This window comes from Onychomys torridus, chromosome 21, assembly GCF_903995425.1.
Source record: "Onychomys torridus chromosome 21, mOncTor1.1, whole genome shotgun sequence".
NCBI lineage: Eukaryota > Metazoa > Chordata > Mammalia > Rodentia > Cricetidae > Onychomys > Onychomys torridus.
Window position 1 is genome coordinate 51,438,797 of NC_050463.1, and position 115,000 is coordinate 51,553,796.

At 45.8% G+C, this 115,000-nt stretch overlaps 2 protein-coding genes across 2 annotated transcripts; both read right to left on the reverse strand.

The window, feature by feature from the left end:
- Positions 1-35,583: 35,583 nt before the first annotated feature.
- On the reverse strand, positions 35,584-69,819 carry Dcdc2c (doublecortin domain containing 2C). Its single transcript, XM_036170279.1, has 10 exons — positions 69,533-69,819; positions 65,167-65,218; positions 56,420-56,496; positions 49,710-49,838; positions 46,723-46,860; positions 45,297-45,339; positions 44,116-44,239; positions 42,342-42,442; positions 36,102-36,170; positions 35,584-35,646 (listed from the first exon to the last, which is right to left on the reverse strand). Exons 1-10 carry the CDS (start codon positions 69,817-69,819, stop codon positions 35,584-35,586), a joined length of 1,083 nt encoding a protein of 360 aa, XP_036026172.1.
- Positions 69,820-71,174: 1,355 nt separating this feature from the next.
- Allc (allantoicase) lies at positions 71,175-94,054 on the reverse strand. Its single transcript, XM_036170307.1, has 11 exons — positions 93,965-94,054; positions 88,878-88,928; positions 87,431-87,518; positions 85,582-85,707; positions 84,475-84,554; positions 83,634-83,766; positions 78,194-78,349; positions 77,736-77,809; positions 75,445-75,553; positions 72,272-72,396; positions 71,175-71,378 (listed from the first exon to the last, which is right to left on the reverse strand). The coding sequence occupies exons 1-11, from the start codon at positions 94,052-94,054 to the stop codon at positions 71,175-71,177; spliced, it is 1,236 nt and encodes a 411-aa protein (XP_036026200.1).
- Between the last annotated feature and the right edge of the window lie 20,946 nt (positions 94,055-115,000).

A 115,000-nucleotide genomic window follows, 5' to 3' on the forward strand; every position in this document is an offset into this window, starting at 1 on the left:
GGATCCAGACTCCCCATGTATTTCCTATTGTTATATAGCTTTTTCTTTCATATTACTTTTACCCTCTACTTATAAACTTTATCATTTTTAAACTATTTGTTTCTTTCCATGACTGTGCATACCCTTTTTCTTTCTTTCCTAAGCCTGTGAACATTGTAAAACACACTGGAATCTGTTTAGAGGTTTTTTTCCATCCACACATTTTTACTGTGTATCTTTTAGCCTTTTTTGTTTGCATGAGCAAAAAGCTGCTAAGCAGAGTGGCTTTGGATCTCTGCCTGTGGCTTTGATGGCTGGCCATGCCCCCTTCTAGATTTGAGAGAGCCAAGCCTAAAGCTTGCAGCCTGGTTGGAGGTTTGTTTGACCAGGAATTGCATTAACCCTTCCTAGCTATGGAAGCTGGTACCTGCGTTGTCACAGGTGGTTTTTACTTAGCTTGCTCTTTTTATTTAATGGTGCCAGCTAAACAGCAGCACCTCCTGAAGGTGCCGGTGTTTTCTTTCTTTCCTTCTTTTTCTGTTTTTCCTTAGTTTTATCAGGACCTACAGGGAATTCAGCCCACACTGGTAAGCCAAAAATGTTGTTGGTTATTTTCTTTTACTCTTTTAGGGGCCCAGCACTCAGCTCCCAAATAAATCACACAGAGTGTTGTTCTAAATTATAAATGCCTGGCCTTAGTTTGGCTTGTTTCTTGCCAGCTTTTCTTAACCTTAATTAGCCCATCTACTTTTTTTTACCTCTGGGCTTTTTCCTTTTCTTCTGTATATCTTACTTTCAGTCTTACTCCATGGCTGGCTAGGTGTCTGGGTGTCGGCTGAGTGGCTGAGTGGCTGGTCCCTAACATCCTCCTCTTCTTGTTCTCTTGTTTTTTCTTTTTCCTAGATTTCTCCTCCTTTTTATTCTCTCTGCCAGCCCCACCTATCCTTTTTCCTGCCTTGCTATTGGCCATTCAGCTCTTTATTAGACCAATCGGGTGTTTTAGACAGGCACAGTAACACAGCTTCATAAAGTTAAATAAATGTAACATAAAAGAATGCCACACATCTTTGCATCATTAAAACAAATGTCCCACAGAATAAACAGATGTAACACAAATCTTAAGATAATATTCCACAATATATTATTTTGGCCTTTGTAAGAATAAGTAAATAAAAAATAAAAATTCTTCCCATAACTAACCCTAGATTCTTCCCCTTCATTCTAACAATGGCAGAGGAGGTAGAAAGTTTTCACACTTTGAACATAACAGAGGTGCTTGTACCTCTATGTGGAAACTTCAAGTTGCATGAAAACACTTCCCATATATAACCCAGGAAAAGAAACAATGAAGCAGCAGTGTATGCCCTGACTCCAGGTCCCTCTGCTTTCCTGAACAATCAGTGTGAGGCCTAAGGAACCACATTTTGTTTTTAAATATTCACTAAAACAGAATAAAATCACCCAGTAGGGGAAGTGGAACAGAGTCATCCAGCTGTGCCTCTGCCACTTTAACAACAGTTCTTCTAATGGCTTGGTCTCCTGGTACAGTCTGGATTCTGGTTAGAAAGCAAGGCAGGGCCAAGGACATGCAGCCTCCAGTGACAGTGACAGACGAGCAGACAAGAGCATGATCCGTGCAGAAATCCACCCTGAGAATCTGAAACTAGCTTTCATGTGGTGATCTGAACACCACTCTAGCCGCTCCCAAACTCCCTCCCTGTCCAGGACCCTTCTTCAGTCTTCTCCTCCCTGCCTGACCCCAGCTCTCAGCTTTAAATGTACGAAGACACTGTGACCTCTTCCAGGCTGTGCTTTCTGTCCATTTTCCATACTGAGTGACCCTTTAGAGCTTCCCCTCTGGCCCTTTCCTCCATACTCAGACCTCTCCAGAACTAAGCCCCAGCTGGACACAATAGGTGTTAATTTTTTTTTAATTAAATATCCTCTAAATTTACACTACTCTATTTCACCTCAGCCCATGCTTCATTTCTTTAGACTTACCCAAAAAGTTTGCCATTATTACAAACCTGAGATAAAAACTTGAAGAAAAGCAAAATGTCCAATTCCATGACCCATGGGACTTCACACAAGCCCCTGCCCCCCACTTATGATCCTAAGGCACAATGACAACTGTAAACTCTGTGGGGTCTTGAGTTTGTTTCCAACCCCAGCAAAGGGAAGGGAAAGACTCTGGTCTATGTGGTCGACTGGGGGGTGGGGAGGCATGCTCACACCCAGTTGTTGCTCTGATGTACCTTCTTCAGGTTCATGGTAGTCTCCATCACAGGACAACTAGCAAGTTGTCACTGTCAAGAGCCATCCTCAGAGAAAACAACTCTCTACTTAGCTGGTTCACCTTTTAAAACCAGGGAACTGAATACAGTGAGGCAATAGTTCACAGAATAACTAACACAATGAAGAACTGACAATTCTTAAGCAGGCTTTCGGTCCTAACAGCCACGTTTCAGGAGCAGCAGGATGGCACAGCGAGTAAAACGTCTTGCCACTGAGACTGATGACCTGAGCTCACTGCCAGGGACCACACAGTGAAGGAGAAAACTGACTCCTGCAAGTTGTCTTCTCGACTTCAAGTGCACATAAATAAGTTCAGTTTCTAAAGATCTCATCGAAAAGCTGTGTTTCCATATTCATTTTACAGAAGAAAAAAAAAAGTCAGTCCACAGGAGCCAAATGCAGTAACTACCTCATCTAGCATCTAGACGCCATCTTCAGTTTCCTCTAGTGAACTAATAACAGACTATCGGAGTGAACTGATGGCAACAGCTCATGTGTTTTGTGTCTTCCACGTGTCAGGAACTAAGTGCTTTCTGATAAATCACTATCCCAACAACTTACAGGTCAGGCATAGCATTAGCCCCAGCTTTGGATGAAATGAGGCACAAGCTAGTTCAAACATTCTACTCCTGACACACATAGGACATGTATGTATATGTAATCTATTTGTATATGTAAATGCATATGTGTAAGTATTTGAAGATGCTTTAAGTAGGAAGAATTAACTCTGGATAGCTGTGTCTTATGTGGTCTAGTATCAAGCTGGTGAGTACTTCTGAGATACCAGGTGTAGGCTGATATTGCTAAAAGGAAATGGTCTACTCCAAGCAGACAGATACTCTAAGTCTAGACCCGTACCCTCCCTCCTCCACCCTTCTAATCAAGAAACAGAGAAAGAGATTCCAGATGAATTTAATCTTACTCATCTTTTAAACTTTAAGTCTGGCCCTCAAAATATGAGGTTCATAACTGTAATACCATACTGGCATACCTCAGCATAATATGAAAATAAACTGTTTCATTTTATTTTCATTTGCCTGTGGTCCTGTCCAGTTCCTGACTGTTGTTCTTCACAACATGGCTGACATTTTCTTATCATGGCATTTGTCTCCTGCGTTGTCCCAGAGTCACCTGTTTCTGAGATTGCTATCTCAAGGATGACTGCCAATGGGATTCCCATTGCTTATGTGGATATTCTTGGAATGGTTGTCCAAAAAAAAATGTCTATTTAGAAGATTCTCACTGTGCAGGTTGTTGCTCTAAAAATGTTCCCAAGGATGACTCTCTAGAGGACTCTTGTTCCTGCTGTTGCTCTGGGGATGGTGGTCCCAAGGGTGACTGTCCAGATACCTCTTGTTGTTCATGTTGTTGCTCTGGGGATGGTGGTCCCAAGGGTGACTGTCCAAATACCTCTTGTTGTTCATGTTGTTGCTCTGGGGATGGTGGTCCCAAGGGTGACTGTCCAGATACCTCTTGTTGTTCATGTTGTTGCTCTGGGGATGGTGGTCCCAAGGGTGACTGTCCAGATACCTCTTGTTGCTCATGTTGTTGTTCTGGGGATGATAAACTCAAAGATGACTGTCCAGATACCTCTTGTTGTTCATGCTGTTGCTTTGGGGATGGTGGTCCCAAGGATGACTGTCCAGATACCTCTTGTTGTTCAAGTTGTTGTTCTGGGGATGGTGGTCCCAAGGGTGACTTTCCAGATACCTCTTGTTGTTCATGTTGTTGCTCTGGGGATGATAACCTCAAAGATGACTGTCCAGATACCTCTTGTTCAAGTTGTTGCTTTGGGGATGGTGGTCCCAAGGATGACTGTCCAGATACCTCTTGTTGTTCATGTTGTTGCTCTGGGGATGATAAACTCAAAGATGACTGTGCAGATACCTCTTGTTGTTCATGCTGTTGCTTTGGGGATGGTGGCCCCAAGGTTGACTGTCCAGATACCTCTTGTTCATGTTGTTTTTCTAGGGATGGTGGTCCCAAGGATGACTGTGCAGATACCGCTTGTCCTTCACATTGTTGCTCTGGTGATGGTGGTCTCAAGGGTGACTGTCCAGGAGATTCCTGTTGCTCAGATCTTTGGTCTTGTGTTGATGATGACTCTTGTAATTCTTGTTCCATTGATGGTTCTCTTTGAACTTCTGCTTCTACGTGGGTTTCTGGCAGTGCAGGTATGTTTTTTTCTTCTATAATGTCATGTTGTTCTTTTTCTTTTTTTTCCAGTAAACAAAATAAGACAAAATCACTAATAAACACAGTAGCCATTTAAACCAACTGAGATAAATCACAGACAAATGTTGCTATCATAACAACAAGGATTTAGTAATGACAGTGAAAATAATTTCACACAGGGTATTAAACCTGAAATGCTCTTTTGACTACATCATCACATTTACCCTCATGAAAAAAATACCATCTCAAGCAAGTATAAAAAGGATGGAAGAGATGCCTGAGAAGAAGGAATGAAAGACATGTCACCAGATATTAACTACACAGGTACAAATCTGTTGATCATTGAAAACTAAAAAGACTTGCTCTTTCTATGAGTCACTGCAACAGGGAAGGCGCTTTTATTAAATGAAAAGGAAAGGAATGAGCACATAGGAGAATCCAGGGCCTGTGTTCAGCACAAACGAGACAGCCTGTAAAGCACAGGGAAGGAGTCTATGCACACCAGCTCTTCCTGACGAACTGCACAACATCTGAGCTGAGGAAATCAAGACTAAGAGGAGCCTCACAGAAAGGGGGGATACTGGGTAGCCCAACTGACATGCATAAGATCCATTGTGTTCACAAACCACCTTCCCATCAATATCTACCCTCCCTCTCTCCTTCAGAAGCAACTTACCAATCCCAAATCACAGACTTAACTCCAGTTTCATCCTAACCTCTCATTTCCATTATGCCAAGTCTGAACCATTTGGTCTCATCCCAGAAACCTGTAATCCCCTGTGTGGCCCCACTGCCCTGACCCAGCTGTCCCCCTCTGACAGAATACTAGAGTTACACCCTAATATTCTCTTATATTCCTGTATTCCCTTTGCTATTGAGTAACACATTAATTTGGTCAACTATATCCCTGGTTTAGCATGATCTACAAGAAAAAAGACTTTACAGCAAATGAGACCCTGGCAGCCATGATCAGATAGCCACCAGATATGCATTCCCAGTCTCCTGCATCTTAGTGGGCCAGATGAGTAGTTTCAACTAAAGGAATGCGAGCCACAACTCATCCCTTCTGGACTGAGAGGGTTGGTGCTTGATGCAACTTCCTCCTGTCTCTCTTTGGCATCAGATTCAGAGGCCAGGTGGCTGACATCATAACACCAAGGGTACCTGGGTCAAGCAGGGGAGGAGAAAAGCTCAGTAGAACTGCTACCCACAGTGGGCTTTCTGTGGTCATTAAAGAAAGCTCTGTCATGCAGAGCCATTGGAATTGGGGGTTGATATTCCTTGCTGCAATTCAGCCTTCCTTCTTTGCTGCCACAAATGACCAAAGAGCCAAGCCCTGCTCTACCACCTTTATTTTCCTTTACTTCCTCACACATTATTAGTCTTTGATTCCATCCACACCTGATGAGTCTCACCTCTCAAAATCTGCTGTAGTTTTATGATGGACCTTAATACTCTGATTCCTCTGCCCACAGCCCCTTCTCTATAGTGTCTCCCTGGCAAATTCTTGCTAACTATTCACAGTTTTTCTTTATACTGGTCTTGCATCCTGGTTGCCTCCTTCCCAGGCCCTGGAAGTCTAGCATTCTGACTATGGTCTGTTTCCAGGTATCCACTGAATTTTTCTACCTTCTGTTCTACACCAGAGTTCCACTCTGACACACATGAGCTTGCTCAGAACAATGAGACTGTGTTGGATTCACATGACAGTCAGCACACACCTCAGTCACAACAATGCGAGTTATACTGGGCAATGATGACATGGGAGTTCTGCATTAAAAATAGGCTTAGACAAGTCCCACTTCCTTTTCTTGGTTTCAATGAATTCTCCCTTGGAAAACAGAGATAAAAAGACACATCTATAGGAACTGTAGAAATATGGTGACAAATGGCTGAAGCTTGCTGAGTAGAAAAAAAATCAGTGCTCAGATCATGCAAATACCCATTATTATAAAAGCTTAATTGTGAAAATAAATCCTTACATGATACAGTGCTCATTGTTATAAAAACTTAGTGAAAATACATACATACATACATACATACATACATACATACATACATACATGCTATAGTACACATTTTTTAAAAGATTAAATAGTGAAAATAAATGCATGAACCAGAAGTTTGGAAGAAAGCATAAAGACTGTCATATGCCAGGTGGAAGCCAGAGACCTAAGGTAGAAGTTGTGCCTGGCCCCTGGCTCCTCACTGCCCCCTAGTGAATGTAGTTGGGACCCCACATAAAGGTTGTGGTGGACCCCAGGCAGTGAGGCAGGATTTATATCTTACTCATCCTTTCTTCAATCACCCAAGTGCCATATGAAAGAAACTCAGACTGTTTGATAAATGAAAAAAATAAAGGAATAACTCATGACTGAATCAGAAGTCCCCTTGTCCCATTCACGTAGACCCTTCCCGAAGACACAAAGGCATTAGAATGAGCAAAATACAAAATACAATGAGGACATTAAAATGTGTTTATACGGATAAAGTAATTAACATAATAAAATGAGGACACAAAATACTGGTTTTCCATAATATCCATGTTATGTGAAGACATATTGACACACATTTTCAAAGCCCTGGCACTCACCTTGACTTTCAAACTCAACCATCAGTGAGCTGCTCCAGGCACTGCCTATGTTCTGTACAGTTTCCTTTCATAACTCAGCCTGCATTCTAATCAGCTTCTACCTGTGGCTAAGGCCATGACCTGCAGTGCACCAGGGGCACGTACTCCTCTGAGGTTTCCTGCCTGGATCCTAAGATCATCACCACTCTAGGAAGATTTTTCTCTAATCCTTTCTTTAAAATATTGTCACTGTAAATGGAGTGAAATTTCAAAATAATTGCATAAAGCAGTAACATATCTACCTAAACTGAGCTGACTGGCAGATAGCACTACCTTATGCTAAGCCAAAGTATTCAAATGACCTAATGATCACCCACCATTCAGGGGACAGCGTGGCAAGCTGCATGAACAGCAAGGGGAGCCCAGGGCATCCAAAGCTGAAAAAATCCTCTTTCCTTAAGAGGAAAACCCAGATGTTGCAAGGAATAAAAGCAACTATAGTCATTCCCACTGGGGTGACTCTCAGATGGGTGGAGTGACCTCAAATGTTTCCCCACTTCACACCTCAAGTCATATGCAAGAGCTCAGCAAGTGACCAGTCCCCCACAGCACGCTCTCTTACCAGAAGTCGGAACCACCTCTTTATTCTTGCGGAGGTTCTTGAGAGATGCTGAAATGAAAAGAAACATAGAGGTTAGTGAACTGAGCAGAGGAGTCACTGCAAGCCTTCAGTGGGGCACCTAGGGCTAAGAGAATTGATGGAATGCAACCTTCTGGATAGCTTGGAGAGAATTTCAGGCCAATAAAAATGACCCTGCTGAAAATACAACCATGCTTTTATATGTAGAAATAAATGATGATATTATCATTCTTTGGGATTACAGGGCAACAGGTTGGATGTTGATCTGCCCACTTGCTTTCCCAAAGAGAAAGGCATGTTTTGCTTGAGTTTATTGGCCTTGCTCCTTCCTCCAGCTTCACAGTAGGCTCCCAAGGGCTGGTGGTGGCAATTCCTGTGTTGTACTTTACATCACAGGTAACAGACCCTCTCTGGTAGGACTCTGACCAGAACATGTAAACCTGTGCAGGGCTGTTCTGGAAACCACGGATTACAGAAAACAATAAAAGAATATGTGCTCTAAAATGAAGAATGCTAAAATGAACCTCGTGTAACTGACACCAGCTCACCTAGGGAAGCACACTCATGCACACGAGTGTGACATAAATGCAATATGACTTCTCTGCAGACCTGCCACAGGTAAGCATGCCAACCAGCAAGCCTGCTTTGATATTGGGAATGTTTGTTGTGAAGTTTGCCAAAGACTCTGCCCCCGCCTGCCAGCTGAAGATATCTGCTGTATTCAAATGCCCCCGTGTTTCAACACTGGTGTCAGCACAACTAACAGGAAAACGTTTTTGTTAATAAGAACTTCAGTTCTGTTGAACTCAGGAGCAAGGATCCATAGAATTAGACCAGTGATTTTCAGAGACCTGACATCTGGGGTGAAAAAAAAAATGGGCCTGAGCAGTTTCAGGGTTTCTTGCCACTGAGGGAAGGATGTGAGAGGCCGTGAGGGGAATGGCTACACAGATGGCACTGCCAGGAGCAGCAGCTGAGGAGTCTGAAGACAGAGCAGAGCAGTCTGAAGAGAAGGCTGGTTCCCACTACAGCTCTGAGGTTTCAAAGGCCACCAGCAGTCACCTGACAGGGCATCAGCATGGCCTTCATCCACAGAGAAGTCTAGTTGCGCCTTCCTAGTTGTAAGCCCCATGGGACTGAGGGGTAGCTCAGTCGATAGAGTGCTAGCTCAGCATGCACCAAGGACTGGGTTCCAGCCCCAGCTTCTCACAAACTAGGCATGATGCCACATGCATGTAATCCCAGCACAGGGGAGACGGAAGCTAGAGGATCAGAGTTCAAAGCCATCCTCGGTTGCGTGACAAGCTTGAGGCCAGCCTGGGATATGTGAGATCTGGTTTCAAAATCAACAAACTTTGTTCCTGCCTGCCTTTAGTTTTGTGACTGCCAGAACATTGAAGCTGCAGCAGCTTATGACTCAAGACGTTAGCCTGTGATTTGTGAAAATAAATCCGCTCTTTGACTTAAGACATGATTCGTGTGTAAAAAGCTAGAAGCCCAAAGTTAGAAAAGCATTTAACTTTTGACTGTCAGGGCTGTTACCTAGGTAACTTATTCTCTGTAGCTAGAGAGACTCTTAAATATTTCAGCAAAGCCATTTCCCAAGTCCTATAGGAACCGCAGTTAAATCAGAAAGTACTCTGGACTCAGTAAATCTATTGCCAGTGTCAAGAAAGTATTCCCAATCAGCAGTGTCTCCGTGGTGACAAGGTCCCCTGAGGCTCTCTGGCAACCACCATAGATTATCTCGATACAAAATCCACTTATTGAGGGTCATTTTACACCTGAATCTTGACTGTCACTGTAGGAGATCAGATGTGGCCTCAGGTAGGAGTCCCAAAACTTTCAGATTTTTGAAGCACTGTGGATTTGGAAATTTGGGATAAGGTCACTCGAGCTGTGTTCAGAAACTATCACACTTGAAGAGAAGTGAGAAACAGAGAAAGGCAGGGGCTGGAAAGAACAAAAGCATCAACCTCCTTGGCAAAGTACTCTGGGCCTGCAGAGCAGCTCTCTCAGCCCACAGTCCTTCTGACTCTCATGTGGAGCTTGGTGTTCTATATTTTATTCTTCCTTTAAAGGTTTCCAGTTTTCTTTTATCCCTCTTTTTATTGTCAGCTACCTTAAATCCTTTGGGCAACAGGATAACAGCCTTTATAATTTGAGAGAGAGAGAGCCACGCAGGGTCTGGTTGTCTGGTTGTGCTGTTGGGAAATGCTTAGAGAAAGCAAAATCAGTCTCTGCATTTCTCCAGACAATGAGTCCACCCAAACAATGAATCGTTTGATGCTACGTACTTGGAGTGGCTAGCCTCCACAGTTTACCAACAGCATGCAGTGAAGTACTTCCTCTGCCTTGGGAGAGAAACTCATGGACTCATGGGAAGAAAGCATGTCTTGGTTCATGTGGCTTTGGGAAAGTCACCCACCTCTCTGCATCGACACAAGTCCAGACTTAAAGAACCAATAACTGCCAAGATGGCTGTAGCCCTCAGAATGTGACTATAACCCTTGACACAACACACCACTCACCATGCACGGCTAGTCACGCCCTCTCAGCCCCTTTCCCCTCCCTCACCATGTACACAGCCTCCATCACCTGTCCCCAGCCCCTTCCTCAGTGGGGTCCTGTTGTACATGTCATGGCCTTCCACTCTGCCCACATTATTTACTGCTCCTGGCATCCCCACCACCCTTTACCTGCCAAATGCTCACTCTTATAATAGACTCCCAACATGTCCCCAAGCCTGGAACCTTAAAGGGTTAGTGTTAATTTCTCAATTTTATCAGAAAAAAAAAAAAAAAACAGGAGCTAAGAGTTATGCCAACCTCAGTTTCCCATACTTAGTACAAGAAGTTTGAACAAATGATTCTCTGACTGATCTCTACATTATAGCCACAGCACCTGAGCAGCAGACATCAGTGCTGGGCATGGTAAAAGAGGGCTGTAACAAGCCCTCTGGACACATTTTGCCAAGGGGAAGCAGGCAGCCTACAAAGGCTACAGCCCCACAAGCACAAGAACCTGAGTTCAAATCCTCAGCACCATCATAAGCCACGGTAGCAGCACACATCTGTTAACCCTTCCACTCAGAGGTCAGAGACAGGTGATGCCTGAACTCTGGCCAGTCAGTCAGGCTAAACCAATGAGCTCCAGACTCGGGGAAGAGACTCCACTGTGAAAACTAAAGGATAAGTCTGGCAAGATGGCTTGACAGGCTTCGGTGCTTGCCACCAAATCTAAGGACCTGAGTTCAATCCCAGGACCTACTTGTGAAAGGAAAGAACTAACTCCCGCAAGTTGTCCTCTGACCTCCACACACATCCTGCAGCACACACACACACACACACACACACACACACACACACACACACACCACACTCACACGTGGTAAATAAATATAAATAAATAGATGGAGAATGACTGACACCTGACACCTGTGCTCTCCACACACTTGAGCACATTGTGCACATGTGCACACTCCCGAGAACCCTGCCTACTACCTACAGGATGTGGTTGAGCATGCTATTGAAACTCATGGTACCTGACAGCTATCCACATCCTAGTCCCAGCACCCATGGGTGTGTTAGCCCATGGGGTGAAGGCACATTAGGACTGCATAGGGGGTTGAGGCATCGACAGACAGGGAATGTTCCCCCAGAATATTCAGGTAGGCTCAGTACAATCACAAAGTCCCTTGGAAGAGAAGGCAGTAGAGGAAAAGAATCAGAGGCCATGTGAACAGAGAGGAAGGACTAGAGAAAGGCAACTGGATTTGAAAAGGAAGGATGGATGCACAAGAAAAAAAAAAAAAAAAAAAAAAAAACATGGGCACCCCTGGGAGCTGGAAGAAGCAGGACAACACCTTTCCCTGGAGCTCCAGGACAGGGACACAAGCTGTTAGCCCATGAAATCATGTCTAACTCCTGACCTGCACAACTACAAGATGGTTATTAAGTTTGTTCTCATTTGTTACAAAAGGCACATTAACTAGTCAAACACTCCAGCCATCTCTGCCTTCCTCTAAGAAACTCTGCATATGGATGTGCACACACCACTGACTGTGGGAGACTCTGGGAGAACGGCCTGGATGCCTCCATCCTGATCTCTGCATGCAGATGCAGGGTCATGGACCCAGCGGCATGCAGATAATGCAGATGCCAAAGCCACAAGCTAATGTGAGGACGGTGACTGAAAACCGGGGCATAAGATAAATGTGAGCTGAATGGAAATAAAGGATTTGAAATGTGAAGTTCAGACCAGGGATCACCCTCACTGTGTGTGGCCTGGAGGAGCTTTACTTTAATAGGAACCTCAGAGCTTGCAAAGCTCTCTACCAGCAGAGAGGCTGTCTCAGGACGACCTAAGGAAGTGCTTCCCGTTAGGAGAGAAACTGTAAAGGGAGTTGAAGAGCCTGACTCTGTGATCTTGATGTTCCTTCCTAATCTGAATGCCACTGGTCCTTCCTCCATTCGAGTGATTAAAAAAAAAAAAAAAAAAAGCATGCCAGACTCTGCATTTGAAATAAATGACAGTGTAACTGTGCCATGAGTGTTGTTTTTGTGAAATTCACTGCTGCCAGATGCAAGCAAAGATCACAAGCAGGGGGATAAGAATGCACTCTTGCACCATTCAGTGTCAGCCAGAGTTTCTACTTCATTGTTTGGTTGGCACACGGTAGCCATCAAACATCCAATTGTACAGAGTCAGCTGAAAACTAATGAGAACCTGGATAAAGGTCACCCCAGTAAAAAGGGGTCTCACCCAGGCCAAGAGACGCACAAAGTCCAAAAGGAGAAAGACAGAAATGTAGGACCACCCCTGCCCCCAGCGCCGCAGCTGCACGTGTCTTTAAATGGGTGCCAGAGGCTTGCTTTTGGCACAAGGTGCTGAAGGAGGGAAGCTGGTACACTAAAGAACTGTCTGCTGGATTCCCACTGCCCACTGCTTGTTTAAGCTAGTTGGGAACATATGGGGTCTGGGGCTTATATTGACTTTCCACTCTCCTCTTTCAACTCCCAAGCATTTTTTAATTTTTTTATGTACACAGGTGTTTTTGTCTGCATGTATGTCTGTGTACCATATGTGTGCCTGGAGCCCACAAAGGCCAGGCGAAGGCTTTGAACCCCCTGAAATGGGAGTTATAGATGGTTGTGAGCCACCATATGAGTGCTGGAAATAGAACCCTGATCCTCCGGAAGAACAGTGAGTGCTCTCAACCACTCTCCAGCCTCCAGGTCCCAAGAACTTTAAGAATGTTAAGCAATTGTATGTTAACCTCCTCCTAGAGATTTTACCTAGTCAGGACAACCTCTCTGGGTCCATTCAAAGGAAACTAGCTACAGATCAGAGGAGGCCTGTTCTCCATCATCTGCGGCTACTGCAGAAACTGCACCTGCGTTAGCCATACTGTGAAACAATTTACAAAACACACACATATTCAAGATGACTCCAGGAAACTGAATCGGGGCTGCCTAAACATCAAATGCCATACAGGAAAGGAATTAGTCTGCTACCCAAAAGAGAGCCAGGAGTATTAGTGGGGAAAAAATTACCTACAAAGAACGTAAGTGAAAGTAAGACTCTTCCCCAAAATCTCTTTTCTCTTGTTCTTTCCATAGGCAGTCTCTAGACCCAAACTCAAACCTTCAGTGGTTCAAAGTCAGTCCCACATCACAGTCCAGAACATATCCTGACTCCTCAGCCATGACTGGAGACCCCAGCATGGTTCCATGCAGCCCACCCTCTCCTCAGCAGCAATGCCAAGGCTAAGCAGAAAAGGCAGCTGGAGTTGCTGACCACACCACATAAGTTTCACAGATTCCTCTGGTTTATGTGGCTCTGAGAAAGAAATCCACCTCTCTGGGTCCCCCCCTAAACTCAAACTTACAGAACAAATTCTTCCAACACTAATATAAGGCAGCAAAAAACTATTCCCAGGGAGATACAGAAAACTTATTACAGCCCTGAATTAGATTTCTGGGAATTCAAATTTCCTCATCCTCCTGGGGGTGGGGGCGGGGGAGGGGGCTTGCAAATCTCAACAACTGGGAACATCTAATTCCTCGGCCTCATCTTACCGATAAAGACATGAGGCCCCTGCACCTGGCCTGTGTTGACACAGTCCCTTGACAGCAGGTCCAGGGCTGCTACCAGGTCTTTGGGATGCAGACTTGGGACTTGCTCTCCTTTGCACCATGTTGTGGTCCTAATCATCGTTTTATACCTAAGTAAAAGATCACAGAACATCACTGAAGGGATTTGCTAAAAACTAATGATAATTAGCATGAACCCTGCCACTACAAGTGCTAAGATTTTACAGGGTCAAAATAAAGACCAAATGGGTAAATTTCTACCTACCAAACACCTGTGAAACTAAAGAGGCCATGTACTTATATATGCGAATGGACATTTAGGCACATCAGCCAGGGCCGAAGACCTCAGAAAACGGGACAAGAGGTTGATTCCATTTCTTGTGTCTTTGGCTACTATGGGGTATGTTTTCAATGCAATCCCTTTCATGTGTTTAGCACCGTTTCATTGAACTAATATGGCCTCACTAGCCAAGGTGGTACTGGTGCTGCATAGTCTCACTAGCCTGGGTGGTACGGGTGCTGGTGGACCTAACAAGCCTGGGAAGTACTGGCATTGCATAGTCTCACTAGCCTGGGTGGTACGGGTGCTGGTGCCTGGGTGGTGCTGGTGCTGGTGCCTGGGTGGTGCTGGTGCTGGTGCCTGGGTGGTACTTGCCTTGCAGCCTCCATACCCAGCTGCTTTTCCAGGCAGCTTCTCTTCAAAAACGACCTCTATCTGAAACTAAGATGCAAAGCCACGAGGCTTCAGAGGAAGTTGGTGTGGGGCTTATTTTTACACTCGTATGTAAATACCTGATTGAAGCTCCTGAAAGCAGCAGTTTTACCTTCTGGCTACCTGATAGGAAAGGAAAAGACTCGGAAATATTCTTTTGTGATAGATTAGGGGCTGGGGGCATTGAAATCCAGCAACACAAGATTCTGCTTAGGGTCACTCTAATGGTAAATTAAAAACACAGGGACAGAAAGAGGACACGTGGGTCAGAGAGGTGAGTCAGTGTGACTTTACCCCAGGACAAAAAAAGAAAATGAAATGTCATTAAGATTCATTTTTTCTTGGAACAAGCTGTCACTGCTAGCCAAAGGATCTGTCGAAACAAACACCTCAGAGGAAATCCCACAAAAGTCAGCTGACATGGCACTGCTGACCAGTAAGGTAAGCTGGTCATGACACAGGCCCTGCCCGCTTCACAAGGCTCCTAGACTCCTGGACCCCAACTCTAACCAATGCTGGCAGCTCTTCTGAGGACAATCATAACAAGTCATCAAAAAGCAAGTTCATTTATTAACAATGTCTTAGTTACCAGATTGACTCAATCACAGAAACCCAAAACAAGGTACCTAATGAAGCCCAGTGGGATAGAGACGTGGCCTAAAGAGGCTCTGCCTGGAGATTCTGAATTTTCCGTGCACAAAGGAACTAGAAAGTGAGAAAATGTGTTTGCCTCTATGCTGCAGAGGAAGAGGTGTGTCCAGCATGCATCATACTGTGCAGTGTCCTGGTCTCTAGACCCAACTACTCTTAGAAGAAATACCAAGCCAATTAAAGATCTCAATGGAGGGGGGGAAATGGCCTTTTGTCTGTCTCATTGGTTTCTGCTTTCTGTCTATCCTTAAACTTCCTAATTCCTAAAAACAAACTAAAATAAGTACAATGAAATACAGCCAAACATTATCCCCAGTGGGCTAAGAAAAACTTATTACTGCCTTGAATTAGACTTCGGGTCTTGAAACTGCCTCATTCCCCTGGAGAAAACAGAACTTGCAGATCTCGCAAAATGTAAGATGCCATGGTGCTTTGTAAACAAGTGAGAACCAGGAGACACATGTCTTCCCCAAGACCACATCTAAGAGAATGGATGGCCACTAACAGCTGCAGCCATGCCAAGGAAAGAGGCATTTTTTTAGGTCAAGTGTGAAATGGTTGATTCCCTACTCCCAAATAAATCTTAGTTCTGGGCCACAATTTCTGGTGGCCTCCGTGTAGCTGATGGCCTTCAACAGCCCTGTCTAATGTGCCTGGGTGAAAAAGCACTGTGGAGCTTGGAGACTGTAATTGAACTTCAGAGGTATTTGTGGCGACCTCAGGGCAGCTGGGCACTTGGAAATAATCATAAGAACTCACAGCACCTGGTCAACAGCTGCTCTGGTGGACAGTATGGAATGACCCACAACAGCTTGCAATTAAAGAGGCAGCCCTTGGGGACACAAGCCCACCAGCAAGCCAGCACAGGAATGCACTGACCATGGAGTCTGCGAGAGACAAACTCTTCTCTCCTGGGTGAAATGAGAATAGTCCTCAGCAAGGTTGCCACAAAGGCGTCTTAGAGTCGGTACCGATTTTCAAATTATTATAGCTGATGACTCAATGCATGGTTTACAAATTTAAGTCTCAATAAATGTATATGGGACTTCATGGGCGCTATGATGACTGGAAAAGTGTGGGACAGGTGTGGAGGGCAAAGCTACAGGAAGACTTTGCTCGAGCTCCTGTATTTCTGATGCAGAGGCACCTGGAAGCATCTCGCAATTAAAACTCAAACGATGGAAAGGAAAGAGAAAACAGGTCAGGCCCAGTTCTGGGGGTAATGGACGCCTCCACCAAGGACTTACTTGATGTGACAAGTGGGCTCGTTTCTGGAAACCAAGAGGTCACACTTCTCCTCCAACTGGGTACAAATGCCACCTTCGTGTCTTAATATCTGAGGGGTCCACTCTGTAAACCTCTTTTCTTAAAAATAGAAAAAGGTTCTCTGATAATCTTATCTGCATTTTTCCCTGACAGTATCAGGCAGAGTAGAAAACCAAAGACGACTGGGGATTCACTACAAATTCCATGCCTGATCAACGGAATGTCAACAATTAGAGTGAAATGTTAGCATCAAAATCCAAAATAGCCCACACACTGTAAGTGCGATGATCCAGGAAGCCTGTGTCCCTTAAAAGAGTCCCCCACTTCCCTCCCCCCTCCTTGCACCCTCACCTCCTCTCCCCTCTCTCCTTTTCTCTCTCCTGGCCCAGATGCTGCCATGCTGCCTCTTGTACCCCACAAGATCCAAGGGCTCCCATTTCCACAGACGAACTTGCTGCTGCTCCTTACCACCTCTTCCTTCAAGGCTCCCCTCGGTGTCTATCCTGTCTAACTCTGACCATACAGATGTCAAGGGAAGTCAGCTAACACTATGTACCAGGCAGCAGCTGTCCACATGCCTGGGAGGGCAGCTCACCCAAACCTAACACTCAGCAGAGCCTACCCCTCCCTCACTCGGTGACAGTCCTTCTCTGTCTGTTCTCCATCCTCACAGCAGCAGCCACCTAATAAATAAAAAGTGGAGAGAGATAGAAAGACAAGCCAGGGAGATGGTACCCCATCGTGTCCAGTGACCCTCTGCTAGGTGATCTCACAGAACACTATTGCCTCCTGGGACATTCATCACTGTGCCCTATATTTCTTAAAAGAGGGACTACACATACTTGATTTGGAAACACTACTTACACTCCGAAAGCATAGACGCTGTGGATGGAGAGCTTGGCCACCGCATATACATTGGGCTGCTGTGATTCCTATTCCCACCCACAGCAGGAATTTTGACATCTCAGATGATTCCATGACTGAGCTCTGGCTACCCTCCCACTGCAGGAAATAGCCTTGGGCTGAGTATCTAACTTCTCTGCCTCAGTTTCCTCATGTGTAAACCATCAAACACCTCTAAAGGGTTTTTACAGTCCCCCAAATATTGTCCCAAGCCCAGTGTCATTTTCCTATCCTTGGTAGCTACTGTGGTGCACCAGGAAGTCAGACAGTGGACACTTCTAGGGAACTGGTTTTCAACAACAATGCAGACCCACACAGTGGTGCAGTCTTGTGACCCCAGCACTTAGAAGTTGGAGGCAATGGGTTAGAAGCTCAAGAGCAGCATAGGTTATGCTAGATCCTATCTTAAAACACCAACAAATAAACTACAAATGCAAAAAAAAATATGTTAAGCCATAAAATTATGAAAAATTAGGAAAGGAATGTATAATTGAGTGATATTATTGTGGCAGTTCTATGGGAGAGAGAGGAGAAGTTAGGAAGGAAGTTAGATCTTTTCCCTATATATGTTCTCTGCATATTCTAAAGGATTTTTCAAGAGACACACTTAGCCTGTTGTACACTAGCTGTTCACAATCGGATCTTACACACATTCTCATGCAGCAGCTGGGCTTTTACAGGTGTACACATTTTCTATTTCTTCAACATCTACATCACATACCTTTTCTCTTTCTGTAGTGTCTTAAGGGAAACCTTTTCTTAAAAGACATTCGTGAATGGTCTCCCTGAAATAGAAACCAGTCATGTTAGCAGCTAATACTTCTTCCTCTGTCCATAAGCAAGAAGTCCTCAGGACTGGATTACTCATCTATGGCAGAAACCTGAGACATGGTCCACAAAGTATCAGTCCACAGAAGACATCCAAGATGACCTGCCAAAACCCAGGAGCCAGCACTGAGAAGTCACCACCTCTCCTAGCCAACCAAAGTCAGCATGAGTCTGCATGCGCCTAGATATCAGACTGAGGTATAAGAAGTCTGTGAGATCACTACCATCCACATGAGCTCTAGGTTCCTCTCAGCTACTGTCCTGAGTGCTGGATTTCAAGGGACACTTAGCCACCTAGAAAGGGACCAGCATGGAGGCATTCACCCATCAGTAGACCAAATTGGTCACTCCAAGCTTTCTACCACCAATATATCCTCCAAACATGTTCTACATCCAAACTCACCCTGCTTCAACTCAGAAGCTACCAAACTGGAGAGTACCTCCCTCCTCTAAGCAGCCAGATAAATTCATAAATTTTAAGTTAAGCCCATCAGAGAGCTGATATCACCAGTGAAGATACAGCCCTGGAGATACACGACTGGAGACTAGTTTTCCAGGGGCAGGCCCGGGAGGATGGCAAGGGTACCTGACTGGGTCATCAGGGGCTTTCTTCCAGGAGTCTCCATGAGCTACAGGCAAGTACAAGGTGAGCTCACAGAATCTGGGGGAGCAAGGAGAGAATGCACCTTGACCTGGGCAATCTCCCACAGATCTTGCCTAGCCTCTCCCCAATACACCTCACTGGGTGGGGATAGGAAAGGCCCTACTATGAGGTAATCCAGAAGAGAGGGAGGCAGTGCTGCAGGAACCCTCTGTACTGAGTAGGACAGCAGAGCCTGCCCCCCTCAGGGTGCTGGTGAAGGTTTGCTAGAGGTGGAGAAGTGAAACACAGCCCTGTCTCCCCTGTAGGACAGGAGCAAGGAGCAGTTCCATGCCCAGACTATGCCATATTCCCAACCACTTGGACAATCCTACCTCTAGACTCAGGGACCAATCCCCATGGACATGAAGCTGAAACCAAACACACACAAAAAGGCATCTCCTACCTACAACGGGCAGGCCACCAAACATCATTGGCAGCCAACAGGCTTCTACAACAGGGGCAGGGCCAATGTCAGAACACGAGAGCCGAAGACGGGCTGGGAAAACGAACAATATATCTCCCTACCAGGCATGCACTCAACACAAGGTAATAGCTGAGTAACCATAGCAACAACATCACTGAACTAACCTCCTGTCTGGGATGATTCAAGGCCCTTATAAGGCCCTAATGGAAGAGAAGGTGGCTGTGCTCCATGGCAGAGATATTGTCAGCCTCAGTCTACATAGCCTGGGTATGTCAAGTCCAACCCTACACCTGCTTTTGTACATAATTGTTTCTTAGGACACAGGCAGGCAGCAGTCAAGTTCATGTATTATCTGCATCTATGCCTGTCATTTAATAGAACTGAGGAGCTGTGAGCCACTGATAAGGTCCATGACATTTAAAATATTTATTTTTAGGCATTTCACCATGGTGGAGGGTGGAGGGGAGGTTGCCACGATGTACTACATGTGGGTTTAAGATTTTAAGGGAAATTTCTCAAACACATGCCCAAGCAAGAAAAATGACCCACCAAGAAGTCATGAAGCCACACATGGGACCAGATACTGATGTGTCCTGCATCCTGAAACCCTCCAAGAGAGGACTCTAGATAGCACTCATGAAATGATGCCGGAGCAAGCAGAAGGCAGCCTGTGGCCAGTCTAGCCTGCTGCCAGGTTACCTATGTGTTCTACTGGAATATACTATGCCATTTCTTTACACTTGCCCCTAACAGCAGAGATGAAGAGTTGAACAGAGACTACACAGCCCCGAGATGAAATATTTGCTCTCCATCTCTATAAGTAAAATTCCCCACACCCTACTTTAGTAGAAAAGTAAATACCATGCATTAATGAATGGGAAATGTCACCAAAGAGAATGAACTATTAGGAAATATCAAATGGAAATGCTAGAAATCATCAGAATGGCAATGGATGATAGATAGGTCCAGATATTAAGTAAAGTCAATGAAAAGATCAACACAGTGGAAATCAGAAAGCCCAGGCTAAGGAGCACCCACAGGAGCCTGCCCTCCAGCTCAGCACTACACCACCTCCATTAGGATGTGGCCATCCATATGCCGAAGCCCATCACCACCAACTTCACTTCTTAGAGTGACCCATGGCTCCCTAGGAGTTCACAGAACCACACAGGGGTCAGCTAGATCAAACCCTGACCATGATAGTAGGAACAGTTTCTTGAGCTGATGATGGAACACAAGAGGAGACTCAGTAGCATCAAGACAGATCTCCACAGGGCCCTCACTGCTGTGTACCGGCAATTTTGGAATAAAACTATTATTTTCATTAAGTGTTGAATTCCAGTCCATTCCTCTTAGTACTCTATGTAACTAAATGAAAAACCCATGCAAAGCAGTTCTGCTCTACATCCACCACAATCACCCCAAGGAAAAGCACATAAGCTAACCACATGGCTCATGGGATGGTGTTCCAAATGACCAATGTACTGTGGCACAAAACCATACATGAGTAATAATCCACTCAAACTACAACATTTAATAATGGATTTTAATGATAGAAAAAAATGACAGAATGAAAGTTCATGGATGTGGTTTCTGGCTCACACTGCAGCTAACCTTTAAAAGACTACTGTGTGCCAAGCTTGGGCATTGCACCCAAGAATGCTCATAAGCACCTAAAAGGCCATTTAAGCATTTCTCCTTCTCCCAAGGACATGCCTGTGTGAGGCTGGAAGCTCTTAGGCTATTTCAGGGCACTGATGCACATGGACACAAGAAACTGCTTCCTTCTGTGAACCAAAGACACTTGTCAAAAAGTAAAGACAGTACCTATGTTCTTACTCTTTGTAGAGTTTTTCATTAAAACTCTATTACTTACAGTAAATTTGATTATAGTTAATTTAAAATGAATCAATAGATACATCTTGTTAAAGTCCTCAGATCCTAGTTTGCTGCTTCTGTTTGTGTTGTGTTTGTGTTTTGTGTTGTGTTGTATTGCTGTGTGGTATATTGTATTTTATTGTATTGTGTGGTGTGCTGTGTTTGTGTTGTATTGTGTGGAGTGGTGTGTTTGTGTTGTGGTGGGGTGTGTTTGTGCTTTGTGTTGTTTTGTGTTGTGTTGTATTGTGTGTTGTGGTGTTTTGTGTTTGTGTTGTGTTGTATGGTTTGGGGATTTTTGCTGCTGAAGTTTGAACCCAAGGCCTCTCAAAGGCCAGGCAAATATTTTACCACTAAGTTATATAACCAGACATTCTTAAAATTTTTATTTTAAAGTAAGATCTTAATTTCCTATCCTCTTGCCTCAGTGTTCTGAGTAGCCGGATTTCTCAGTTTTAATTCCTAACATAGTAGCTACTGAAAGATACAACTCTCAAAGCTGTGTGAATACTCATCAGTGTTTATAAGGACAAAGAGTCCTGATAGTGATGTCTGAGGAGTGATACTTGAAAGTGTTTAACATGGAGGCTTGAGACAATAACTCAGTAAATTACTTGACACATAAGGACGTGAGTTCCACACTCACAACCCACAGAAAAAGCCAACCATGGTGCACACTTGTAATCACAATGCTGGAAAGGCAATAATAGATAGATTCCCAGGGCTCTATGGTAAACCAGTCTAAACTACTTGGTAAATTCTCAGCCAATGAAAAGCACTATTTCAAAATCTCTTCCTCTTTCTCAAACCCCTCCCCAAGGCTGGCCAGCCTCCCTACAGCATGCCTTAACCTGTGGGATGTCCTTTGATTCTGAGCTCAATGACAGGGAAAACAGGTGACCAAATCCACAGCTGACCACTTCCTACTGTGTCTGAAAGTGGCACAGAATCTAGTCACCCTAGATCAATGTGGTTCTCAACTTTGGGTTTCGACCTCTTTGTGGTCCCATATCAGATATTTACATTATGATTCATAATAGTAGCAGAATTACAGTTATAAAGTAGCAATGAAATGATTTTATTGTTGGGATCACCACAACATGAGGAACTGTATCAAAGGGTTGAGATAGATACTGAACCCATAATATACACTAGATAGTTGTAGTTGTCTTAAGATATTTCAATTGTATAAGAATTTTACTAACAGTGTTCACATTGCAGTGTTTAAATTAGCAAAGAGATATTTCCATGTGGATTCTGGCTGAAGAGTTTTCTATTTTGTTTGTTTGTTTAGGTGGTTGGCTGGTTGGTTTAGAATTAAGAGACAGAATTTATTAGATTGGCTTACATGAAAAATGCTGGTTAGTCCCACAGTGGCTGTAGGTCTGAGAGCTAAAGAAACCAGTAGCTGTTCGGTCCAGGAAGCTGGAAGTCTCCAAATAAGAAAGACCAATGGTGTAGTCTCAGTCCATCAAGGCCTGGGAGCCTGGGAAAATATCAGGGCTCCTACTCAAACTAGTGTTGAAAGGCTGACAGATCTGGAGTCTGAAGTCCAGAGGTGATGGGGGCAGCATTAAAAAAATTCACCTACTTGGTATGAGTTCAATTTAGATGGCTATGTGAGACCTTCTCCCTTCTTTTGCTCTTTGTTCCCATTCTGGACCTCAACCTCTGACCCCCTAGCTATAAATACAGGGTCTCATGTAGCCCATGTTGGCCTAACATCTATATATAGCTGAGAATGACTTTGATCTGACTCAGAGGTTTTAGACCCCAGGCATGCTGAGGCCCATCCATCCCAGCTCAGTTAGTAACTTCCATGCATAGAATCACGCACATAATACAGGAGTGACAGGCATGTACAGAGAAAGTCACGCAGGTTCCAAGTACTCATGGAAATGGGGGAATTCAGAAGCATTTTACCTGGCCCCAAATACATCTGCAGGCTAGTGCTATGCCTAAAGTCTTTACCAATCTATGGAATATACTGCTGAGTAAAGCAAGATGCAAAATCATTTCTTATATGTTTGGTTGTGAACCTGGCCTTTAACAGCTGAGCCATCTCTCCAGCCTCAAAATTATTTCTTGATGTTTTAAAACTTGTTTTTAAAGCCTTGATTTTCAACTTGTTCGATTTTGAGGCAGAAAACTGTGAGCTGTATCTATAAGTATCTCCTCTGCACTCCCATGGATTTCTCTCCTCAAATACCATGCAGACAGCCTTGCAAATGGACAAGCAAGACATAAATGCCTGGGTTGGGTGGATATTACACAAAACCCCAGGCCATCAGAGCTGAGCAGAGGCACACAGGCCTCCTGCTGTCTTTCATCTATGCCTCTTGGGGGAAAGCTTCCAGCTTCAAAAAGGAAATGTGGAATGGAGAAAAAGAGGCTTGCACACAACCTGCTTTGTCAATCAAAGTGCCCTTGACCAGCATCTTTCCTCATCTCTTTCCTCTAAACTACTTGTGGGAAAAGGTATTTTCCCTCAATGCTGGCTGTCAATTTAGGATAACTAAATGATAAGTATTCCTAAAATAGCTCCTCTCAGGGTAGTGTAGCCAGCCAATTAAGACCTCACATTAAGCCTTACTCAAAGTCAATGTGAGAAGTGTTACTTTTTTTCTTCAAAAATCATATTTACGGCCACATCTAAATCATACAAACCTAAATCACAACCCATTTGGTGCCTTACAAAAACATCCTAAGTGGGCTGAGTAAGTTCTTATAATTTAAACTGATTCATATATTTTCGTTAGAGAAAATGTCTCTCTGAGTCATACAGAAAGCAAAGTAAATACAAACTACTCTTTCCTGCCACAGCTGCAATTGCTGCTATCTGAGTGGCCACATTTTAATGAGAACCTGTCACTCTGAGGTAGAAGTGTGGCACAATGACCATCTATCCAGATAGGAACAGAGTATGATACCAGAGATGAATGGCCACAGAGGGACCACGTCTACCTCCTCGTCTCCCACTCCTGCTACTTGGGCACACCAAGCCAGCTACAAAATTCTTCAAGATAACTTCAACCTGCTCACATTCTCTGAGAGGTACCAAGGCTACACTCTGAAAGTTTGCTCACCACAGAATCCCAGCCCTGTTCTGTCTATGTCCCAGTAGATGGCCAGAAGTAAATAAGATTTCTATTCATCAACTTTAAATCAACTTTCTGTAACGCATGATTCCGGGGATGAGAAAAACGCAAAAGCAGTTGATGAGTAGGTGCCTACCTGGGCATCAGGCTCAGCCTTGTCTCCTTCACTTTCCCAACACACGGGAAATATATCTAAGATGCAGAGAAAGCCAGGGGCAACCTACCCTAAGAGCACTGTCTCCACCAGCCCTCAGCCAAGAGGTAATGGCTTGGAGAGGAGATGGATTGAAGAATAAAGAAGGGCGAACTCGTGGCCAGGGCTAGGGATGGAACCACTGGTCCAACATGAAATACAAATGTCTATGGGGATGGGAGGTGTATTAAACACCCTCAGGCCTCACTGATGCTGGGAGGGGAATCTGGCTCCACTGAGGAATATCAGACATGATGAGAATTAAGTCCTCTGTCAGAAAACAGACACAAAGCCTAGAGCTTCAAGGAGAGGACTGAGGTGGTGAGAATGAGCTACAGTTAGGGGTCTTCTGCCAGCTACTTCCCTGCAACCAGACCAGATCTATACTGCATCTCCTCCTGTGCCTCCCTCATTGTGATTGCTAATATTTCCATGGACACAAGACTGTTCCCATAGAGCTCACCATGGGACAAGACAGGTTGTTCTAAGATACCAGCCCCATCCCTGGCTTTACCGCCAAGCACTACCCAGGTCACCGCCACCCATGACTGAGACGGAGATCAAGTGTCCTCCTCTTCAGATGAAAGTGAAATCTTTTCCTTTGACTTATCCAAGTGTATCATCTCAGGACAGAGGAATCCATGTTCATTTTTCTAGTACTGTGTGTTTCTCTAAAAGTTGCATCACTTAATATTTAATTCATCATCATCCCACTTAGCATTATTGATGACTTATACTTAGATTTCCAGACCCAGTATCAATCAATATTGACCCTGTCTCTTAGGGAAGCAGTAAAACAGCTAACTGCGGTGACAGGGTAGCATCAAGATAATGAAGAGGAGAAAACAGAAAGGACGGTGGGTAGGCAATGAATTTCAAAAATCAATTAAAGAGTCAATGCCATGTTCATTTTATCACAAAAGCCCTGAGTCAGAAACAATGCTGGATCAGAAAACGACATCAGCCTTATTGGCATCAAGGGCAGTGTCCATTAAATGACAGTCCTCTGACGACTGACTGACAAGTGTACAAGAGTGGATCACTGTTGGGGATTTGCACACACATTTTATTTACTTGAGAAAGATGACTAAGTGGTATTTGCAGCAGTAGCTGCAGGGGAAGGGACTTGTCAAATGCTCTTAGCTCAGTATTCGTTAAAGTACACGGAATCATTTAAATGCTATTCATGTTGATGGATATAAACCATGAACCCTATATCCAAGCCACCCATCATATCAGACGTGTGTGTGTGTGTGTGTGTGTGTGTGTGTGTGTGTGTGTGTGTGTCCACGCACACGCGCACACACATCTACTCGGAGGTCCCTGAGGAGGTCAGAAGAGGGACTCGGACCCCCTGGCACTGGGGTTACAGGCTGCTGGGGCCATGTTAACACAGATGCTGGGAACCGAATTCATGTCTCTGCAACAGTGGTGAGCACTCTTAACCGCAGAGCTGTCCTCTCCAGCCCCATCGCCAGTTTCTATTTTAATTTTCTGGTCATTGTAACAAAGACTTTGAGTCAAATTGTGGTTCTGGAGGTTCCTGAGTTCCCACACCATGAAACAGATGAGCAGCTTTGAGAGTCTAAAAGCCCTCTGACTCTGAATCCTAAATCCTAGATTCTCCAATTTCATTATTAAGGTGTTTTTTTTTTTCCCCAAGGAACAAGAGAAACCTGAACAAAGGGCTGTCCAGGCATGAAGGATCGGCCTTGCTGGACAAGTTGGACTGCTTGACAATGCTGTTGAAACTTAAAAACAAGACAGCGTGGAAATGGCAAGAGCCTGATGGTGCCAGAGTTGAAATGGAGGGAATCAAGGTTTGGGGTGTTGAGACCACACATTTCCTCAGAGATGCGGCACTTGAAACAAAGACACAAGGTGGGAAAATGCTTAAAGAATCAGTCCAGAGAAGCAGACTTAAGTCAAGTGAGCGTGAGAATTGGCAGCGTATGGCAAGGCATTTCTTCAAGAGAAATGTGGGAGTCCGCACTCCCTTCAAAAATGTCAGCAAACAGGATGAAGAAGACAGGCGGCGTTCCGTGAGAAATCACACGCACTTGCACAGCAGAACCAGCCATCTCTCGGTGACACACCTGCCCCACTGCTCACTGGTACTGTTTCTCTACTTCAATAGTCCAGCACTCATAGCAGAACTTCCTTGGGCTGGAAGATTAGATTACAAACTTGCCAAAACACCCTAACCTTTTAAAGCAGAGAAGTCGCAACCCATGCTGGAGAGGATGCTTTCTTCCAATCCTGACTCAACACATGCTGTCAGACCAGACCAGAGAGAAGATTCTAGACAGACATTACATTCTAAACATTTCAACTTGGACAGCAAGATTTTAAATGCAAGCGGCAGTTGCATGCGCATGTTTTAGGTTTAGAAGTATCCCAAGGGACGTATTTGATAACAGCCATGTACCCATGAGTTGCTTGGTGATTTTCTGCACTTGTTTCCAGATATACCAAAATAAAGATGCTTAAAGGAGATGAAAAACCTGCTGTTCTTCCAGAAGACTGAACACACCCTGCACATGATGTTCAACTGGCTTTGGCATTAGCCCGAGCATGCATCTGAAGAGGCTTAGTGTTGCCATCAGACTTAGGAGATGTACCTCTAAAGGGAGTTAGTGAGGATGCTGATAGGCTCAGGCTAGGTACTCTGTTTCAACCAGCAGTGCTTATCTTTCATTGTTATCATCTGTAGTTTTTCTTAAAGCCTCTTAAACACATGCACAATTATCTCTCCGTCTCCTTTGTTCTTTGCACCTGAACTTGTCACTTTGGCAACCATGGATGCTCAGCTACCAGAAAGGGTTTGGTAGACACATCATATGCTAAAAACAAAAACCTTTATGCCCAGGGTCCTCCAGGGTTTGGTGGTACAATCTAGAAAAATTTTATCAGGCAAATACAGGACAGGGTGGAAGTAGAATGACCTAGCATTCAGATTCGTGATTTACAACTTCATCATTGGTTTTCAACTCTGTTTCCTTTTTCCCTTTATAGGTTTCTTTCTTGGATTTAATTGTAACCACAGAAAAAATATATACCCCATTTAAAAAAAAAACAAATTGAGTACTTATTCAGTACAAAAACTGAAACTGCCTCCTTTGACTCTTCATCTAAAATAAAACGTCAGAACGGATGACACCGTGGGATACTTGTGAGCAGCCCTGGGTGAGTTCCACAGACACGATCCACCATGAGTCTGTCTCTCCTGCTGTTTCTGATATGAATCAAGCCTCACTTACAAGACTAAACCCATCACAAACGGGTACAAAACATTCCAAAGTGTATCGGACCAAAATGTCCTCAATGTTAATGCACAGAATTAGGGAGTGAGGTCTTCTTTGGTTTGTTTCTCAGTTTTTCTTGGTGGGCAGGGGTTGCTGGGTTTTATTTGTTGCTTGGTCTTTTTATTTTTTCCTGTTGAGGTAGCATCTTCACTAGGAAGTGCATCCTGGCAAGGAAGTAAAGATCTCCCTGCCTCAGCCTTTCAAGTGTAGGATTACAGACATGTACCTCCAAGTCCAGCCCACATTTGTAAAATATATTTTTGTGCTCTTTTTTTAAAACACCACATTAAAAAAGAAAGGAAGGAAGGAGGGAGGGGGAGGGAGGAAGGAAATGGAGACAATCTTGAAGCACATGCAAAAGCAAAAACAGCTTCTAGGCAAAAGAAAACAGAAAACAGGCTATGGGCAGAGGAATCTGGTGCTGGACACTTGGCACCTCGCTTTCCTAGTCTGTTTTCCTTCCTGCTGGTCCTGTGGCAAGCATCACGATTTGCCACCTCGTGGAAGTGTAGACTGGTTTCACCACTTGGTAGTTATGCTCCTTTTCACAGAAAGAAAAAATGAAAATGCCCACATTCAATGCTGCTCTGCTCTGGAATCTTGTGGGGTATTTTGTTGTTTTGTTTTTGACAAGGGTCACACTATGTACCTCTGGCTGCCCTGAAACTCATTATGTAGACCTGTCCTTGAACTCACAGAGATCTGCCTCTGCCTCCTAAGTGCTCAATCTTTTCATTACATCCCTTTCGGCTTTTTTTTTTTTTCTGATTAAAAGAGCAAATAGCACATGTGCCAGACAAGTGATGAATTTTCCAAAGGCTAGCTTGATTGACATTTAAACCAGGTGTCATTTACGATGATGGGGAATCACTGTGTACACAGTTGTCTTTCCAGCCCTGTTGGAAAGACTGACCACTATCACCCAGGCAGGATGACAGATAACAGAGCTGATGCCCTGATTTTTAATTTCGGGAGTTAATGACCACCAACCTGATTTCAAGCAGAGGTAATGCAAACATTCATTGTGCCGCTTAACAATGGCTTGCAGGCAATCACGCATGCGCCATCTTAAACAGAGAGGTCATACTTTACAGGACCTGAAAGTCCATGTCTCACTGACCCTCAAGCCTGCAAACATGGAAAATGGTGATTAAAGTGTAAAGTGTGCAGAGGGAAAATCACTTCACAATGGGAAATGGTGATTAAAGTGTAAAGTGTGCAGAGGGAAAATCACTTCACAGTGGTGCCTAGAGAAGGGCTGACACAGCACACCAGGGCTACGTAGCATGGCTGTCAGCGTGTTATCATCTACAGAGACAGCAACTCACAGAGCACCCCACCCCAGCACTCTGGACATTCTTCTAGAAATCAGTCAATACAATGAAATAGCAACACTAGGAAGGTTTTATGAAGACTCTGGAGTTGCATTTTGTTATGCTTAAGTCATTAAACTTGAACAGAGGAGTAAGCAGAGCCTGGGTTTTTAAGGTATGTTCCCATAGCCACCATCCTGGTAACTCTGGACCCCACATGTGGCTCTAGGGGGAGCCACTACCTGACCCATGATAGCTTGATTACGTAACTGACCTTCACATCTCCATGCATATCCCATGTTCTCTATGAAGCGACCAACAGCCCAAGTGAACCGAAGGGTAAGCAGAATAAATTTTACATACTCAACCAGAAATCATTACCAACACTCACTTAACGATCACGATCATTTAACCCTACTTAACGTGGAGCCATTGCTGAGCTGAAGGTGAGTGGGGACACTACCTGTCTGGGGGTCTCCATGCACACCCAGGGAAGGTGACACACCCCTCATAGTGCTCGACTGCAGTGAAAAGACAAAACTATTACCACCGCCTGCGAAACCTGAGCATGCCTCCCCAGGGAGAGCACAAGAGGAGGGTTCACGAGACTTGTCTTCACAGTAGAGCATCGCCCGTCTGAGGGAGTTTCTTTACCTCTGACTTTGTTTTCTAACCCCAAGGACTGGGCCAGGATTTCTGGCAGGTAAGGAACTTGCATTCCTAGGAAGCACCTGAGAGATCTGAGGGTCCATGGAGCATCCTGTCTTCACATGGGAAACACAAAACTACAGCTTGTTGATACAAACCTTTCTGTCAATATCTTCATAAAGCCTCTCCACTTCCTTTTCCTAGTATTAAAATAAAAACATATGGTCATCAAGTATCTGCAAGGAAAGTGTCATAAATAAAACCTTAATCTCCCTGTCTCCTCTCACCCCCTCAGTTAGCTCAAATTCTTCCTCATCAAAAATACCACAGGTTTTCATGCAAAATCCCAAGCCCTACCCCCTTGCCCTGTTCCCCCCCATTCCTCCTCCCTTTCCCTCAGCACCATACTTTTCTCAACTTTTTTGTGTGCAGTATGTGAGATGTTTGTTGGGCTTGAGTGTAAAATGTCCCCCACAGACTTGGTTTCCAGCTGGTGGGGCTGTCTGGGGAAGCTGTGGAGTCTTTTTAGATTAGGCCTAGAAGAATTGGACCCCTTGCGGAGGGCCTTGGAAGGTTATACACTCCCTGGGTTCTAGCCTCATCTCTGCTTTCTGATGCACCATGTGCTCCTCCCACCACTAACTACACTACGCCTTCCCTGCCAGGACAGGCTGAGAGCCTCTGAAACCAGGAGCCACCAACTCCATTCTTCCCCGAGCTGTTGTACCAGCACATGCTCACAGTCACACAAAGGCAGCAGCCTCCTAGTCTGCTGCAGTTTGGTTTGGTTTTTCTCATTAACCTCTGAGAAACTCCCACCCTCCCATACGTCCAGATCAACCCACAGTTTTCACGGTCAGCTGGCCTTCCATTCTATGGCAGGATCACAAATTAGCCAACTCCCATGGGTGAGTGCAACATTTGTGTCTATCATCTGTTATGAATACTTGAGGGCAATCCCTAGTTATCATTTTGATAGCTAGGAAAGATGTGTGCAGATATAATTCTAATAAAAAGCAAAATTCCCCTTCTGGAAGGCTGAACCAAGGGGCTGGAGAGACGGCTCAGGGATAACGAGTTCTTGCTGTTCTTAAAGAGGACCAGAATTTGGTGCTCACAACTGTCTGTAACTTCAGCTCCAGGGGATCTGATGCCTTCTTCTGACCTTCATGGGCACTGCGCTCATGTGCACAAAACGCTACGCAGATATACACATAGTATTAAACTTTTTAAATATAATCTTTAAAAGGCTGTACCAATTCATAAGCCACTCTAAAAAGTACTACAGCTTTTCTGCACCTATATTTACATAAATATTGCCAACTATTTGTGAGGATATTCTATAATAAATCATTAATCTAAATATTAAGTACTAGACATCTTCAACCTGAGTTTAGGGGGAAACACACAATTGATTATTCATTCTTAATTGTGACTGAAACAGGTGTATTAGAACTTGGAAACTTGTCTTCTCAGTGAGTTTCTTACTTGTTTAATTTGCCTGTTTTTCAGTGGACTGTCACTGTATTCATGACTTTAGGAGCTCTTGTGAATTAAGAAAATATGATTTTCATTGCAAGTATTTTCTTCCTTGTTTTAGTACACTTTTGACTTCATTAATTTTCTTTTTCAAAGATGAAAGTCTGGTTTTTCATCTAGAAGAAAAATGCTGTGTCTTTCGGGATAATCACTTCTTATGTGTGATACAGAGTTTAGGGACTAACACCCAGTTCTGTGCCTCTCTGCCTTCAACTGGCCCATGCTGCTGTCTAGCGGCTCAAAGGTTTCCTGGTGTCTGCCAGGTTCTCCATCAGATTTAAGATCAGTTTCCTCTGTGTGCTGGGAATGGGAAGAGTGTTAGAGATGACAAGTACATGAGTGAAACCCAGGCTTCTCCTTTGAAAGCGTTAGGTCGACTAGAGCCCCTGGCTCAGGGGCTCAAATAACTCGAGTCAGGGATAGAGTGATTGAATGGTAGGCGGAGAATAGTGGCTGAAGAGCCATAGGGAAGACTCACTGGGGATCTAGAGAGCTGAAGAAAGGCAGAAGAATCAGCAGGGAGCTGTGGAGGGTATGAAGGCTGGACTGACAGGGGGCAGGACAGAGTGCTGTACAACACAACCCGAGTAAGAAATTACAAAGTTTGCCCTCAGGGAGAGAAATTTCATTACCTAAAATTTAAAGTTGTATGTGTGTGTGTGTGTGTGTGTGTGTGTGTGTGTGTGTGTGTGTGTGTGCAGGAATGTATGCCTATATGCTCATACATGTGGACACCAAAGGCCAGTGGGTCAATGTAAGATATTTCCCTGTATTTCTCTCAACCTTATTTTCTAAGGCACTAAACCTGGAGCTCATCTATTTACCTAGGCTGACTGGCCAGTGAGCTGCAGGGATCTGCCCACCTCCACACCTCAACCCACACATGTACCACACCCACTGAGGACACAGGTACACAGCTCCATTTCCGTGTCCATGTGACTGGTAAAGATCTAAATTCAGGCGCCCTCATGTTTCCACAGCAGGCTCTTTACTCTGAACTATCCCTCCAGTCCTGGGAGTTTTTATATAGGATCTCCAATGTAGAGAGACTTTTTAAAAGATTAGTAACCCAATGTCAGGAAACCCTTGGTAGTCCCATGGAGTTTGGCATTTCCAAGCAGAAGGCACACCTCTACAGCACCCTACAGAGCTGGCCTGAGGCCTCACTAGAGAGAGTGTGGCAGGAAATCCAGGCCATCATCACAGTCTTATGTGATCTGTGCATACATCACTCAGCCTGCCAGTCAGACTTTCTGCATCTATAGTCTACAAAGGAAATTAATGTTTCCAAAATCTTTACATTTGGTTTTACAAAATTATCAGGGAGTTTATAAAGTGTTATTTCTCCATAAATCATTTACAATCAGTGGAACTAAACAGATCAAGGCACAGGAGCTGGAGAACAGGGCCAGTGAGATGATTCAGCAGGTACCTTCCACCAAACTGATGATCTGAGTTCCATTCCCAGTGTCTACATGGTGGAAGGAGAGAACTGACTCATACAAGTTGTCCTCAGACCTCCACATGTGCACCACAGTACCCACATAACAAATAAATAAATAATGAGATTTTTTTTAGGAGCTGGAGAATATTCCAGTCCACCCTGGGGTCCAATAGTACTCACCTAGTGTAATTAAAGTCATGTTCAATGAAGACTATTTGCAATAGGTAAAAAGACAAGTACGCATTTCATTCTTCATGTCACAGAAGGGCTTTTCACATATGTTAATGTTGGTAACACCCCACCTTGATGATGGAGACAGTATTGAGTATAGATGTTGTCAGGGCTGCTATGACTGCACATTTAACCTATTCCAGGGTCCTGAGGAGGAAGAACTCTCACAGAGAAGCATGACTCTATATTTTTTTTTTATTTTACACATATAATGACAACATGAACACACTTGCCCACAACTGCTGGGCAGAGACCTCAGGAGGGTCTCATCCTAACAAAGCTGCATCTGAAAAGCTCTTTCAGGCTAAGGCTGTGTCAAGGGCTCAGTGCTGACCCTCAGAGCTGGGGGAGTGAGAGGACAGGGAGTCTGCTTCCAGGATGAACTGTGTGGTGGATGAAACTGTCTTAGGAATAGATTGAGTCTAGCATCATGAATGTAAGTTATGCTGCTGAATTTGATGCTTAAAAACTACCAAAATAGCAAAGTTTACATATTTAACACCAAAAAATGGCAACAGAAATTCTGTGATCAAATATCAGAAATATATTTTAAGATATTGTTCCTCCTAACAGCATCTCTTGCAGCTTCAAAGGTAACTAGCATTTTATTATTGGATTGTGTATCTATTTAAATTTGAATAATTTAAATTGAATAACTTGGTCATAGGTAACTCGAAGCAAATCTATAGATGCTTTTTAACTGAATACAAGGTAGTCTGGAACAATGGCTCTTTGCTGAACATTTTCAAGTAAAGATCTGTGGACAAACGAGTTTACCGTGTGACTCACTATATCATGCTACAGTTTCCATTATGGCATTTCCCCTCTCTTCCCTTTTCTTTTTCACTTAAATTTTATTGGGGCAGAGAATGGATGCACAGGGACAGGAAATGAATGAGATCGGGGTCCATGATGTGAAAGACACAAAGATTAAATAAAAAGTTTAAAAATAAAAAGATAGTCTGGGGGAGACATATAAAATGATGAGACCATTTCAGCTGCTTAAGGACTTCACAGCCTATTTTAACAGTGGCCAGGCCAGCAATAGCGTGTCTAAGAAACTTAATAGTCTCAAATGCCCTAAAAACAGACTTGTCAAAGAATGTACAGGTGACTCCTTGAGAGTGGACATGGAGCACTGTGGCCGGTGGGCCAGGAAAGGCCAGTGGAGTGTGGCCTCTCTCTCAGTACGATCACTGGCTATTATAACGCACACAAATGCTAGATTACTCAGAACCTTCCAAGACATGGCTAGATTTGAGGGTCAAATGCTTTCAAGTTTATGGAGTGTTTCATACCAATATGCAAAGAGCACAGAGGACACACTTGTGAAGGGTGTGCTAGGAAGCAAAGAGAGAGGGCGCAGACTTGGAAGAACTGAACGCTTTCAGACATAGCACCAGGCAGTTTATTCTGATCTGTCTATGAGAAATGGACAGTGAAACCTAACAGCAAATATCTATTCTGAGAAGAAAAACTAGTAACTGGTATGGCTCCCTGCAGGGAGTAAATACTCAGACTTTGGTGTGATTCAAATCTGAGTTGAAATCCAGAGTCCCATCCATTGATTTCAGACCAAAATGTTGACAAGTTGGGTTTTCCATCCAGCAGTTTTCCTTTTTCTCATTGTGTGTGTGTGTGTGTGTGTGTGTGTGTGTGTGTGTGCATCAATGTGAGCTTGAGATGGGTCAGCACAAGCGTGTAGCTCACACAGGGTACTCAGAAGTACTCAGGATGCCCCAGCATGTTTCCTCCTGCCTTACCCTGCCCCACATCACCTTCCAAGAACTTGGCAACAGGAGGAATGATTGTTCTCTCCCACCTTCCACCCCAAAGCTCTTAGCCCAGCTCTCTAAAGATGAGCATTTATATCTGCAGATATTCCAGCAATGTTGCTCACATTAAAGGGGATGTTTTGAATCAGTCTGTTACATTAAATCTGCCATAGGCTAGTACCATGTCACTGATACATGAGACCCCCTCCTAGGGACCTGCACAGATTTCCATAGTGAGTCAGCATCACAGGGTGAACCTGGTGCAAAGAACCTGTACAGAGAACTTCCAAAATGTGTGCACAGCCCTGCCATGAACCCAACAGCACCATCTCCTGTCTCCATACGATCCCTGTGGGAACAAGTAGTACTTTCACACTTAAACTTTGGTGCTCTGGGGCACTCTCCATTATTATTCCCATTCCCAGAACAGCCTTACTCTGTGACACCTGAGACATTAAAGTTAACCTTTGCTCTTCATTTGAAAGTACCCCCCTGTTCTACTAGACACACACAGTCCCCTCTCTCACTAAAAACCACCTCCAAACCCAAGCCCTTCAGTGATATATACAGAGGAGGGATGGACTTTGTGGAGGTACCATTCTTCCAGACTCCCAAGCTCCTCTGGTATATTTATAAAAGCTAACAAATGCCTGTGGATCCTTCACCTTCCTTCAGAGACCACTTGCCAAGCTGGGTAAAGAGCCAGGGACCCTGTGGCATGTCCAACATCCACTCATCATCCCTGGAGTCCGTGTTTGTTTGCAGCTGTGGAGGGCACCATGTCAGAACAGTCAGACTTGGGCAAGATCTTACTCTCCCTCAACCTGGCCAACTGTCTGAAACCAACCTCTTTGAAAAACACCTGGAGACAAAGTAATATTGAAAACAAACCGAGACATTCATCTCTTAGCGGCATGATCATGATCGTGTATGTAAAGTATATTTTGTTTTCCCAGTGCACACATCTTAAGGAGACTAGTCACCACCAGGACTCAAGAGACCCCAGAACACACTGCCTCCCCAGACGACGTTTCCAAAACACCTGGACAGGAAAAACAAGTGGAAAGCTACATACAGCCCCATGTGCTGCATAACCTGAACCGCCATCTACAGGCAGCTACACAAAGCCTGACCTACCAGCAAGGGGCTCTGGGCACAGCACCCCTTGGTGGGTATGGGATGGCTGTCTCATTATGGGGAGCTACCCCCACAGGGGCTGCTGTGCTTCACCACCCAACCCACCTGTATGCTAAAAGCTGTTGGAGGAAAGCTGACACAATTGTTATTCGAAGTGCAGTGAAGAATAATTAAGACAGGTGATTAGAATTACCCACGTGGCTCCCCAAAACACACTGTGCTTCCACTCTGGTACAAATCTGTGATCTGGGACCAGCCTGTGGTCCTGGATCTTTTACCATCAACGGTGAGTTCTACCCAGCCTATCACAGGAAGGTGGCTTGAACCCCTACCATCTCAAGTAAAATAAAAGTCACTCACCACACCACTTTCCAGTTCCAGGTTGTTGTTGCCTATCTCATCAATTTCTTTAACAATTTCGGCTGGTACCTGGGGGAGGAAATTATTGTCAAGTTGAATCATGGTCAGTGCCAATCTCCTCTGGAAAAGCAGTGAGCATGTGAACCAGGGTGCGATTCTAGACCAGTTCTATAGAGCGGGAAGGGGGAAATGAAGTTTTTCCAAATACAGAATTGTGTCTGCCCCATTTTTACAGTTAGTTCCATCAAGAAAACAGAGAGATCTTGAGAGAGTCTCTATAAATTCTTTTCATGGAAACAAAGAAAAAAAACCACTAGAAGCTGGACCTGGTGTTAACACATCTATAATTCTAGAACTTAAGAGGTCGAGGCAGGAAGACCATGAGTGTGAGGCTCACCTGGGCTACAGAGAAAGTTAAGGCTGGCCTACCAAGTCCCTGTCTCAAAAACAAATAAACAAGGGTCCAGGAAAATGGCTCAGAGAGTAAAGCGCTTGCTGCCCAAGTCAGGAGACCCGAGTTGAGATCTGGACACTGGTGTGCAGGTCTGTACTCCTGCTGTGAGACAGGTTAGAGATCTGGACACTGGTGTGCAGGTCTGTACTCCTGCTGTGAGACAGGTTAGAGATCTGGACACTGGTGTGCAGGTCTGTACTCCTGCTGTGAGACAGGTTAGAGATCTGCACTCGTGATGTGACAAGCACACATCCTCCCACATGAACACAAATATATCAATAAGCATTTATAATCCATCGATTAATTTAAAATGTCATGGCCATGCCAGGTGCCTCTGGTTAGCAAACAGTAGTTCCTTCTTAATTCTTGGTGTACCTATGGTGACCCCAGCCAAAGGGCTATTATTGCTCATTCTGTAGGTATGCTCTGCAGCCTGGCTGTTCTCAGCCCCTCGGAGCAGAGTACGCCCACTCAGCTTTCTTGTCCATCCCAGGCCTCAGGGCCTGCTGTGTCAGAAAGAGGGTGTGAGACCTTCTCCCCACTCAGGGAGAGTAGAGCAGTTCTGTCACTGGGCCACTTGCATTTTAATGCTGCATCTGCTGAGACAGGCTGGCGGGGCTGTAGCAAGCCACATGTGTGCACCGTATGTCCTCAGAGGCTAGCCAGAACCCTGCTCACACAGGACACCCACTGGGGGGAGGTCCCCTCCACTGTCCTGATCCCAGAGGAAAAATAGCAACTTGGATGCTAAGTCAAGGCCACTTCCACTGGCAGGGGAAGGCAGGGCACACAGCACACCTGAGCTAAAATGGTAAAGAACTAACAATAGGTAAAGATCTAGCCGGGCAGTGGTGGTGCATGCCTTTAATCCCAGCACTCGGGAGGCAGAGCCAGGCGGATCTCTGTGAGTTCGAGGCCAGCCTGGTCTCCAAAGCGAGTTCCAGGAAAGGCGCAAAGCTACACAGAGAAACCCTGTCTTGAAAAACAAAAACAAAAACAAAAACAAAAACAAAAACAAAAAGATCTACCCTTAGCAAAGAGTTCTGAGGATCCAGCAGCTGCTGCCAGCTGGCCTGGACCATGCTAGAGCAGATCTGCATGGCTGTACAGACATGCGGGTTTGTATCCAATGCCCTGATCTTATTACGGTGGTGTGCATGTTACATTCCTACAATTTCACAGAAAAGTAATCCTAATACTATGTGTAAGGACTGTTCAAACTACATTTAAAAAAAAAAAAAAAGCTTTTCAAAACATTTCAAAGGTAGCTGATGTGACGATCATCACTATGTCACTCGCTGATCCAATAAACATAGAGGAAACACCTGCCACTTTGAATAAGACTCTGTCAGAGATGCCAGAGATCTTGAGTACAAACAAATGCATCCTCAAGAAGCTAGAGTCATTTGGAGATGATGAACACTCATTAAACTGTCAGTGCTTGAATACAGAGATGTAACTGTGAGGCCTGTGACAAAGAGACGCAGGACAGAGAGGAAACAAAATGGTGCTGAACATAGATGGTAGCCCAGTGAAAGACTGCCTCAAGGGATGTCTAATAATCAAAAAAGGCCAGCAGCCAGGGCGGCACTGCAAAACTTGCTACAGATGAAGCACCACATTCTCTGACTGTACTCTCAGAGCAGAGAGCAGGAGGGATGCAGAGATGTGGCATGCAATCTGGAAACACTGGAACTATCTGGATACAGAGCAATTGGAAGGTTAGTCTTGGGAACACCTCTTGGCTCTGGCTAAATGGGGGCATCGCACATACCCCGAGACAGGCAGGGATCAATGTCTGGGAACATGGGAATAGAGACTCTGGTTATGGTCTCAGCCTTGCAACAGCTGATGGCAGATACACAGCCAGCAGTAACCTGTGAGAGGACTGCCTGACTCACAAGACATGGGACTCAGATTTTTTCATATCATGTCAGGGGCAAGGTAGATACAGAGTGAGAAAATGAGCCTCAACCTGTAACCTTCACTGAAAGAAGTTACCATAGACAAAGGAAAATCGGGCACTGGTTCGGCAAGGTGCTTGCTAGAAAAAGAGCGTATTGTGAGGGAAAAGAGCTGCTGGAGTGTAGTTAGATTTTCCTTCCTGGCCCACAGTCAGGACAAATGTCTCTCACCCACCAGGCCCATAGACGCTCAGAACCAACCAAGTAAACACACAGAAACTTACATTGTTTAGAAACTGTATGGCCGTGGCAGGCTTCTTGTTATCTACTTCTTCTATCTTAAATTAACCCATTTCTATTCATCTATACTTTGCCACATGGCTCATGGCTTACCATTACCTTACATCTTCCTTGTCATGGTGGCAGCTGGCAGTATCTCTCCACCCCAGCCTTCCACTTCCCAGAATTCTCTTCTCTCTTGTCCCGCCTATTCTTCCTGCCTAGCCACTGGCAAACAGCATTTTATTTATACAGAGTGATATCCACAGCAGCTGGAGATACCAGAAGGAGGTGAAGGTCACCGTGTGAAGAGCTGCTAAGCATACGGTATGGAAGTGAGTTCATGAGTAGAAACCATCAGCAGAAGCCAGATGAAGTGATGGGGAAAAGAAAAGAAGGCAAGAGAAGCCACTGCCAGGAAAAGCCAGCTGTGCACCTGCTGGAGAGGCAGGTGTTGCCCCTGGAGTGAGGCCAAAGCAGGGTCCATGCTCATCTGTAACAGGAGGGCTTGACACTTCAGAGAGGTGGGATCCCAAGGGTAGAAGTTGGATATGGTGGTGGGGAATAAGGCACCTTGTTGATCTAAAGCGCCAGGTTCCTGGGAGGCTCTTAGGGGTCCATGTGCCCCTCTTTAGAACCTGGGGAAGACTGCAAGAGTACAGACACCTTCTCTGTCATGGAAAAGTGTGCAGAGTGCAGATAAATAAATGCCCATGAACTGACATGATGTCTGCCTATCTCAGAACCATTTTTTAACCTTGTTCTTTGTTTTAAAACTAAACCACAATAATTTTTCAAGTGTCAGTTATAACTTTCAGGGGAGCCAGAAATGAATCCTAACTGACCATCAGGGCTCGGGTGCCTCTGCCTGGCTATGAGGAGGACTAGATACAGGTCTTTTAAGGGTCCTTCAGAAAATATCTCACTACTGAAATGAGGTAGCCTCTGTTCTCCTCAACAGCAGTCTTGCCTCAGTACACCCCACAGAACTGAGGCAACCTGCTGAACCAGCAAGCCTGAGACTAAAGTCAGTATGCTGAGGAGGGCGGGAGGGGTAATAAGAGAGCAGAAATATTCATCACACCTGATGAGCTGAACCTGCTGCCTCTAGAACTTCCATCTCATCATGCAGGCCTCTGCAGAGTGTTGAAACACACTGTGTTTTAACCTGTTCGTTAAAGCATATACCCACAGGGCCTTTCTTAGCTTCCTCTGAGCTGCTCGACACACCTAGAAACCCCAAAGCCCTAAGGCTCCATTATTACATGCTGTCTAACTAGGCAATCCCCAGAGAACACGAGCCTGTGCTGACCTCCTGATGAGACCCATCATCTCAGCCTTCCTTGGTCAGTGACCTGTTCTTGACTGTCTGGGGGTGGCGGGGGTGGCAGGGGTGGCAGGGGTGGGGGGAGGGATGTGATAAGTGCAAGAGGTACATTCAGGATGTGTTGTGCTGGTGTCTTAGCAAAGACTCGCCTTTTCTGTGACTCTTTGAACTCTAGTAACATCAGTGCCCATCCCCACCACCTCTCTGATGGACAGGCACCCTCACAACAGTACTGGGAGGTGATGAGTGTCCCAGCACGAGCTGTTATTCACCATCTCCCTCTTACCCTCACCTTCCATCATGACAAAGCAAGAAGTCTCTCACTAACATCTCTCAATGCTGGACTTTCAACCTCCAGAAATAGGAGCTAACACGCCTTCACTCACTACAAACGCCCTAGGCTCAGGTGTGCACATATCAAGGTATGAGGTTTAGTCCTTCATATTTTCCATCATTCCATCCTTCCCAGGCCTCACTGGAGGACTTCCTCATTTGGGGAATGGTAGAAATTCCTGTCTTTTGAAATAGAACTTACTATGTGCAGATTAAATTCAAAACCATTTCTCCGAAGAAGGAATCAAAGGGCCATGTCCTGGGCTAACCAGAGCCTACAACTGCAGAAACCTGTCTACCCTTAAACATATTTACACAAAAAAATATAATTATAGCCATGAAAGATGCAATTATTCATCACTTGACAAGTGCTGGATAGTTTTGTGTCAACTTGACACAAGTAAGTTTTCTGAAAGGAGGGAACCTCAATTGAGAAAAGGCCTCCATAAGATCCAGCTGTAAGGTATTTTCTTAGTGAGTGATTGATGAGGGAGAGTCCAGCCCATTGCGGGTGGTGCCATCCCTGGGTTGGTGGCCCTGGGTTCTATAAGAAAGCAGGCTGAGCAAGCCATGGGGAACAAGCCAGTAATCAGCACCCCTCCATGGCCTCTGCATCATCTCCCACCTTCAGGTTCCTGCCCTGTTTAGATCTCTATCCTGTCTTCCTTCAACTGACTAAAATACAGAAATGGAAACCATATAAACACTTTACTCTACAACTTGCTTTTGGTCATGGTGTTTCGTTGCAGCAATAGAAACCCTAAGACAACATCTTTAAATGATACAAAATTTCAACAATGGTGTTTAAATATGATTGCCAAAGCACTCATCTCCTGACAGCAGGTAAGATGTGATGGCCACTTCATGATTCATCATTATGCTTCCCAACCAAGACTGTTTGATTAAATTGTTTCTGCTGCCTATTTAGCCACAGCTGTGAGAGAAATAACTCATACAGAAAATTAATGCCAAAGAGCCAGGCTGTTGCTGTGGTAAACCTTACCACATGGTGCATAGGCCTCTGCAACTGATTTGTGGGGGAAAGAAGCCACAGGCTAGAGAAGCCCTAGAATGCTGTAAGCAGAGCTTAATGGGACATTCTGACAGGAGTTTGGAAAACCAGATCACCAGAACTCATACAACAGAAGCCTTGATAATGAGGTTTCAGACTAGAACAAAGACCGTACAGGCAGTGGTTCTCAACTCTCCTAATACTGTGACCCTTTAATACAGTTCCTCACGTTGTGGTGACCCCCAACATTTTGTTGTTGTGGTTGTTTGGCTTTTTTTTTTTTAAGACAGGGTTTCACTGTGTTGTTTTGGTGCCTGTCCTAGATCTCATTCTGTAGCCCAGACTGGCCTCAAACTCACAGAGATCCATCTGGCTCTGCCTCCTGTGTGCTGGGATTACAGGCGTGCGCCACCACTGCCTGGCAACCCCCAACTTTTTTTGTTGCTACTCCATAACCGAAATTTTGCTACATTATGAATCATAATGTAAATATTCCGATATGCAGAATATCTGATAATATGTAATCCCTGTGAAAGGGTCATTCAATCCTCAAATGAAGCTGAAAGATAGTGTGCATGCCAGGAGCCCTGATAGGCACTGGAGTGTCAATCATGAGCAAAGCAGACTATTCCCCCACTCTGTGGCCTTCACACCTTAGACAAGGGCAGAGACGGTAACCAAACAGTGGCATACTGTTGCCACACAGGTGACAGCTATCCAAATGGCCTCTTCGACTGAAGTGCTGGAGGAAGGAAGAACAGGTATGGACATGTCTGGTATGGGGACTCTTAGAGATTGGTAAGTAGCTAACTGGTAGAGCATAGAACCTTCTAGAGGCCAGGGAGAACTTGAGGGTGAGGCTGTTGAACGGGGTGGGAGAAGTAGGGGCTGACACAGCTGAGTGAAGATGGCCCCAGCCCTTGCAACCCACCTGGTCAACTGGCATCTCCACCTTCACCTCTGGGTCCTCCTTGACTTCCAGTGCTTCTTGGGCCTCGTTAGCAGGAGTCTGTGCTTTATACACATCACCTTCTAGGGGGAAATAACAGACAATTGTTGTGGAATATTATTTTAAGATGTGTTACATCTGTTTATGCTGTGGAACATTTGTTTAATGATGCAAAGATATGTTGCATTCTTTTATGTTGCATTTGTTTAACTCAGTGAAGCTGTGTTACTTCGCCTGTCTAAAACACCTGATTGGTCTAATAAAGAGCTGAACGGCCAGTAGCAAGGCAGGAGAAAGGATAGGTGGAGCCGGCAGGCATAGAGAATAAACAGGAGAAATCTGACAAGATCAAGGAGCAAGAAGAGGAGGAGGAGATCAGGGGCCAACCACCCAGCACACAGCCAGACACAGAATAAGAAGGAAAGAAAGGAAACAGAAAGAGAGAAAGATAAAAGCACAGAGGCAAAAGATAAATGGGAGAATTTAAGTTAAGGAAACCTGGCTAGGGGTTGGGGATTTAGCTCAGTGGTAGAGCACTTGCCTAGCAAGCACAAGGCCCTGGGTTCAATCCTCAGCACCACAAAAAAAAGAAAAAAGAAAAGTTGGCTAGAAATAAGCCAAATGAGACTGTGTGTTTATTTGGGAGCTGGATGGCAGGCCCCTAAAGGAGCTCCCCTCAAAATCTACAATCTTTTCAAACCAGCAGAAAATTGATCCACAATTTAATTTTCTGAAACAAATCAAAGTTTCCACTCAGCAGCTCCTGAACTTCCTACACCATCGGAGAAATGCCCAGATGGGGTCCCTGCATATCCGCATATCTGTCTCTCCCTTTGTTCTTGCTTTTATAGAGGCCCCAGCTCAGTGCACCCCAATTTTGGCATTATCTGTCTAGATTCCATCTCCACGAAAGTCCTGGACCCTTGAAATCTTGAGCATCTCTATATCAAGAGGCTTTCTATACTGCCCGGATGTTGCAAAGCCACAAAGCAGTGTGGGAGGGGCTTCTCACACCAGCTTCCCATCCGTGCTATTACCAGACATTATACCAAGTCCTTCCCCAGGTCTGCCAGACTGGAAAGCGAGACACACCTCAGGAAAAGCATCATTAGACTGAAACACCCAGCCAGGCAGAGCAGAGGACAGTACAGCAGTAAGAATAAGAACAGGCATGACAAGAGCTATTTTAATTATTTCATTTTATGTCTTGTCTGGGTCTCTCTTCTAAGGGTACATGGGAACAAGCTAGATGGCTTCTAGGTTCCCTCAGAAGCCAGGTTCATTTTGATATTGGTCTTACCACAAGGATATCATAGTCCTCGTATGCATGTGAACGTGGAATTTATTTTAAATATGACATTTTTAAGGCTTCCCATTGCCCTCAGCTTAGGAATGTTACTGCTCTTATCAGCAGCCTACTAATGCCCCACAAGCTGAACACTTGACAATCAAGTAATTCCAAGAGAAGACCTTGCAGAATAAGCTTTGTCTGAAACACACACCATACATATACACCCTGTACACACATGTACCACATATACCATACACACACACTATAACACACATACACCTTACATACCATACATATACACACTATACATATACATACACCATATACCACCTACATACACACACCATATACACACACATACTACACATATCAAACATATATACACTACACACCATACATACCACACATGCACACAGAAAGAGAGAGCACTTTTCATAGCCTGCAGGACATGAACTGCCCCATTACCTGCACCACTTTGAACTAAAGATCCTAGGGGTGTCTTCTTTTTCTCTTTGGCATAATAAACAGAATCCTGGATTTTAGGTAGCACACTGTCACTTTTCACAGGCTCTTTTCTTTTGAACTCCACCTAGCAGGCAGATTAAGAACAGAAGGCATCAGAAGTACAGACCACCTCAAGTCCTTGGTCCTTGGGATGGACAAGGGCAGGAAACCCAGGAACCCAGGAAGCTTCAAAAGGTATCACTACTCTTATCCCCTTCTAAAGGAGGTGAAGGGGAAATCCTATGCTTCCTTCCCAGACCCACTGTTGGAGAGGTCATTTGGCTTTCCAGCCTAGGGTGGGATTGGTGCTGCGCCAGGGATGGCACAAAGGGACTCCTCATCCTTTGGGACATGCTTTGAAGCCAACAAAAATTGCTGCTCAGGAGCACCCCAAATCTCAAAAATTCAACCATGCCACAGCAGAGATATGTAAGGGGACCCAGGATTCACTTTTTGCAATCTTTATACAATCTGTAGACGGTAACAACAAAGTACACAGTCATCATAAAACCTAAGATTCTTAATGTCCCCAACCCTACACCATTAACTATCTTCATGCTGCAAATAATTTTTTTTTTACATCTTAATTCAAGTATTTGGAAGCAAATTCAGCCAAATATATAAATGATCACTTCACACAAGGGACCAAGTAAAACATCCCCGCTGGTTTTAAAGAGTGTTGCGTATGCCAGAGTTGGGTCGTAAGTATGGAAAGCAAGACCTCAGCAGAACTGGTGTAGCAGCATTTTGGCACTCTGCTGTGTGCCCCATTCAATGCTGACAGTACATGAGTCCAAAGCTCTATACTGTACTGTAAAATGCTCACTGAATGCCCAAGAGCCTCAGCTTTGTACTATAAATATATTTTAAAAGACAAATTTCAAACTTAAAAGATGATCCACAGCATGCTGAGCTGAGTGCCTGGGCTCTCACCGCAGACTGCCATGGTGTGCCACAGACATCTCTGTGTGCCTCCCTGTTGTAGGCTCTGAGCTCCAAAGAAGATTCTATCCTCCTCCTCCCTCTCTTGTGGACAGGTCTGGCTTCTCCAGTAACCTTAAAGCTATTTGCCACCCAGGGCCTTCAGAAGACCAGGAGACACCAGAATCAAGAAGAGTGATCAGTCATCTTTCAAAACTTACTCTTTTCTTTGTTTGTATGTATTTATCATTGCCCCCAAACCTCCTGAAAGGCAAAGACAGGCAATTAGTACATTCAAGCCCAGCCTAGACTCACCTTATCTTTATGAATTACAGAGGCATCCTTGACCTAGGAAGGGGACCTGCTCCCTAGAGAAGACCCAGCTGATGACAGTAGCTGTCTCCTAGCTCAGGAGACAAGGCCAGGAGATCTTTGAGAGTCAGGTGGCCCCTTGTTGATTAGAGAGATACCTGGCCCAGGGTGGCATGGTAACAGAGTTTGGGATGCTACAGGCAGCCAGACATTTTAGCAGCTTTGCTGTTTTCCAAAGCATGGAATATTCATATACCTCTCACTTGTTCATATAGCTATCAACATTACCCAGTAGAGCAAGAACCTGCTGGCTTTTCTGCAAGGAACCAAAACACGCCACACCCCAGAGCTGATCAGTGGCAGAACTGAGATTGAAACCTGCCTATTCCCCACCCACCAGACACAGAATTCTGGTCTGACTGGCTATTTTGCATACTTCCATACCCCTTCCTAACTCATGGGCACTGGGACCTGCACCAGCAGCTGCTGGACACACTGGACATGCCTCTCCAGCACCATTCTCAGTGGGACACTGCCCTGGGCTGTCTGTATCCACAGTGTAGATTCAGAGCTCTCAAAGATTGTACATCATTCCATATCTGATTCTAGAAAGGCAAGGTTCAAATATGTGTGTGTGTGCATATATAAGCATATATATTTAGAGAGAGAATGTATAGATAAATAGATAAATGATTAAGGCAGATGATTGATAGATGGATGACAGACAGAAGATTGAGGATATAGAGATAGATGATAGATAGATAGATGATAGATAGATAGATAGATAGATAGATAGATAGGCAGACAGACAGCTATCACATCAAGTTTTACTACTTAATAGTAATCAGAAGGACTTGGGAATGAGAGACAAATGTCAGCAACACTCAAATGGAAAGGCACAAAGATCAGGGAGATGGCTCAGCGGCTAAAGACACTTGACACTGAGCCTGCCTATAGGCAGAAGTTTCTCCCCTGCCTGCCTGTTCCCAAATACCCAGTAGCTTCTTCCCAAATAATTGACTTGGAGGCTTAATATTACTTATAATGCTCAGCTGGTAGCTCAGGCTTATTACTAAATGTCTCTTACACTTGATAATGACTACTTCACCTGACAACCTGAGTTAGATTCCCAGAGCCCACAGTGTGGAAGGAGAGAACTGACTCCCATGAATGACATGGCATGCACCCCCTAGATAGATAGATAGATAATAGGAAGGAAGGAAGGAAGGAAGGAAGGAAGGAAGGAAGGAAGGAAGGAATGATGGATGATGGATGGATGGATGGATGGTCAGATTTTTTTTTTTAATTTAAAGCAAAGATACAATTTGTACTCACTGCTGGACCTCACTGGGGACCCGTGGGGACTTCCAGTAAGGAAGAGATTTGAAAGTCTCCAGTCCTGCAGCAACATAAAAATAACTGTCTTGCAAATCCTTTGAGTTGTCCAAAAGATGCCCATCCATCGTAAACAATCTGTGAACACAGGAGAGAGGATTTGGGAAATGGCAGCCCAGGACATGGGACACTTTTTCACCTGTGATAATGACCAGCATGTCAAATCCCTGAGAAAATGCACTCTCCAGCGAGCATGTGGAGCAAGGCAGGAAGCCTGTGGAAGCTGCTTTTACTGAACTGCACTTTCTGCTTAGAGCTCTTTAATTAAAGTGTATTTTTCATTATGCACAAGTCCTCAGAGGGTCTTGAGAACATGATCAGCTCTTGGTTGGTATTCAATTAATTTTAACTAGAAGCAGCTAAAATTAATACAAATTGGCTTACATTGTTGTAACAATGCTTTAGAAAGAAATCAGAATTTGTTAGCAAATAATGGGCCTTTTTATAATGACCCAATGACTTCATTTAGTACTCTTGAGCAAGTGTTCACCGTCTGGTTAATTTAAGAAAAGATTCAATTCATCCTATTGTCAGCCTGTTACACATAAGACAATGAGGAGGAACTACAGAGATGGAAGTGACTGCTCCTCAGAGTCAAGGGTCCTAGCAACCTCTGAAGATAAATACAAGCTTCTCAGTCTGCTGTCTCCTGAAAATCCAAGTGTAGGTGACATGATTCCTAAAGGTGATGGGACCTTTAGGAGGTAAAGCAGGTACAAAGAAGCTGAGTTAATAGAGTCCGGCCCTTGAAGGGGTATTAGGACTCCAACCTCTTCTCTGCTGCTTCATGAGGTCAACATCTTCAGACATGTACTTCCACCATAATGTGGTGCCTCTCTGCAAACCCCAAAGCAATGGGACAAAAGGCTCTAGAGTGAAACCAATGAGATTGTGAGCTGAAGCAAACCCTTTTCCATATCAAGATAATTACCCCAGGCATTTTGTTACAGCAACAGAGAACTGACTAACATGGGTTTCAAGAGAAGGAAGATGGAATTCAACCATGGGCTTCACAAGACAAAGGGAATTCATTTGTCTTGAAGAGTGGTAGCAGGCTACCCATCATGTAGGAATAGTTGAAGCATTCCGGAGTGGCCCGAGGGACCTGTACAAAAACCCAGGAGTCTGCCTGTCACTGGGTGCAAAATGCCAACAGGATACACAAACATGTAGCTGAAGGGCAATTAACAAAGAATTTGCATCCCAGGAGGGGATTTCATCATTAGACCATTAAGAAAGAAAGGCTGGTTGACCATCGATCCTCGGGACCCTTGGTCAACCAGCCCTGCTTACTTAATGGTTCCCCTAGTGAGAGACCCCATCTCAGGAAACAAGGCAATGGTTCCCAAGAATGAAACCTGAAATTGATCTCTGGCCTACATATGCACACAAGTGTGCACACACACACACACACACACACACACACACACACACACACGGGTGGGGGAGTGGTAATAAATATCTTTAAATGTCTCCAATCGTTTGCTTTACCAATTAACAACCAATTCAACTACTTTCCCAACATGAAGGTGTAGTTGGGCCCCCTGGTGAGGACTCAGGGTTCCACTAGTTCTTTCCCATGGCCCCATTCAGTCCTTCCTCCTAGTCCATCTCCATCCACCAACCTGTAGAACTTTTCTTTACCAGAGACACACAGCTGCCACAGGAGGCTGGGACTTTGGTAGGAGACCTTCATCCTTCTTCCTGCCCTCCAAGCCTCTTCAGATTACCCTTAGTCCTACAGCAACCTGCCCACAGGAGACCCATTCCCAGCCCATCTCCATTCCCTTGGGACTTGGCCTCTTGCTACTGACCCAGGATCCCTCTAGTTTTTCCTCACCTCCCTTCTCAGCCTCTCCCTCTAAACTATCTCCATTTCTATATGACTCACCCACCCCAACCTATAGAACAGCTCTCTACCAGAACCCCCATACCCAACCATACCCAACACACTTGGCTAGAACCCAGGGACCCCACAGCCATTGTACTTGGCTAGGATCCAGATTGGGCAAAACCAAATGAAGAATGGAACACCCACCCAACAAGGATGAGACCAGATATCTACGCCAACAAATCCCTCAAACATCCTAACTCCAGATGCCTAGATCCCAGCCCAAAACACAAACATGGACAACCAAGACAATATGCCTCCTACAGTGACAGGTGATGTCCTTCCCCCATGCACCGCACCTATCCAGGCTTTACCTTCTGTCACAACTGTTCCTCTGTTATCACATTCAACATGCCACACACTGAATGACGTGCTGAGCATGTATGCTGACTTTTAGAAATCACTAATATCACTTTCCAGATGAAGAAAAAGGTACCAAAGAAGTGGGTGTTCTTACAGTCACAAAGATACAGATGGCGGGAGACAGACTTGACCCTAAAGCCCCGGTGAGAGGCTGCGATTCTGGGCTGACTCCTTTGAACCCTTCTGCCCTGTAGAAGCAAAACTTCCTCACTCATTTGCTGAGTTTTGCCTTCATGACTGATGCCCCATGTGGTCCCCTAGCTTCTACAGGCCACCACGTACTGCAGTGCCTCCTCCAGCTGCGGTTCAAGTAGGGGTCCTGGGGTACACGGGTCTTTGTTGTCTGTTGTTATTGTGTGCACGATGAGGGGTGCGCATGTGCTAAGGTGCATTGTGAAGTCAGGGGACAACTTTGTGGAGTCAGCTCTCTCCTTCCACCCTCACAGAGGGTCCAGGGACCAAACTCCGCTCACTAAGCATGCCTGGCAAGCATGCTACCCATTGAGCCATCCCACAGCAGGCCCTTCCTTCAGATGCTGTGGCCCCTGCACAGAGCTCATGCCCAGTGCTCAATGTTTGTTGAATAGATTCGTGAAACCAGCTTAACATAAAGGGGGAACACCCAGTTCTCCCCTCCAATCCCCTCCTGACTGCCCACCTGAGAGTGCCTTACTTTCGAACGCCTCCCAGAGGGAAGACTTTTTCTCCAATGATGGCCAGCACACTATTCCAATCTGACAGGCTGAATTTGGGTATAATAATTTTTATAGGTGGGATGAATATTCTTCCATTTGTGAAAACACTGTAGGGATAAAAAAAGAAAAAAGCATCATTACTACCTTAAAATCAAAGGGAGAAACACTGAAAACTCAAAAACAAAACATAGGTGTATTTACAGAAATGCAAAAATATTCTAATGCACTGAACCACCCTTAACACTACACCAAATCCTACATTACAGTCTTCAAGTCTGCTGGCATAAAAATGGTGTTAGGAAAGCACTGTTTTTGCATTGCATTACATTGCATTGTGACAGGGACTCATGTAGCCCAGCAGGCTGGTGGCAAGCTCACTATGCAGCTGAGGATGACCTTGCCCTTCTGGTACTCCTGCCTCCACCTCCCAAGGGCTGAGATTACAGGAATACACTTATGGTTTATGCACTGCTAGGGATGGAGCCCAGGGCTTCATGCATGTGAAACCACACTGTAACAACTGAGATCTGTCCACAGCTCAGAAAGAATCTTTCCATATAGCTAAAGGTGCCCAAATGAATGGGACAAAATTCTACTTCTTAAAAATGTTGTTTCCTGTGGTGGTTAAATTAGATGAAAATAGTGTCCAGCTGGAAAGTGAAAGGGGGATTATATCTGGAAAATGCCGTCATGTCCCTTGTCACAGAGCCTAGAGAGACACCCAGTGGAAATGCTGCATGATCCTCTGGACAGTTGGCAAAACACCTGATCTCACCCCCAGTCTTCAGGCAGCAATATGACCCCAATAGGCTTAGTTCATTATTGCTGTGTGGGGAAAGGTGTACTGAGAAGCTCCTCAAACCTCAGCCAAAGCTCCTATTTCATTTGCTGTGCCCCAGGAATCACCAGCCCTGGGAGATAGTTTCAAAGTCGCATAATTTTCATTTAAAATAGGGTAAAATAGACCATGTGTGGTGGGACACACTTCTAATCCCACCCAGCACATGGGAAGCTGAGGCTGGAATATCCTGTGTTCTAGGCCAGCCTGGACCACATAGAAAGAATCTGTCTCAAAAAAAAAAAAAAAAGTGTAACGTACAAAGCTTATTTCTTTTAGCTTATGCTTTCTTTAACAGAGTGTGAGCTCAACTGTAGAACTCTGACTTGCAAGTTTGTGTTATTTGCTGTTGTTTATTTGGATTCTTTTCCCTTAAATGTGAATAACTATAGTAAATGTATCTTCTTCTCAGAGACACTATAAACTCTGGTTGAATGTGTTGTCCCAGTGGACAGAATCTGCTTCCTCCACTAAAGCTTTGAGGCAAGAGAGACTTGCAGCCAGCCAGCTCCAGACTTCAGCTTCTTCAGTATTTAAAACACTGCCTTGAAGGGAAAAAAAATGGAGCAATGAAGAGTCCACACAGTGTTCCCAGCAACTGCAAATGATTTATGTCAAAAACCTTTCTACACAAGAGGAACCCACAGAGACAAGTGACTTGGGCTCATAGGAACTCACAGAATCTAGACTGACAGCTAGGGAGGCGGCATGGGACCCACCTAAGCCCTCTACATAAGTGTGACAGTTGTATAGTTTGGTCTCTTTGTGGGAGTGGACCAGTCCCTGACACTTGGGCTGGCTTTTGTTTTTTGTTTTGTTTTGTTTTGTTGTTTTTGAGACAAGGTTTCTCTGTGTGGCTTTGGTGCCTGTCCTAGATCTCATTCTGTAGAGGCTGGCCTTGAACTCACAGAGATCCTCCTGGCTCTGCCTCCCCAGTAGTGGGATTAAAGGCATGCATCACCACCACCCAGCTCGAGCTGGCTTTTGGAAACCTATTCCTCATATTGGGTTGCCTTTACCAAGCCTTAATACGAGGGGAGGAGCTTAGTCCTATCTCAACTTGATATGCCATGCTTCATTGATACCCATGGGAGGCCTGCCCCTTTATGAACAGAAACAGGAGAAGTGGGTTGGGAGAGACAAAGGGAAGGCAGGAGGAGGGAATGAGAGGAGAGGAGGGAGGGGAACTTCAGTTGGGATGTAAAATAAATAAATAAATTTAATTTTAAAAGAAATCTTTCTAAATACAGATTAACAAAAATAAAGTACTTCAACACAAGCTTGTTATATTTTGCCTACATTTTTAAGGTTTTGTGTGTGTGTGTGTGTGTGTGTGTGTGTGTGTGTGTGTGTGTACACTCGGGTACTCAGGCATGTGGACAACCTCAGCTGAACACTGTCCAGCTGGTTTTTGAGACAGAGCCTGAAACTCTGCAAGGAGGTTTGGTTGGTTGGCCAGTGAGCCTCAGTACTCCATGCATCCCCTCACCTTTTAGTGCTGGAATTACAAGTGCTGACCATCATGGGTTCTGGGGACCAAATTCATGCTTGCAAAGCAAGTACTGTATCAGCTGATCCATCTCTCCATCCCCTAACTTTTGAGATTGCAATAGGCAGTCATCACCTGAGTGTTGAGAATAGGCACGTACTACACACAACCCATGTAGCTGCACATGAACGATGTGGATAGCATAACAAGCAAGATAAATGTAATACCCACAGATCCCATCACTCCCTGCCATGAAATCCACCTCACAGAAATTCAGACACAGACTTTATGTGTGAAGATATCTCACACACTATCATTATTTAGAAAAACAAAGATTCAAAGGCCTAAATGTCTGGTCAGAGAGCTACAGTTAAATCATGATACTGCAACACACTAAATTACATAGATACCCAAAACTGTTCATGTTTTCCTTTGCATTTACCAAGGGTTTGTGACCAAATATAGCAGATGCATTAAAAAATAATAATTAAATTAAAAGCAGCATTAAGTTTCAGGAGGAGAGCACATGCGTCTATGTGCTCTGAGGTTATCAGTGGTTGTTCTTAGGGAGTGCATACCTGGGGAGCTTGGGCCTTTGATTTTAGATTCCCACATTTTTCATAAGCAAATAAGATGTTTAAGGTAAAGGAAAGAAATACATATAATCTCCATATCTTAAGAATTCCAAGTTCAAATGGGAGACTAATAAATCATCTCTGAAGTTGAGCAGGGACCTTCAGGGAGTCCAGATGCCTTGTAGAGCCAAGGTTGTCCAAGGACCCAACTGTCGGTCTCCACCCAGTGCTCTAGGGAGCAAGACAGCCAGTATTACCTAAATACCCACAGTTTCCAGAAGTTCTCCATGGCTAGGTGACAGACAGCCACACATTAAATCCTACCATGATGAAATACATGCTGATGGTGCTCATGGACTTCAAGACGTTACAGCTGGCTCACCAGGCATGACATACTGATAAATGCTGATAAGAAACTATCTTCTGGGTAAACTACATATAAAAAGCAGTGAAGGCGTCCACAGTGCACATACAGGTGACTGCCTGGACACAGAGCAGCTGTCTATCACTGCTAGGGAAGTCACCAGAGAACTTGGCATGAAAGATGGGAGGGAAATGTGCTTTGTCGGTAACTTTACAACTGTACACTCTCTCTGTAAAATATAGACCATTGCCTATCTCTGGCCTCAGCATACACATGTACACATGTGTACCCACACCTATGTGAACATGCATGCATGCACTAATACCAAACATACAATAAAAAGGTGGGAAGGTCTAGGAAGATGGCTCAGGCTGCAAGTTCTTGTCTTGCAAGCATGAGAACCTCAGTTTGATCCCCAGAATCCACATATTTAAAAAAAAAAATTAAAAAGAAGAAGAAAAAAAAAAAGAAAAGAGCCAGGTGTAATGGTGTACAAGTGTGATCCCAGCACTGAGGAGTAGGAGAGAATCAGATCCCTGGGCTTCATTGGCCAAGTCTCCTGGGAACTAGCCTGCTTAGCAAGTTCCATGTCAGTAAGAGACTATCTCAAAAACAAATGGCGTATGGCCACTGAATTACAACAAAATCTGTCCTTTGGCTTCCACAGGTTGGTGCACACATGTGCACACACACATACACACATAAGAATACACACTCATTCACACATACACACAGTAGAGCATATAGTACAAAGAACTTGAGATGCTCATAAATGAACCGACCGATAGGTATATTCAAAGTCTCTCCCCCAATTCATGAGGACTTCAAATGGATTCCAAGCACAGGACTAGGCCCTGGGTCCCACTTCAATTCCCAGGCACTGGTGAGACACCCCTTCTCCCTTGGGAGAGACACCATCACTGGAATGCTTCCCAATGATGCCTGAAGGAGCCTAACGGCCTAAGTAACAACCTGGCACTTGGAAGGAATTGGACAGGGAAAGGCCTGTCCAATTTAGTCTGCTCAGATGACCACTGGATGGCCTCCAAGTATCATTTACACAGCATGAGTCCTCACTGCAGACGGGAGAAAATGATGGTTCTGGACTCAACTTTTATCTTGACTGGCAGTTATCCTCACTTCTTCTACCACAAACATAGTCTCAGCACCCTGTGATGTGGTGCAGGCCAAGGGGAGCTGTTCCCTGGCCTCCTCCTCCACAGGGACAGATGGCTTTCTCCCATGACCATTGTCTTCACTCTGACATCTCTATCTTCCAAATGTTTCCTAAACACTTTTCTGCCAAAACCCCTCCAAGCCCAAAGTCACCCAAGCTGCCTACTCATGTACACCACCACCACTCCCAGGGGAGAGGACCACATTGGTCAGTGAACTGAATTCAGGTGGGATTCTACATGCTTCCCACTCATGGCATACACTGATGTCAGACTTCAGGTCCAGGTCTCACAACTAAAAATTGAAGTACTGCTGAGGTGGTAAGACACTCTAGATGAACTTTTCAACCTGAGGCTCTACTCGGAGCCTCGGCAGCCAGCAATGGCCCGAGGCAGACATCTGCCCTGAGAGCTATGCAGCAGATGTGATGCTGCCACAGTCAGCTTCTGCCCGTGGTCTGGGGCATGGTCTTAACTGTCACCCTTTGTCCCCTGCCTTCTCTTGCTCACCAGCAGACCAAATATCTGCCTGCTACCCTCCAGTTCCAATGACCTCATCTCTGTGGTGTTAGACACTCTCCCACAGGGAGTAGAGAGTCTGGGAAACCATTCCCAGGACTTATAAACTTTTCTCCAGTCCACTTCTAAGAAACAATGGAAATAAAATTCTCTGACCCCCCCCCACACACACACACACATGCACACTATTCTTTACTTCTCCACATGAAGCTAAATGGAGAGTGGACACCCCACTACAGAGCAGCATAGGCAAAGGATGTCCTTGCAGAGTGGGAATCTCAGGTTCCATGGTGAAGACCAGAACCAGGTCCCACCAAGGAGCTCCAGGCTGTCCCTCCACAGAGCAAAAGCCACACTCCAAAAGTGATGTCAGCCCTGCCATTCCATTGCAAAGGAAGGTCAGAGTCCTTCCTACCCTGAATGCCTGACACAGAACACCCGACATAGAACCTCTCCCTAACTTCCACTTGCTTTCACAACCGCAAGCTCTCCTGGCCAATGTGATCGGCTTTTTCCATGGTGGAAGGACGCTGCATTTAGATGGCTATTTGGGTCCATCTAGTGGAACTTCCCAGCACTCCTATGAGGAGCTAAAACACATCTTCTGCAAGAGTTACGCTTCTCCTGGGCCGTGGCCCGAAGCTGCACTACAGAGATGTGTGGGTCTTCACAGTTATGTTCCCTAAGAGTGTGGCATGTTCTACAGAAAAGATGGTGTCTGCAAAACACGGAAACACTGGGACCTCTATCATTTCAGAGAAGCCCTGGTAGTTTTCAAACACTTAAATAGCATTTGTGGGGTGTGTGTGTGTGTGTGTGTGTGTGTGTGTGTGTGTGCACTTGTACATGTCACAGAACTTGTATGAAGGTCAGAGAGCAACTTATAGGAGTTAATTCTCTCCCTCCACCCTGTGAGTCTAGAGGATTGAATTGAGGTCATCAGGTTCAGTAACAACCTTCACTCACTGAACCAATGACCTAAAACTTGTGTGTGTGTGTGTGTGTGTGTGTGTGTGTGTGTGTGTGTGTGTGTAGATGTATGTATGAATGTGTGAGTATAGAACCAATGTGGAGATCAAGAAACAATCTCCCAGAAATTAATTCTTTTCTGGCACCTTATAGTTTCCAGAGGTTGAACTCAAGTTATCAGACCTATGGGCAAGTGTCTCTCTACCCACTGTCTTGCCAAGCCCCTGGTGCTTTTGTTTTAGACTCACCATGTACTTATCCTTTCTCTGCACATTACAGGTCCAAGAAAGGCACTTACTGCTTGAGAGCCTAGCTCCTTTGAGTCCCGGTATTTTCAAGAGGCAGTGCGGGAACCCCTGACTTGTGTTTCTCAATGACTCCCTTCTGGAAGCTGATGGCGAGGGACATCCAAGACACAGTCCTAGAGACTTTGCAGCTAGGTGGAAGAGGCAAAGCTTGCCTCACTGGGCTGTCCCCTCCTCTCTCTAACCGCTGTTTCACCTCATGGAAACTGCTGCAGAGGACAGCACCCCAACTGGACAGCGCCCTCAGAGAAGGACAACTTGAAGGCTGACCAGAGAGAGGTGGTATGTGATCAGAGAGACAGAGGAGGAGGAGGAGGAGGAGGAGGAGGAGGAGGAGGAGAGGAAGCTGAAGAGGAAGTGAGCAACTGTCTGAGAATAGATGGCCCAGCTGGACAGCATTGCCTGTGAGGAGCCAGGACATACTCAGGTTTCGCACTCATGACAATGAACTCACTTTATGTGCCGGGATGTCCTGCTCTGAGTTTGCCACCTGGAAGGCACGTTGATATCACAATGTACCACCGGCTTGATCTGCAAAGCAAACCACAGGCCTCAGAGTTCATTTCAGGTGAGCAAACACCAGTCAGTGCCAACAGCAAGGTCAGCAGAACCCCCAAACCGCCAAGGTTATAGACCACCAAGGACAGGTCCCCAGGGACTCAGGGAGGTGGGTATGCACCAGGAATCCAACCTCTCTCCAGTGGAGAGACATGTGGAGGTGAGGTAGGCTGAAGGCCTATACTCCAGTGGTGGGGAGCGGGAGGGAGACACACAGTCTGTCCGGGGAAACAATGACAGAGCTGAGGATGGTACATGGCTCACAGTAGGGATACACCCAGTGATGCACCCAGAAAATGCACACTGGTAGCCAAGGTGTCCCCATACTCTGCTAGACATATTATAGGGTAAGAGGCCTGGACAAGGTGGCTTCCATTTTCAGGCCACGGAGTGGAGTATGGTAGCCAGGAGGGACACCATCCTTACATTCCCCAAGCCTGCTGGGCTCTTTCCTAAGAATGAATATGCAGAGGCAAAGGCAAGGCCTTCTCAGGACTTGACCTCAGGATATCCAAATAGGAAGAAGTTTTGGGGGATCCTGGCCTATGAGGACAATAACTCTCTTCTCCCAGCCTGTTGGCCAGGAGTGACAGAGAAGCAGGAGGAGAAGATTGGGGAGTCAAGGCTACCCCCGAGCTGGGCAGCAGACTGGCCCAGCACCTTGGCCAGAGCCCCGTGGGCCACTCCAGTGCTGTTGTGAGCTCCTCTAAAAGGCTGCCCTGACCATTGGCCTCTACCCCTCAGTCCACCACGAGGACAACATAGGTCCCCACCTCTCACCTTGTCCCACTCCCACTCACTCAAGTCACACCCTCTGCCTCTGTCCCAAGTTACCCCACAACTGCTCTGTGGCATGGTGCAAGCCTCCGCATCCTTCACTTGGTAATAGGGCCAATCCTGCCTGAGTCCCATTTCCCTGTCACCCCCCCATCACTGGCCATCACCCATCATGATAAGTCCCAACGGAGCAATAAGGCACCTAGCATTGTGCCTCCCTACCACACCTCTCAGCTACCCCATACTCTCTGTGTCAGTCAGTTGCCCTAACCTACTTCACGTCCATATAAGCCACAGGCTCAGCAGACTATGAGGGCCTATGGCTCAGCATAATCCAGGCTCCCCTCTTCCCCATAATCACTACCCTCCCAAGTTTAAAGTTGTCTTTAGACTGATAGAGGAGGAGCCACTCCTCATGAATACCCAGAGCCTGGTGACCCTCCTACCCCACACTCCGTGCCCTTTCCACGGAGCTGTCCTGTGTACCTGACAACACACAATACCACTTGGGGTCCTTCCACTCCTCCATCTGCTAAGCCCCTCCCCCAACCCTCCCCAGGCTAGGGGCCCCACCTCCCAATCCACATCCACCAGAAGAAGCACAGAAGAACCCTGGTCTGGCAAACACCTCCCTCCCACATTTTCCATATGACTCTAAGGGCCTGGCTAGGGACCTCACCTCTACTGAGACCCTTGCCCTACCAGTCCCCAGACCCTGCTTTGCTCTGCCTGTCTAGCAAGGGGACTACTCAGGAGCCTATCCCACCCTTTCATCTCTCCCTTCCAAGCCTTCCCCAGCCCAGCGCTAGATGGCACATAGCCTGCTCATTCAGGGAACTTGTCTGAACATCTCAAGATGAGTAAATGTCACCAACAGATTTTCTTCAAAGAGAGTAACCGACGGCCAAAGACTGGAAAATAAGGGCCAGCCCATCACACACACACACACACACACACACACACACACCACAGAAGCAAGAATGTACTGACCCTGAACCCTGGGCATCTCATTTAAAAGAAGGGAGTGTGGCGTGCTGGGGCACAGGCTTTGGCATCTACTGTACCCACTGGCTACCAGTGGCCAGAACAGAGACATGACTAGGAAGCAGAACATAGGACAAATCTCAGCACAGACTCACAGGTAGGAAATCACAGGCTGAGAGTCGGGTGACTCAGGTCAGATCCCAGCCCTAGCAGGCACAGCTATGTGACTGGCTACTCTAAGCAACAGTTTGCTAATTCTTTACAGGGGAGATGACCTATCTTACAGAATTCTTACGACCATGCAATGGCAGAATGTTTTCTAAAAGACACTATGTAGTATCTATCATATTTGTTTTAAGTACTTAAAATTAAGTTAACGTGAGAGTCCCCTAACATACTCAGGGGAAGAGAGGTGAGTCTCCTTAGAGGTCTTGATCTTATTTGGGTCCTAGCAGAATTGCTGATCACCCAAACATGTCCACTCAAGACTTCACTATAGGGAAAGGAGGCTGGCTAAAGAAACCTGCCCTGACCCTGGAGCCTAGAGCCAGGGAAAGAAACACAGCCTGGGTCTAGGACCTGAGCCACAGAAAGGAACACTTTATCCCTAAACCCAGAACCAAGGAAACATGCCCTGACTCTGAAACCAGTACCAAAGAAATACTCCTGGTCCTTAGAATCAGAGTCAGTGAAAGAAATATGCCCTGGCCTTAGAATTAGTGTCAAAAAGCCAAGAAAGGCCAGTGAAAGAAACACAGTTTGGCTCTGAGATCAGAGCCATCTCTGCCCCTGACCAACTGACCAGTGAAACCAACTAATCACAGAGCAAGAAAGTAGCACCCTGACTCTGAAGCCAAGAACCAGGGAAAGAAACACAGCCTAGGTCTGGGACCTGAGCCCGAGAAAGGAACACTTTATCCCTAAACCCAGAACCAAGGAAACATGCCCTGACTCTGAAACCAGTACCAAAGAAACACTCTTGGTTTCTAGAATCAGTCAGTGAAAGAAATATGCCCTGGCCTTAGAATTAGTGTCAAAAAGCCAAGAAATGTCAGTGAAAGAAACACACTTTGGCTCTGAAATCAAAGCCATCTCTGCCCCTAACCCACAAAACTAATTCCTGAGCAGAAAAAAACTAATCAATCCCTGGTTGACCCCAAGACATCCTATATAAACCGCACTGCCTGGTCAGCTGTGGGCTGTTCTCTCCACCCTGGGAGAGGCAGCCACTCTCCCGGACTACTCCTTCCCAAATAAATACCTTTCTCAAAAGAGTTTTGGGTGTGAAGATCTTAATTTGTCAGCACATAGAATAAGAACCTTGCTAAGACAGATGTCCCATAGTGGATTGAGTAGGGAAAAAAAAAAAAAAAAAAAAAAAAAACCTTGCTGAGATGTTCCTCAGGGGACTGAGCAAGGGAGAGCTGAAAAGTAACACTTTCCTCCAGAGCCAGAGGAGATTGCTACATTTCTGAAGGGGTTTCCCTTCTGCAGAGTGAAGCAAAAAGAAGCAACATCTTAGGCCAGAGAAGAAGCAGAGCTCTTCTAGGAAGCCCCCTTAAGTGGGGGCTCTCCAGGAGAGGAGCAGGATTGCTATATCCTACAGGGAGACCATCCCCCACCACACCAGGTATAGCCTGACTCCTGAACAGTGATACCCTTCCCTGCTGAGCTGTCCTAGCAGCTCCAGGCCTGACTCTCCCAAACAGTCAGAATACCTCCCAGGGCTGAGCTGTCCTAGCAGCTTGAGGTAACCAGGATACCTCAACCTCCAGAGCTGAGCTGTCTCATTGCAGTTCCAGCAATCAGAGCTGTCCTAGCAGCTCAAAGTGTCACCTGACTTCCCAAGTAGTCAGGATACCTTTCCCCTGGAGATGCAAAACTCACCTCACAGAGTTGCAACACACTAACATTTTGGTGCCAAAACCCGGGACCAAACCCACAGAGTGGCAACAGTTACTTACACTCACCGTCTTAGAAGATAACGCCAAGATCCATCTGTGCAACAATGAAAACTGGGGCAATGCTCAACCTCATCTCATGCCTGGGTCCCCTCAGCTGAACTATCAGCACCTCTGTCAACTCTCAGAGCCATACATGGGGTCCTATTTCTTGTCCCCCAGCTGTTCCTAGTCACTCTGTCCACCCCTAGCTCTTCCTAACCTTTGCTGCCCTAACCACATGTGTGTTTGTGCGTGTGTGTGTGTGTGTGTGTGTGTGTGTGTGTGTGTAGTGTCTGCTCAAGTATACAGGTGCCCATGTGCATGTATGTGGAAGCCAGAGTTAATCATTGGTGTCATTCCCCAGGACTACCTACCCATCCCTTGATTTTTAAAGTGGGGGTCTCTTGCTGGGACCTGGAGCTCATCGACTGGCTGTAGACTGACTAGTCAGCAAGCCCCAGGGGCCGCTCTGTCTCTGGAAAGGGGGGGGGGGAGTAGAAAGAGTGTGAAAGCTAAAGGTCAAAGAATATTGCTGCAAAGTAATATCTTCCTGACAAGGACATTCCACTCATGAACTCATAATAGCTGTGGTTGCCAGCCCATGACCTGCACAAGAGCAAGCCATTCAGCACTCTAGCACTGAGAAGGGGGGACTTAAAGAGGCCCTACCCCTAGCTGAGGAGATCATGGCAGTTTCTGACTTCTGGAGGAGGGAGAGGCAGTTTTCTGTAGCAGTGTGGCCCATGGTATGTTGCCCATGTTCCAGAGGATGGCGCTCTATGCATTGATTAGTTTACAAGTGTGCACCTCCAGGTTTTGTTGGTTGAGACGGGATCTCACTCTGTAGCCCTGGGTAACTTGGAACTCACCTATACCCACCTGCCTCTGCCTCCAGAGGTCTGGGATTAGGCATGTGCCACCACACTTAGCCAGCCCCAGTTTTTTCCAGGGACACTGGGGCTTATACTCAGGTCCTTACACTTGAGTGGCAAGCACTCCACTAACAGACCTAACTCCTCAGTCCCAAACCCTTCTTCACAGCAAGCAGAGACGGAGTACTCTGTCATTGCCCTCCTCATGCTCTGCACTCCAGCTGCCCTGTCTCTTTCCATCCTTGTTTGTCTGGGGTGGGGGGTTGTTTTGGAAATTTTTTAGTGTTATTGGGTTATTTCACACATGAACATAATGTATTTAAGTCATAGCTACCTCCCATTCAATCCTATCAACACCTCTCAGCCACCCCCAACACCCCTTTCTCCTCATTTCATATCTTATTTTAATAATCCACCACGTCTAATTGGTGCTGCCCAGCAACAGCTAACATCTCCTTAGCTAGAAGTGGGGGTCCCTTATACCCCTCCTTTCTGTGCACTGAACTGCTGACTGGCTTCATCTTGTGCAAGTCTTGTGCCAGCAACCACAATGAGTGAGAGTTCCTGAGTTCAGTGTCCTTATTAGATCCAGAGGACATTACTTCCCAAAAATATTCTCTGATCTCTAACTCTTACAGTTTTTTTCCATCTCCTCTTGTAGGGAGTGTGGTAGTGACTCCCATTTGGGGCTCTGAACACTTCACAATGACTGATTCACATGGACCAGTTCTAAGTCTCTATTGACAGCTGTGGACTGTATTAATCAGCTTTTGCGATGAGGGGTGACAGCTGGACCGGCCTGTGTGTATAAAGCTAAGTATCTAGAAGGTAGCTTCCATGGACTCAGCCTTCATATTGCTTATGGTGTTCTTGTGTCATGGCTTACACCATCCTTTCAAGTATGAGCCTTCTTGGGGTCGGAAGTCCTTCAACAGAATGACCCTAGTGCTGACCAGTGAGTGAGCTGCCCCCAGGAGACTGTGGTAACTACCCATGAAGCTGAATGGACAGTGGATGCGGACAGGGGATGGGAAGGTACCAGGACAAATACACAACTCTGCTAATTGCAGAAACTAGTAGTAGCCAGTAGGGGAAGGGACCCAGAGTGAATGAGACCAGTGAAGGTTACAGAAAGTACATGCATGCACTATTGCTCTGTTGTGCATTGCATATAAAGTGACTCTTACAATGCAGTGAGAAAACTGAATGCTGCAGATATCAGCAACAGGCATGCACTTACAGACCTAGTCTGAAAACAAAATAACAGAAATTGTGCTCTGAGAAATTCGACTGGGTACAGACACCCTAGAAAGGGCTTTCTGCTTGATTGCATACAACTATGGAAACAATGGGCTAATTGCTCTTCTGATGTGTTAATGACTCATTAACCCCAATAGCACCTGCCTAATTAAATAACTGCAGTTATTAAGTACACATTCTGGATTCTTGTTCCCTGTACTCCGTGTAATCATGTCCCTAAGAGGAGGCTAACAAATGTGGCCTTTACTGTCTGGTGGGAAAGACAATCTCAGTCATTCTTATCAGATCTGATGAGTCACAGACATCACTCATCTGCCTGAGGCTGGAGTGTCCAATGGGCTATAAACCTGCTGCCCAAGGTAGTAAAACTAAGCCGAGAATGGAGACCTGAGGGTAACCATGGAGCAGTTCTCACTACAGCTGTAATACAGTTACCACCTGGCTCTAAGCATAACTAGTTTCCAAAACAACCCCACAAAATAGCCAAGTGACAGAGAACCAGCTTATACAATCTTCCCAGGAATGCATGGCATCCAGGGCTCTTGTCCATGAAAAGCCATCCCAAGGCATGTCCTCACAGTTCACAGCCATGTGGCACCATGCTGGCAGAGTGCTCAGAGACACCTGGGACGGCTCTGACTCTTGACAGTGTAACGTGGGCCTCGGATGCTTAACATTCCTCGACCTGCTCTTCATGGGTATGGTCCAGGCACAATAACAAATCCCTCCACAAGGCCACGGGTTTCTGAGTGAAAGGTACCATTGGAAAACACACCTTGGCAAGCACCTAGAATAGGCGAAGGGAGGGCTCACCTGACAGTTGCTTATGGTTGTCATTGTGCAGCAAAGTCCCTACTCTTTACCTGTTCTCACACTGTCTGTGAGACACCTTCAGGAAACATCCAAACATTGCTTGCCATGCAAAGCCTAAACCAAAAAGACTCCAGTGCCAAGGAGAGACATCCTCACATAAACACATCCAGAAAGAAACCAGATAACAAGCAATAAACTCGTCTATGCTTCAGTGTTTGTGTGGAAAGGTGGTGGGGGTGTCCATGAAGAAATCTCTGCCATTAAACATCAGGTACCTAAGCTACTGTCTGAGCCAATTAATATCAAAGACACATGGGTACCAGAGACCATGAGTACCTCAAGGAGTGTGCCATGATCTGCATGGTTCTTGTTTTTATTTGTAAAAATGTTGATTGTTTTTTGTTTTTGAGAGAGGGTCTCATGTAGCCCAGGCTGGCCAGAAATGCACTATGTAGCTGAGGATAGCTTTTGGCTACAAATTCTCCTGCCTCCACCTTTAGAGTGCCAGGGTTATAGTGTCAAACCACTCCAGGCGGCTCAAATTCCAGGCTTCCTACATTCGAAGCAAGTTTTCTACCGACGAAGATACATTCTCTGGCCCTTTTGTTTTGTGTGTGAAGAAGAAAGGCCATGGGGCTGAAGAAATGGCTCAGCAGTTAAGGTACTTGAGGGTGGAGCACTTATTGTGCACATCTGAGGATCTGAGTTTGAACCCCCAGAACCCTCAGAAAATCTGGATGAAGGTAGCATACACATCTGTAATCCCAGTGCTCCTACAGAGATATAGAAGTCAGAGATAACAAAATCCTCCAGAAGCCCTAAAGCCAGCCTGGCTTACATAGAGGCTCAGAAGCCTTACCTCAAACAAGGTGGAAGGTGGGAACACTGAAGGCTGTCACCTAACCTCTGCACAATTGCCGTCACCCATGCCACGGCACGCCCATGCCATCACTAGTGCATACAAATGTGCACACACAGAGATAATTTTTTAATGATGAGTTGTATGACTAATCCAATTTAATGTGCTTTGTAATGGCCCCTCTGAGAGGCTAGGAAGGAAGCAGGAGTACATGGTGCCCCCATCGCCATCATCACCACCAAGTAGCTGAAGCCTCTCTTTTCCCAATAGCAGGAACATGCATGCTGAGGGACACGGTGCACACACACACATGTGCACACAGACACAGACATGCACACACACTGCCAACAATGTTCTTGGAGGAAATTCACCCTCCAGAACCTCTTCCATTAGGCCCTTTAAAAAAAGTAGCAAATGAGACCTGGCCACTCCTGGGTTAGTAAATAATTACCTCCTGCTGGGCTCTAATGATGGCCATTGTGAAAAGAATGAGTGGTCAGGGTGAAGAAGAACGTGATGAATCAGAGGAAAGCAAGACTAGAGGGATTCAACCTAGGTTTAATCAGAGGCGTGTTCACCACACCACAGTGACCCAGCCCTTTCCCTCCATGGTCCAACCACATGCTTGATTAGCGATCACAGCGGCTTCTGTGCCAGCCTGAGGGAAGGGAGCCAAGTCTTCAGACAGAAGCAGAGAGGGAGGAGGAAACAAGCAAGCTGGCACACCGGAGGGGATGATGATGTGCCAGCGACCATCCAAAGCACCTTCCCCATCAGCCTGACACCAAACCTAGAAACCCCGACTGGTCCTTTTAAGCCAAGACACTGTCTCTGAAATAGCTCTAACAAAAACTCAGAAGTCATTAGCCCTCACAATCCAGCACAGAGATCCCTGGGGAAGGAGTGGTATATCCTGCAGAGAAACGAAGGGATGTAAAAGAGGTTCCCCCAAAGAGACACCTTCTTACACAACACAAGGGAATACAAACTAGAATAGACATAATAAAATAGGAATCGGGGAAATGGGAAAACCAGTAAAGCCAGATGATGGTTCATGAAAATTTAATAAAGTTAATAAACCTGTGGCCAAAGTGGTCTAATTCAGCTCATCTTTTAATTAGTCTTAAACACTTACTTCCTTCAACTTTCTCATCTTTGAAGGTTTTCTGGGAACTATATGAATATAGCTGCAAAAAAAGAGAGGAGAAATCAAAATTAGAAAGACGATATTCACACTGACCAGGCAGCAATGTCAGTAATGAAGCGGACAACCCCACAGGTCAGAAATTAATCCACTGCAGTGTGTCATGGGACCCCCCCAGCTGTGTTAACTAGCTTTGCCCTAGGGAACTCTTTCCAGGGACATGTCTCTCCCTCAGATTCATGTATTCATTAGAGTGACCTTAGAAACAATGGTCTCAGGCTGGAGAGATGGCTTGGTGGTTAAGAGCACCGACTGCTCTTCCAGAGGACCCGGGTTCAGTTCCCAGTACCTAGATGGTGGCTCACAACCATCTGTTACTGAGTTTTACAGGATCTATGTCTGGCCTTTACAAATACCAAGCATGCACATGGTATACACACAAAATGCAGGCAAAACACTCATACACATTTTTTAAGTAAATAAATATTTTAAAAACTATTTTAGGGCTGGAGAGATGGCTCAGAGGTTAAGAGCACTGGCCGCTCTTCCAGAGGTCCTGAGTTCAATTCCCAGCACCCACATGGTGGCTCACAACCATCCATAATGAGATCTGGCGCCCTCTTCTGACCTGCAGGTGTATATGCAGACAGAACACTATATACATAATAAATAAATAAATCTTCAAAAAAAAACTATTTTAAATATTTTTATTTAAAACATTTAATTAAATATTTTAAACAATAGGGAATAATGATCTAATTCACTAGCCTTCTGACTTTTTGGTAATGATGGTAATGTTTAGTTGGTTGACTGGTTGGTTGGTTGGTTGGTTGGTTGGTATTTGGGTTTTGCTGTGGAACAATCTTTGCACACAGTAAATATGTATTGCTCTCATTGTTAATAAAAAGCTGATTGGATGATAGCTGGGCAGGAAGAGATTATGTGAGACAGCCTGACACAAGGAGAATGCTGGGTAGAAGAAGGGAGAAGTCAGAGGAGTTGCCAGCCAAATGCAGAATGAGTCAGTTATACAAAACGAAATAAAGGTTAAAAGCTACAAGCCTTGTGGTAGCACATAGAGTAACAGAAATGGATTAAGTTGTAAAAGCTAGTTAGTAATAAGCCTGAGCAATTGGCTGATCATTTATAATTAATATTAAACCTCTTTGTGGTTATTTTGGAGCTGGCGGTTGGGACAGGAAAACTCTGTCTACAGGGTTTTGTGGTTGTTTGTTTTGAGATGGCTTGACTCTGTAGCCCAGGATGTTATAGAATTTGTCATATTCTTGCCACTGGCTCTGGGATTACCAGCACACATGCACCATGGTCATCTCCACTTATAGAGGAGCGAACTCAGAGCAGGTAGCAAGACTGTGCTGCAAAGTAGATGTCATCAAACATCACCCTCCCTTGAGTGCAGCCCTGGAGCTAGAAACCTGCCTCCTGCCTAACAATCACTCAGTTACCAATACTAGGATTCATTCATGAACTTCTGGACTCCTCCAAAGGGCCTGGGTCACTTCTATTGCTCTGTCCTCTATAATGCACACACAGCCTGTGCTCCAGGTTCAGGCAGGCTCCACCCCACCACAGCTGCTGCTGTTCTTAGTGGTCATCTGATACTGGCATCTCCAAAATGCTGGGATCTTCTGCTGCAACTGGGCTGTACCTTCACCAATAGCCTGGCTTCTCCTGGCCTCACACACTGCCAAGCCTCAACTGCTCTCCATGACCCTTTCACGCCTTCAAAAGCAGCACCACCTGGGTGACTCTTACACATGACCAAGTCTGTCTGTGTAAGGTACAACCTTGGCCACCTCTGTACCACAGTTGCTATGTGCTGTCTCTGAGGAAACACTTCCCAGAAGATTTTGCCTCGATGCTGGTCTTAATCATTGCTAACTTCTTAGCCTCAGCTAAGCAGAATCAATTGTTCCAGCAAAGCAAATGTTTTACTTCAGTGTTTCTGGTCTCTTGTTAAACTCAGCTTATTCTTCAGCCCCAACTGACCAAAACCACAGATTCTCAATTCAAAATAGCAAACATCCCTGATAGAGTCTTTAAGTGACTCTCAAACTTCCCTCTGGAATTCACCAGCCAGGCCTCCATCATCTACAATGCTCTCAACATTATCCTCCAATCTCCCACAGAACAGTTCACCAGGTTTTGAACACTCAATGGTTTTTCTTGCCCAAAGTTTCAAAATCCTTCTACAATCCTCCCAAAAACACAAGGTCAGGTCAGTCACAGCAATACCTCATGATCCTGTTACCAATTTATCTTAGTTAGGGTTACTATTGCAGTGATGGGACTCCACTGCAGGCCAGCATCAGAGTAGAACCCAAAGTCTGAAAATGAGACCACCTACACTCGTCCACGGGGGCTTTACAGATGTCCTCATTTTGCCACAACTTTCGACCCTTAGAACTTTCAAAGAGCCTTCATTCCCACAGAATAAAGCATGTTTTAAATGATAATACAGACTAGCCTAAGATTGGTATCTTAAGACTCCTTTCTTTAAAAAAAAAAAAAAAAAAAAAAAAAAAGTATGCATCTTCCATTGCTGCTGATCTGTATAGTTTTAACCCTATGCAGGGAAGGGTAAACTTAAGGCTGGCAGATGGAGAAAAAAGAAATAAGTATTCAGCACAGAGTCCAAGTCACTAAGCCTGACCCTCACAGCGTGGCTAGAGAAAAGATGGCTCCCCACAAGGGGGCGATTGGGAAGCCATGGGTACAGTCACCAGGAGGATGGCATGTCCTTGTCTAGGGTGAACAGGACCTCAGTCTTTGTGGTGGTTGTTTATGTCATGTATATGCATGAGTGTCTGCCTGCATGCATGTATGGATGTGTACCACATGCATGTCCTGTGTCCTCAGAGTCCAGAATTGGAGCTGTAGGTAATTATGAGCCACCACATAAGTTCTGAGGAACAAACCAGGGTCCTGTGCAAGAAGGTGGCTCACGTCTTTAATCTCAGCACTTGGGAGGCAGAAGCAGGCAGATCGTTGTGAGTTCCAAGCCAGCCTGATCTACAGAGCAAGTTCCAGGACAGACTGTGCTACACAGAGAAACTCTGTCTCGAAACACCAAAAAAAAAAAAAAAAAAAAAAAAGCAAGCAAAAAAAATGTTCATGCTCTGATCTATGAAACTTAGCCAGACCAGGCAAAGTTCAGCCTGTGGATATTCACCCTAGGACTCCATCCCTCACTGACTCTGCCCACCAGCCTGTCCTTCAACCTTCCTAACCTTCTCATATTCTCCATTTTTCCAAGTTCATATTGCTAGTCAGCTCTAAGACCCTGGTTTTCATATTTTCTCATAAACAGTAGTCTCCCAAAGGAGACAACCATTACATTTTACAAAACATGCAAAAACAATTCAGAAAATTAAGGCACAAAACCACAAAGTGCTATGTGCTGTTTGGTGCTGCACTCCCGAGGACATAGAAACAGACCAGAGGAGCAGGATCCAACCAGCAGGGTGGTTAAAGGGGTATGTGAAACCTGCAGCGGGCTTCCTTCTTCTGGGGCTGATGGTCACTGGGCAACTTCCTTGGCATTGACAGAGGGAGAGGAAGATGTAAAGTGGCCCTGGGTGCAGGTACCTTGAAGAAGGGCATTTAGTTAAGCCCTTTAGTTAAGCTGCGAGGTGGACACCACCTGATTTACTAATGAGACTATGAACCCTGAGTGGATCTCGTATGCCCAGAGTTGCCCAGGCAGGGATGCCTGGATTCAGTTCCACTCGGAGGGGGTCCTTGCCCACTCCCTGGACCTTGACTGTCTCTCTCCCACCGCCTGCCATGGCCTGTCACAACTTCTCCCCACCCCCAGGCCTTGATAGGTATGACAAGGTAGATCCAGGAAGGCTTGACTTAAACAGCACATTCACAACTGTAACCCAGCAAGCTGCTCTGTGAAAACCATTGGAGGGAAACCCCAGGACTGCTAATGACACAATTATAATCTTATTATCTGGTGACTAGTAACTGCTCCGGGGCTCAGCAGTTACAGACTCTAAGGTCCATGCACCTTAGTGATGCCGGTGCAGAAGTGTGTTACAGTTTTATTGAGCAGGCTGGAGCCAGATTTCACATGCCATTAAAGATGAAGAAAATGAAGCCTAATTGTTTCTCTGTTGGTGAACTCACCCGCAAATATTACGCATCTATTTCATAGCAATAAAAGTGCCAGAGACATGCAAACTAATCTGTACCTCTGGCTGCCCCCCTCACTTGGATTCTCTGAACCCCACGTTCTGTGTGTAGCCTGTTGCTGATGCCAGACGCCCTGGGTGGGGTGTGCTGTTGCAGAAAGGCCTGGGTGGGAAGTGATCTCAGAGGCTGCACTTACTCCAGTTTCTTGAAGCGTTCACGGCCGGCAGCCACGTACTTGCCACCGGTCTGCAACGCGTCCAGCTCCAGCACCTGGTGGCCTCGCGTGGGCGTGTAGAGCCTCCGCACACCGAAGGGCACGTCCACCTGCTCCGTCAGCTGCTCCAGTAGAGCCTCGAAGTTGGCAACGCGGCGCCGCGAGAACACGAACTTGCGGCCCACATAGAACTGGTCCCCGTTGCGGTACACCAAGATGGTCTTGGCTGGCGTGGTGTCCACCAGCGCATAGGGCCTGCGTGTGCCCATGGCCACTACTCGCTCACGTTGGGACACGCAGAACCGTGCACGGGGTGGGGGACACCCAGCACACCCGCCGAGAACCCACAGGCTCCCTGGGGGCTGCGGGCCACAGGCTGGACTGGGCTGCCAGGCCAGTGGGCTGTGAACCTGCAGCACACGCTGACGTCCTGGAGCGATTGTGACTGGGCTGGCAGTGGGCGAAGGGCGACAGAGAGTCAGGCAGGCCAGGGGCGACTGACCAAGGACATGAAGGATGCAGAGAGGGTTCAGAACACAGACAGGCGAGGACAGAAAAGAAAGATTGGGAGCAGCGGGAAGCTCAGAGTTCACAGGCATGAAACAGAGAAGCCCCGCACAGGTAAGGACACAGACCTGGGAGGGGTATGACACACAAAACCAGGTCTGGAAGAAGGCAGGAAGAAGGGGAAGAAGAGCCTGGTGAGGTGGTGCTTGCCTCTAATTCCAGTATGTGGGAGACCGAGGCTTAGAAGATCTCTGGAAGTTCAAGGCCAGCCTGGAGGGAGTAAGGGGAACAGATGGGGAGGGAAAGAGGTGGAGGGGGGAGGGAGAGTGGGAGAGGGAGGGGGAGACAGGGAGAAGGGAGAGAAAGAGAGAGGGAGGGGAGAGGGGAGAGAGGAGAGAGGGGAGAGAGAGGGAGATCGATCTGCAGGCACCAGAAAGGTGAAGTGATTGGGGCTCAGGGAAGAAGAGAAATGGGGGGAGGTGGTTGCTGGGCCAGGAGCTCCCATCCAACCTCCCAGCATGCCACTGCCCTGCACTCCAGAGCCATTGGACCACTAATGCTGGGGGTTGCTGGAAGCATGTCACCCTCCAAGCCTTTGTTTCTCCCTTCATCCCACATTTCTGTAGGACTCCAGGCTCAGCACCACACTATGTGAGGGGCTGACTGCCACAGCAACTGCCAGTACCCAGCACTCCAAATGTGTGGCCTTTTGGGATACACAACAGATTGGTACAGTCATCTCTACTCTGGGTAAAGACAGGCCCATTATCTCTTGAATAGATGATTCTAGAAATACTTCCCCCAAAGGCCTTCACGTGCCTGAATAAGCTCTCAAAGCCGTAGGGTATGGATCACCTGTTGAATCTACGCACAAGCAGTGCAGAAAATTGATTACCTTCAACAATCACCATTTTGTAGTGTTTTTCCAAGAAAAAAAAAAAAAAACTGCTTCTTCAGGAGGCTATCCACCATTCCTAGCCATGGCCAATTTTTAAGCTCCCAAATGGGTGGCAGCTAGAGACACAGACCCGTGGGTTGGGTGATGGCTTTATTGAACCACCAGGTGTTTGGAACACTGAGGACAGTGGGTGGAGGGTGACTACCATGGATGCGCTGTTTAAAGATTTGCCCTGAAGCCCAGAGAGAACCTCAGCATGGGCTTCTCCCGGAGGGGCCTCAGCAAACAGATGGAGCTGGGGTAGCCCTTGAGCCGAAGGCGGCTTATGCCTCCATCTGGGGTGATGGTAATCCTGGCATGCGTAATGACATCCTGGAGCTCCAGTGTCAGGCTGTCCAACAGGTGATTTTGATTGGGAGATAGCTGGGGGGAAAAAAGGCAGATGCAAGGTCCTTGTAGGAGGATTGTGTGTAACTCCCCCAGTGCGGTCAGTTGGGCCTGGCCTTAAGGGGCTTTAAGAAAAGTTTCTCAGTAATAATTTGTTCTACCAGAAGTCTGCTAGTGGGGTAAGGCCACCCATGTGACAATGGTGTGCATGTTCAAGTGTCATGGTATTTCTTCATCAGTCGATTAACTAATCAAATGAAAGAAGGAGGTCATCTGGTGTCTTCAGGGTAATATGGAGCCTTGTCACACCCCATGGTGACCACTTCCCTGGTCCGAGACACTAGCACATCTCAGGATGTCCATCCCACAGATGGGCACAGTATGACAATTTGTAGTGTGCTAGGCACCCTTCAGATATGTTAAATGTACTATAGGAAACTTTGTGTATGCATTCTTGGCACATGATGTGTGCTGGGCACCCTGCAGATAAGTTAAATGTAGTATAGGAATACATGCCTGTGTGTGCATTCTTAGCACATGATGGGTTTTTGTTTTGTTTTAACAAAATTTTGATTATTAGTCACGCAAAAGTCACAGAGTCCATCTTCCTCTGTGAAAACATAGATGTGGCTTTCCATAGTACATTCATTTTACTGTTAAACTGAGCAAAGACTTCTAGGAAAGTTAATTTGAAGACCTATAATCCTGGCTGCTTGGGAAGTCGAGGCAGGATGATTAAAAATTCAAGGCTGGCCTGCAAAACTCATCAAGACCCTGTCTCTAAAAGTAAAAAAAGGGACTAGGGGTGGAGCTCAGTGGTAGGGAGGTGTGTAGGGTTGGAGCTCAGTGGTAGGGAGATGCATAGCATATACAAGATCCCAGGTTTCTCCAGAGACTGAGGGTCAGTCCTCAAACTACCCCCCACGAACCTTGGTGACCGGAAGCAGTGGCTTCCACTTATGGGCAGGAAGATCCCACTTTTGCCTGATCATGTCTTCCTCTTCCTGCGTGGTCAGGATGCACCCATCCACTTTGCAGCTGTCGGGAGAATTGCCTGTTGGAACAAACAGAGACCTGGGAACGTTTCCTTCAGCCTAGCTCAGCTTCTAGGATACAGGTAATTTAATCAGATCAAAATCCAGAAACAGCTGGGAAGACAGCTCTATGGTAGAACACTTGCCTAGCATGTATGAGGCCCTAGGTTCCCAACACCACAAAACAATAACAAAAATCAAGAACATGTGTGTCCCTCTTCATGCAGGGGCCAGGGGCTTGGGCCTGCCTAAACTTGGTATGCCAGACTTTGTTGACTCCCCAAGGGAGCCCTTACCCTCTCTGAGGAGTAGATGAGGGTAGGGTTGGGGAGCTAGTGGGGAGTGGGAGAAGGGGAGGGAGGGGAAACTGTGGTTGGCATGTAAAATGAAAAAAATTAATAAATAAATATTAATTAATTTTTAAAAATCAAGAACAAGCCAGAGTTCTCCCTAAGCAAAAAGTACAGTGTAGGAGAAAGGAAGGGATGGAGTTGGTCTGCCTTGTGGTGTCCAGGATCGTGTGTGTGGTTCCTAGGAATGAGAAGCAGCCAGCCATGTATTAGTTGTATGCATTCATACCTTGAAAGTTGGGTGTATTTGATAAGCATCATAGACTGCAAACTGAATTGCTTGCTTACTGCTACATAGTACCTCTGAGGTCATGATGGACCTGGAAACTACTTGCCTTATACTGTCACTTCGTAATGTGACAAAACAAAGAAATCCTGGGGCTGGAGAGGTGGCTCAGTAGTTAAGAGAGGAGGGATTGTATGAGTGAAAATTGTTGAGACCTTGATTGGAAAAAGCACAGGGACAAATAGCCAAACTAGTGGAAACACATGAACTATGAACCAATAGCTGAGGAGCCCCCAACTGGATCAGGTCCTCTAGATAAGTGAGACAATTGATTAAACTGTTTGGGAGGCCCCTAGGTAGTGGGACTGGGACCTATCCATAGTGCATGAGCTGGCTGTTTGGAGCCTGGGGCCTATGCTGGTACACTTTGCTCAGCCTAGGTGAAGGGAGGAGGGGACTGGACTTGCCTCAGCTGAATGTACCAGGCTGAGCTGAATCCCCAGGGGAGACCTTGCCTTGGAGGAGGTGGGAATGGGGAGTGGATTGGGGGGGAAGGCTGGGGGTGGGAGGAGGGAGGACAGGGGAATCTGTGGCTGATATGTAAAATTAAATTAAATTATAAAATAAAAAAGAGTACTTCACAACTGCCTTTATCTCCAGCTCCAGGGGATCTGACCCCCATGTAACCACCATGGTTACCTACACAGTCACATCTACACATAATAATTAAATCTTTCAAGTGAAGAAAAAGATGAAGAGGAGGAGTTATAAATGTAGGCTACACAGATGGGTGCTGAGCCCTAGTCACACAATCTGTGCCCCAGGATTGCTAGGTGGTCTCCAGATGAAAGACTACAGCCTTGAGTCTCTCTTCTCTTTGGAACGTCATAGAATCATCTGCAAGCGTCAGAGGCCCTAGGAGAAGGGTCACATGATCTTGTGAGGAGTCCTCCAGGGGAGATTCAGAGCCCTGTCAGAAGCCCCTCACTGCCTGTATGCCCTGTTAGTGTTCATCTCCTGGGAAAGTAGCCTTCTATGTGGGTCATGTGTGAATGCAGGGAGAACACAGCAGAACATCAGAGCTGCCATGTCTGTCCATTACATGTGCATATGTGTGTGTTTACTAACCTGTGCATCCTTGATTCAACAAAACATAACTTACTATATTATTGATACCAGGGATATGGTCAGACTCCCTCCCTCCTGAGTCTCACCACAGTGTCCCTGAGAGATGACCAGGGTCCAGCAGCTTATTTTCACAGCCTATTTGGAGCACCAGTTAACAGGATTCATTGCTTGTTGACTTTGACTAAACTCCCTCATGAAAACAGTTTATCCCACACCTGTCATGAGGAGAACTGTGGACTAAAGATGCTATTAAATGTCAAGTATACACAAAATAGCTGGCATATCACCAGCCCCTCAGGATAAGCTTGTCAGTCTCAATGATCAGAGAGAACAGCAATGCGATCTCTAATGAGGTCTTTCCACATGACACCAACCTCTGACTCTCATGCAACTGTATACACACACACACACACACACACACACCACCACCACCACCACCACCACCACCACCAGCAGCTAAACAAATAAATTGCAGTCTGCCAAAAGGGAGCCAAAACTATAAAAGTTTTTGAAAACACTTTATACACACTAAGGAACCTGACCCTCATTGTATATCAAGTCTTCATATAATCAATATTTAAAAATCAGAATTTGGAAGTCATTCAAAAAACCAACCACCCAAAATATGAATATAAACAGCTACCATGTGTTAAAAAGACAGCTAGACAATCATGAGATGCCCAATCCAATACTTTGATCATCTAACAGACACTTCCCTAGCCTCTTCGATTTTCCTTTTTTCTTTTTTCTTTTTCTTTTTTTAAGTGGATAGGTCCTTTTTTTTTTAAGATTTATTTATTTATTATGTATGCAGAAGAAGGTGCCAGATCTCATTACAGATGGTTGTGAGCCATCGTGTGTGTTCTGGGAATTGAACTCAGGACCTCTGGAAGAGCAGTTGGTGCTCTTAACCTCTGAGCCATCTCTCCAGCCCCAATTTTCTTAATGTAGTGGGCAACATATAAAGAAAGCAAGTACAGACTAACCTAGCTGCTGTCCAAATTCTTTTTACTACTAGATCCCCTCTCTGCTTTTCTCACATGCTCTTTGCACCTAAGGGGAGCCTGCTTCCCAGCAGCCTGGAGTCCCATGTGTGCCATGGGCCCTTCTCTTTAAGTCACTGGCTCACAGCCTGGAGAGTCAAGACAAGCTCTGTGCTAGAGCTAAAGCACTTCTTCCTTTCATGGCTTTCAACAAGATGACCTTCAAAGCCACCCAGCCAACTAGGGCTCCTCGAGAGACACTGGATGACAGAATTAGAGTGACCTTCCTCAAAGCTGCATGGCTGAATGGGAAGGCCGACTTCCACTGCACCTGTTACCTGGGTGCACCAGCTGTAAGGTTCTGCCCGCCTTGAGGTTTACCTTTAAAGTACTTCGTATCGATTTCAATTTGGGTGATGACTCCAGGATGTGCCAGTCGGAACACCGCCCACTCACAACCCGGGACCTGGAGAAGGCCATTCTCATCATTCTGGAATTAAAAAGAAACAATAAGTCATAAGCCAACTTGGACTCAAGGAAGCCAAGCTAAACACCAGCAGGAGGACTTGACATCTTGCCCTGTGCTTACTACAAAAAAAGGCAAGTGTGGTGGCTTGATACACATCTGTAATCTCATCACTTGGGCGAGAGAAGCCGGAGGTTCAAGGCCAGCCTGGCTACCTGAGACCCAGTCAACACACACACACACACACACACACACACACACACACACACACACACACACACTACAATTTCTATGCTGGTACTAAGTTCACAAAGAGTGCTTCAGACACAAAGATGCTGACCTACTTCATCCCATGGGGCTTCTAATCTGTTTGACCTTCCAAAGCGAGCACTCTCCTAGTTATTATCCTTTCTGATGATGACTGGCCTCCAAACATTGCTTCTCCAGAAGGAGGGGTCTATTTATATCTCGAAGGCCTGGATGGCAGGAAGTCAGACCCCAGAGAGAGGAAGGAGCAGCTGTAAGTTTTCAATGGCAAAACAAATGTGGTTTTGGTTTGATTTGGTTGAGGTTTAATTAAACTGTTGACTTGGCTCTAACATCCTCTGTGTGTCACAGGCTTGCCTAGGCCATCTCACCCAGGGGAACATGTACCTTAAAAATCATTAAACCAGTGTTTCCTTCAGGCTTTCCAACAAATTCACTCTTTTGCATCATTAACCTGTAGATTCTGGGGACCCAGCAAGATGGCTCAGCAGATATAGACACTTGCTACCAGGCCTGAGTTCAATCCCCCATATCCTCACGGTGGAGGGAGCAAGCCAATGCTGACAATTAGTTAATTAATTAATTAATTAAAACGAGAAAATAAACTTTAAATTCTTTTCTTTCTTTAGCAAATAAATGGGATAGTCAAAAATATTTGACTAGAGCAGCCAACAAGACACATTTAGTCTTCTGGTAAAATTTAGTGTACTACAACACTAGCTAGAATAGTGGAAATACAGCAGGAACTTTGAAAAAAATTAGGAAGTAGTAACAAAAGCTTGGACCATGGATTACAGGGGGTTGTTGGTTTTGGTTTGTTTTGCTTTGAGATATTCTGTCTGCTTGTGTTTTGAAACACATGGTCTTATGTAGCCCAGAATGGCCCTATTGTTGTGGTATATTATTTTAACTAGGCAAAGATGTGTTACACTTGTTTATGCTACAGAATATTATTTTGACTGTGTAAAAGTGTGTTACTTTCGTTTATGCTGCATTTGTTTAATGAGGTAAGGATGTGTGTTTAATTATGTAAAGATGTATTACATTTGTTTCACCTTGCCTGCCTAAGGCAGCTGATTAGTCTGATAAAGAGCTGAATGACCAATAGCTAGGCAGGAGAAATGATAAGCACAGCTAGTGGGCAGAGAGAATAAAAAGGAGGAGAAATCTAGGCTTGAGAGAGAAGGAGAAGGAGGAGAGACCGAGGGAGACAGATGCCCCATGGCTAGAAGCCAGGCAGATATCAGGAAAGTAAGCAAAGGTCAAAAGTCCTGAGGCAAAAGGTAGATAAAGAGAAATAGATTAAGTTAAAAGAGCTGACCAGAAACATACCTAAGCTAAGCTGAGCATTCAAAACTAATGTCTCTGTCATGACTTGGGATGCTATAACTAACATTCTGACAGAGAACGGTACAGGGGAAGAAGACAAGGTTTAGTGGGCTGACAATTCCAAGTCACTATCCATCGTCTCAGGAAGTCAAGGCAGGAACTCCATCAGGTAGTCATATCACATCCATCCACAGTCAGAAGAGACAAGTGCAGCCATGCTGCCTGCTGGTCCAGTGTTCTCACCTTCTCTGTTCTCACAGGACCCAGGGACCCAAACCAGGGAATGGTGCTTTCTAGCTCTTCCTACACCAACTACCAATCAAGACAATCCCCCCAGTGACATGCCCACTGCCCAATCTGGTCTAGACCATTCCTAAGACTCTAGATTGTATCAAGTTGACAGTTAAAATTAATGGCGAAAGTAACTAAGAATGGCTTTGAACTCCTGATCCTCCTGCCTCTACCTCCCCAGTACTGGAATTACAAGCATGCACATCATACCCTAATGAAGGCTCCCTAACGAAGTGCTGTTTTCCTTCATGTAAAGTGAAAGAAGTGTTTTTAAACCTTTTCTAGAAAACCTCAGAATGACAGTTGTTGCTGGTCTTACTTCTAACACGGGGGGTCTGTCCAACCTTCTCGCAGTTTCCCAGCCATCTGCCATAGACCTGGGCTTGCCAACACCTACAGGAAACAGCTGGGGTTAATGGAGGGACCTTTGACTTAATTTGAATGTGGGAATGGATTTGCTGTCATTAAATTTCACATCCCATAATCCCAAGTATGGCTACATAAATTCATTTCAATGGAGTTGATATTTCAGGGAATTCACAGCCATGGGGTTGACTAGTTTTGTTTTTGTTATTTATAGCAGCTACTTAGGCCAAAATTAAGAAGGGACCATGACTCTTGCTGACCCATTCCACATCACAAAGGCATCTAGTGACCCCCATTCTCCAAGAGAGTCCCAACCCTCAGCCCGGGCATCACCCTGGCCATGCCCAGCTATCTTGCAATGCCAGTGCCCATACTTGGACAGGAAGGCTGGCTCCTGGGGTGTCTTCTCACCTATCATATTATTTGGATGACCAAAGTGCGCATTACTAAATCCTACACAGATGCCCCCAAAAGCAATGGCCACAAGGTCTACAGGATCCTTGGCGCCCGATGAAGTCCAGTCCCTCTGTCCAGTACCGTACACTCGGAGGCGTGCGATGCCACCATCTGAGAAGGGAAGGTGTCTGTGTTAGCTGGGAGGAGCTGGTTCCTGGGGTGTTGTGTTCCCTGGGGCCTGCTGGCCTTTGCCCACCTCCTTCCCTACTAGTTTTCCAACACAGTAAGCCCACTGCCCAGGCCCCTGCAGTAGACACTGCTCTGCACCTGAGCGGCTTCTCAGGTCTCCAACACTACTTGTCATTCTTGGCCCTCAAGTGCCAGGGTTCCAAAAATGTCTTCAGTTATCTTCCACACACTTCTCCCACCCATCCACTAGGCCCCTGTCTGACTCACCAAGCAAATGTTATCACGTCTCCCTTCTCCTTTACTCCATTGCTGTAATCATAGCCTGAAGTTACTTTTTTGTTTTGTTTTCACGTTTTAAGTCTCTGCTAATATTGATGCCACAGACACAGAGTATAAAATCCCTGGAGGGCAGACCAGTTACAGAGTGTATCACATGCATGCAGTTCCCAGTATGTGGTAGAACACCAGCTTCCTTATTAAACTGTTGCAGTAAAATCAAAGTCAACTGGATATTTGTCATAGTATGTTTGGGGCCAGGAGAGGTGGCTTGGCAGTTACTCTTGATGTTCTCGCAGAGGACGGGAGTTCAGCTCCCAGCATTCACACTGAGTGACTCATATCCACCTACCTGTATCCAGCTCCAGAGGATCCAACGCCCTCTTCTGGCCTCTGTGGGTACTTACCTGTACACATGTATGCCAACACATACAAACACACACACACACACACACACACACACACACACACACACACACACGCAAACTCTTTTGTTTTTAATATTTGGCATCAGAAGCCCGCACCACAGACTCCAGCACCAACTCACACCATGCTGCTCTGCAATGCATCTGAGACACAAGACGATGGTCCTCTGAAAACCTACTTGCTGCCGAGAAGCACAACCTGACATACGACACAGAAGCAAATGGCCGCTTGGCTCCACCCACAGCCCCTGAGCATCACAAACGAGCCTTCTCCTTTGTCTGGCTGTGGCTTTCTGGAGAGCAGCAGCCAAGCAGTTTTTGCAAAGAAGTTTCTATCATTTAACTAAACGCTGAATCTGAGCCCCGTGTATTTTGACATTGGAAAGAATAGGTGCCCAATGTAGAGCCACATGCCTTTAATTCCAGTCCTCAGGAGACTGAGGCAGGTGGATCTCTGAGTCTGAGGCCCCAGGATAGCTAGGGTTACAGAGAAACGCTCTCAAAATCCCCCCCAAAAAAGAAAAAAAGGTGAAATTGAGTATTCTGAAAATATTCTGATAACAAGTGAAGATCTTTGTTTTCAACCTATTAAACCAGACTCTGAGGTCATGACATCTTAGAAAAGCAAGAGGGGCTAACCCAACAAGAGGAAGAGCAAGATGGAGACTCTGCTGCTCTGGCACCCAGATGTGGTGCTTCACTTCAGCATTAAGATATCTACCTCTCAGTTTTACCCTTCAAAAGCTAGGTTTCTCTTTACAGAGTTAATATCCAGCACACCTTTGAAATGATGAAGCATCTCAAAACTGCCTCTCCATCCACTGTGCCTCGGGTGACAGTGTCCTGGTATGTTACTATTCCTGTCCCTTTCAACACTGATTCCCAGGTAGAACCGTCACCTAACAGTAGGGATTGGGTGAACAGGCAGGAGAAATCTCACAGGCAATGTCCACCCCTCACCTTCAACTGGGCAGTAGACAATAGCCAACCCTCTGGATCCAAGCCAGCCAGGCAGGGATTGCCCTGTGAAATGTCTGAGACATTCAGCTCTTAAATGTCATGTAAGTTAGATTGAACGCTTGAAGTTGCTGATTTGGTGTGCCAAAAATAGAAATTTCCTGGGGCTGGCAGAATGGCTCAGCAGGTGAAGGTGATTGCTGCCAAGCATAAAGGAGGACCTGAGTTCAATCCCTAGAGCCCGCGTGATGGAGAGAAGCAATTCGAGTTGTTTTCTGACCACCACACTCATGTCAGACACCATGCACATGCATATACACAATCACTTTTTAATTATTTTTTAAGCACCATTCTGTCAGAGTCACCGTACCTGACCTCAAATCGTGCAACAGAGCCACAGTAACAAAAACTGTGGCACTGGCACAAAAACAGATGTGCAGGCCAGTGGAATAGAAAGCCTGGAGGTAGATTCAGTTGCAACCACTTGATTTTTACAAAAATTTCAAAGGCAAGCAATGTTAAAAAATAAATAAATGGATTGTTTCCAGGTTCTGGCTATTACAAACAATGCTGATATGAACATAGCTGAGCAAATGCCCTTGTGGTATGACTGGGCATTCCTTGCCCAAGAGTGCTACAGCTGGGTCTTGGGGGAGATGGATTCCAAATTTTCTAAGGAAGCGCCATATTGATTTCCAAACTGGCTGTACAAGCTTGCATTCCCACCAGCAGTGGAGGAGAGTTCCCCTTGCTCCACATCCTCTCCAGCATAAGCTGTCTTCTGTGTTTTTGATCTTAGCCACTCTGACAAGTATAAGGTGGTATCTCAGAGTCGTTTTGATTTGCATCCAATAACTGATGGAAGTGGATGCAGAGATCCTCAACCAGGCCCCAGGTGGAGCTCCAGGTGTCCATTTGTTGAGAAAGAGGAGGGACTGTAAGAGCGTGAATTGTTGAGCCCAAGATTGGAAAAAGCACAGGGACAAATAGCCAAATGAATGGAAGCACATGAATTATGAACCAAAGGCTGTGGAGCCCCCAGCTGGATCAGGCCCTCTGGATAAGTGAGACAGTTGAATAGCTTGAACTGTTTGGGAGGCACCAGGCTGTGGGACCGGGACCTGTCCTTAGTACATGATCTGGCTGTTTAGAACCTTGGACTTACACAGGGACACTTTGCTCAGCCTGGAAGGAGGGGACTAGACCTGCCTGTACTGAATCCACCAGGTTTAAATGAATCCCCAGGGGAGTCTTGGCCCTGGAGGAGATGGGAATAGAGGGGAGGGGATGAGGGGAAGGTGGGGGATGGGAGCAGGAGGGGGGAGGACAGGGGAACCCATGGCTGATGTGTAAAATTAAAACACAAATATAATAAGAAAAAAGAAAGAAGATAATAAATAAATAGATAGATAGATAGATAGATAGATAGATAGATAGATAGATAGATAACATACATCCTCTTTAAGAAATGGAGCTGGAAATCCTAGATATCCACGTGTGGAAAAATGAAATTATCTCCATATCTCTCGCCTTGCACAAAAAGCAATTCTAAATGGATCAAAGACATCAGGATAAGACCTGAAACTATTAGAGGAAGGTATTTCACGAAATGGGCATAGGCATGGATTTCTGAAAAGAGCTCCATTAACACAAGATATAACCTCTAGAACTGACCAATAGAATCGCATTTTTAAAAGCTTCTGCATAACCAAGGAAACAACCACCAGAAAGAAGACACAGACAGAGGGGAGTGTCAACCATACATCAGATAGGGGATCAATGTCTAGAATATACAAGGAAAATATGGATGACTAAAACCAAACTAACCGGTCAGAAAATGGGCTGAACTGAAGAGATGACTCTCAATGAATTCTGAAGTGTTCATCATCCTCAGCTATCAGAGGAATGCAGATTAAGATGGCTTTGAGATTCCAGCTTCCCCACATTTGGATTGTCTCTTATCAAAAAAAAACAAATGATTGACAGAGACAGTTTTCCAAAGTCAATACACATGCAAAAAGTTACCATCATTGGTGTCCAAGGAAATGCAAATCAAAACAGCAAGATAGCGTTTCACACCCACCAGGTGACTATGACAAATAAGATGCCTGGCACTGGAGGGAACTGAAAGAGTCAAATGCCTTGTGCATGGCTGCCACTTGAGAAATGTCTCAAGTTTCTCAAATCCTCAAGCACAGAGTTACCAAATGACCCAAACATGTCAATCTTAAATATATGCTAAAGACAGATGGAAACAAACACACACACATACACATGTGTTTAAGATGGAGAAATGATTCAGTGGCCAAGAGGACTGGTTGCTCTTCCAGAGGACATGGGTTCGATTCCCAGCACCTACATAGTGACCCACAACCATCTGTATCTCCAGTTCCAGAGGATCTGATACCTTTTTGTCTGGCCTCCCCCGGCACACAAGACATACAAGTAGGCAAAACGCTCACATACACAAATTATTTTAAAATTATTTCATAAGTGAACATTAACAACATTGTTCATTATATCCAGCAGGTAGAAACAAATGCCTACCAACTAATAAACAGATGTATAAATGTGCTCTAACCATAAAATAGAATGTCATTTGGCACAAGAGGAATAAAGCACCCCTGCCTGGCATGATCAAGAGGACTCTTGAAAACATCATGCTAAGTAAAAGAAGCCAGAGGAACAGATGACCAGTAAAACACGATTCTATTCCTTTGGGTAAAATAGTCAAATCTCTGAACACAAAGAAAGTGTATATTGATGGGTAGGGTTAGGGAAGGTGAGGGGCAATTGCTGGAGAAATGGAACCCAGAGCCTCATGTGTGCTAGCCAAGTATTCTGCCACTGGGCTACAGGTGCAGCCTCAAGAATTGCATTTCTTTCAGAGCTAATAAAATGTCCTAGCTTTAACTGTGGTGCCTGTATCTGTGTTTATACCTCTGTATAAACTGTAGACTTCAAATAGGTGAATCCTATGTTATTGTGACATATTGCTCTGAGTTCAGTTCCCAGCACTCACAACTGCCTGGAACTCCACCTCCAAGGGATCTGACCCCTTCTGAACTCTTCAGGCACCTGTACTCACACATATACATGCATACAGAGATACACACACATGCATATAAGTAAAAAATTAAAATAGAATCATGTGTATGTATACTATCTCAACTTTTAACATACTTGTGAAATGAAAGTCAGGGGACATGGAACTCCGGCACAGCTTGGTCCCAGCACATCTTAACTTGACACTTTTTTGTTTGTTTGTTTGTTTGTTTGTTTGTTTGTTTGAGACAGAGTTTCTCTGTGTAGCTCTGGCTGTTCTGGATCTCTCACTGTGGACCACACTTGCCTCAAACTCAGAGAGATCCACCTGCCTCTGCCTCCCGAGTGCTGAGATTAAAGGCGTGTGCCACTACCGCCTGACTAAACTGATCCATTTTCATTAACTACAATTGGGACAGAGTGTCAGTTTCCTGATACACAAGACAAAACACAATTCTAAAATATACCAAGTTCAAATTACCAGGAAAAGATGGCTTATTTTTACATTTTACATTTCATAAACAATACAAGGTAAAAAGGTCAAAGGTCCTTGCCACACATACCTGGGAAGATGTTGAGTCTTATGTGAGTCCATCTCTGCTGGGAATTGACCAAAAAATAGTTGTGGCTGGAGTCAGGGTCCCCTGGCTTAAGCTCTGACATGGGAACCAGGTACTCCCAGGAGTCCGAATTTAGCTAATAAATAAATACAGAAACATCAGCACTGGCTCTTGAGAACAATGCACTCTTATCCTATGCAAGGATCAGGAGAGGAGATTATTGATAGGCGCTGAATGACACATGTTAATAATAATAATAAACTCTGGGTTAGGGATTCTTTTCCCCCACACTTGTAAATGGACAAGTTTTTAAATGCCTTCTTCTTGATTCTTAAAAGAAACCAGAGTGGCGATGTGGGCATCCAGCTAAAACCCAGGACGTTGAGGCTAAGGAGATGGTGGGCTGAGTCCTTCTCAGAAAGCTGGCTCATTCGCTGTTCCCCATTTGCCACAGATCAACACATTTGTTAACAGCACAAATTACTAGACAAACTTAACACAGTAAAAAGGTGCCAAGCACAAACCCCACTTGTTTATCTTACTAAGTTCATCAAAAGTTACTTTGTCAAACAAATCACTATGGGAAGTAAATGAGGAGGGTTCCCTAGCAGGGTCAGCAGCAATACACAGCCACAGGCAGTGCCCGCGGCCCCCTCAAGGCTGTGGACAGCCAGGCCGTTCTCCAACACAGAGGGGAAGGAACATGGAGGGAACCTCTGTACTGCCACACTGTGTAGGTACAAGAGGCCCAGAATGCCTGGCGGTACAACCCAGGCAATTGCCTCAGACAGCCAGGCCTGCAACGGTCCCTTCCCAGCTCTGGCACACAGAACCAGCGTCTTACCTCGCTAATGATCCCAAACTCCTCAGGCGTTGCTGCAGCTCCTGTCTTGACTCCTCTTGGTGGGATGTCTGGCACTCTTTCTGAAATCAAAACAACCACACAGGATCAGGGTTGAGAAGCAAAGAGGATAAACTCTCTCAGGAGTTAATGTGGTGATTTTCATCTCCCCAACGGCCCTAAAGACATCCTTGCTTTGGAACACTCTAACAGAATCACTGGTTAGAGGCTAACTCATTTCAGAGGACAGTAGAATAACTGGTACCACACTGGCTCATCATTTCAACTTAGGCGAAATTCCATAGATTGATAACTTCTTTGAGTTCAGAATATGGCAAAGTTAGTCCCAGAAGAAGCTCTGCCTTCTCCTGGCATCTGCCTCAGACTCAGCATCCACAGTCAAAGCAGATCTCACATGACCCATCATTAACTTCCCAGGAGGCTGGTCACCTAAGCATAGTAGGGCCTGTTCACCTGTGTGGAGCCTGGTGTGGTACTGTGCACACAGCACTTTTTTAGTATCAGTGTATCCAGTAACATAGTTTATCCTCCCTAAAAATGTGTGTGCACACGTGGCCATGTAGTAACTAATTCAGTTGTCAATGACAGATTATGCAAGCAAATTATGAAACCTGCATAAGCCACAATGTCCAGTGTTCCCAGAGGTAGAAAGGGGCCTGCCTAAGAACCCCGGAGCTGCTGCACCATGGAGACCCTTCTGTAGCTGGAAATGGGCTGGAGCTACTCCTCTGCAGTTATCTTAGTCTTGGCTCCACCCATCTGACCCTCTGAGGCACAGCTCACTGCTCCCCCACCCTCCCCAGAAACCAGCTCAGCAAATGCCACACACACGAGAGAACACAAGGATACACCTCTGCAGACCCAAGTTGTGTGGGGAATGATGGTCACTATATGGGACCGGCAAATGGAGTGAAGCCAAACATCAAAAACCTCAGGGCAGCCCATCATAACCTACTTCTTAGGCTCCATGGAAGCCCCACAACCCCAGAACACTGGCCCATTTGCTTCTTACAGAGACGTTAGCATCCAGCTGAGTCAGAGGTGCCTGCGGTCCCACACTCGTCCCTGGAGACAGTGGCTCCTACATACCTTCACTCAAGTTTGCTGCTTGAATTGACACACGAGGAGCATAGCTCCCTGAGAAGTAAGAAATGTCCACGTCGATGCCACGGATAATGCCCTGTACCCCCAGCTGGATGACACACCAGTCATGACCTGTACAACAGGACCACAAGAATACTCGTGATGTGTAAGACAAATGACTAAGCATTCTTATTAATAAAAAAAATTTAAAAACTGGAGTCAGATATTGGGGTTAAAACGGAGAGATCAGAGGAATAGAACAAGGCACAGCCAACCTCGCCTTACCGACTCCTCAGCTACCAAAGAGACCTACTTCCTGTCTACCCAAGCCTATACACCTTTCTGACCTACCATCTCACTTCCTCTCTCTGCACAGCTACATCACTTCCTGTCTGTCTGTACAGACCTCCAGACCTCTATAGTTAGTGCTGGGATTAAAGGCATATGCCACCACACCTGGCTCTGTTCCCAGTGTGGCCTTGAACTCACAGAGATCCAGATGGATCTCTGCCTCCCAAATGCTAGGATTAAAGGCGTGTGCTACCTATCACTGCCTGACCTCTATGTTTAATATAGTGGCTTGCTTTTTCCTCTGATCCAGATAAGCTTTATTAGGGTGCACAGTATATTAGGGAACACAATTTATCACCACAATGATATTCCATGGGGGTGTGCAAGAGTACCCACGAGGTCCCACGGGCGATGAAAATACTCATGAGGTCCCACGGGGGATGAGGAGAGCACTCTTGAAGTCCCACAGGGGAAATGACAGCAGCTATGAGGTCCCATCATCTTCCACCACAGAAGCACATGTTCAGGGTGATTCTCATAATGTGGCCACCAAGGACCGCCATGACCCATAGGGTCCTCAATTCTAATCAAACCAGAAAATGCACAGGCCTTGGATTCTGAGACATCAACTCAATTTCTAAGCCCATCCTCTCCCATTATTGTGCTGGACAAATCACAGGATCTCTATGAGGCTTATTTCTTTAACTCTAAGTCAGGGGAAAGTCACTAGCTTCTGAAAGCTTCAGTGGGGCCATTGAAGTGTAGAACCCCCCAGCCTGGCTCTTCTGCAAACTCTCTATTTCAGAGTTCCATACAGCCTCCATTCCACCCAATCCCCCAGTGTGCCTCCATGTACCTACCAAGCCTTCAAGACTCTGGTCTTACAGCAGACCACCACTCCAGATTCCCATGTAATCCAGGCTTAAACTGGCTATATATCCAAGAGTTAATTACCTTGAGCTCCTGATCTTCTTGCCTTCACCTCCAAGGTTGGGATTATAGGCATGCCCCCACCACACCTGGTTTAAACGGTGCTAAGGATCAAACCCAGGGCTTCCTGAATGCTAGGTGTGGTGGTTTAAATGGAAAGCATCTCCCATAGGCTCAGGCATTAGAACACTTGGACCCCAATTGGCAGTGATATTTGAGGAGGCTCAGAAGGTGGGACCTTGCTAGAGAAACATGTCACTGGAGAGGGGCTTTGGGGGTTTGAAGCTACTTCCATTTCACTCTCTCTGCTTTGTGCATGCTGTTAAAGATGTGATCTCTCGGCTTCCTGCTCCTGCCACTCGATGCCTCTTGCTGTCATGACTCCCCACCACGATGGACTCTAGCCCTCTGAAATTGTAAGCCCAAATAAACTTTTGTGTATCCATTGCCTTAGCCACATTATTTTATGACAGTAATTAAAAAACAACTAATACACTAGGCAAGCTCCCTATCAGCTGAGCCTTATCCCTAGCCCCAAGCAGCCATCATCTCTAAACTTCATGGTGTAGGATGAACATTCACACACACACACACACACACACACACACACACACACTTCACACACATACTTTACCTGGAATCCGCTTCCGCCTGGTCTCCCATCCATCCATCCATTTCCCAAACTGTGTATATTCATGTTCCTTAAAACTCGGACTACTGCTCTAAAAAAGATGGTCAGGAGATCATTAATATTCATGAAGAGCTTAGGTCATCAGCCTGTCAGGTGACGTTAGGTCAGGGTAGACACACTGAACCCTCTCAGAGGGGAGAACACATCATGAGATGCTAGAACTCTAGCATCTACTCGCCTGTGACATGAACTCACTGGTTCTCATTTTATTTTCTCCTGAGTAAAAATTCGGGTGATATGCTTACAGTGCCTTCAGAGATAAGTGAGTCAACTTGCACTGAGCGCAGCCAGGTCCTGCTCTGACACCCGACCTCTGACCAAGACTGAAGGGGCCATGCCGTCACACCCACTAACCATGTACCCCTGGGTTTCCCTCCTCACACCTAAGAGCCTTCATGCCTACGTGGGTGATGAGACAGCAGGATTCTCAGCACTGTGGGTTCTCTGTATTTATCTACTTTAAGGGATGCCTTTGTGGGGGGGATGCATTCGTGTGTGTGTGTGTGTGTGTGTGTGTGTGTGTGTGTGTGTGTGAGAGAGAGAGAGAGAGAGAGAGTCTATACACTTAAGTGTGTGAAGACTACAGATAGACACCTGTGTCTTCCTTAATCACTCCCCACTTATCTTTTGAGGCAGGGTCTCTCTTACTGAACCTGGAGATCACTAATTAAATGGGACTGGCTGGCTAACAAGGCCCAAGGAACCTCCTGTCTCCATGTTCCCAGAGCTGGGATTATAGGCGCATGCACCTCTGTAGCTGGTTTCTTTGTGCGTTCTGAGGATCCAAACTCAGGTCCCTTACGCTCACACAACAAGCACCTTATCCACTGAGCCATCTCTCAAGCTCTATTTGTTCACAGTTTAGTTTTTATTTTTATTATTAATGGTGTGTGTGTGTGTGTGTGTGTGTGTGTGTGTGTGTGTGTGTGTGGTAGAGGTGAGCCATGACGTGTGTGTGTGGAGTCAGTAAACAGCTTTCAGGCCTAGGAAGCAAGTACTTACATGCTGAGTCATCTCCCAGCCCCACTGGCCCACTTTTTAACCAAGAATACCCTACCTATTGTACTTAAGCAGAAATTCCCCAAAATTCAAGATGCTTCTATTTTCTTCCAAGCCCGGGATATGGGATCCACATTGGTTAAGGGGCATACTCAGTGACCTCAGTTTTTCCCCCTTGGCAACCTGGCCCTCCCTTTCTCTCCTGGATCTGCCTGTCTCTACGTTCCCTGGGAGCTGGTACTGAATTGGGTGCCTTTCCAGTGGTCTGATCCTTCCTGCCCAGTCCACACCACATGGCTTCTGCCCCAGATATGCCCATAGCTTTCAGTGTACATGGCTGCAGAGCTTCAGCTAAACCAATCGTTCACACACAGGATGCCTGGTGCCATACCTTTATGAGGTTCTCTGCAGGGCCGAAAAAGTCGTCCGTCGCAAACAAAACCTGGACAAAGAGAAGGAAGGAATCAACCTACCACCCAGCTATATCACTCTTGGGCATCTACCCTGAGGATGCTCAGTCATACCACAAGGACATTTGCCCAACCATGTTCACAGCAGCTTTATTTGTAATAGACAGCACCTGGAAACAACCTAGATGTCTCTCAAGTGAGGAATGGATGAAGAAAATGCGGCGTGTTTACCCAACTGTTAAAACAAGGACACCAGGAAATTTGCAGGCAAATGGATAGAACTGAAAAAAAATCATCCTGAGTGAGGTAACCCAGACCGAGAAAGACAAACATGGTATGTATGTAGTGAGTAGTCATCCCAGCCTTGGCCTGGAAGTTCAACCCCCATTGAGGCTTCGGTAATGGTCACGCCCACAAGGCGGGGCAGAGGAGGAAGCAGAAGACCAAGGATCAGGAAGAGGTCTCTCTCTTGGTTCGGGGACCCTGGACGCAGGAGGTAGACCAAGCAGAGTTCTCCAGAGAACACGGCCGGACTGCACTATACCCTTGCCAGACCCTATAACCTACCCCTTCATTTGTAAGTTACCCCACAAAATAAACCTCCCTTTTAACTACGTGGAGTGGCCTTAATAATTTCACCAATAAATGGCGCCCAACGTGTTGGCAAGAATTTCCACCTAAAACCTGAGAAAAAAGATTCTAAAACGGAGCTAAAAACAGCTTCCTAGTTGTCTCTCTCAAGTTAGCGGCAGGCTGCCGGTTTGAGCTTATATGGCGGGTTCCTGGCGTGTGCGTCTGACCTGCAGTGTGGCGGGAATGAGGAGTCTACAAGTGGCACTTTACTCTGCTGCATGGTGGATTTAGCCTTTGCTAATTAAAAAAAAAAAAAGGTTCTGGGCTATGCACTGCTTTGATAGAACTGCTTCTGATAGTTGATGATACACATGGCTCCAGACCCAGAGCTGGAGGTAAACGGTACCACCGCCACTTTGGAAAGCTGAGGTGGGTGGAGCAGCATTTCAGTCTTATATAAATGTGATCTCTTTCTAAAGAAGAAAAGGGGATATGATATAGATATAATAGAAAGAAAGGGTAGATTAAGGAACTTACTTTTAAAGAGCAACAAGTCATTTAAAATGTTTTACACTGGTATAGATTTTAGTCTATTGATACAAACTTAAAGTAAATTTTGTTATACTGTGTGTATATTTCTACTCATATTTAAGGTATTATGTTTGTATAGCTCATTTTAAATTGAAATGGATAATTAAAAATAGATTAATAATTAGTCATCTATGATAATCATACTCATAGTCATGTTAGTTAAGTCTTCTAGATATACATAGACATATTTCAGATAGATAGGTAATCTTCAAATACTTCAAAGACCTACAGAATATGGCATTTAAAATACTTTTAAAATTTAGACTTTCTGGACAGTGAGACATGTCTGCTCCTGGCAGCACCGATTTACTTCAGAGAGGAGGATGGGCATTGAAGACACTTCATATGGAATTTATCTTCATCTTGGCAAAAATAGCCATTTGGGCAAGAAAGTGTTCTTGCCTGGACTGCTCGATCTACTGGACGTGCAGGACCCATAGAAAGGTGACCACTGAACTTTGCTTGACAAAATGGTCCTTCAGGTTCCTGCTTCGCAGAGGAAACTGCCAGACATTCTACAGGACACTAAAAAAAGTGACCAAGAGACTCTAGCCCTGTGGGCTAAAGACAGATGTCCCAACTTTACAAAGGAACATTAGGTGACTGTCCAGGCTGCTAGCTGTCTCTGTCTACTCTTGCAAGACTCCCGAAAGTTGCTTGCGTCCTTCTCCCATTTCTCAGGTATTATTATATTCCTTCCCAGGTCTTTGATGAGGTTGATGATTAGCAGTTATAGTTACAACTTAGTATATATACATATATAATATCTTAGATAGGATATATTAAGTATTAGACTCAGGTTCTTTAGGATAGGACACCTTTTGCAATGATCTTTGTAACATGCCACCTACCCATGCCCTAGACTTCCCTGGATTTTACTATGTGTTTTTTGCTTGATATTGTTTGCACTTATTGTAATTCCAACTTATCTAAGTCATTATCCCTCATTACTCCTGGACAATATTTGATAACCATCTCTTTGTATATAGTCTTGTATTAGGTTAGAACTTTCTTATTTAGACAAAAGGGGGAGATGTAGTGGATAGCCATCCCAGCATTGGCCTGGAAGTTCCAACCCCCATTGAGGCTTCGGTAATAGTCACGCCCACAAGGCAGGGCGGAGGAGGGAGCAGAAGACCAAGGATCAGGAAGAGGTCTCTCTCTTGGTTCCCGGACTCTGGACGCTGGAGGTAGACTGAGCAGAGTTCTCCAGAGAACACGGCCGGACTGCACTATACCCTTGCCAGACCCTGTAACCTACCCCTTCATTTGTAAGTTACCCCACAAAATAAACCTCCCTTTTAACTACGTGGAGTGGCCTTAATAATTTCACCAATATATGTACTCATTCATAAGTAGATATTAGCTATAAAATAAAAGATATCTATGCTACAATCTACAGAACCAGGCAGACTAGGTAACAAGGAGAGTTCATGAGGGGACACCCAGATCTCCCTGAGAAAGGGAAACAGAGATTTTGAGAGTGGACTGAGTGAGGGCAGGTGAGGATGGGAACATAAGCTGTCAGGTTGGGGGGGGGGGGGACAGAGGGGGGGTGTTCTCAGGGGGGGACTGCTGTGGAGGGGGGGAGTGGGGATTTCAGGGTCAAGCAGAAGCCTGGTGCAGGGGAATCTCCCAGGAGTCTGTGGGGAAGACCCCAGCTTAGACTCGTAGCAATAGCTGATAAATAGCCTGAACTGGTCATCTCTTGTCACCAGATTGGTGACTGGCCCAATTGTGAGCAGAGAGGTACCATCCAGTGACTGATGGAGGCAAATGCAGAGACCCACAGACAGACATTAGATAAAGTTTGTGAATCCTGTGGAGGAGGAGAGAGGAGTGTAGAGCCAGAGGGGTCAAGGACATCACGGGAAGGCTCACAACCACCTAACCTGGGTTCAAGGGACTCACAGAGACTGGATCAACCACCAAGGAGTCTGCGTGAGACTGACCTAGTCACGCTGCATCTGTGTTACAGTTGTGTAACTTGCTCCTCCTGTGGGGCTCCTAACAGTGGGAACAAGGGCTGTCTCCAGCTTCTACTGGCTTTAACCCTTTTTACTCCCTACTCCTCACACTCCTTCTTCAGCCTTAATACATAGGCAGGTGCTTAGTCTTACTGCAACTTGATATGCCATGTTTCACTGATGCTCATGGTAGACCTGCCCTTTCCTGCATGGAGATGAAAGAGAAGGGGATGGGGGCAGGGGGTAGGAGAGAGAGGGGGAGGGCTTGGGAGGGGAGGCTGCAGCAGGATGATGTAAAACAGATAAATAAAAAAATAAAATAAAATAAAAAATCAAGATGAAATTACCATAAGTTAATAAAACACACTTTATTCCCTCCTCTAGAGAAACGTTGGGGAATGCATTAAAGAGAGTGTGTGAAGTTGCCTCAGGGAAGGGACAGTGCAGTTCCTCTACAACGCTTTCAGTGCATTTGGGTCTCAAGCCTGCCTCCTCCTGAACCATTTCTTCCTACCCTTTTATTCTGAATCCCTTTTACAGTCTGAATGGGAATGGGAATGTCTCACACTTGGAATGCAAATAAACCAGCTTCCTTCTCTCGGGCTTATGGCTCTTACAGATACAGACATAAAGTTCTTCGAGAATTTTGTACAATAAGCACGTTTTGATCAGATTCATCCTCCCTCCCCCAACTCTTCCCAGACCTACCCCCTCCCTTCCCTAACCACCAAACCTGTCTGTCCTTTTTTAGCCTTGAGGTTCTTTCACAAAGAGATTGATACAGATAAAATGGGGAGGGGGTGGCCTGGTGGATAAGAGCACTTGCTGTGCACACATAGGACCTGCATTAAGATCCCAGTACATAAAAAAGCCAGGCCTGGCCACACACATACAGCTGTCACCCGCACTGAAAGCAGGTGGAGGCAGGAGGATCATGGGGGACCCTGGCCATTCGCCCAGCAAAAGGAAAAACGGCAAGTTCCAGATTCAGTAAGAGATTTATCTCAAAGGAAATGAGGTAGTGAAGGATAGAGGAAGGAACCCAATTTCCTCCTCTGGCCTCTGCATACACATGGGCACACACTCCTGCACACAACACATGTGAAAGAAAGGAGGAGGGTAAGAGGGGAGAGAAGGAAGGAAGGAAGGAAGGAAGGAAGGAAGGAGGGAGGGAGGGAGGGAGGGAGGGAGGGAGGGAGGGAGGAAGGGAGGGGGAGGAAGGAAGGAAGGAAGGAAGGAAGGAGGAAGAAAGGAAGGAAGGAAGGAGGAAGAAAGGAAGGAAGGAAGGAAGGAGGAAGGAAGGAAGGAAGGAGGAAGGAAGGAAGGAAGGAAGGAAGGAAGGAAGGAAGAAAGGAAGGAAGGAAGAGAGAAAAGACAAAAATTAGATGGGGAAAAGGCTCAGTGGGTAAGAGCTCTTGCTGCACACGCATAAATACTGAGTTCAAATCCTCAGCAATGTAAAAAGCCATGTGTGGCCCATATGGATCTACAACCCGGTGCTGGGTGTGCAGAGACAGTAGGATCTCTGTGGCTCACTGACTGCCAGAATATCTGGAAAATGGCAAGCTCCAGGTTCAGCAGGAGATCCTGTCTCAAAGGATTAAGGTGGAGAGTGACAGGACACCTGGCATCATCCTCTGCTCTCTGCATATGTACATTAACACACATGCATTATGTACACATGCACATGCATGATGTACACACACATGCATTATATACACACACACCACACACATGCATTATATACATGTACATACTGCTTCCCTAGCTCAAAGTTGCCTGGGATTCAGTTCTGCTCTTCAGAACTCTGCCAGGACTGGGCCTCTCAAAAGCCTGTTGCTTCTTCAGCCTGACTCTGATTTACTTCAGGTCAGAGCAGCCTGAGTGGGCCCCTCAGTACTCAAACCTAACTTCCTGCCCTTGAGAACCCTGCTTACCTTTCCTCCCACGCACTCAGAGGCCATGTCAATCAGCTGGGTGAAGTCCAGAAATCTGGTCAGTTTTCCTTCCTTTGGAGTATCAGCCATGCTTCCTGGAAGAGAGAAAGGCAGGCTCCGTCAGGACTGAGCTGTATGAGTAAGGAGGCCTCTGAAACCACGCCTGGAGGCCATCGGAGGAGAGGCAGCGAAGGACTGAACTATTTGTCACAGTGGTGAGACCTCAGCAACCAAAACAGACAGGAAGTGAGAGACAAGCAAGAATATGCCACCGCTTAACACACAGATAGATCCCAGTCACAGTCACACAAGGCCAGCTTGTGTCTTAATTGCTGTCATGGTCACTGTTCTATTTCTGTGAAGAGACATTATGATCACACCAACTCTTACAAAGGAAAACATTTCATTGGGGCTGGCTTACAGTTTCAGAGGCTTAGTCCATTATCATCATGATGGAGAGCATGGTAGCATGCAGGCAGACATGGTGCTAGAGAAGGAGCTGAGAGTTCTACATCTGGATCCACAGACAACAGGAAGAGAAAGACACTGGGCCTGGCTTGGGCTTTTAAAAATCTCAAAACCCTCTTCTTCTTCTTCTTCTTCTTCTTCTTCTTCTTCTTCTTCTTCTTCTTCTTCTTCTTCCTCTTCTTCTTCCTCTTCTTCTTCCTCTTCTTCTTCTTCTTCTTCTTCTTCTTCCTCTTCTTCTTCTTCTTCTGAATGCCGTTTATTTTTATTTATTATATTTGTGTTTTAATTTTACATATCAGCCATGGGTTCCCCTGTCCTCCCCCCTCCCACCTCCACCCCCACCTTCCCCTCTGCCCCTCCCCTCCATTCCCATCTCCTCCCAAATACCGTTTATTGAACCCTGGAGGGCAGAAGTTCGCTTCTGGTTTTTTGGGGGTTTTTTTTTTGGTTTTTTTTTTTTTTGAGCTGAGGATCGAACCCCAGGCCTTGCGCTTGCTAGGCAAGCGCTCTACCACTGAGCTAAATCCCCAACCCTGCTTCTGATGTTTTACAATTTTGCATCTAAGCTGTTAATGCCCAATATGCTGGATACACAGACAAGGAGCTTTCCTTAAGCATTCAGGAGGGTGGAATCTCGCAAGATCATGATGGGGAAACCCACAGAGAAAGCTGGCCAGTGTTAGTTGGAGCTCACTGACTCTGTACTGACAGCTCGGGAACCTGCATGGGACCGAACTAGGCCCACTGAATGTGGGTGACAGTTGTGTGGCTTGATCTGTTTGTGGGGTCCCTGGCAGCAGGACCAGGACTTATCCCAGGTACATGAACTGGCTTTGTGGAGTCCATTCCCTGCGGTGGGATACCTTGCTCAGCCTTGATACAATGGGGAGGGGCTAGGCTCTCCTTCAACTTGGTATGGCAGACTTTGTTGACTACCATGGGAGGCCTTACCCACTCTGAGGAGTGGATGGGGGTAGAGTGGGAGGGAGGTGAGGAGGCAGGAGAAGGGGAGGGAGGGGGAACTGGGGTTGGTATATAAAATGAAAAAATTTTTAATAAGTAAATATATTAAAAAAATCTCAAAACCCACCCTCAATGACACACTTCCTTCAACAAGGCCACACCTCCTAATCCTTCTCAGGTAGTGCCACTCCTTGGTGACTAAGCATTCAAATAATGAGCCTATGGGGGGCCGTTCTTATTACCACTGCAGTTACCTAAAAGGGAAATGTTGATTTAAAAAGGACCAACTTGCAGGGATAGAGAGATGGATCAGAGAGGTTAAGAGTGATGAGTGCTCTTCCAGAGGACCCGGGTTTGATTTCCGACACCCATAAGGCAGCTAACAACTGTCTATGATTCCAAGTTCTGACAACCTCACACAGACATGCATGCAGGCAAGATACCAATGCACATAAAATAAATTTTTTTTAAATTACTAAAAAATAGTAATTTTTTTTTTAAAAAAGACTTACCTTTTATTGTCTTTAAGTGCACTCTAATAATAGCTCTAGAGCAACCAGGCGGCAGGGACAATACAAGATATGCCTACTGTGGGGGCCCTCCAGAGTCAGGCAGATGCTGGCATAGTCAGACACCAGGCCACAGATACTAATACGGGACTCATGCCATCAGGCAAGCAAGCGGCAGAGAAATGGAAAAATGGAGGAATTGGAGAGAGGGCCCAGAGGGGCCCAGGGCCTCCCTGTCACTAAAGTGGAAGTCTTTCTTCATGCTTCTCCCGTTCCTGCTCCTCATGAGAACAGAGAAAACCACACAAAAATTAACATATTAGTGACATGACCTTGCACCCCGTGGCCACAATGTAACACCTGACAGAAACAGTTTAAGATCTGATTTGGCTCCAGGTTTCCCTCAAGGTAAGGCACAGAGGCACGTGACAGAGGTTTATGTCATGAGGGCTCAAGAAGCACAGAGCTGTGACAGCAAAGAGTGGGGAGTAACCTATCCCCAAGGACCCTCCTCCAGTGTCCTACTCCCTCTAGCTAGGCTCCAACCCCAAAGTCTCCAGAACCCCACAAAGTAACACCACCTTTGGGGACCAAGTGATCAAAAAGTATGAGGCTATGGTGACATTTCACATTCAAAGTGATTCTAAGAGCTTGACCTGAATCAGTCACAGAAGTGCATCCAAATGGATGAGAAGTCAACTCTCCCTTAAAGTCACAAAAATATGATTACTATTGAGTAGTATTTTCTAGTGACAATATATATTTAAGAAATAGGCACTATGGAGGCTGGAGAGATGGCTCAGAGGTTTAAGAGCGCCAACTGCTCTTCCAAAGGTCCTGAGTTCAATTCCCAGCAACCACATGGTGGCTCTCAACCATCTGTAATGAGATCTAGCGCCCTCTTCTGTGTACATAATAAATAAATAAATAAATAAATAAATAAATAAATAAATAAATCTTTAAGAAATAGGCACTCCTAGAGTCTACCCTGGGGAGCTGGAGAAAGGACTCTGTGAGTAAAGGCCTTGCCGTGCAAACGTGAGGTGTAAGATGAATAAATAAGTTAAAGTTGGGCATGCTGGCACAAGCTTATCCCAGCACTGGAAAGGAAGAGAGAGATGGATCCCTGGGGCTCACCAACCAGCCATCCCAGCAGAGCCTGTGAGCTCCAGACCAAAAAGAGGTACTGTCTCATCATCCTCCTCATCATCATCATCTAATAATAATAACAATGATGATGATGATGATGATGATGATAATGTGGATGGTACATGAAGATGCCCAGGGTTGACATGCACCCAAGCAGTCAAGAGGCTGAGGCAGAGGGATAGCTGCAATTATAGTCGCTAGCTTGGGGGACATAATTAGTTCAAAGCCAACCTAGACTACAACATGAGACCTCAAAGACAGACAGCCACCCCCAAAAAATATTGAGAAACCACTGAAAAACATCAGTGAACACTGCACAGCCCTGCACTCTGTGGCTAGTGCCCTCAGTAGACACACCCTTTCCAACCCTGGTCCCCAAGGCACAGGCAACACACAGGGTCAACACACAGCTCAATTCATCAGCTGGATGGGCATACTTTCTGGATGCACATCTGTGTGTATATATACCTGTGAACATGTGTGCATGTGTCTGCATGGATGTGTGTGTGTGCACGTATTTATGTGTATACCTGTGCATGTGTGCGTACGTGTGTGTGTGTGTGTGTGTGTGTGTGTGTGTGTGTGTGTGTGCATACACATAGAGAAATCCTCAAGGCTTTTGTGGGAATGTGTTTTAAATGGGCAGAAATAAATTAAACCGGGAAAGAAATTTCCTCTGTCCTCTCTACAATTTGTTACCTGCTCACTCACCGCAACCGAAAAGCTTTGCTCGAGATTGGGAGCTATAAAGAGACCCTTACAGCCACTTCTGGGAAATACTTCAGCTCTCCATCATTCTCCTGGCAGAGCTCCCTTTGCAGTGGAAATCCTGCTACTCAGGCATGTTTAAAGGTATCACATGGAAAGAAAGCAGAGTAGACAGGGACCTTGGGCAGTTCTGTTAGAACAACACTTGCCTGGTGCAAAGCCTGGGTTCAACCCCCAGCACCACGTAAACCAAGCAGAGACAGGAGGATCAGGAGTTAGAGCTATCCTCTGCTACATAGTGCCTTTAAGGCTAGCTGGGCTACACAGAATTCTGTTGGTTTTTTTTTTTTTTTTTTACTCTTTTAGAGGGCCCGCCATCCAGCTCCCAAATAAATCATATACAGAGGCTTGTTCTTAATTATGAATGCCTGGCCTCAGCTTGGCTTGTTTCTAGCCAGCTTTTCTTAAATTATCCCATCCATCTTTTGTCTCTGGGCTTTTCCCATTCTCTAATTTCTGTAAATCTTATTCTTACTCCGTGGCTTGTTGTGTAGCTGGGTGGCTGGGTGGCTGGCCCCTGATGTCCTCCTCCTTTTCTGACTCCTAGATCTTTGATCTCATCTAGATTTCTCCCTCTATATATCTTCTCTGCCGCCAGTCCCAGCTATCCTTTCTCCTGCCTTGCTATTGGCTGGTTCTTTATTAGACTATCAGGTGTTTTTGTTTGTTTATTTTTTGTTTTTGTTTTTTTGTTTGGGTTTTTTTGTTTTGTTTTGTTTTGTTTTGTTGGTTTTTCAAGACAGGGTTTCTCTGTAGCTTTGGAGCCTGTCCTGGACTAGCTCTGTAGACCAGGCTGGCCTTGAACTCACAGAAATCCACCTGCCTCTGCCTCCCAGTGCTGGGATTACAGGCATGTGCCGCCGCCGCCTCTGCCACCACCACCACCCGGCTTCATTGGGGGGGGGGGGGGTTGGTGGGGTTTTTTTGTTTTGGTTTGATTTGGTTTGGTTTTTTTGGTTTTTTGTTTTTTGTTTTGTTTTTTTGTTTTGTTTTGTTTTTTTGGTTTTTTTTTTTGGTTTGTTTGTTTGTTTTTGTTTTTTTGAGCTAAGGATCAAACCCAGGGCCTTGTGCTTTTTAGGCGAGCGCTCTACCACTGAGCTAAATCCCCAACCCGTCTATCAGGAGTTTTACACAGGCACAGTAACACAGCTTCACAGAGTTAAACAAATGCAACATAAACAAAAGTAACACACCTTAAAATCATATTCTACTACAGGATCCTATGCCCAAAACATAGGAGAGGAAAAACAAACAAGCCCTTGTAAAATTTGCCAGTGGTTCCCCTGTGGAGGTAAGTTTCAAAGAATGTTGAACTCTAGAAGCAACTCTCCAGGCAGAGCAGTGAGGACACAGGGGTAGGAAGGCCCGAGCTCATGGCTTCCTCTGTAATCACTCACACATCTTTTACTGCTCTGTCTTTAAGCCAAGATACCCTCTCAATGGAGTACTCTGAGGTTAGATACCCAGCATGATGCCACGTGTCACAGTGGGAACCAGGTGACATGTGTGCACTTAAATTCAAATCCAGTATCACTTAAAATTCTGCTTCTTCACTGTATTTATAACATGTCACATGTTTAGGAGATATGGATGGCTGGTAAATACTGTCCTGGATAACAAGGAAAGTTCCCACACCGTAGAGGTTTCTACCACAGGGCACACGTTCATCATTTCCATGTATGTTACAGAAGAGCTTCCATTATTCCTGATTCCCTTTTATTAATGACTTCAGCAAGTGTCAGAATTTAGAAATTGGTTTTCAAAGTCTTTAAAAACCTCTCCAACACAGGACACCTTCGACCATGCCAAGCCAGTAGGAAGGGACATTCCAGGCATGAACAGAAAATGAACTTGAGTCTGAAGAAGGAGAAGTGAACACTGAGGACCTGTGCATCCAAGACTATTTCTTGGTATATGTTTTAACTGTGAAAGAACTGTCAGGTGTGCACTGTAGACTGGTCATCCATTGATCAGCAAAGGGAAGCTGGACTAGATGCAATCAGAAGTGAGAGAATGCTATGGGAATTCAGGCAAGAAATGCTTGGGGCTGGAGATATGGTTGATAGAGTACTTGGCAGAGTGCAGGCACATAGTCCTGGGTTCAGTCCCAGCACCTCACAAAACAGGAATGGTGGTGCCTATAATTCTAGCACTTAAGACAAAAGTTCATGATTATCCTTGGCTTCATAACAAGTATAAAGCCCGCCTGAGCTACATACAATCCTGGAAAGAGAGAGAGGGATATAGATAGGAAGGAATGGGGAGGGTGGATCTTAACAAAGAATACCTGCTCGCAGGATTTAGGAGCTAAGTGCAAAACAAGCAGTGAAGAGCAGACAGTGTCCTTCAGCTGGTGCCTCTGCAGAGAGAGACTACTGGGCAAGAGAAGAGGCACTCTGGGAGGTGAGATGCATTGAACTTGTGTCATACAGAAGGTGTCTGCTGAGCGACGGTACCTGAAGCTAGAGCTGGACGCCAACAATCCTACTCTGAGAGGAATGAGTGAGCAGATCCAGACAGACCAATGCAAACATGAACCAGACCCAAGATCTGCCAGCTCTGGACTATTCAGAGGAGAGGGGAGAGTTCCCAGGATTCCACAGCCTGATCTCTGAGCTCTGAAAGTCCAGACTAGAGGTAGCTGGCTAGGACTGCAATCGAAGTGTTTTCCACTAAAGGGAAGCAGATGCCCCCAGCCACAGGAGGAGAGGCATTTCTACAGCTTCTGGAGTAAGATGGCAGTTTGAAGAAGGCTAAACAATGGCACTCATACCAGAGTTTGCAGCCAGAAATTCGAGTCTCTGCTGTGGCTATTTCCCCAGATAATACTCACAAATAACATCACAGTGCCTGCCACACTTTGGTGTCAGGGTGATCCCTCTTGTACTCCCAGGTGAGGGAGTTCCATCTGGTGTGACGGATGAGCTCATGGTGTCTGTGCTTCTGATATGGCTTGAATATTTTTGGGCTTATATATTGGCACAAATAAGTCATTTATCAGTTTTGCTTCCTGGCACACTGGCAGATGGTGGCTGCTTACTTAGGGAGAGTATGGAGTCACTGTATCTTGGCATTTATACTCGAAATGAAGTGACTCAGGTCAAGATTATTGCTTATCAAATAGAGGCTTTCTAAGCAGTCTCAGCCTGCTATTCCATACAATGTAGGGTAAGCCCAAGCAGTCCTTCCCTGTCCTCAGCACCCTGTACTGGCATCAGAGCAGAGAGGTCTTGTGAGTCAGCTGATTCCCACTTGGTGTGTCTCTCCAAACCACCTCTGGGCTTTTAAAACCTCAGGTCCTGAACCCCAACCCAGACACACACTCATAATCCACAGGGTTGCCACTGGATCAACTGCTCATGTGTGTGTGTGTGTGTGTGTCTGTCTGTCTGTCTGTCTGTCTGTCTCTGTGTGTCTGTGTCTGTCTGTCTGTCTGTCTATGTGTGTCTGTGTCTGTCTGTCTTTCTCTCTCTCTGTCTCTGTCTCTGTCTGTGTGTCTATGTGTGTCTGTGTCTGTCTGTCTCTGTGTATGTGTGTGTCTGTCTGTCTCTCTGTGTGTGTATGTGTCTGTCTGTCTCTCTCTGTGTCTCTCTCTCTCTGTCTCTCTCTCTCTCTGTGTGTGTCTGTCTGTCTCTGTGTGTGTGTGTATGTGTCTGTCTGTCTCTCTCTCTGTCTCTCTCTGTCTCTCTCTGTCTCTCTGTCTCTCTCTGTCTCTCTGTCTCTCTCTCTCTCTCTCTCTCTCTCTCTCTCTCTGTGTGTGTGTGTGTGTGTGTGTGTGTGTGTGTGTGTGTGTGTGTTTGGGGCTCATAGGACAGAACTGGTATCTGGTATTCTAAACTTGTCAAAAGCCCATGGCTGGGGAGGTCACAGACCCTGGGGGAAAGTGACTGCTGTTGTTTGCTAATGAACAAGAGGTGTCCAACAGATCACTTTCTCAATCACTGTGTCCACAGATTAACACTACCATCAGCTTTGCTGTCCAAAAAAAAAAAAAGTGTGGTGGGTGTTGGTTATTGCAGACTCTGCCCAGTCATAAATGGGATGTCTAGTCACCCCCTCCAAGGCTTAGGGAACATCAGGGGAGAAGAGGGAGGAATGGAAGAGCCAGAGAAAGCGGTGGTGTGGTACTGCTTCTGGATCTGTTATAGCCCTTGCACTATGAATTCACTGCGGCTACACAGGACTGGGTCCATCAATGTTCTACCACTGGATGGAGATTTGCGAGGTCTCATCCTTCTCTGTGGTTCTATTAAGCAGTTAGTCCATCATTTCTGGAGCAGTGAGACACAGTTTCTTCAGTGGTGTACTGGTAGGCTGGTCATCCACCTGTTAATAACCTCTAACAAAATTCACTGGAACAGCTTGGGGAGAGGTGCATACCTTTAACCCCAATTTGAGGCCAGCCTGGTCTCCAAAGCGAGTTCCAGGAAAGGCGCAAAGCTACACAGAGAAACCCTGTCTCAAAACAAACAAACAAACAAACAAAAATCGCTGGAACACACACACACACACACACACACACACACACACACACACACACACACAAGAATACACAGAGCAAGGCTGGCTGTTTGGCTGGTGGGCACTGGGATCAATGGACTGAGAATCAATATCCCTCCCCAACTCTGTCATTGAACAGGTGGGAAAATGGAAGCCCAAGCCCATTGCACACTTTCTTAGGTGGTGCAGACAGGTGTCTTTACCACCAGAGAACAAGAAACACAGCTGAGGTTCTAGCATTTAGACTGCGGGGAATGTTCTTGGTCTGAGAAACCGGAGGCATGATCTGAAAAGTGTCTCCCAGGAGTCCTATCCCCGGCCAGGCCACCAGGTGGCACTTGTCACCCCAACATTCCTGGATCCTCCAGGGACCCTGAGCTCCAGGTGAGAAGCTCAATCATCAGATCCCCAGAGATCCAGGCAACTCTGTGAGAGTGAAGAATGCCATCTCCTTTGAATCTGACATTTGTGCATTCATTGGCTTTCCTTTCAAATGGTAACATTTCACACAAAACTAGAGAAGAAAACACACCAGAGAGTCATGAGCCCCCCACACACCCCAAGCCACAGCCACCGTCTGCATGTTATTGCCACCAAAATAATCTTCCTCTCTACTGTCCTCCAGCCACACACCGGGCCTTGCGGCAGAGGACACTGTCTCCAGCCTCTAACCTGTCAATAGTCAGTAGCTCCTGGCATATCTACTGTGCCTCCTATATGCAGGATCCCGCACAGAGCAATTGAGGAAAGTGGTAGAAGATAACAAACCATCCTGCCTTCCAAGTTCAGGCAGGGAGCAGATAGGGCTTTCAAGTTCACTGGGAGCTGTCATGTGGACAGTGAGGAATGTGTGGAAATAAATTGTCCTAGCACCCAGCAGAAACCTAATGCATCGCTTCTAAGAAGGGTGAAGGACAGGGATAACAGGTGGGGAACCGCAACCAGTTCGCTCTTCACCTTTGTGTCTGTTCATACTGTTCTGGGTATTTTCTATGTTAAATGGGTGAACTGGTAACTGAATAAGATCTGCACTCACATCTCCCAACTACTTCACAGAGGGAAGAGCGGGAAGCCAGGAGCATTGTGAGGACTTGACAAGTGGCGTATGACAGTGCCTGGAGTTTTGCACCGGGTGTCCATGATAGCGGACAAATGGGACATCCACAGGGTCCACTCCCTGATCCTGCTGCCTTCACTGTGCCTCCTGACAAGCAGAGGGGAGTCACAGGTGTGATTAAGGATGCTGGTTCTAAGAATTAAGGCTCTGAGTCATACCTAAGAAGAAAGAGGGACAAGGTCCATGTGCAAGAGCCCTAGGGAGGTCTACAAAGACCAGAATAGCCCCTGTTGGTGGGCAGCTAGGAGCCAGGACTTCAGTCCCTCCACCGAAATCCTCCTAGTGCAAACGGCTAACCCAGCCTTCTGATAAGCAGAGCAGAGCAATGACTGAACCTACCTGGATGTGCTTAAGTTCTGACATGGACTGTCCAGGGGTCCTGGCCTGCGTGGATGGCTACATGAATAACACTGAAAACAGACAGGAGAACACATGAATGGGCAGTGGAAGACTCAGTACAGAGATATGTCTATTATGGTAAACATGCTACACAGAAGTACACAGAAGAAAAGGATTCAAGGCAGCAAGAAGCCGTTCTTTTCAAAGTTGGATATTGACTTTCTATGAAATATTTTTTTTCTTGTTGTTGTTCTCTTATGATACTGGACTGATTTCATAGTAGCTGGTTTTTTTCTTTTTTTTTTTTCCTTGTTTTTTTTCAAGGCAGGGTTTCTCTGTGTTGTTTTGGTGCCTGTCCTGGATCTCACCCTGTAGACCAGGCTGGCCTCAAACTCACAGAGATCCACCTGACTCTGCCTTCTCGAGTGCTGGGATTAAAGGCGTGTGCTACCACCACCCAACAAGTTGGTTCATTTTTCACTGGACATTCAAATAAGACATAGGCAAAAAAAAAATAAAATAAAATAAAAAATAAATAAATAAAAAATTCCTGTGGGCTACGTAAATATAGTTGGGGAGAGTAGATCTAATCCCAAGTACATCAAATAAAAAATAATAAAAGTCAGGGGGTGTGGTGGCATATGCCTTTAGTCCCAACACTCGGGGTGGGGGTGGGTGAGCAGAAGTAGGTGGATCTCTGTGAGTTTGAGGCCAGTCTGGTCTATAGAGCTAGTGCTAGGATAGCTAGGGTGGTTACACAGAGAGACACTGCCTTGGGGAAAAAAAAAAAGACTTTTCACACCTATGTTTCATTTTCTTTTACCTCTGTCTGTACAGAACACTAAAAGGAAAAAGAAGAAAACATTAAAAAAAAAAAAAGGCATTGGGGACTTGTGACAAACACCCCAAATAACACTCTCTCAGATTTCCCAACCAAAAAGAGCTGTTACCAAAGAAAACACCTGCAGACATGCAGAGCTCCAGGATGCTGCGAGAGATACCCAACCTTGTCAGCTCCCTCAGCCAAAAAGTCATATTGTCCATGTTTGTCTTAGGAGCACTGGAGCCCTTCTGTGCCTGGACCCCAGAGAAAGCACCAGACCTCCCCTTTCAGGGGGGCACAGTTCCTCCCTCCCGTTGAAGGCTGGTTGATCCAAGGCTTTCCCTGAGGCCCTGATATTTTGACAAGGAACACAGCCAGTACAGCCTGGGGACAGGGCCTCGGGGGCCTGAAGACCAGCTCTTCCCACTCTATGGGGCTATGATATCAGTCCCAAGGCTTGCTATGACTCTGTGTGTGATGTTTGAGAGATAACCCACATTTCACTTGTGCAACATTGATTATTGTCCTGTTGAGCTGGTCCCACTGTATGACAGTTTCTCCAGACTCTGCCCCATTTCTCCCTGGAAAGTAGTGTATTAAGATGCTGCCTGTCTTAACAAGCTTGCTTAGCATTATTAGACTCAGCTTGTGCAAGGCCTCCTGATCCCACACTCGTCTGTCTCCCTACCTTCTGATCTCTTGGAACCTGTCAGTGGAGAATAATCTGCTGACCCAGCTTACCCACAATTCCCCAGGGAGATGGTTAAGTTATAACAGTTACCAGAAAAGGGGGAGTTGTATTCCTCAGTGTTGCCACTGGTAAATTGCTCTTGCTCAAGTAAGTAATACATATACTCTCTCTCTCTCTCTCTCTCTCTCTCTCTCTCTCTCTCTCTCTCTCTCACACACACACACACACACACACACACACACACACACACACAACACATGCACCAACACATAAACACACATTCACACACATACCTGCATGCACACATAATCACATATACACAAACATTCTCTCACACAGACACATATACATGCTCATTCACTTGCATACACACACACACACACACACACACACACACACACACACACACACACACCAAAGACTGAATAAAGGAATCAGCTAAGGTTCAAGAGAGAAAGAGGGGATTGGGGATTTAGCTCAGTGGTAGAGCACTTGCCTAGCAAGCGCAAGACCCTGGGTTTGGTCCTCTGCTCTGAAAAGAGAGAGAAAGAGAAGGATCCAGACACATCTACAACTCCTCCAGCCCTTCCAAATACCCACCCTCCTCACTTCCACCTTTTTTGGGAAAGTCCCAAATGGCAGACCATGGTGAGTCTGCTTCCAACTCTGTCACTGACCCTCCCTGGCATCTGTTTAAACACAATGCTACCACTGAGACCAGGCAGCAGCCACTCCTATGCCCAGTGGCACACTGAAATTGTCTCTGGAAATCCATCACCCTCACCCTCAGCCTTCAGGAGTAAGACACAGTCCAGAGACTAAGGCAGTCCTTCTGCTGAGTGAAGTGTCACAGGCAGAGCATGCTATAGGTGGGCCTAATGAGCTGGGGAGGGACTGTCCCCCATAAGTAGAGGATGCTGTCCTGGCCTTAGAATCATCCCATTAAAAAAGGAATCCAGGAGGATTACTATTAAGTCCTAGGGAAGCTTAGGCCAGAAGTAGAAACTTTGGAATGAACTGGAGAAGCACAGTGTTCATTTGAGACAAAGCTTGGGAGATCTGAAGCAGAGCTCAGGAAGCCACAGTTGACAGAGCAGACTTCTGGCCATGGACTAGCAGGGCCATGTAAGTGTGGTGGTATGCATCTGTGACCCCAACACTCGGCAGGCTGAAGCAAGAGATTCATGAGTTCAAGGCCAGTCTGCACTCCATGGTGAGCGTTTGTCTCTGCTCTGAGTTCAGGTATGTGTTAGTGAGTTTCACTATCCCACAGAAGAGCCTTCACGGAGGAAAGATGTATTTTGTCTCTCGGTTTCAGGAAATTTTAGTCCTTTACGGTGGAGAAAGGATGTTTGGTGATGGCTCATGTCATTGAGAGCATGTAAGAGCTCCCAGCAGCAAACAGAAGCACCAGGTTACAACACTCAAATCTCTTTGATACAGTCCTGCATCCACCACCTAAGCCTACATCCCAAGGTTACACAATCTCTTAAAAGAGTATGGCAAGCTGGGACAAGTATTCAGATGGGAACCCTGGGGTCAATAAGAGCTCAGCATTGAAATGGTTATGGTGGTGGTGGTGGTGGTGGTGGTGGTGGTGGTGGTGGTGGAGGAGGAGGAGGAGGAGGAGGAGGAGGAGGAGGAGGAGGAGGAGGAGGAGGAGGAGGAGGAGGTGGAGGAGGAGGAGGAGGAGGTGGAGGAGGTGGAGGAGGAGGTGGAGGAGGAGGAAGAGGAGGAAGGGGAGGAGGCAGAGTCCCACTGTAGCTCTGGCTGGCCTGGATCTCACTTTGCAGACTAGATGGCCATGAACTCACAGAGATCCACCTGCCTCTGCCTCATGAGGTCTGTAATTAAAAGTGTGCACCACACCAGGGCTGGCCCATGTTTAGATGTTTTAAAGACAAAAGTCACATGACTTAAGTTCCAGTAGAACAAAGACCAAAGCCAGAATATGAAGTCTCCCTCAGCACCTTTCAGCTGGACCCTGGGACTGTGTGCTGATATTAGTAACAAGAGCCACCTCCCTATTTGCCCCAATCAAGGGTCTGGAGACCCAACTTTATCCCTTCTCCCACCTCATTCCCTTGGCAATGCCAGCGTTAGATATAACAAGTTATTCAACATGACAAGCAGCTTTCCAACCTCACCCAAGATCCCAGTGTTCAGGATTGGATTTCACGCTCCCCACAATCTGGTGCTGTGAACTGTTAACACCAGCAACAAAAGAATTCACAGAGGCCAGAGAGAACCTTCCAGATGGCGAGCCTGTGTGACGTCACAAGGGCTATGGGAAATAGAGCTGAGAGACCAGCCTGTCCCTGGTGAGACCAAGGATGATGGCTGGGTCAGGCCTGTTCGCTTCGGCACGTGTAATCCTACCCCACTCAAACCCTGACGTCTGAAACCCTCACCTTCTCACCCAGCTGCAGCCTTGAATTTACATTGTAATCTTTCAAGGCATTTGTTTGTTTATTCAGCAAATATGAGTACACCCTGCAATGGCCCCTGACATGCTAGAAAAGACAGACTGTAAAGGGAATTTGTTATAAACCAAGGACCCATTGTTCAAGAAAATGTACATGTACACAAAATTTTACTGTGATGTGAAGAACTGCATGGACCTTTGAGAAGAATACCCATCCACATGGTAGTCCGTCTTGCCTCATGCAGCCTGGCTCAGTGTGTCCTTCCTAGAGTCCACTATCCAGAGAGGAGCAATTGATAGAGGAAGGTACCTGGATGGCTGCTCAGACTCCCCCAAACCTCTGCAGGCTAGAAACTGTGAGAGAGAAACAAAACCTCTGAAGATTCAGGAACTAGCTATATCCCAGAATATTCCTACCCATAAGCCCTCTTTTCCTTCCTTGACCTCCTTTTCAGGGACCAATCTGCCCTTCCCCACACCTATAATCAATCTGAATCAGTCGGAGTTCTCTAGAGGAACAGAACCAGTGGAATGAATATATATATTAAAAGGGGACTTATTAAGTTGCCTTACATGATACAGTGTGGGTAGTCCAATAATGGCTGTCTCACACCAGAGAGGCAGTTGCACAGTCCATGAGGCTGGGTGACTCAGCAGTCCCTCTCTGGTACTGAAGGCCTGGAGGGTTCATGGAGAGTTGGAAGCCTGAAGAAGCTAGTTCAACTATCCGTGACAGCACCAGCAGCAGCAAAAGGCAGATGAATTTGCCAACAGGAATGAAGGCTGAGCCAGCAAAACAGCAAAGCTTCATTTCTTCACATCCTTACCTGGGCTGCTATCAGCAGGTGCTGCCCAACTTAGAGTTATCTTTCCCAGAACAACTAAGGCAATCAAGATAATCCCCCCAGAGACATGCTGGGGGCATCCTGTTGTAAACATTCCTTCAGTGAAACCAGCTCCCTGGGTGATTGTAGACTGTGTCAAGTTGACAAAACAAACCATCACAATTACTTTGAAGAAACAAAAACATGTGAAAGCCCAGGCCAGTGTCTCTGCAGGAATCTGCCCACACTCAGCTCCTCCTATGGCATTCAGGCTCTGTGGGCTACTGTCTCCCTTTGCAGGTGGAATTCATGGAAGCTCCAGCATTTATGCTACAGACTGTATTTTAATAAATTATCTAATGCGACTTCATTCTCCAGGTACCTGTTGTATGGTCAGCTTAAAACCACTGTGACCAAATACTGGAATGGACAACCATAGCAAAAGGATTTACATTGAGTCAGAGCTTCAGAAGTGTTAGTCCATCGTGGGGTAAGGCATGGCAGAGCAGGACAGAGAAAGCATGCCCGTATTCAAGGGCCTTTTCCTTTTCCCCTTTCATTCCATGTAGGCCCTCATCTTATTAGATGGTGTCTTTCACAGTCAGAGTGGGTCTCCTCCTTAGCCAGCTCTCCCTTTCACAGATGTACTCGTGATGTACTTTTCTCTGTCGATATAGACCATCACATCTAGCTAGCAGCTGAAGTGTCTTTCACTCAAAGCCTCAAATACATCTCCGAGTTGCATGATACACAGAACAGCAGGACCCATTTTTATCCTTTGGTTTCACCAAGCCTGAGCCCCTGGCATGCAGAATATCATGAAGAGTGCTCAGAGCTAGAGAAGGCCACCAGGGCTCTATAATGCACACCAGAACTGAATCCTACAGTCAAATGTGCAGGACAGCTGCTGGCTGGACACCACACTTCAGAATAGGTTCTAGAGCTACTCAATGGGGTAGACACTGGGCACTTAAAATTGAATAGCTATCTAACATTAAATATAGTTCAATTAAAGTTAAAGGGAATTAATACAAGTCCTGTCTCCTGAGCTGAGCTTCATGTTAGTGGCCACATGTAGCCAATGGTCATGTCTCCATCATCCTCCATCTGTAGGGAATAAATAATAATAATAATAATAATAATAATAATAATAATAATAATAAAAAGCAGATGGAGTGGTGATCTCAGAGGGCTGGCCCCAGGCAGACAGGCAGGCAGGCTATCCCTGGAGCCCCATAAGACACTCACACTCTGATACAAGGATTTCCGGAGCCAGACTAGAGAGGTCACAGAACAGTCATAGTGTCCCCTCTATGGTCTCCCACTTTCCAGGCAGCCAAGGTTCAGCTGCCTGCATGGGGGGAGCTGGGGAACTTGGGCAAGCTCCTCCCAATAGCCACAGCACTGGCTGGAGGATGTAACCCTCTCACGGGGTGGATCACATGCTGGTCAAGGTCTACTCTTCAAATTAACAACCTGTCACCTGCCCCTTTATGGAGGCACCAGCTGACAGTCCTCTTCTAGCAGACTGCAGACTTCAATGCCCTAGAGTGAGCATGGGGTCAATGCTCAGGCGATATCCACCACCATCCTTCTGGGGCCAGCTGTGAGAGGCGAGTGATTTCCTGGATCCTGTTCCTGTGGCTAAGCAAGTCTAGGAACCACCCCCTCCTCTGACTGTCTTAGAAGTCTTCCATTCTGCACGTGTTACTCACCCACATCCAGCATGACTGGGTGAAAAGCCAAGGTCAGCAGTCAGACCCCAAGAGGGCCCAGTGCTGTGTGACTCTTCCTGAGGAAGTGGGAACAAAAGTTTGATGCCCAGCACTAATGACAGACCAAACAAACAACTCCACCCAAGTCTAGCTTAGTAATCCAGTGACTTTATTGGGGTTACTTTACAGAGCATGGATGAAGAGTTTCTCACAGGAGCACAGGTGATTCAAAGGCTGCCATCACTGAAAACTCACCCCAGCCAGGAGGCGGCGCATGGAAGCTGCATTCCTGGAGCTCTCTGCAAGACTTGCAGGCAGCTCCAGTCAGTTGGAGAGTCTCCACCCCTCAGCAGTTAGTAGTGCTTGTGAAACTTGGGGAGAAGGCTCTGAATCCTGTAAGCTTCAGGAGCTTCCTCAGAACTGTGAGTAGCTTTTGTTTTATTTTGCTTTTCAGTTTGTGTATGAGTGTTCTGCCTGGGTGTGTGTAAATACACCATGTTTGTGCTGGGTGCCTGCGGAGATCAGGAGAGGGTATCAGATTCCCCTGAAATTGGAGTCACAGGCATTTGTGAGCCACCATATGTGTGCTAGGAATTGAACCCAGGTAGCAGGTAGTCTACAAGAGCAAGAAGTACTCTTAACCACTGAGCCCTCTCTCCAGCCCCAACTTGTGTGTTTGGTTCAAGTCCTGAGCCCTGTGAGTTTCCTTCATCTCCCTCTAGGTAGGAATGTTTCAATTTACAGGAAATTGCTAAACAATACCAAGGGGACCCCCAAGTCTGCATATGTCCACTTCCTAAATTCTTGTGCCATCCTGAGTATGGGCTGAATCTCCCAAGAAGTGACTTCTAGACAAGAGGGTGTGTCAGGGGTGACAACAGTGTTGAGTTCCAGGCCAGGCTATAAAAGTCTAAGACTTCCAGGACAGAGATTGCTCCTCTCCCTTCCCTGCCGCCCCCCTCCTGATTGTGACCTGAATGTGTCCAGGAAATGATGAGCAGGGCAACTGGAAACCCAGTCTCGTCTGCAGGGCCAGCCTGGGTGGCCCCAGGACATTAGAAAAGTGACAGTGTACAGTATCTAGTAGTAAAGCCTTTCCTACTGCCCCCTCCCTCGTGCGGCAGGTTGGAATGGTGGCCATACAGCTCTGCCATTGCCTCATGATGTCTTTTTGCACAGTATATTGTTCAATAGCCCTATGCAGAGGTACACATGACAAGGCTCAGAGGCCGCCCCCTAACAACAGCATCATCTGGATGCAAGTGAGTTGCTTGGAGGCTGGCTGCCTAGTGGCCCTGGCCAAGGCTTCCAATCAGAATGCAGCCCTGGCAGAGCTCTGAATTCTCAAGTCATAGAAACTATTTGTGATAATAGGTACTGATTATGTGGTCTTGGGCACACCTGTGCAGAACCATTGCACTTAGAGAAGCCTGGTGGGGCAAGAGAGTGGAACATGTGAGGACTGGATGGACAGCTGCAGCCAAAAGTATAAAGATGGGAGAATAAGCAAGATATGCTGAAAGCAGCTCAGCACCCTCACTACTGACGGGACAAAGGGAGTAGAGGTGTCCTCAGAGTGCCTAAGCGGGAGAGAGCATCTCCAGCGTGGCTGACAGCAGAAGACCTGGGGGTATCCCTGTAGTTGGTTTCTTTTTAATCTTTGGCTTTTCGTTCTTTGGGGGGGCCTGCCACCCAGCTCCCTCAAAAAAAAAATCACACAGAGACTTATTCTTACATATAAATAAATGCCCTGCCTTAGCTTGGCTTGTTTCTAGCCAGCTTTTCTTTTTTATTGTTTAGTTTGTTTGTTTGGTTTTTGTTTTGTTTTGTTTTGTCTTGTATTTTTTGGTTTTTCGAGACAGGGTTCCTCTGTGTAACCTTGTGCCTTTCCTGGAACTCACTCTGTAGCCCAGGCTGGCCTTGAACTCACAGAGATCTGCCTGCCCCTGCCTCCCGAGTGCTGGGATTAAAAGCATGTGCCACCATTGCCCAGCTTAGCCAGCTTTTTTTAACTTAAATTATCCCATCTACCTTTTGCCTCTGGGCTTTTACCTTTCTCTACTGTATATACCTTTCTTTACTTCTTACTCCATGACTGGCTGTGTAGCTGGGTGGCTGGCCCTAATGTCCTCCTCTCCTCCTTTTCTCAACTCTTGTTCTCCTCTCTTTTTCTCTTTCTATTTATTCTCTCTGACTGCCAGACTCACCTATCCTTTTTCTTGCCTCACTATTGGCCATTCAGCCCTCTATTAGACCAATCAGGTGTTTTAGACAGGCACAGTAACACAGCTTCACAGAGCTAAACAAATGCACCAAGAAAGATTTCTCTGAGTCTTCCTAAGTCAGACCAACCCTTCCAGCAGCTGATAGACACATGCATGCACACACACACATGCACGCATGCATAGAGGGAAGAACACTAGCTAACCTCCATTCCAACCCCCAGCCCTTGGAACCACAGTAGATCACCTACTGACCTCCATCCCCCAACCCCTGGCACACAGAACCCAAGTAGATCACCTGAAAGGAAAAGTATCAGTTCAGGACCCCCAAGACCAAGTTCTCAGCACAAAGGAGATTTATTTGCCCCAGAAAGACAGAGGGCATCAAATAAGAGACAGAGACAGGAGACAGAGGAGATGGGAGAAGGGGAAAGGAACAAGGAACAGGGGGGAGGGGTGTTTGTCCCAGAGGGACAAAGAACTGCCTCCTGATAGAGAGGAGACAGATGTGGCTCACAGGAAAATGGCAGATTACAAAGGTACAAGGGGAAACCCCATTTTAGGGTGAGTGGGGTATTTATTTTTTAATTGGGCATGTTAATTAGATGAGCCAAAGGGGGCTTTTGATTACTGAACTTCAATTCTTTGATATCTGGACCTTGGTAGTCAGCCTCAGGAGGAGGAAGTGGCCAAATATCACAGAGTAGACCTTGGTGGCTAGATTTAGGAATGTAATCTAATAGTTTTTTAGCAAGGCAGAGGGAATGGGGGAGAAGGGCAAGGCCTGAACACTGAGCTGTCCAGAGTCCCTTCATCACCTGCTAACTTCCCAACCTCTGGCCCACAAATCACAATTTAGGGCTAAAGCAAACAGTTCTTGTCTAAAGTCACCACAGGGCCCAAACAATGTCTCCATCAGTAAAACCCTGGCTTTGGTTAAAGCCCCAGAACTTTCCTGCTTTTCAATCCAAGAACTAGAAAGATGCCTCACTGGCTAAGACCATTTGCTACTCTTGCAGAGGACCCAGATTTGGTTCCCAGCACCAACATCAAGCAGCTCACAGCCACCTATAATTTCAGTGCCAGAGGATCTGACACTCTCTTCTGGTTTCCATACACACCTGCACACATGTGATGCACATACACACACTTAGGCACACACTCATATACCTAAAATTAAAAATCTTTTTTTCAAAGCCAAGTGTGGTGGTACTTGTAATTAGCCTAGCCTACTTCAGGCAGATGAGAAACGCTGTCTCAAAAAAACAAGGTAGACAGTACCTAAGGAATTACACCCAAGGTTTTCTGGTACACACACACACACACACACACACACACACACACACACACACACACAGAAGGAAGGGAGGGAGGGAAGGAGAGAAGGAAGGAAAGCTTTGAGAGTGATATTACACAGTAAAAGCTCATCTATATATAGCTATTGGATATCCTCTAGGCACTTTCCTTACAAAGTAGAAACTGCATAAAGCATGCTTTCCCAAGACCCCTTGTCTCCAGAGCACAGATGCATGCAAGCTGTCATTTTGGGGATTTGTGCAATGAACAACCTGTGTAGACATCAAACGTGGCCCTGACCTCAGGTACCCAGACAGACAGATTTGCCTGCAGGCTCTGTGTGGGAAGGAAGTGATATACAGGCACATCAGTCAGCCAGCTTCCATGGCAACAGCCTCAGCAAACAGCCTGGCAATAGCATCCACAGCCACAGTAGCAGAGGGCACCCTCCTCTGCCCCCTGCACAACCCATCTACAGTGTGATTCACCGGCTTTGCTCCCTTCACAACTGGAACTTGTTCCTGTGACTTCCTAACAACTATTTCTGTGTAAGTTTTCCAAACTGATTTTTCTATTTAACAGTTTAAGAAGATCCAGCTTTTGATTAGGTCTGTTGAAAGTGAGTTGGGTTGAGCCTGATGACCTGTTCCATACTTAGTTGTTTGTTTGTGTTTTCAACTTGACCCAAGCTAGAGTTAGCAGAGATCTCAAATGAGGGAATTGCCTCCATCAGATTGGCCTGTAGGCAAGTTTGTGGGGGTATTTTCTTGATTCCTGATTGATGTGGAAGGGGCCAGCCCACTGTGAATTGTGCCACCCCTGAGCAAGTGGTCATGGTTTGTGTCAGAAAGCAAGCTGAGCAAGCTATAGGGAGCAAGCCAGAAAGTAGCACCACTCCATGGCCTCTGCTTCAGTTCCTGACTCCAGATTCTGTAAACAGGCTTTTCTCTGATCCACCTGGTCCCATAGCCATTTCCAAATAATCACTCCAAGGCTTAATATTAATTACAAATATTTGGCCGATGGCTCGGGCTTATTACTAGCTAGCTCTTACATTTAAATTAACCCATTTCTATTAATCTATGTATTGCCACGTGGCCATGGCGCTACTGGTCTGCTGGCATGTTGCTCCTTGAGTGACTCGCTGGCATCTGCCCTGACTCTGCCCTTCTTTATCTCCAGTTTGATTGTCCCACCTAACCTTATTCTGCCTGGTTATTGGCCAAA

Bases quoted from the DNA above. Each gene is read 5' to 3' on its own strand.
- Dcdc2c (XM_036170279.1), bottom strand. From the start codon at position 69,819: ATGGGCACACGCAGGCCCTATGCGCTGGTGGACACCACGCCAGCCAAG. The intron at 44,240-45,296 runs GTAAGTTTTGAA...TCTGCCTGCTAG, and splicing joins ACATACAAACAAAGAAAAGA to GTGGAGTTCAAAAGAAAAGA. The intron at 35,647-36,101 runs GTGAGTGACTTT...TTTCCTGTCCAG, and splicing joins TGGAACTGGAAAGTGGTGTG to GTGTTTTGGAAACGTCGTCT.
- Allc (XM_036170307.1), bottom strand. From the start codon at position 94,054: ATGGCTGATACTCCAAAGGAAGGAAAACTGACCAGATTTCTGGACTTC. The intron at 77,810-78,193 runs GTGAGAAGACAC...TGTTTCCTGTAG, and splicing joins TCATCCAAATAATATGATAG to GTGTTGGCAAGCCCAGGTCT. The intron at 75,554-77,735 runs GTAAGACCAGCA...TTTTAATTCCAG, and splicing joins ACAGACCCCCCGTGTTAGAA to AATGATGAGAATGGCCTTCT.